This window comes from Helianthus annuus, chromosome 11 (assembly GCF_002127325.2).
Source record: "Helianthus annuus cultivar XRQ/B chromosome 11, HanXRQr2.0-SUNRISE, whole genome shotgun sequence".
NCBI lineage: Eukaryota > Viridiplantae > Streptophyta > Magnoliopsida > Asterales > Asteraceae > Helianthus > Helianthus annuus.
Genome location: NC_035443.2, coordinates 154,218,027 through 154,362,205, shown reverse-complemented (window position 1 = coordinate 154,362,205; position 144,179 = coordinate 154,218,027). Strand labels below are relative to the sequence as shown.

Below are 144,179 nucleotides of genomic sequence, written 5' to 3'. Positions count from 1 at the left end.
GAGCATTCATTGCACAAATAGTTCAAGAACCAAATTTGATGAAAGAATGGATGGGCATGTTTGCTAGTGATGGGAAAAATCAAAATGGAGAGTCTGTTTCTTCAGATGACAGTTCAGAAAAGATAACAGTCTTTGATCAATCATCATCTGATAGCAGTGATGATGAAGAAGAAACTCAAATAAATATTGGAAAATCTGTATTATCTCCTGAAAGTTTTGAATTTTATTTTGCAGATAGATTGAAGAAGCTGAAGGAGAAACGAGCAGCAAAAGAAAAGAGAATGGTGAAATGTGAAAGTGTTGTTCAGGAAAAGGATTCTGAACAAAGTAAAGAAGTTAAAGTTGTTGAGCAGGTAGTTGAAACTGAAAAGGTAGTTGAAGTTGAAAAGATTGTTGAAATCGAGAAGATTGTTGAAGTAACAAAACCATGCCTAAAGTGATTGGAGTCGTGTAAGCAGTGTGAAGAGAAAGATGAGAAGCTGTGTGAGTTGGACAAAATGAAAGAAAAATTACTGTTCGATCTCAATTATGTGAAAGAGTCATATGATGTGTTGAACAGAACAGTGAATGGTTTGCAAAAGACAAATTCTGAAAGAGAAGATGCTTTAAACATGATGAATGCGGTGATGATGACAAAGCAAAAGGCGATCAATCATTACATTGAAGAATGTGCAAAGTTGAAGCAAGAGTTGGAAACTGAAAAAATAGAGAATGAAAGAATTAGACGTTTATTGCAAAGTTATTCTAGTTCTGACTATTTGATTGATCGAATTTATCCAACTGTTGCAGGTTTTGAAGTATTTCAAGATAAAAAGTCGGAGAAGAAAGATACTGGTAAGAAACAGAGTGTCAGTTATAATAAGTGTCCGCCTCCGATCTGGGAAGGTTATTCTCCCAGAAAACCAAATGAGGAGCAAGTCAAAAAGGCAGTCAATATAAAGTTAAAGTCTAAAATAACTGATGAGTTACCAGAAAACATTGGCATCACGTTCACATCGTCTGACACTGATCATGAGTCTGTGTTAATAAAGAAAGTGGTCGATCAGGTGTTGGATAAGGATGAAGAGTCGGAGTCAAAGTCCGAGTCTGGAAGTTTGAGTTTGTCTGTCAACAGTCTAAAATCGTCGGCGAAACGGGTTTATAGTAAAGAATTTTTGTTATCAAAATCTAATTTGAATGACGAATCAATCAAAGTAGCATATACTTTGAAAGATTCTGACAAATTATATTATGATGAGGAATTTCCAATAAGAAGTGTTCAAATTGAAAAGATTAAAAAGGTTTTCAAATTAACATAAATTAATATTTCTGAAATAAAAGATGTAAATCTTAATGAAAAACCTAAGAAATACACTTCAAGAGTTCAACAAAGATTGAACAAGAAAAAAGGTTACAGTTCTGGTACTGGTTTTCAAAAGAAACCAAATCATAATGGTAACTTCAAAACGAAAGGTCTAGGTTTTATTCCACCCGAAAATTATAAAAATAAGAAAAATTATAAACCAAAAACTAAATTTGTTTCAGGGACTAGTTCGGAAGAAGAAGCAAAGAGCTCATTCTAGAAGCAATCAAACAAAGAGTTTCTTGCTGATAAATAAAAGTTTGCAAAGAATGGAACCAATAAGAAAAAGGAGACAAGAACATGTTACAGATGCAATGAAGTTGGTCACATTGCATGGAACTGTCCAAAAGCAACTCAAACAAAACAGGAAGTCTCTTCTAAACTAAAAGAAAAAGTTGTCGATAAAACCGAACCACCAACTGAACCATTTAAAGTGTTTAAGATTCTAAATATGAGGTTGGTGAATGTTCAAAGAGGTTTTACAAAAGAAAAGTGAATCTTGACAACCAAAAATGGGTTGTTAAGAAGTCTGAGGTGAAATCTGGCGATGAATCTGATTCCACAAAATCAGAGGAGCCACAAGTCGTTTTGAAAGATGAAAAATCAGTTCCGCCAATGGATGATGAGAACTTTCCACCATTGCGGGCTGAAAATTTTAAACAAAAAGTTGGTAAAGTGGAGATCTCGAATCAATTTTATTCTGAAAAGAAAGAATTTGTTGTCGAGAAAGCATTTAATGAGAATGTTAAAAAGATTTTTGGGAAAATGATCGATGGAAAGGTAAAAGGGGTACAAGATTTTTGTGAAACAAAGAAGGCAACTTACACCCCGAGTGAATCTGAAGAGGTCACATCCAGGTTTGGTCAGGCTTGGATGGCAGTATTTCATATGTAAAATCCTGACTTGCCGGAACTCCCAGGTTGGTAATTGGGGAGTAGGAATCGGCATCTTTCTTGAGAAATTCACAGGTTGGTAACTGTGATATTTCGATTTACAAGTGGTTAATCAGGGACATTAAGTTGTATTTGATTTTCTACAAGTGGTATTTGTTGGTAGAATCTAAAATTGTTAAATTTTTCAAATGTTTGAAAAGAACAATGTGATGAATTAACTCCTATCCTACAATTGGTTTGAGAATTTCAACAAAATTTATTTTCCGGAAAAACCATTTTGATTAAAACAAACTTAAGTGTTTTGAAATCATGATGGGAAAATAGTTTGTTGTAAGGGGGAGTTCTGATTGTTTATGCCAAATGGGTGGCGAATTGAAGCAATTCACATCAGGTTGTCATTTTATTTGTACAGTTTGTCAAATTTTCTTTAAATGTGTTGTGAATTTTAGGGGGAGTAAGAAGAAATTTTCAGAAAATCCAAAAACATTAGAAAATTTGAAAAAGGCAAAAACATGATAAAATGAAAAATGAGTTTTGTTGAGAAAAAGAGGAAATGATAGTACATCAGTGGACTATCACAGCACACTAAAGAATTGGAAAGTCTAATGTGATAAACAATCTCACTGATGATATGCCAGTAGGTTTTTATACATTCAGTAGATTGTTTTCGAGATATAAACCTAAATATCAAATACTTACTTATCTCATGGGGAACATCTCTCAGATATATGGGTAACCCCCGAAATCTTGTTTGAAAGACTTACTATTTCTGACATACTAGGTCTTTGTGCGTGGTGATATCTGGGGTATTATACCTGGAGTTCTGATTTTGCGGAAGCAGTAGCCTAGTCCTCGTATAATACTTTGCACAGCTTTATTCATAAAGCCCACCCTTAGTACAAAAAATGATGAAACATTGAAAAATGCTAATCATGTGCTGTTGAAGAAAAGATCCCCAAACGGGACACACCGAAAGACGAGCCATCATCTCTTTGTCTGAACGGAAGTTCTAACCTGAGCTCTCATGGTCTCGCATTACCCATTTACAGATATCATTAGTGTACATTCACCTGTAAGACTGAATATAGAAGTCTGGATACGAGAGTATATTCTGAGGTGGGATACGCGAATAAGTTTAAGTCATTAAAACACTAATCTTGTATCTCGGAACAGTTGAACTTTGTGTGAAAATTTAAGTGGATCAGTATACTGACCATCTAGGTGAATTGTTTAGAACTTAAAATGTTTAAAGCTTAACGGTGTTAGTGATTTGTCTCAAAAACTGATATAATCCTCTTACACAAACTCACAAAAATATGGCATGTAAATATTTCTTTACTGTTTTTCTTTAAAAACAATAATACAAAAAGATTTTCAGTGTGTTTTAGCATAAAATTTTTGTAAATCCAAAAAGATTTTATTTCATTTTATTTTCAACAAATGATGTTGGAAAGCAAATTTTCAAAATTCCGAGTGCTAAACATGATGGACATCAAGTAAGGGGGAGTCTGTTTGAAATAAAAAGTGAAATTTGAAATAAATGTTATTTTTGCAAATGGTTCATCAGAGATTAAAATTGTAAAATCATTTCTTGATTGATTAATTCCTGCAAATGGTATATAAATTTGTCAAATTTTAAATTTGTGAAATTTATTGTGAGGTAGAGATGTGTGCAGGATAGCCAGGTTCCTGATCCTGAGTTGAATGTGAGCCAGGTTTAGATCTTGTAACAATTTAAGGAGGAGTCTGCTAGTAGATCAACATCCGAGGGGAAGAATAGTTGATGATGCTGATGAACTTAAGGAATCAAGAGATCTGATCAAGAGAATTAGAGTGAGATAAGTGCCAGGTCAAGATCCTGGAGATGAAAAGAAGACAGAGATTGAGGATGCTTTACATTGTCAGATATTTCGGAGGAGTTCGAGAAGACTGATAAAGACTGAAGATTGAAGACTTGACACTGAAGACTTCGTCAACATCCGAGGGGGAGTCTGTTGGTGCATACGTCTATCGACTTCGTCTTGTATCGAGTCTTGTATTGCATTAGATAGATCAGGGCACATTATACGAGAAAACAGGTTTTGTAGGTTATGAAGTGGTTTCGCACGAAATGATATTTAGGGTATTTCGTACGAAATAGCATTTGTCTATTTCGCACGAAATGACACCTGGTCATTTCGCACGAAACACCCACACCTATAAATACCTAATGTGTCATGTCATTTGTAACTTTCCGGTTTCAGTGTCGAACTGTTGCCGAAGTGTCTAATCGCTGTAAAAAGTTGTTAAATCAATCAAAAGACAGTTTAAAGTGAATTACAAGCTGAATCAACTCGATACGTCTGTTTCCGCCTTTCGTATTGAGCAAAAACTCTTCTGAACGACTCGTTCGGGTCAGAAAACGATCTTACAGAGGTGGCAGTGTGGTTGTGGTGGTGGCTGGAGGTGGTAGAGGTGGCAGTCGTTGGAGAAGATGACCGGAGTTGCAGGTTTCTGGTGACGAAAGTAGTGGTGGTGTTATATCTAAAAGGGATATTAAGTTGTGGTGGTGGCTGGAGGTGGTGGTGGCTGGAGGTGGCAGTGGTGGTTGTGGTGGTGAATGGCGGTGGCGGGGGTAATATCACAGAGTGCACAAAACACAGGGGGTAATATGAAAGGGCATTATAGTCATTTCAAGTTATAGTCAACAGATTAGTCAACAAATTTGAGGCCGGGGGGTAAGGTTGCAACTAACAGCAAACAGTGGGGGGTAAAATTGCAATTATTTCCTTAGGGGGAGGGGGTAAGGGTGCCAATCACCCCTAACCACAGGGTGTAAAATTGCAGTTTACTCTAAATAATAATAATAATAATAATAATAATAATAATAATAATAATAATAATAATAATAATAATAATAATAAATATGGGTAAGATTACCAAAATACCCCTGCCTATAACAGTCAAATAACTGTTGACTGACAGTAGGGGTAAAATTGCGACAGAACATCAACGTTGGGGGGTAAAATTGCAATTATTTCGTTAGAGGGGGTCAGAGTGCCAATTGGCCTAAACCACACGGGGTACAATTGCAGTTTACTCTTAATCTATACTATATAATAAAAGAAACCTGTTTTGGGACACTTGTCATTCTCTCATTTAGTTGATTAAAATTATTAATAATACTAATAATAATAATATTTAATCTAATCATATACAAATAATAATAATAATATTTAATCTAATCTAAAACAAATTCTTATTATTAATTCAATAACCTATTGTTAAACTAAAACTTTAGAATCTTAAATCCTGGCTAAACAAGTTTCGAAATTCATAATAATATTAATATGTTAGACTAAATATATTATTGATATATATATATATATATAATATAATTGATATATATAAATAAATTATTATCAATAAAATTAATAATAGGTTTAGAATCAAATACAAAGATTCAAAAAATAAGAAGTCGTACAAAGGGTATAAAATAGACTCTCATTGACCTCATTCAACTGACATTAGAGCCATCATATCGAACTCTACGACATTAATTAATATGTACGAGTTGATGGGTTACATTTATATTAACTCATTTATGTCAATATGGTATGTAAATGTCTCTGTCTTTGTCTTTGTTTTGCATTTACAGGAAATATCTATACTATATAGTTTAAATTGTTCAACCCGTGTAACACACGGGGAACTAACCTAGTAAAATAAATAAATCATTTACATTATATTAATTTAAATTTAGCGTACATCTTTTGTTAATTTCAGGATAAATAATTTTGAAATCTAATCAATATTTTAAAATATTACATTATCTCTTAATCTCCTATACGAATTGTTTAAATTTATATTAAATTTATTTTATAATTATCTTTTAATTAATATTAATTATCTATAAAAAATAGATGACTTCAATGAATGACATGTGTTGCGACAGAACATCAACGTTGGGGGGTAAAATTGCAATTATTTCGTTAGAGGGGGTCAGAGTGCCAATTGGCCTAAACCACAGGGGGTACAATTGCAATTTACTCTTAATAAAATAAATAAATCATTTACATTATATTAATTTATATTTAGCGTACATCTTTTGTTAATTTCAGGATAAATAATTTTGAAATCTAATCAATATTTTAAAATATTAGATTATCTCTTAATCTCCTATACGAATTGTTTAAATTTATATTAAATTTACTTTATAATTATCTTTTAATTAATATTAATTATCTATAGAAAATAGATGAATTCAATGAATGACATGTGTCCTTCCATTGGTTTCTTTTATTATATAGTACTAGCGGTAAGACCCGTGTGCAAACACGAGTCGTTTCTTAGAAAACCATGCATACCATATTTTAATAGAAAGTAAAAAAAATAATTAGTGCAGACTTACAATTGGCTTTTATTAAACAATGACTTTTTTCCAGTTAATTTCTAGAAAGTTTTCATTGCTGAAAGCGCATAACCGAATAAATATGTATATTACATAAAAGTGAAGAAATGATTTGCAATAAGTGTGATGAAACATGATTTTCACACCTATCCATGCTAAAAAGTGTCGATGATTCATGGCAGGGTAACAATTTGAATGGTAAAATAGCAAATAAATAGATTTATGCTATTTGGATGTTAGGAACATAGTTACCACAAATAAGAATTCCAAAATGAATATATGAAATATGAAGATCAAATCACAAATGAGTACTCTAAATTCTTTTAATAGTAAAACTTTCTAACAAATAAAGTTAACAAAACCCGATCAAAAGCAAATTTAAACCAAGTTGTGCAAGTAAGGATATTGCTTCAGATGTAAGGCATTTTCAATAGGAGGAAACTCAGATCTATACGATAATTGCCTTAGCTCCGGAAGAGCGTTCGCCGTCTTTTAGACCACACCTTTCACTCTAAATATAATCACTGAAAAACAAAACAATATGTTTAAAGTTAAAAACCTAAACATAACAAAGTACATCGAAATTAGATATTCACAGTCATAAGTAACTGTTAAGCAACCTAAACATAACAATGTAAATACTCAGCTAAAGTGAAACCTTGAGCATCGTGAAGAACGCAGAGCAGAATAGTATATTATAGCAAAAGAAGAATGTTGACTGCAAAAATCCGTTCATGTTTGACCTTGAAAAGTAGTAGATGCAATACTGAACATAAAGGTAGCAACTGAGCCCCCACGCCAAATATATCTATTTCACAAAGCCAAATATTCAAGATTTAAAAAATGATTTTAAGTTAATAACTTTAACATGTTCACAATTACAGTGGCTTAAAGCTGCTATTCTTCTAATAACATTATTAAATAAAATACCAAGTTAACCACTTGGAATAGTAATCCATGACTCCTGGGCATATTAATAGTCCAGTTTAAGTACTTGAACGTATAAACACAAGTAAAAGGATTCGAAAGTTTACCAAAGCTTCAACACCAGTATATGTCTGCACCAAACATCATTTAAACAATTTGTAATCAACAAAAAGTTAAAAATTCCCACAAATTCATGAATTTTATCATAAAAAGATTGAAATCATAATTTAATGATCCGTAAATCGGTAATTATATACAAAAATAAGGACAATAAATTGTAGTTCAAATTGTGACCTGAGAGAAAGAAAAATCAAGCCTCCTTGTGATTCAAACATCTTTCGCTCTTCATTAAGTGACTTTATTCTCAGGGAACCCTCTCATTGCCCTCTACATTTGTGTATAAGTTCTTTTTTAGTAAATTAAGTTTCTTGTTCATATGAAAATTTTAAAATATTATAAAAGTGGAGAATTGTGACCTTAAATGGCTCATTATCAGTTCTAAAACAGTGTTTTAGTATTCCAAAAACCAATAACCTTAAATGGTACAGAAGTTGCTTACCTTTCCCCTTATTCTAGAAACAGTCGAGAAAAATAAATTAGAAACAGAAAGATGAAGTACCTCCAAAGCATCAGTCCTCTCTGATTCATTTATCTGAGAATATTCATCTTCAACGTCTTCAAAACCATTATCATAATCAGTCACTAATGCCTCTATGGCCTTTGTTAACTATGTCAATGAGCTTGTCTACACCATCAAATTTAACGAACATATCAAGGAATGAATTTTATATACTCGTTAATCATATCAAGAATGGGTACCGCATCAAGGAATGCATATAACTGGATTGTACTACATTGAAATATTGGATTCGAACCCAACAGTGGTTTCAAACCACCGTTTTAACCCAACAGTGGTTTCAACCACTTTTTTCTCCACAAAAGACTGTTTTAACCCAACAGTGGTTTCAAACCACCGTTTTAACCCAACAATGGTTTCAACCACTGTTTTCTCCACAAAAAAACTGTTTTAACCGAACAGTGGTTTCAAACATCTGTTTTATTTTCTAACATCTGTTCATAACGAACACTGTTTTAGGATAAACAAAAGTTATGAGAACAGAGGATACCTTTTAGCAGTGGATAGCAGAGGTTTTAAAAACAGTGGTTTAAAAACAGAGGTTTCCTAACATAAATGAGGTTTCCAACAGAGGTTTCCTATTAGTATAAACCAAAACTTGCGCATTAATTTGTATAACATTAAACATCAATTTCTTTTATAGCTGCAAACAATGGTAACCCGACACACTAAAGCATAAATTAGGTTCACATGGACACATAATTCTGACATTTTCAAACTATAATCCACTAACTTATAACTGAATATAATCCATTGTTTCTAAGCTGCAAAAGTTGATTTTATTTTTCAAATACCTGGATGGTTTCGCAGAAGGCAGAGAGCGGATGTGGTCTCATTGTCCAGCCATGATTTGACTTGCAAAGCTCACGAGCACCTGTTAGGTAATACGAAAGAAATATTATATCATATGAATTGGCTTCCTAAAAATGAGCTACATTTAAAAGTTCAAAAAAAAAAACCCTCGAAACGAAAAATACGGATAACAATATTCTTAGGTTAAAATATGTCTACATACCTCGCATCCTTTTGCCTCATTCTCCATAACAAACCTTAGAACACCATAGCAAGCCCTAACAAACAGACCAATAGAACATTCTAAATCAGGATTTTGACTATTGTCAATTAAACCTCGATAACTAATCCAAATCCAATCTTTTTATCTCAAACAAAACGACTGTGATACATAAATTCTTTATTCTTTTTTCAAACCAAAACCATTCAGATATGTTTTTACCTTCCTTTTTGCATCAGAAACAGATTGAGATCAAAGTATAGGTCTACTCAAATTCAGACAACAGCATCCACAACTAACCCAAATATTTCATCAGCTATAACTATCAGTTATCTCCTATTTCAGATTTGATTGATTATCTAAAAACCTGCAATTTTATGAGTCTGAACTAATTCAAATCTAACAGCTTTAACCAATGCCACAAAACAATTTTGAGATCTTATAACTTTTTTTTTTTTCGATGAACAATCAATAGTACAGCCAGAATAACAACTGAACTACTTCAGAATCACAAGCGCTTCGTACAATATCAGATCTCAGCCGACATATCAAACAAAAACTGTTTGAAATCAAAGAAGTATTATCATAACAGTTCAAACAATACGCTGAATCACACTGAAACTTGATCAAAACAGTTCAAATATGAAATCTATGATAACAGCAGTCGAAACTTGTACCGAATCAATGAAAACTATTCAAAACAGTTGATAATAACACCAAATGAAATCGAATCAGTCCAAAACTTACTAAAACTTGATTCAGATCAGATCTCAAAAACTGTTCGAATTTTACTAAAACTTGTTTCCAAAAACCGAATCAAATCGAAAACAGTCCGATCTCAAACAAATCAAGTTTATTTCGATCACTCAATCACTATTCCAGTTCAGTTCAGTTCGGATTCACTCGACTTAACAACATAAACAACTGTTGCTAGTTCTTTTAATATACTATCAATTCGTCACTGAAACAGCAATCTGCAACTGTATGACTATCAAACAAATAACCAAATCAGTCCGAAAGTTATTTACTTTCAACTGAATCAAGTCAATCAGTTCGAAATCATCAACTGTCTACACAATTCAGATCAAAACTTCATTTTGTCAACTTCGTTTCAAATTCAGAACCGGATTTCAAAAACAAATTCAAATTTTATCTATGTTTAACCGTTCAAACAGATCTGAAGTGAACTTCATTTTGTCAACTTCGATTCAAATTTTATCTACACTGCTTTCAGTTTCGATTCAAATCTAGATTTCAAGACTCGTCACAACTACACACTTGTTATCTTCTTCGAAAACCTTCAACTAACAATCAACAATTAGTTTGAAATCTATTTGACAAACAATCAACACAGTATGACGTTGAAGTGTTACTGAAATTTAGACTTTTAAACACATAATCTGTATAAACTGTTCTAAACAATCAAACACGAACAGATTTGTCTTTTAATTTACTGCGTGGTGCACATAGCTCGGCCATTTGTACCTCAGCATCAATGTCGTTAACTACACCTCGGCAACTTGGAAAACCACAATAACATGGAAGTCGTTCATCAGTTGAAAAGAATATGCAATATCAAATATTATGAATTAAACAAATCAATCGAACGAACAAACAAACACATCGAGTAACTAACTGTTAATCTCCATTCAATCAGTTCAAATTTACGCATAATTAAACAAAAAATCGAACGGTACTGAAATTATTATTATTCCCCTGCTCCATTACCTAGCTTAGAAGCTAACAGTACTGAAATGAAGCTAACGGTACTAAAATTACTATCGCATTAAACATTTTCAGTCACAATATTACGTTACAACTATGAATTATTACAACAGAAATGAAGTGAAAACAAACAATCGGTGGATATGAGTTTGAACTTACAATTACGCGATGGCGGATGAGGATGAGGTGCGAGGCGGAGAAGTGACAGGCGAGGGGAGATGAAGATGCAAGCCCTAGAGGATATTAACTCCAAATGTATTTGTTCAAATCAACAACGCAACTCTACAACAAATTTGACCTTTCGTGACATTCATCATATTCCGTATCAATCCACCAACAAATCTCCTAACAGTACCTGCAACGAAGGAGGGCATGTAAGTATAATGGAGTTCAGTTTAGAGAGAGTTAGGGTTTATGTTTGTTGAATGTCTTCTGGGTTGGATGATGATTTTGGGGATGAGGAGAACAATGAATTGGGAGCTCTGGATTTAAGGGAACAATGAATTGGGAGCTCTAGACATGTAAGTATAATGGAGTTCACTTGTTTCTTTAACCACGATTATGAATTTTAGAGAGAGAGAGTTGAGAGAGAAATGGATTGATTTGTGAAAGTGAAGCTCAGATTTTGAATTTTAGAGAGAGAGTTGAGCTTTTTATAGGTCAATTGTTTAAATTTTGAATCTGGAGCCATGTTTAAATTTTGAATTTGGAACCATGATTTTGAATTTGGGCAGTGGTTTGGATGAAACATCAGTGGCTTGACACTCTTGAATGAACATCAGTGGTTGAATGAACAATCAGTGGTCTCATAATTGAGAGTGGGGAAGTGGTTGATGACATCAGTGGTTGATGCCATCAGCTTTTCTTAAATGTGGGCCAACTTTGTATTTTAAAGGCTTTTAATATTAGGCTTTATGATGTAATAATGAGATACTAAAAGCCTTGTTGGACACCCTCTCCTGCTGACACGTCAGCTTTTCTTATGTCACTTGGATTTCTCCTTTTATAGAAAGTACTAGCGGTAAGACCCGTGTGCAAACACGGGTCATTTCTTAGAAAACCATGCATAACACATATTGACAGAACATATAGATATGTGTATAGATATTTTACCAAAACGTGTTATTTATTATAGCTAAAAGACAACTATATAAGTAAATATAAAATATTTTAACAAACTTAATAAAAGATGTCTAACAAACTTAAAGTTTAGATTGTGCAAACACGAGTGGTTTCTTAGAAAACCATGCATAACAAATATAAACGATGATTATAGTTATATTTATATAGACTTATAAATAAAATAAATAAATAAGTCAGTCAGTAAATACTTAAAGTTTAGAGTATAAAAACTTAAAGTTTAGATTCTGCTGAGTCTTGTTTCTCTTCTGTAAATGTCTAAAAAACCATTTTGATGATGTAATCTTCTTGGGCCTTGTCTTCTTTTGTTAATTCATCCATCTGCTTTTCTTTACTTCTTTGATAAAGGATGCTAGCATGTGGAGCAGTGGGTCTCCTGATTGGCAATTTTTGTTGTTTGACTGGAACCACTGCTTCCGGATAATCAGGCTTTTAGGAGCAGTGGGATCTCTCTTCCTTAACTCTTCCAACTTTTTGTAGGTAGCAAACACCTTTTCTTCTCTCCACCTTGTAACCTGCTTTCTTGACCCATAATCAGCATTTATCAGCTCTTCTTTCATTCTTTTCAGTTTTAAGGTCCTTTCTGGTACATTTTTCTTGTAATTGGCCCAAACTGGAGGAGTTTGCTTTACGTTGTCTTGAATCATCTTTTGAATTCTGACTGTCTCCTCTTGCAGTTCACTGATGGTCCATTCTTTGTATTGATACTTTTCTGCCCTATACTTCTTGTATGCTATTATGTATTCAAGATAGTAATTTCTCATGCTTTCATCATATTTTTCTGATAATTTCTGACAAAAGACTTTTGAGAACTGCTCTAAAGTTCTAACTTTACTGAGCAGATATTGATAATTTGTTTGAATCTCTTTGTCAGACTTTCCCTATGTATCTCTTTTAGATATATCCTCTGCTTGTTGGGCCTTTAATTTAAGATATTCTTCTATATTTCTTGGCAAAGGATAACCTTGAACAGATGGGAGTTTCCTCTTTTCAGGATCATCTTCAGAGTAGAAGGATTTGATTTCCTCCCTGACTGCTGGAAGATCTAGAGGATATTGTACTCCTGCAGGGCAATGGCAGTGTTTTGATTGAAGAGTTAAACTGAAGATAATGGAACAAGGTTTCGAATGGTGACAAGGGACAGTGGTTGTGTAGATGTTAGAGTTGGGGAAGTGCCATCTTCCACTACATTGTTTGTTATCTTTCTCCTTTTGTGCTTTGGAGAAGTTGGTGGTGTATTTATGGTTTCAGTGGCAGAGATTGAAGTAGTTGGTATCTGATTAACACCTATTGAAACAACTGGTTTTCCAACCACTGTGGTCACTACAACAGTTGATGTGTCAATTGTTGTTTTCTGCTTTTTGGCAGCTGGATTTTGTGATGGTGATATTGTTTTTGGTATGACAGTGGATTGACTGTGGGTTGATGTAGTAGTGATGGCAGTTGTTGAGATAACATCTGTTGAAACAACTGAAGTACCAACAACTGTTGATACAACATGAGTTTTAACATCTGTTGGTTTGGAGGTTTGATGACAGGAAATTTTGGTAATTTGAGGAGTTTGTTTGGTGGTTTTGGAAGGTTTGGTTTTGCGTTGACTTACTTTTCTGGTAGGCTGTCTTCTTTTAGTTTTAGAAGTACCCTGCTCTTCTTTTTCCATCAAAACTTTCTTCTCCTCCTCAAACTTTTTAGATCCTTTCATGTTTGCCTTTAATGCAGCAAATGCATTTTGAGTCTCATCAACCTTTTTGGAACCATCTGGTCTTGGGATTTCTACCACAAGTTTGGACATTCGATCCTTTTCCCTTCTTCCCTTTAGTTTTCTCCCACTTTTTGACATCATCAGGATTTTCAACAAAGATGATTGAAGGAGGAACAGTGCCAGTAGTTTGAAGCAGATGAGCTTTAATGGCTTTGATATCTGCTTGAGTATCTTTGTACCTTGCTTCCATGACATTTCTGACCATTTGAAGTTGAACTTCATGCTATTGATCTGCATATTGTCTTTGTTTATGAAACAGAGGTTGAAATAGATGCCATAGCTCAGCAGAAAATGGATCAGATGTTGCGGATGTTGCAGCAGTGGGTGTAGCCTTTTGAGCTTGTAACAACTGTTGCAGCATAGTTTTGATTTCTCCAACAGATGTGTCAAGTTTATCAACCCTCTCCGTCAATTCTTTGTACTTTAAACCATCACCCAAGTTAATGGGATCATCTGATTTCCCACCAGTGGTGGTTGTATCAGTGGTTGACTTAGGAAAAATTTCCCGAAAATCATCCACTGATGCCCCTTGTTCTCGGTACTGTGGACTTCTTTCTTCAGCAGAGCTTACCATTTTAAGGTAACCAGCGTATAATGGAAACACACCAGTGGACACTATGGTTCCCAAAGAAGAAATTGCCTTCAAGGGAATCTCACTAATGAAACTACTGTCCAGGTGTAAACCGGTGGGTTCAACAACAGTAGTAGCTGCTCCACTTAAACTACTGACAGGAATTACTTATAATTCCTGCAGTGTAGCTTTCTCAACTGTTGGTGGGTTAACAGAGATAGAAACACCAGACTTAGTCACTTGTTGTGGTATATTCTCATTGACAGGTGATTGAGAAGAACCGATTTTTATCTGAGCTATATCCAGTGCATCCAACAGACGTATCATTGATTATGGTGTCCCTGTTGATACAACCTGATCCTTTTGAGAGGATGCAGGAGGAGTTTTAGGCTCAGGTTGAGATCTTTCTTCCATCTGTTGTGAGGAAGTAGCAGCAGTGGTTTCAGGTGACTTTTGTGTTGTCACAGGTGTTACCTCTGGAATCTCGTCTTCCAGAGTCACCTTTTTGGTGGGTTTGGAGGGCTTTTGGATAGCTTTCTTTTTAGTCTTTTTGGTGATTTTTTGTGTGGGTTTCACATATGTAGTTGTGCTTCTGTGATCACCAGGAGCAGTGGGCTCAACAACAGGGGCCTGAGGAGCAGTTGTTACTGCTAAATTCTGCTCAGGTACCTCTGTTTGGGTTTTTAAAGGTTTTGACAGCCTTATGAATGTTTCAGAAGTTAGACTGTTTATTTGAATAGGATTTCCTTGAATAAGCACATGTGCATTATCCTTTGAAAATTTCTTTTGAAGATAAAGACTTAAAAACCTTGGAAACAATAAAAATGATTTTTTATTAACATTTTTAACCATATCATTGAAAATTTCCTGAGAGTAGTTAAAATTTTGTTCAGCCATGATAGCATAGCCCAGGTATTGAATTTTCAATGGTATTTCATTAAAAGTTGTTGTTTTATTTGATACACACATCAAGAGGGTATGGAATAAAAACCTCGGAGCAGGAGGAAAACTGCCCTTTTCTAAAGTATCCTTTTTCCTTTCTTCTTCATACCCTCTCTCAGAGAAATCAGTTTGGTACTCTGTTTTTGGGAAAGAGCTTTTACCTGTAAGATCATTGATTTCAAAAACCTATGAAATGGTTTGAGGTGTAATGACCACTGGAATTCCCTTTATTGATGAAGTAATAGCTAAGGTCTTTCTGTCCTTAGTTTCAAGCTTTGCATTTTTCCAGAACTCTCGTTGGGTATCCACGTAGATGGTTTCATTGCAAGTCAACAAAGTTTTGTACTTTGAAGATGAAAGTGCATCAATCACGGAATGAAAACCTGTGTTTTTACTTGTTTTTGCAAGTGTACTCACGTAGTTATGACAGATTTTGAATGGCAGATCCATGATAAATCAAAGGTAGTTAAGAACGAAGGAAGAAGATGAGTGATTTGAGAGAATTTGATGAAAACTGCTTTTGAAAGGAATTTTGAATTCGACTTGACAGTAAAAACCATGTTTGGGGTTTTGATCAGGGTTTTATAGGTGGAAAAAGTGAATGCTGACGTGGCAGCGGTTACAAAAGATCTGACGGCTAAGTACTGTCCACGTGAGAACCTCTGATGAATAATGGATGACAGTTGTTAGGAAACCACTGATGAATCAATATCAGTAGTTTACAGTGCTGAAAATGAAAACAGTAACTGACTATAACTATCAGTGGATAGACTATCAGTGAATTAAAACACTGACCTTTAACAACAGTCATTTTATAAACAGTGGTTCAAGCATTTTAACCAAACAGCTGTTTCAACCACAGTTTTCTCAACAGTAGTTCCAAACATCTATTTTCATCCATCTGTTGAACAAAGTTAACAGATGTACCAACCACTGTTTTATTTTCAAACATCTGTTCCTAATAATAGAGCTTTGATCATTTAAACATACCTTTGCCAATATTACAGTGCTGAAAATGAAAACAGTAGCTGACTATAACTATCAGTAGATAGTCTATCAGTGGATTAAAACAGTGAGCTTTAACTACAGTCATTATATAAACAGTAATTCAAGAATCTTCCTTCTCCAAAAAAACAATATTTTAACCCATCAGTCATTTCAATCCCCTTCAACCTCCACAAAACACTATTTTAACACAACAGTGGTTTTAAACCACCATTTTAACAAAATAGCGGTTTCAACCACAGTTTTCTCAACAGTAGTTACAAACATCTGTTTTCATACATCTGTTGACCAAAGTCAACAAATGTATCAACCACTGTTTTATTTTCAAACATCTGTTCCCAATAACAGAACTTTGATCATTTAAACATACATTTGCCAATATTACAAGCTTTTACACTCTCAAACCTAAATATTTATTTACTTAATTTAAATAACAAACATGGTTAATAATTTTAACAGAACTAATTATATAAAAACTACAAGTGTCAAACAGCATACAAAGTTCATCCATCTGTTGACACAAGTCAACAGATGTATCAACCACTGTTTTATTTTGATCATTTAAACAGACCTTTGCCAATATTACAAGCTTTTACACTCTCAAACATCAATATTCATTCAATAAAATTTTAACGCAGCAAATAACAGAGCTTTGATTAATAATTTTAACATAACTAATTATTATATATAAAATACAATTGTCAAAACAACAAATAGCATTCAATAAAATACAGGATCCTAATTCCTAATCAATTGGTGAAACAGTAGTCTCGATAAGTAAAGCTCCTTTCGGACCATTGAAGTTGTCAACATGTTGGAGGTATTTGATCAGTTCGTTGCTGAGATCAACTTCAATCATATCCCCCCAGATGCTTGTTATCAGCCATTTGTTTTCTTCAATTATACTAGTCCTTCGGCGCCTATCTACATAATCAACTACACGAGGATTATTGAAAACAAACACCTTCATCCAGCCTTCTTCTTCATATCTGAGCAAATCAGCAGTTAGCTCAGCAGACTTTCCAATAACAATCATATGCAGCCTCTTTGCGATGGTCAAAAAATGCCCTTGGCAAGGATTGACTACAATACTCTCGGGAAAATGAAGCATTCTGAAAGTCTCACTTAGAACATCAAAAGCAACGATGTTCCTCTCACCTAGTGGATACCAATAATTTGAAACCATAAAATATATGGTTTTATCAGCATAAACTCCTGTAGACCATGAATAACCACTTGAACCATAATTGTTTATGCTACCGGCATTTATTGTTCTCCATGACTCATGTTAGGATCGGAGGCTCTCATGATTGTGTTTGTTTGTATAAATTGAACATTCAGAGAATATTTAAACAGTGAAAAGTGCAGCGGAAATGAATACAAACTTTGTAAACACAATCCAAAGAAGAGAATAGTATGATAAACAATTGCTTCACATTAAGTCAAATGATTGAATTACAAAGCAAATGATTACAAGCATGCTTACAATACTAAGCTCCCCCTCAGCCTGATACTCCAAGGTTGGTTGCACAAGATGAAAGGATTGGACTGGAGAAGAAGAATCTACTCAGTCAATCAAATGTAACAGTACAGGGTACTGCTCCATTTATAGGCAAACCAAACCACTGAAGCATCTCAGCTGACGTCACCATGAAAGTGACATCTAACAACCTAACAAACTCTATCTACTGATCTATACAACTACTGCTTTGCTAACTACTGAATATTACATTATATTACATAAAAAGAATAAAACTGCTGCTACATCATTCCACTGCTGTGAACCCAGCAGTACTTGTCATGATCAGCAGTGCTTGATTCAAGGCAGCAGATTGAATAGCAGGGCTTTTAGTCTTCATCAGTCTTTGTGTTGATCAGCAGTTGTAGGTCAGCAGATGTTGATATAGGCAGTACTTTGGAGCATATCAGATGTTTGAGCCACATTCAAGGGGAGAGCAAAGTGTAGGCTGCTGCTTATTGTTAGTCCACTAATGTGATCCGGTTTTGGCTTTACATTATCTGTTCCTTTGGTAGGGTTCAATCCCAACAATCTCCCCCTGGAACAGATAATGCCAAAACCCTTCATTATTCAGGACCTTTATTTCTCACCAAAAGTTCCTTAGCTTGTCTTTTAAATTCAGCTTCAAATTCCTTGGAACTTAGATCATCTTCATCCCTACACAGTGTAAGTTCAAGGAGATCCTGCAAATCTTCAACACTCAGGACAAGTGCTTCTTTCCTTGATATGTACTTCACTTCACCATTGGTTCTGACAAGAGTCAATACGTGGATTTTTTGATCAGACATCCACTTTAGTATTTTTAAACCAAATGGGTTTCTTGGGAGAGATTTATTCTTTGATGAGTTAGGAGATGATGGCCTTGTGAACACTTGCAGACTTTCAGACATTCTTTTGAAGGCTTCTTCAATGACTTTGTTTGCTGCAGCTATGTCTTCTGCAGTTTCTTTTTCAATTTGCTCTTGCCTTTCAATTTCTGACATGTCTGTTGCAGTGTTTGGTGATGCAGGTTTGTTTAATACCTTCTTAACAAGGTTTTGAAGCTTTGTTGAGCTGTCTTCTTTTAGACCCATTTTCATGATGGTGTCCTTAAAGTACTCTGCTTCCTTTTCTTTGATCTCTTCTTCAGTCAGCTGTTTACCTTCTTCTTGGTTTGACACAAAAATAGGTTTGTCTGCTGATTTGAACAATGTTCTGAGGTTTTCAATCTGCTGTTCAAGCTTCATCATTTTTTCACGTTTCTTTGAAGCACTTGAAACAGTTATCTTTCTTTTCTTTAGCCTTTCATAGGCTTCATCAGTCTGCTGTTTTGACCATTTTGATATGGCTTCAGTAGTATCCATTTTTGCATCCACCAGCTCCTTTTTCTTTCCTTTGTACTCAGCAGTGAGGTCAGCAATGAGCTTTTTGTATTTGCTCCAGTTTGGAGCATTTTTCTTCTTTGTAGGATCATTCTTGATTCTGTCAATCCTATCAGCCTCATGCTTTAGAGCGACTATTGGCCATCCTTCAAACCGTTTTTCTTCAGCAGGATAGAATTTTTCTTTCATGATGTAGGCTAGATATTGTTTTCTTAACTTTTTGCGTTGTTCAGCCTTTTCTTTGTTCAGTTCTTGTGCAAATTCTTCTATCTGCTTTACTTTTGTGAGGAAGAAATCCAGTCTTTTAGCAATGCCTTCTTCGCTTAGACCTTCACTTTCACTCTCAACTTTAGCTCTTAGTTTAGCTTGCCTTGCCTTGAGTTTGAGGTAATCAGCCATATCCTCTGGTGCCATGTAGCCTATGAGTGAGGAGAATCTTCTTTTTGAAGGATCTTCTTCTGTATAGAATTGCCTCATCTCATTTTTGATAGCTTCAAGTTCCAATGGATATTTTGCAGCATTAGGATCATGTATACCCTCATCGGCAGAGATTGGCTTTCTTTTTCTGTTGTAGAGCTTTGGTTGCGATGTAGGAAAGGTGGGAGCAGTGGTGGATGATTGACTAATAGCTGTTGAAACAACTGGTGCCTCAGCCGCTGTTGTCATTACAACTACTGATGTATCAGCAAATGTCTTCTGCTTTTGAGCAGGGGTTGTGGTGGCAGTTGTTTGAGTGGTGATAAGTGGCTGGCTAACAGCAGTTGAAACAACTGGTGTCTCAACCACTGTTGCCATTACAACAGATGTTATAACATCTGCCGTCTTCTGCTTTTTGGCAGGAGGTGATGATGGGTTGGCTATTTTTGATGGTGATGGTGATTTTGGTGCTGTAGACACAGATGGTGGTGGAACAGTAGTTGTGGCGGTGTGTGGTGATGTGGTGTGTGTTGATACTGCAGTTTTGGTTTGGCTACTTTCTGGCTCAACATATATACCATCATCAATTCCCTTTTTCTTCCACTTGATCTTCTCCCCCTTTTTGGAATTATCTGAGAAGGGTTCATTCATGAAGAGAACAGTGGAGGGAACTTTTCCAGAGGCACTTTGAATGTGAGCTTTGATAGCTTTAATATCTGCCTGAGTATCTTTGAATCTTGATTCCACCATATTTGTCAGCTTTTGAACATGTATGGCATGCTGCTGATCTGCCATCTGCTTTTGTCTTTCCAGCAGTGGTTGGAATAGGTTCCATAACTCATTTGCAGCAGGTGCTTGTTGAGCAGATGCTTGAGCAGGAGGAGCAGTTGTTTAGGTTTTCTGAGCTTTTAATAGCTGCTGCACCATATCTTTTATTTCAGCAACTGAGGTTTCAAGGTTTTCGACCCTGCCCGTCAATTCCTGATATCTTGAATCATCACCTGAGTTAACAGGATCATCTAAATCCCCACCAGCAGTGGTTTTACCAATGAATGACTTAGGAACAGAGTCCCAAAAGTCAGCCATTGATGCCCGGGGGACTTCTTTCTTCAGCACTTGATAACCTTTTGATGTTGCCAGTGGTTAAAACAATTTCACTGGTGGTTCTCAGTGGTGCTTTTGAAGAAATTGCCTTCAAGGGAGTCTTATGAATGTAACCACTGTCCAAATGTAAACCAGTGGGTTCAACATTTGTAGTGGCTGCTCCACTTGAACTACTAACAGGAATTACTTGTAATTCCTGCAGTGTAACCTCCTCAGTTGTTGCTGGGATAACAGAAGTGTCAACATCAGACCCAGTCACCTGTTGAAGTATGCTCTCAGTGATAGGTGTTTGAGAGGAACTGGTTTGTGTCTGAGTAACATCAGCTGCATGCAACAAAGGTATAGTGGATGGTGGTATTGTGTGAGGTGAGGGTAAAGGGGTTGAAAGAGACATGTCCTTGGGATCAGGACTGTGGAAGATGGATCCGAGTGGGTCCAGAGCTTCATATTGTGGTGTCCCTGTGTTTACAACCTGATCCTTTTATGAGGATGCAGGAGGAGTTTGAGGCAAGGGTTGAGATCTTTCTTCCACCTGCTGTGAGGAAGTAGCAGCAGTGGTTATTAGTGACTTTTGTGCTGTCACTGGCATTGACTCTGGGATCTCATCTTCCAGAGATACCTTTGTTTTGGGTTTGGTGGGCTTTCTGGATATTTTCTTTTTGGTTCTTTTTGTGGTGGCAGGTGTGGGTTTCAAAACAGTGGGTGTGCTGCTTTGATCACCTGGAGCAATGGGCTCAGCAGTAGATACCTGAGGAGCAGTTTCATCTGCTAAATTCTGCTCAGGTACCCCTGCTTTTGTTTTTACAGGGGCTAACATCCTTGAGAAAGTCTCAGGTGTTAAGCCATTTATTTTAAAAGGAGAACCTTGTTTGAGCAAATCTACTTCTTTCTTTTCAAATTTTTGTTCAAGATAATAACTCAGAAATCGTGGAAAGAGCAGAAATGCTTTGTTGTCAACATTCTTTACCATATCATTAAAAATTTCCTTGGAGTAATTGTAATCTTTATTATTCAAAATAGCATAACCCAGACATTGAATTTTTAATGGTATATCATTGGAAGATGTTGTTTTATTTGAAGCACACATTAAAAGTGTGTGAAATAAAAATCTGGGTGCAGAAGGAAAATAACCTTTTTGTAAGGTATCCCTTTTAGGTTGTTCTGCATATCCCCTGTTCAGAAAATCATTTTTCAACTCGCTTTTTGAGAAAGAGATTTTACCTTTCTGATCATCGAGTTTGAAGACCTCTGAAATAGATTGCGGAGTGATTTGGATGGCTTTACCCTTTATTGAGGAGTTTATGGCTTTGATGACATCATCTTGTTTCTCAAGAGTGGCATTTTTCCAGAACTCTCTCTGGGTTTCCAGGTAGATTGGAGAATCTGCTGTTAACAAAGTTTTATACTTTGATGCAGATATGATGTCTATGATGGAATTGAAGGTGTTGTCGGTTGTGGGTTTTGTGAGTATACCCACGTAGTTGTGAGGAGCTTTGAAAGGTATTTCGCTCGCTTCAACAGCCATTTGAGTGGCGTCTGTTGGGGTGGAGGAAGAAGATGGTTTTGATTTTGACTTCGATTTTGGTTTCGTCATTTTTTATGAAGAAGATCGAAGAAGATTTTTGGAGTTATGAGAGGGAAACTGCTTTGTGAAGAGAATGTTTGGAATTCAATTCGACAGTGTGAGCCTCTGTGGGTTTAATCAGGGTTTTATTTTAGGGAAACAGTGAATGCTGATGTGGCAGCGGTTATAATGATCTGACGGCTAAAAACTGACCACGTGCCAACCCCTGATGGAATGGTAAATAATGGAGGACAGTTGTTTTGACAACCACTGATGGATCAAGCATCAGTAGTTACAACGGTAATGAAATGAAGCAGTGGGTGTATCAGTAGATAGAACAATGATTTTAACCATCAGTGTTTTTGAAAGAACAGAAGTTGACTATCAGCAGTGGACAGATTTTAGAGAGCAGATGTTGAAGCACAACAGCATTTAAGGTACAACAGTGGTTAAAGACAATAATGAGGATCATTAGTATAACAACTGTTTGTGCAGCAGTGTTTTGACTTTTGACAAATAATTTTTGTGACAAACGGCAAAATTCCGGTAATTCCGTACAACTTGAACAACTATTTCGACTATTATTTTCGCGTATTTGACTTAATTTTAATTAATTAAAGTCTTGAGAGTCTAGGGATTACTAAAATCATAGTGAAGTATGATAACGAATCCGTTGCGATTAGAAACAATATCCTAGACTAACAATAGGAACGCGAATAAACGATACTTGTCAGTACTAGTCGCGGTACAGTCTGACACAATGAAAACAAGACATACAGTTATGTCTACACAAATATTCTATAAAAAGCTTTGTCCAAAAATATTATGTGTCTAATTATTTACAAAATTCCAATTAAAAATCAATTTGTCCAAGTCCGCAAAATAATACAGCAATCCTACAGAAATGTACAGCATTCCGCAGAGCGAAACAGTAACTGTCCGAAAAACCCAAAAATAAATATTATTTGACATAAATAATATAATGGGTATTAAAAACGACACAAAATCCGCAATCAAATCTTATTGCGTTAAGCTACACGGCTAGTTCAGTAACTGCCAGTCAGCAAAGCCGGTACCGGAACCGTGTCAAAAATAATAAAATTTTTAGTCCAAAAAGTTGGATTAATTATTTGAATAATAAATCAAGTGCAAAAATAATTTTTGTTATGTATTTATCTAAATAAAACACGGTGTCAGTATTTAACCCGGTACAGGACCCGAACCGACTTTTTCACCCGAATTACAAAATAAAAATTTTGGTGAACTAGTTTTACCTAGTGTCACATTACTTTAAAATATTAGAGCTTAAAACCTTGTAGATATTTTTATATAAAATATCAAAGTTCTAAAAATGCTTAAAGTATTGAGTTTAAACAATAATTTTATAAAAAGAAATTCAGCAAAAATCCCCTTCCCTTGGCTGATTTTCGAATTGGTGGGCCCCTCTCAATGCCACCATTGTTTAACTTGTTGTGTTGGAACTAGGAGAGCATGATTAGTGTAGCTTTAATCCAAGTAAACCTTCCAACACTCCACCTTCTCTTTCATAATCCCAAAACCATCAAACAAAATACCAACTTCCTCTCTCTCTTCAAAAAAATCGGCCAAACCAAGTTACTACCATATTCATCTTTTTCAAACTCAAGAACTCTATTTCAAGCATGCATGGATGATTCAAGAAGGGTTCAAGACTTGAAGAAGCACTAGGAACCTTGGATAATCTTATTTTCTCATCTTCATCCATATTTTCCTAGCAAAAATTGTAAGAACACTACACTAGTCTTACTTCTATCTTGATTTCTTTTACAAGTTCATCATAATCACATATGAAAAACAACAAGAAACAACTAAAAATCATTATTTTTAACCATGATTTTTCTATGATTATGAAATGAACTTGGAGAAATCTAGACTAATAAACTTGAATCTTGGTTATTCTTACTCAAAAAGATGATCTACATACATGCATGTAGGATCAACCAAGATTCATCAACAAGGTGATGAACATGAGTTTTTGATGAACATGCATGCTAGTAAAATGTGAAAAACCATTTAAAAACAAGAAAATAAATTTTTGAAAAATTTGTTGAATAAAGTTTCCATTTCTGGAAAGGATCAAAAGCAAGAAATATGTTAGTAGTAAACATTTTGAATACGTATTTATGCTTCAAATGACTTTGTAAGACATCTAAAACAAGAGTTTTTCATAAAATCTCGTTTTACAAATTTTTGGCAAAAATAAGGAATAAAGTTTCCTTTTTGGGAAAGTTAAGAACAATATCATGTTCATGCTACTTTCGTTGACAAAATGTGATAGATATTGATACTTGATGATGTTTTGTATTGAAATAATTTGAAAACAAGTTTTGTATAAACTTGGGGAAAATCCATATTTCAAACAAAACCATGGCAAAATTTTTATAAATTTTGTGATGTATTAAAAGTTGTTAAACAAAGAAGTTTGTGACTAAAATTATTATTTGAGGTCTTTAAACATGGTTAAACAATTTTTGGACAAAGTCATAAATCCATGTTTTATAAAAAGATTTCTAAATAAAAATGACAAGTATATATTTTTGGATAAAATGTGTACTTACAAAAATATTCATCAAGTATCATAAGTTTATATATTTTGATGTGTACATCATGTGTTAGTTTTAGTAGGAACAAATGCAAAATTATTACACATCCCTAAAAATTACAATAAAATATATATAAACTTGAAAATGAAATAAAATGTCCATCCTTGGACACGAAAACACAAATGGACAAATTCGGACACTATTGGACTATATGGACTTTTGGACAAACAAAAATGGCACAAACAAAGCAAATGGTAAAACGTGACGGACAACACAAACGGGATAAATGATACGGATAAATAAAACCGACAAGTAGTAAATGACTAGAATAAAATACGAACCGTCACACAAGTTTATGCACTAAAATATTCAACAATGGCATAAGTAACAATTTTTATAAAAATTAGATTTTTATAAAAATACAAGTATTACTATTATTATTATTTTTTTTATTTTATTTACTAGCCCAAAAATTATGTAGTTTAAAAAGTGGTCTATAAATTAAAATTGGGCTAATGCCCATTTCTCATAAACAAAATTTGGGCTAGGCCCACTTTTACAAAACAATGGACTAAAATGTATTTTTAGTCAAAATTGGGCTAGCCCCACTTTTATAAAATGTTTTGGGCTAAGACCCACTCTTACAAATTAATTTGGGCTTGACCCATATTTTTAAACAAAGTTATTTAGGCTAGGCCCATAAGCACCAAATACCCAAAATGAACTTAAATTCTAAAACATAAATTAAGCCCATTCAAACACAAATAAAATAAAATAAATGTATATATACAAGGAAGTTATATATATATATATATATATGAAAACACAAAAACAAAATACAAGATAGAATATTTGTATGATACACAAAAACAAACCTAAGTGTCTAACTAGATTAGAACACTTGTAGGTCGAGAAACGAACCGCGAACAAGGAATCGAATAGAGATTTGCACGGAACGCAAATCTGTGAGTTCATGTTTTCCCCTTTTACTTTGAATGTTTATAGTTTTAAACTTCGGGGATGTATACATGTTAAAAATAGTATGATAATACAATGAAACTATTTTGATCACATGCGGATAGGTGTTAAAATAAAGGGGCCATTAATGAATAAACAAGTACCGAGGAACAAACGGATAGATCTATTTGGGTTTTGGCAAGCCCCACTCTTAACGACAACGATAACCACGATCGTCAAGAGTGCCTTTGTGTCCAAACTAGTGTCGTTGACACACACAATAAATTGTCAAGGTTTGGTTGCCTCCTATTCGGCATACATATTAGTGTCCTTGCAACACACTAATGATCATACAATTTTTTTTATCATACTATACGAAAACAAATTTTATTACTTCAAATATTTTGGAGACTCATTTGATGCAAAAACAAAATAACATGAATTCACTCAACTTTTGTTGACGTTTTCAAAATTAACATGTATTACAGGAGATTAGTGGACGGCTTTGGGAAAATATGTTCAAGTGGTTATCAAGAACGCAAGCTTTTGTGATGTCATCCGTTTTTAGTGTTATGTTTTGAACTTTGAATAATGTAGTTAAAGTTGTTGTTATTGTTTCAAGTTTTAAACAAGACATATGTAATGTAAATTATGGTTTTGAATCAAATGTATGGATGAACAATCTTTTATGTTTCAAATATGTTGTTTACTCGATTGATTGTAACGATTGCCGCTCTCGTCACACCTCGCCATACGCTTCCGCACAAACCGAAAATCGGGGTGTGACAGACCTGGTATCAGAGCATCAATTGTAGTGAACTAAGATTCTTTTGAGTCTAGTCTACAATTTTAAAACGATGTTCTTTACAACAAGCGTTCTACATTATATTTTTACAAAGCGTCCACTAATACAAAACAAAAATGCAAGGATACTATGTAGTAGTATTGAATGATAGTTCGAAACGATAATACCAAAGACTAGTTTATTTGGTACAAGTCTATGGGGTTTAGACACGATAACAATAAGTCGAACTTGAAATAATAAACGATATAAACAATGAACACAAAAGTACAATTGCCCAAAAATCTATTATTTATAAGTTGTTCACATATATACGTTGTACGGATTATTTTGCCAGGACCATGTCATCCAGTTCAGACACAGATTCAGCGGGTCATGCCTCTGATGCCGACTACATACCATTAGACGATCCTGCCCCACCCGTTATACTCGTTTCCGATGACGAGGTTTCTGATGACGAGTGGATGGACATTGATTTCCAGCCATTCGCCCTTCCTGATCCCGATCCAGCCGACATCCCACCGGTGGATGACGTGCTTGCTATCCCCCACTTTCATGACATGATTATATATGGTCACCCCGAGGGTGAGCATGTTGTTGCGTTTCTTCCGATTCCACTCGATGTCGTAGGCCCCGAGGGCGGCGATGACGTCCCTCCTGTTGTTGATCCTATACCAGATGACGATGTCGAGGACATGGTCATCCCTGTTGTTCCTGTCCAGCACCTTCATGATGATCTAGGCATCGGTGTTGATTTTGATATTGCTATTCTTGAGGTTGCTCATCCCGATGCTACCACCATTGATATTTCATCTTCATCCCCTGCTACACCTTTGACTCCATCTCCACTTCACTCCCCTGACACAGTGTTACCCCCGCCTACGGAGGCGTTACCATTACATGTTGATCCTGTTTTGCCCACTACATTCCTAGATGTCCATCCGATCATCCCTCCTGTTACTGGACCAGCTCACTACTCGTTGAGTGGTGCGACTATGCCAGATGAGCATTTACCTCCTTATCCGCCGTTCGGATCTTTTGCTACTCCTGTCACATCCACGGTCAGTTCTCATTTCGACCCGTATGCTGCCGGGCCGTCCTACACTACTCCTAGCTACCCTACGACGGGGTATCCTTTGTATACTTCAGTTCCTTTGTTTGGAGATCCATATCATTTTCCTACTTCCATGCACAGTACTGTCACTTACCCGTCTCCATACTTTGCAGATCTTCCTGCATACCCTCCACTGAGCATGAGTCCCCATGACCCTTACTATCCGAGTCACATGCCTTCGTCCACTGATCAGTTCAGGCTCACATCTGTCGAGATTCAGCTCGGCATCGTTTTCCGTCGCCTTCATGAGCTTAGTGCTCAACAGTCTGCTTCTCGAGCACCTTCGAGTGCCGTACCATCTTCATCCCCTTTGCCACCACTACCGACATCATCCCCTCCTCCACCACCACCGTTACCGACATCACCTCCACCACCATCTCCTCCAGCACCGTTGTTTCCTTCACACCATGCCTTACCTCCATCTATTGAGGGACGCGTTAGCGCGTTAGAGGAGGATATGGCTTATGTCCGTGGGGTCATTGATGCATCTACACCCCCACCCCCACCCCCACTCTAGTCTTGGTATGTGGTCGCATTAGGAGGTAGATCCCCTTAGCAGGTTAGAAGACTAATAGAAGAGACTTTTTGAAGATATATATAAAATCAACTTGAAGACGATGAAGAACCATGTGAAGAAAAATCTATTTTGTAGTTGTATTTTGTTTATGACATGAATTTTGGAGTAATGTAACTCCTAACTATATTTTGTTTCTTCACAAACATTTTGTAACAAGTTGACGTCTATATATATGTATGTGGTATCTCTTCTTTTATGCTTTGTTTCTGTTGGAATTGTTTTTATGTTGGTGATGATTTTTGTACGGATGTTTTTGCACGAGATATGATCGATCTATCCCATTTTGATGTATGTATGTGTTGTGGTGATGTGTTACATTCTATTTTGAGCCCATGGATGACAATATTTATTTTAAATATTGGTCTAAAATTCTTTATATGATTTTCATATGAAGATTCATGGCGCCAAGAAGGAGGAATTTACGTGACGTTCAAAATCCTTTACCCACGACTCAAGCTGAGCTTGATGCGTTACTAAACCAACGCATCGCGGATGCGATTGCATAGCACGAGGCAAACCGTGGTAATCGAAATGATAGTAGCCCAAAATCCTGCTAACGGTTGGTTACTCTTAACCTTTCAAAGGAATTCTCATTAATATTTATTGCAAAATATATATTTTTGACAATTTGAGAACCAAACATTTCAGGATGCACGTATAAACAATTCCTTGATTGCAAACCCTTGAATTTTGATGGCACGGGTGGTGCCGTAGCTTTCGTCCGTTGGACCGAGAAGATGGATTCCGTCATCCGCATGAGCAACTGTACCCCTAATCAGACTGTGTTATATGTCTCGGGTATGTTCATGGCTGAAGCTTTATCTTGGTGGAATCTACAAGTACAAATTTTGGGAGATGCAGCCGCGTATGCCATTACGTGGGACAGACTGAAGGAGATGATGAGGGAGAAATACTGTTCGAGGGCAGAGTTACAAATGTTAGAAACGGAGTTTTGGAATCTAACAATGGAAGGACCAGATATTTATGGGTATACACAACGATTCCATGACCTTTCACGAGTAGTTCCGTACATGGTAACTCTAGAGTTTAAACGAGTTGAGAGGTATATTTGGGGATTGGCACCCGAGATCCGGAGTATGGTCACGTCTTCACATCCTACCACGGTCACTGAGGCCATCACGATTTCTGTTAGTTTAACTGAAGAAGCGAAGAGGATGAATAAGTTTGACAAGAAGGGTACCGAGAAAGCGAAGGAAAAACAAGGAGAATCCACTTCACATGACAATAAGCGGAAGTTCTCACAATTCAAGAAAGGATCTCAATCAGGTAATAAGAAAAAGGAGAACCCCCCAAAGAGGTCGGGGAAGGCATTCGTAGCAGCAGCAGAAACAGAATCGAAAGGATATGCGGGGAATGCACCTAAGTGCAACAGATGTGGGTTTCATCACACGGGTAGTTGCCGAAATATCAAGTGTGACAAATGTGGAAAGATGGGGCACCGCACAGAAAAATGTTGGGGTAACAACAAGGTAGTTAAGAAAGAAGGAGGCAACAGAAACGATAATGAACGAGGACAAAACCAAGGCTGTTTCAATTGCGGTGATATGGGACACTTCAAGAAAGACTGTCCGAAAGAAATCAAAGGCCGCGGACGAGCCTTTGTGGTTGGAGCCAAAGAAGCGTGACAGGATCCCAACGTAATCACCGGTACGTTTCCTGTCAACGATCATTTCGCTTCTATTTTATTTGATACCGGTGCAGATTTTAGTTTTATATCTTTAGAATTTAAAGATATGCTTGGACTAAAGTCAACTAAACTAGATGTTCCATTCACTATCGAATTAGCGAATGGAAAGGTGATTGAATCCAATAACATTATTAAAGGATGCTCCTTAGAGTTAGGAGGACGAAAATTCAAAATTGACCTAATGCCCGTTCAACTAGGTAGTTTTGATATCGTAGTTGGAATGGATTGGCTATCCACCAACCAAGCCGAAGTCGTGTGTTACGACAAGATCATTCGAATCCCTCTTCCTAATAACGAAACACTTCTTGTTCACGGTGAGAAAAATGAAATGCCATTACGAATCATTTCCTGTATGAAAACCCGAAAGTGCCTACGAAAAGGATGTATAGCATTTTTAGCGCACATTATTGACAAGAAGGCCAAGGAGCTAAAAATTGAGGAAATCCCGGTTGTGAAGGAATTCCCTGAAGTCTTTCCAGAAGACTTGCCGGGAATACCTCCACAACGACAAGTCGAATTTCGAATAGACTTAATTCCAGGTGCCGCACCTGTGGCAAAGTCTCCATACCGATTAGCTCTTTCGGAAATGCAAGAATTATCCACACAACTTCAAGAGTTGTTGGATAAGGGTTTCATCAGACCAAGCCACTCGCCTTGGGGAGCTCCAGTGCTGTTCGTGAAGAAGAAGGATGGAAGTTTTAGGATGTGCATAGACTATCGGGAGTTGAATAAACTCACAATCAAGAATCGGTATCCACTACCGAGGATTGATGATCTATTCGACCAACTTCAAGGATCGAGCTATTATTCGAAGATCGATTTGAGATCAGGATACCATCAACTCAGAGTTCAAGAAGAAAGTGTTCCAAAAACGGCATTCCGAACTCGCTACGGACATTACGAGTTCCTTGTTATGCCTTTTGGCTTAACAAATGCACCAGCGGTGTTCATGGACTTAATGAACCGAGTGTGCAAGCCTTACCTTGACAAATTCGTGATAGTGTTTATCGATGATATATTGATATATTCACGAAACAAGAATGAACACGAGCACCATCTTAGAATTATTCTTGAGTTGTTGAAAAAGGAGAAACTGTATGCGAAATTTTCCAAATGCGAATTTTGGCTTCGCGAAGTTCAATTTCTCGGACACGTAGTCAACGAGAAAGGCATACACGTTGATCCATCGAAAATTGAGGCCATAAAGAATTGGAGTGCACCTAAGACACCGACTGAAATACGTCAATTCCTAGGATTGGCCGGTTATTATCGAAGGTTCATTGAGAACTTTTCGAAGATTGCACAATCCCTCACTTCTCTCACTCAAAAAGATAAGAAATTTGAATGGGGAGAGAAACAAGAAGCAGCTTTTCAACTGCTTAAAGAAAAACTCTGTAATGCACCAATTCTGTCACTCCCAGACGGTATGGATGATTTCGTAGTCTATTGTGACGCCTCACGACAAGGGTTAGGATGCGTGTTGATGCAAAGGGAGAAAGTTATTGCATACGCATCACGCCAACTAAAGATTCACGAAAGGAACTATACCACACACGACTTAGAGTTAGGTGCAGTGGTATTTGCACTAAAAATTTGGCGTCATTACCTTTATGGGACCAAATGCACGATATTCACGGATCACAAGAGTCTACAACATATATTTAACCAGAAAGAGTTAAATATGCGCCAAAGACGATGGGTCGAATTGTTGAATGACTACGATTGTGAGATCAAATATCATCCGGGCAAAGCGAACGTTGTCGCGGATGCTCTAAGTCGAAAAGAACGAGTTAAACCTTTGCGTGTGCGATCTTTAAGGCTTACAATTCATAACGACCTTACCTCTCGAATTCTTAATGCTCAGCAAGAAGCATTAAAACAAGAAAATATCAAAGCAGAAATGCTTAGAGGTATGGAAAAGCAATTAGAGTCGAAAGAGAACGGAGCCTTATATTTCATGAATAGAATTTGGATTCCTCGTTTTGGTGGTCTTCGAGACCTAATTCTTGACGAGGCTCATAAATCCAAGTATTCGATACATCCTGGAACAGATAAGATGTATCACGATCTCAAGGAATTTTATTGGTGGCCTAATATCAAAGGTGATATTGCGACATATGTTGGAAAATGTCTAACATGTGCTAAAGTTAAGGCCGAGTACCAAAAACCTTCTGGATTGCTACAACAACCCGAAATCCCTAATTGGAAATGGGAACATATTTCTATGGATTTCGTAACTAAATTACCCAGGACTTCTCGTGGTCACGACATGATTTGGGTAATCGTCGACCGATTAACCAAGTCAGCTCACTTCTTGCCTATCCGGGAAAAAGATAGTACTGAAAAGTTAGCTAAAATCTATCTCAGAGAAATTGTAGCAAGACATGGTGTACCTTTGTCGATAATCTCTGACCGAGACGGTCGTTTTATATCAAGGATTTGGCAGTCTTTTCAAAAGGCCTTTGGATCCCAATTAAATTTGAGCACGGCCTTTCATCCCCAAACAGACGGCCAAAGTGAACGCACAATTCAAACTCTAGAAGATATGTTGCGTGCTTGTGTGATGGACTTAGGTGGAAATTGGGATACTCACTTGCCTCTAGTGGAGTTCTCATACAATAACAGTTATCACACGAGTATTAAAGCCGCACCATTTGAAGCATTATATGGCCGAAAGTGTCGATCTCCTGTATGCTGGGCAGAACTAGGCGACAAACAACGGTTAGGTCCTGAGTTAGTTCAAGAAACTACTGATAAAATATTTAAAATTCGAGACCGTATCAAGGCGGCTCGAGACAGACAGAAAAGCTACGCTGACAGATGCCGCAAACCGTTGTCCTTTGAGGTTGGAGACAAGGTGTTGCTAAAAGTCTCGCCGTGGAAAGGCGTAGCTAGGTTCGGTAAGCATGGGAAGCTTAGCCCGAGATACATAGGACCTTATGAGATTTCGGAAAAGATTGGAAACGTCGCCTACAAGTTAAAATTGCCTGAAACACTCAGTAACGTTCACGATACTTTTCATGTGTCGAATTTGAAAAAGTGTCTTTCGGATGAATCACTTATTATTCCCCCGGACGAAATCCGTGTAGACAACAAACTCCATTTCATCGAAGAACCTGTTGAGGTTCTAGATTCAAAGATTCACAAAACGAGGAGAAGTCGAATCAAACTAATCAAAGTCCGATGGAACTCGAAACGAGGACCCGAGTTCACATGGGAACGAAAAGATGAAATCAAAAAGAAGTACCCTCATTTGTTTAAGAAAGTCTCAACTAAGAAGGGACGCAGATTTAAAAATTTCGGGACGAAATTTTCTTTAACAGGGGGAGAATGTGACAAACGGCAAAATTCCGGTAATTCCGTACAACTTGAACAACTATTTCGACTATTATTTTCGCGTATTTGACTTAATTTTAATTAATTAAAGTCTTGAGAGTCTAGGGATTACTAAAATCATAGTGAAGTATGATAACGAATCCGTTGCGATTAGAAACAATATCCTAGACTAACAATAGGAACGCGAATAAACGATACTTGTCAGTACTAGTCGCGGTACAGTCTGACACAATGAAAACAAGACATACAGTTATGTCTACACAAATATTCTATAAAAAGCTTTGTCCAAAAATATTATGTGTCTAATTATTTACAAAATTCCAATTAAAAATCAATTTGTCCAAGTCCGCAAAATAATACAGCAATCCTACGGAAATGTACAGCATTCCGCAGAGCGAAACAGTAACTGTCCGAAAAACCCAAAAATAAATATTATTTGACATAAATAATATAATGGGTATTAAAAACGACACAAAATCCGCAATCAAATCTTATTGCGTTAAGCTACACGGCTAGTTCAGTAACTGCCAGTCAGCAAAGCCGGTACCGGAACCGTGTCAAAAATAATAAAATTTTTAGTCCAAAAAGTTGGATTAATTATTTGAATAATAAATCAAGTGCAAAAATAATTTTTGTTATGTATTTATCTAAATAAAACACGGTGTCAGTATTTAACCCGGTACAGGACCCGAACCGACTTTTTCACCCGAATTACAAAATAAAAATTTTGGTGAACTAGTTTTACCTAGTGTCACATTACTTTAAAATATTAGAGCTTAAAACCTTGTAGATATTTTTATATAAAATATCAAAGTTCTAAAAATGCTTAAAGTATTGAGTTTAAACAATAATTTTATAAAAAAAAATTCAGCAAAAATCCCCTTCCCTTGGCTGATTTTCGAATTGGTGGGCCCCTCTCAATGCCACCATTGTTTAACTTGTTGTGTTGGAACTAGGAGAGCATGATTAGTGTAGCTTTAATCCAAGTAAACCTTCCAACACTCCACCTTCTCTTTCATAATCCCAAAACCATCAAACAAAATACCAACTTCCTCTCTCTCTTCAAAAAAATCGGCCAAACCAAGTTACTACCATATTCATCTTTTTCAAACTCAAGAACTCTATTTCAAGCATGCATGGATGATTCAAGAAGGGTTCAAGACTTGAAGAAGCACTAGGAACCTTGGATAATCTTATTTTCTCATCTTCATCCATATTTTCCTAGCAAAAATTGTAAGAACACTACACTAGTCTTACTTCTATCTTGATTTCTTTTACAAGTTCATCATAATCACATATGAAAAACAACAAGAAACAACTAAAAATCATTATTTTTAACCATGATTTTTCTATGATTATGAAATGAACTTGGAGAAATCTAGACTAATAAACTTGAATCTTGGTTATTCTTACTCAAAAAGATGATCTACATACATGCATGTAGGATCAACCAAGATTCATCAACAAGGTGATGAACATGAGTTTTTGATGAACATGCATGCTAGTAAAATGTGAAAAACCATTTAAAAACAAGAAAATAAATTTTTGAAAAATTTGTTGAATAAAGTTTCCATTTCTGGAAAGGATCAAAAGCAAGAAATATGTTAGTAGTAAACATTTTGAATACGTATTTATGCTTCAAATGACTTTGTAAGACATCTAAAACAAGAGTTTTTCATAAAATCTCGTTTTACAAATTTTGGCAAAAATAAGGAATAAAGTTTCCTTTTTGGGAAAGTTAAGAACAATATCATGTTCATGCTACTTTCGTTGACAAAATGTGATAGATATTGATACTTGATGATGTTTTGTATTGAAATAATTTGAAAACAAGTTTTGTATAAACTTGGGGAAAATCCATATTTCAAACAAAACCATGGCAAAATTTTTATAAATTTTGTGATGTATTAAAAGTTGTTAAACAAAGAAGTTTGTGACTAAAATTATTATTTGAGGTCTTTAAACATGGTTAAACAATTTTTGGACAAAGTCATAAATCCATGTTTTATAAAAAGATTTCTAAATAAAAATGACAAGTATATATTTTTGGATAAAATGTGTACTTACAAAAATATTCATCAAGTATCATAAGTTTATATATTTTGATGTGTACATCATGTGTTAGTTTTAGTAGGAACAAATGCAAAATTATTACACATCCCTAAAAATTACAATAAAATATATATAAACTTGAAAATGAAATAAAATGTCCATCCTTGGACACGAAAACACAAATGGACAAATTCGGACACTATTGGACTATATGGACTTTTGGACAAACAAAAATGGCACAAACAAAGCAAATGGTAAAACGTGACGGACAACACAAACGGGATAAATGATACGGATAAATAAAACCGACAAGTAGTAAATGACTAGAATAAAATACGAACCGTCACACAAGTTTATGCACTAAAATATTCAACAATGGCATAAGTAACAATTTTTATAAAAATTAGATTTTTATAAAAATACAAGTATTACTATTATTATTATTTTTTTTTATTTTATTTACTAGCCCAAAAATTATGTAGTTTAAAAAGTGGTCTATAAATTAAAATTGGGCTAATGCCCATTTCTCATAAACAAAATTTGGGCTAGGCCCACTTTTACAAAACAATGGACTAAAATGTATTTTTAGTCAAAATTGGGCTAGCCCCACTTTTATAAAATGTTTTGGGCTAAGACCCACTCTTACAAATTAATTTGGGCTTGACCCATATTTTTAAACAAAGTTATTTAGGCTAGGCCCATAAGCACCAAATACCCAAAATGGACTTAAATTCTAAAACATAAATTAAGCCCATTCAAACACAAATAAAATAAAATAAATGTATATATACAAGGAAGTTATATATATATATGAAAACACAAAAACAAAATACAAGATAGAATATTTGTATGATACACAAAAACAAACCTAAGTGTCTAACTAGATTAGAACACTTGTAGGTCGAGAAACGAACCGCGAACAAGGAATCGAATAGAGATTTGCACGGAACGCAAATCTGTGAGTTCATGTTTTCCCCTTTTACTTTGAATGTTTATAGTTTTAAACTTCGGGGATGTATACATGTTAAAAATAGTATGATAATACAATGAAACTATTTTGATCACATGCGGATAGGTGTTAAAATAAAGGGGCCATTAATGAATAAACAAGTACCGAGGAACAAACGGATAGATCTATTTGGGTTTTGGCAAGCCCCACTCTTAACGACAACGATAACCACGATCGTCAAGAGTGCCTTTGTGTCCAAACTAGTGTCGTTGACACACACAATAAATTGTCAAGGTTTGGTTGCCTCCTATTCGGCATACATATTAGTGTCCTTGCAACACACTAATGATCATACAATTTTTTTTATCATACTATACGAAAACAAATTTTATTACTTCAAATGTTTTGGAGACTCATTTGATGCAAAAACAAAATAACATGAATTCACTCAACTTTTGTTGACGTTTTCAAAATTAACATGTATTACAGGAGATTAGTGGACGGCTTTGGGAAAATATGTTCAAGTGGTTATCAAGAACGCAAGCTTTTGTGATGTCATCCGTTTTTAGTGTTATGTTTTGAACTTTGAATAATGTAGTTAAAGTTGTTGTTATTGTTTCAAGTTTTAAACAAGACATATGTAATGTAAATTATGGTTTTGAATCAAATGTATGGATGAACAATCTTTTATGTTTCAAATATGTTGTTTACTCGATTGATTGTAACGATTGCCGCTCTCGTCACACCTCGCCATACGCTTCCGCACAAACCGAAAATCGGGGTGTGACAATTTTAGCATCTACTTGTTCAGATGTAGGAATTGATTTTGTCTTGTGAAAGCACAATATCTTATCTAACATCTGTTGAGCACCAGAAATGCTATTCTTAACAAAATACATTTTAGATGTATATTATCAAGATTAAATTGCCAGCAGTTATCTACAGAAATTTTTGTTCAAGGTTTTTGCCAAATGTCCATTATTCCAGACAGTGGTTTAGCATCCCAGATGATGAAGACATTTCTACTAAAGCTACTCATTTTGTGTCTAATTACTTGAACTAGAACATTAGTATCTCAGTAGTTCAAAATCAATTTGCAATCAATTTTTGATCTGTGACAACCAAACTTGAGCTTAACATGACCTTGATATGTGTGCCATTTCCTTTTGATCAGATTTAAGGATAGTAATTTCACACAAAAATAAGGAAATTGCATCCTGACCAGAGATGAACTTTTACTATCAAAAATGAGTAAAAGTACAAAATATATTTTGTAAAAAGTAATATATATCTGGTTTTATTTAGAGAAAAACACCTTAAAAAAATTAAAGGATGTTTTGAAGATCATCAAAAGGATCTGACAGCTTTTCAAATAAGTTCATGATCATATCATTCTCAAGTTATTTTGACCATTGTTTGGGGTCATTTTCTTGTCAATTGATTGTAAATTCTTCTTTTAAGGTCAATCACTGGGGATGTCATTGTTACATGAACAATTTCTGTATTTGATGAAAGCACACAGTTGCATGATGACCACTGTTTACCCAACTTTGACCTCATAAGTGTTTTATGCTTATACTCTTTTTCTTTTGGATTCAAAAGTTTTGAGATAGCCACACTTTGAGTTTTGTTCATTTTCTTCTTCCCTTTTTACCCTTCCCATTCATAAGTACAGAAATACTTACCGAGAGATTTTATTTTGAAGAAGCTTAGTCCAGAATCATTTTGAAGTAATGTTTTGAGAGATCTGGCCACATTTGTGCATGTTTTATTACCAGATCTCACACTACGTATGATTTGGACTGTTTTGACACCTTATTTTCTTAATGTGTTTTGACAAAGTTGATTTGGTCCTTTTGAGGATTCTCAACCTGCCTTTGAGCACATAAGAAATTTTGACTAAAGCTTTATTTCCCTCTTTCTATGTTAGCAGAACACTAGTGTTTATATGAACATAGGTTTTGCTAATCTGAGGTGCATACTTTAGTGTAAAATATGATGAAAACATCACAGATTTCATAACAGCAGTTGAAATCAATTTTGAATGAAGATCAACATCCCATAGTTACCAGATAAGTTTCCAGATCTGGAAACTATGAGTGATTTGTGCATGACATCACCAGTTGTATGAGATTTGTGAATCTTATTTGACATCTTGGTTGTTTTACAGAGCTTTTGAGTCATCACTTTGAACATGATTTCTCGTTACTCTGTTTTTCAACTAAAATACGACCAACCTTAGTATCAATGAATTGTGAGCTGAACTGTTACGTCAAATTGATTGTTAGATCGAATTTGACTGTCCAAGCTCTGATACCAATTGTTAGGATCGGAGGCTCTCATGATTGTGTTTGTTTGTATAAATTGAACATTCAGAGAATATTTAAACAGTGAAAAGTGCAGCGGAAATGAATACAAACTTTGTAAACACAATCCAAAGAAGAGAATAGTATGATAAACAATTGCTTCACATTAAGTCAAATGATTGAATTACAAAGCAAATGATTACAAGCATGCTTACAATACTAAACTCCCCCTCAGCCTAATACTCCAAGGTTTGTTGCACAAGATGAAAGGATTGGACTGGAGAAGAAGAATCTACTCAGTCAATCAAATGTAACAGTACATGGTACTGCTCCATTTATAGGCAAACCAAACCACTGAAGCATCTCAACTGACGTCACCATGAAAGTGACATCTAACAACCTAACAAACTCTATCTACTGATCTATACAACTACTGCTTTGCTAACTACTGAATAATACATTATATTACATAAAAAGAATAAAACTGCTGCTGCATCATTCCACTGCTGTGAACCCAACAATACTTGTCATGATCAGCAGTGCTTGATTCAAGGCAGCAGATTGAACAGCAGGGCTTTTAATCTTCATCAGTCTTTGTGTTGATCAGCAGTTGTAGGTCAGCAGATGTTGATATAGGCAGTACTTTGGAGCATATCAGATGTTTGAGCCACATTCAAGGGGAGAGCAAAGTGTAGGCTGCTGCTTATTGTTAGTCCACTGATGTGATCCGGTTTTGGCTTTACATTATCTGTTCCTTTGGTAGGGTTCAATCCCAACAACTCACGACGTCGTGAGTAAACACGAGCAGCAGTGACATTACGGTAACATCTGATGTTCAGCACTTTCAGATCATTGAACTGATTAAAATAAATTCCACCAGTATCAGACTTTCGATGATGATTGTAATTGAAGTAGTCATCACACAAAACCTTATAGCGCCTGGTAGTTGGATTCCAAAGAATCAACTGACAGCAAATCCCTTGATTGCAACTAACAACAAACCAATAAATGAGGATAGAATACGTAAGTTGCTAGGGTGGACATTGTTAGGAAAACTTAAGGTTTTGCTTCTAACAACATTCAAACTACCAGCAACTACGTCGTCAATGACAATTGACGTGTCTTTAAAGGATAATAGTTTCTTTTGTACTGAATCTCCTCTTCGAAGAGCATGCATCATCTGAAATGCATGACTTGACAATTCATTATAAAAATTCTTGGAAAGACATTTGAAACGGCCAATATCTTCTGCAGAGAGCCTTGTGAAAATCTCGTAAGCAATCACTTGAAACCCATTTCTTTCCATTCTGAAGAGAGCATTGTGAAAATCTCGTCAACAAACTTTTGAAGATGATTGAGTAGATGGATGAAAACGGTAATGATCAAAACCACTGCCCAATGTATTTTATATACCCAATGAAGGCGGTTATGACTAAAGAATATGATGCGACAGTCGTTAGGCTTTTAATGCATTTACATGGGAAAAATATAAAATTAAACACATTATTATTATTATTAAAAATAACCTATTCATTTACCTATAAGAAGCCTTTAACATAAGAAAGAAGTGATTGAGTGATGTGCATTAATTGCAAAGTACATATCCCGAGGCATTTTGAATTTGAAATTACCGGCAATTTTTTTACCACTGCTATGCTATATGTTTACCAAAGGAAACATCTGCTAAGTTATACTTTCTTAGTTATGGGCAGTAGTTTACACTCTTAAATGTGGGCCAGACCTTTGACATTAAATATAGAGCAATAGTTTGAAATACAAAGATATTGCGAACATCTGTTTAAGCCTCTCCTGTTTCCAACAGTAGCAAGTCAATCAGATGTTGGCAACAACAGATGATAGCAATTGACAACAGTAGCAAGTCAAACAGCCGTTAGATCAGCAGATGATGATTTAGAGCAGATGTTCTCTATACACTAATAGAAATTGATACAATATCAACATAATCTAATTAAACTCAAAAACAATTTCACTTATACATCAAAAGTCCCAATCTGCAATTACACGATGATAATAAAAAATAGATAATAATACTAATTCAGCTTAAAATTACAACCAAACTTTAAAATCTAACAACACCACCAAGAAATTTACGAACCTAACATCAAAAATTTAGTGCTTTTAACTACAAATTTAGTGCTTTTAGCTTTAAATTGCATCAATGTATATCTTCGAGAATCGCCATGAACTCCACGGAAGTACTCAATGCATCAACATCAGGTTTCTAGAAACCTGATCTCTCGTGAACAGATCAAGATGCAGCAGTAGAAGATCCTTTCTTGCGTTTAGTAGGTCTTTCCTGCGGGTTCTACATCATCATCATCTGCCCAAAAGCATATACATAATCATCATTTAAATGAACATTATTAATAATCTTTCTTTTGTGTTTAATTTAACTTTATGCTTCTTTTAATACAAACCTATAATAACCCGCAGCAGATTGTATGAATTTCAAACAACTGGGATTAGACTGAAATATAAACCGAGAATTAGAGTATATCACTTGAAAATTAAGAATTCAAAATTTTAAAACTGGAGTAGCAAAAAACACATACTTTACACGAAGTTGAAACAATGACACTGGAAACAACTGTAGAACAATCATCATCATCATCATCTGCAGGAAAGACCATTACTCTAGTAAGATAAAATGTTATCTTACAACAGTAGCAGATCCTTTCTTGTGTTTAGTAGGAACTACTGCGGGTTCTACATCATCATCATCTGCCCAAAATCATACACGTAATCATCATTTAAATGAACATTATTAATAATCTTTCTTTGTGTTTAATTTAACTTTATGCTTCTTTTAATACAAACCTATAATAACCCGCAGCAGATTGTATGAATTTCAAACAACTGGGATTAGACTGCAATATAAACCGAGAATTAGAGTATATCACTTCAAAATTAAGAATTCAAAATTTCAAAACTGGAGTAGCAAAAAACACATACTTGACACGATGTTGAAACAATGACACTGGAAACAACTGTAGAACAATCATCATCATCATCAACTGCAGCAGATCATTCACAATCATCATTTAGTCATAACTCAGATAACAAAACTTTAGTAAAAATCAAAAAGAAAAACAAACATAATCATATATATCACATTACCATGATCAAGGAAAACCACATATCCCCAAAATTTTTTCTGAAAGTGGGACAGAGAGAGCTTCAGTTTTCTGTTATCCTTTATGAACAAATGCCGAGTATTGAGAGGAAGGGGTTTGAGGGAGAGATACATTAGAAATGTGGTTTGAAAATACAAAAGTGGAGAACACGTTTATATAAGAAGATAATTGACAGAATTGAGTGAGTGACATGCATTAATTGAAAATTACATATCCCCATGCATTTTGAATTTCAAATTACCCGCATTTTCAAAACAACTGCTGCTAGGTATACATTTGCCAAAGGCAGCATCTGCTACTTTCTTATAGAAGAGCAGATGTGTTGCCCTTTCGAATGTGGGCCAGACCATTTGAATACACAAGACACAAGACAGTGGTCTGAAATCAAATTATTAAAGTGATTTATATATTAGGCTTTATGATGTAATAATGAGATAAGAAAAGCCTTGTTGGACACCCTCTCCCGCTGACACATCAGCTTTTCTTATGTCACTTGGATTTCTCTTTTTATAGAAAGTATAGATAGATTACATAGTATTAAAAAATACATATAATGTATAATATTAATGGGTGGAGATACAATAGGAAGTTTATTTGGCTAGGAAGACTAGGAAGTGATCTTGACCATCCATTTAGTTAATCAATGGCTAAGATTAAATGAATGAAATTGAAGCAAAAAAAAAAAAAAAAAAAAGAGGCGCGTGGGTTTGTTAGGGGCATTCTAGTCAATCCAGCACAATAGTTTCTCTCTCCTCCAATTCCCCCCCAATTTTTTAAACGTTAATAACTTTTTCATACGACATTATTTTTTTATAAAAATTGCACCAAAAAAACGAGCGTTTTTTTATCTTTAAAACGAGTATACTATTGCTATATTTAAAAAAAATTAAAACCTAGTTGCGTAAAACGCAATAGAAAACCCCCCAGTTACGTAAAACGCAATGAAAAAAACCTAAAAATGACATTTTTCTAAAACGTAATGCACAAAAAACACAAAGAAATGTCTTTTACCTAAAACGCAATGCACCTAAAACACTTAAAAATGTCTTATTTCTAAAACGCAATGACCAGAAAACACTTAAAAATGTCTTATTTCTAAAACGCAATGGCCATAATGCACTTAAAAATGTCTTATTTCTAAAACGCAATGCCTAGAAAACACATAAAAATGTCTTATTTCTAAAACGCAATGGCCTAAAAACACAAAAGAAACTGTTCTCTCTAAAACGCAATGAACTGAATACACATAAAAATGTGTTTACCTAAAACGCAATGAGTAAAATCACTTAAAAAAAGTTTTATTTCTAAAACGCAATGACCAGAAACTGTTGTTCACAGAACCAGAAACTGTCTAAAACGCAATGACCAGAAACTGTTGTTCACAGAACCAGAAACTGTCTAAAACGCAATGACCAGAAACTGTTGTTCACAGAACCAGAAACTGTCTAAAACGCAATGACCAGAAACTGTTGTTCACAGAACCAGAAACTGTTGTTCACAGAACCAGAAACTGTCTAAAACGCAATGACCAGAAACTGTTGTTCACAGAACCAGAAACTGTTGTTCACAGAACCAGAATCTAACTAAAACGCAATGACTAGAACCTGTTGTTTACAGAACCAGAAACACTGTCTACGAATGTAGTTTTCCGGAGGCAATTTACAGAAAATTAATTTTTCTGATGCATTTTTATTACAACAATTTAATCGGAAAAAAAAATTTCCACCCCAGCCAGGGGCTCTGCCCCTTGGACCCCGCCAGGGGCTGCCGCCCCTAGGACCCCGCTACCAGGGGCGCTGCCCCCGGACCCCCGCTAAGATCGTAAAACGCAATGAGTAAATAAAAAACCCAGATCGTAAAAATGAAATTAAAGAATTTCTTACATGGATCGAAGTGATTTCTTCAACAATTGACGAAGTTTGCAATGATAGAAACACTTATCAGCGCTCAAATCGAACGAATCGAATGATTATCTTCAAAATCACCGGAAAAAACGAGTTTTTTTATGAAATTAAACTGGGTTTTCTTCAAAAAAAAAAGCTGAAGAACACGTTAATCGGGTGCTTGAATCATTGATTTGTGATGAAAATCGCACTATAATGTAGTGATTATTGAGATAGAAAGTGAAGAAATGGTTGAAGATGGTGGGTTTTGAAAATGGTGGGTTTTGAAGTTACTGGATTTTGAAAAGGAAGAAGAAAGGGTTGGATTGACTAAAATACCCTTTTTCTTTATTTTAAATGTTGCCACATGTCCTAATCCTATTGTTTCCTACACTTCCTAGCCAAAATAAACTTCCTATTTGATCTTTTCCCTAATATTAATACCAATTATTATCGAATATTCAAAAAAAGTGACATGATACATTCCAAAAGTTCAAATAATAATTCAACCAAAACCACAAAATGAAATGAAAAACCCATAAGTACTAAAAATCTTTAGCTAAAAACATCAAATATTAAAAATATGGTGAAAAGTCCTAAATCCTACAAAGATTTATTACATGTCGGTTCGGTTCGGTTATGGTGGGTATGGAAAAAATGATAACCATAACCGACCCGCTACTTTCGGTTTTCAAAAAAGCCATTAACCGACCCATCGGTTTTTTCGGTTCGGTTTTTTCGATTAATTCGGTTATGGTTCGATTAATTCGGTTTTTTTCACACCCCTAATCAAAATCGACTTGTTTATCTTTATAATTCTTTTAATTTTAATTTAAATATGACCTCAAAGAACATATTCCTTTTGAGTATAAACAATTTTCAATAATTCTTTTAATTTTAATTTAAACATGACCTCATAGAACATATTCCTTTTGAGTATAAACAATTATCAATAATAATAGTAATAATAATAATTGAGACGTCAAGGGTGCATGCTGTCAAAGTCAAAAACTATAGATTCACATCGCTGTCATGGTCGTTGAAGCTCAACGGAATCCCAATCAATCAAAAGTAGTCAAACCAAATAACCAATGCCCACTTGTAATCTGAACATGATAATATTTATGGCGCCATCTCACTCGCCGGATCTTACTATCCACCAGGCTAACACTTTGACTTTTTGCCTTCTAATCTTTATCTTCAAACATAGTACAAACAAGCAAACATTTCAATAATTCATCACCTGTTATTGGTTTCCAAAAGTCAAACCCAGTTCTATGTGAGTGTGGAGATGAAGAAAGCAGAGTTGTTGGTGTGTTTTCTGTGGTTGAACTTGTTCATGTTGTTAAGATCTTCTGAATCTGTGGTGCCTCAACATGAAGGTAAGGGTTATTCAAAGTCAAATTTTGTTTATATGGTTTGAATTTTCATGTAATTTGAATTTGGGTTTGTTTATTATGTATATAAGGTGTTTGATGAAATTCCTGATATGGGAAATAGGCAGTGGCGGACCCAGAAATTATTTGCTGGGGGTGCGGATGAGGTGTTCAACCATATTTTCAAGGGGTGCGGTCGGGTTTTTTTGCCTAAAATATACACTAAATTTTTTTTTTCAAGGGGTGCGGCCGCCCACCCTGACCACTATGTAGGTCCGCCCCTGGAAATAGGTAGTTTTAATCAACTTATTCAATGATGGATCAAAATTATAGGTCGTCGTCTAACGGGTCGAATTTCGGTCAAAGTGTATTCCTATACTCGGGGCTGTTTCAACAGACCCTAAGCGAACTACCAAGTAGGGGCCCTAATTTCACCCATAAACTCTCCTCCAATCCCGATGGACCCGTCGTCTAGTGATAGCCGATAGCCTAGAAATTGAAAGCAGGTTGTGATGGGAAGTGGGAACGATGATTGCGGCTGTATTTTAGGGGCTTTAGGCCCATAGTTGTCGATAGCGAATAGCGACAAGGCATGGCTTGGCTACGTAGCGAATAGCGACAAATAACGACGGCTATTTTATAAATAGCGATTACACTAGAAAAGGAATTTTGAAAATTTTTATATGCATATTACATCAAAATACCCTTGTATATATGCTATTTTACATGTATATTTAACGAAAACCTATAAATCTAGCTATTTTATAGCTATAACCCTTTATAACATTAAAAAAAATTAAAAAAATAATAATAATAATAACTGTCGCTAAATTCAATAGTCATCGCTATGAACCAAATAGCGACAGTAAGTCGCGTCGCTATAAATCGTGCTATAGCAACCGCTATGGTCGCAATTAACAACTATGTTTAGGCCGCTGAATAATGATGATTAGGTCGATGGTTGTTGTTGTGTTGCAATAGCTGATGCGAAATAGGCTTTGAAATTGGGCTTTTTTTTGCTAAACAATATTTACTTTGGGCTCCTTGAAGGAAAAACTAGTTTAATTTTGGAATAAACGTATTTATTTGGGCCCGATACATATACTATATATAAAAACTATCTAAAAACTTGGACGCCTGTATTTTTTTGTGGCTCTAGGCCCGTGCCTAGGTTGCCAAGCCTATGGAGCCGGCCTTGCCTATACTTGCAAGTTACAACCTTGTAAAGTTTTGTTGAGAAATCTGGTTTATTGTTTCTAGAGTATTGTTTTATGGAATAATATCTAAGGGAGGTTAGGCCGAACACGGTTTTTTGATAGAACAGGAAACACAAAATTAATCATTCATTTTTTCAATCTTAAAAGCTTTTAAGCATAAGAAAATGGTTGAAATGCAATGTTTATTTATTAATCCTAAAATTTTAAAAAATGAACAAATTTCGTTTATTTATAGAAGCTTATCTGCAAGTCATGTGTAGGTAAACATTTAAAAATTTAACAAACATATGAGCACATTTGTTTAATGGTTGTTTATGTACATAACATACGCATACATATGTAAGAAGTAAAGATTTAAAAAATAATGAACAACTGATAAAAAAAAAAAGTTAAACGATTTAGCTACAAAAAGAACAAAAGACCCATGAAACAAAACCATCCAGTTTGAGCCGCCACCGACCCTCCCATTTTGCCACCCAATGCGTAAAGCAGAAGTTTGATTTGTTGGTATTGGATAAGAAGGCTTGCTGTATTTTTTGATTTCAAAATGTTTATTATGAGAATTGCAATATTTGTTTTTCTACACAAATATTTATTCAAACTTAACTCACCTTTTAGCCTATTGTCATCCTTACATATTATTGATGCTAATGTGTTTAACCAACAAAATTCTCATATTTATTATTAATGAAGGGCAAGTTAACTGTATGATGCAAACTTTGACAAAAAAAATTCAACCATACTTACAAAATTCTTCTTCATTTAATTTGATCCAGTGGTAACCGTTAATAGTATTCTTACCACAATGGGTGCAACCAGTTGGAGGTTCAACGGTGACACTTGCAATCTTGATCTCATTGCCCAAGTGCCAAAGCTAACTCAAGAAGCTAATGCCAGTACCGGATGTGACTGCAACAACACCGACTGTCATGTCGTAAGGATGTATAATACTCTTTTCCTACTCAACCCCTCATTTCAATGCATTAGTTGAATGTTACGTTATATTTGTATTTTCAGTAGAGGTGGTAAAATGGGTCGGGTATTGGGTCATGTTCGGAGCACGTTGTGTCCAGATTCTAGAATATTAAAATGTTATTATATTTTTTGATCTATGCAGCACAATGAAGTTTTACAGTCTTCCTGGTATTCTTTCACCTGAACTGACGAAGCTTCCTTATCTCAAATCAATGTGAGTTCATATAATCATACTATATAATTCTGCATTATTATGCTCGATCCTAAAGTACAACGAATCGAAGTCAAAATTAGTCTCATCCCGTAATCATATTTGTTTGATTTACAGTGACTTTGCTTACAATTACTTAAATGGCACAATTCCACCAGAATGGGGCATGACACAATTGCAAGACATGTAAGATTTTTTTCAACTTTTTTTATTTATTTAGAATATTTTCGGTATGAGTAACTTTGTAAACTTAACGGTCTGCGATGACCATAACGCAGTTCTCTTCTTGGCAATCGAATAACCGGGAAAATTCCACCTGAACTAGGGAATATTACCACTCTCACAAAGCTGTAGGTCATCTTGTTTATTTCTTTATCTATGTGAAAATATTTAGACAAATAAACACGGGTCTAAGTGAACTTTATAATCAGGGATCTTGAAGCAAACTATCTTTCGGGAACTGTTCCTTCTCAACTTGGGAGATTAATTAATTTGAAATCTTTGTAAGATTTATTAATCTTTTGATGATTACATGTTTTCTTCATTGTGTACTTTTTTTCTACTAAACTTCATACTAAGAAACTTAACAAATTTGTATTTTTTTTCTAAATTTCAGGATCTTGTCCTCGAACCAGTTTACGGGGACACTGCCCGCAGCCCTTGGTGAACTAAGAAACTTAACAAATTTGTAACTTTTTTTTTACATTATAGCTTATATGGCATTTCCTTATTTCAAAACACGTTTCATCATTATAGCTTATATGGATGGCATTCCCTTATTCCAAAACAAGTTTCATTTTAAAAATTCCTGTAAAACTGATAAGTTTTTAAGTTTCAATTTCATAGTTGATACAGGATTAAAGATATATATATATATATATAGGAAGAGGATCATGAGAAAACTAAAAATCTCTAGCAAAAACATGTTGCAGACCGCATGGGGCATTTTCAGTATTACACTTGTGTAATACATGATGTAACAGTACGTTTTTTTTTCCAGAATTTTTATTTTTTTGGATATACTGTGTATATGCATTATACGAAAAATAAAAAAAAATTGGAAAAAAGAAACGTACTATTACACATGTGTAATAATATATCATGTATTACACATGTGTAATACAACGTTTTTTTGCCTTGCGGACCGCAAGCACTTATTCATGCGGTCCGCAACATGTTTCTGCTGGAGTTTTTTAGTTTTTCATTTACAAATATAAATTACATGGAACTTTTAGCAATGACTACACATAATACAATCCATATCAAAATCCATTTGATTTCAACCGACAAAATATACCTCAACGTTTTGGAACTCAGACATCTTTCTTTTGCAATACAGTAGGATAAACGATAACAACTTCAGTGGGCGCATACCCGATTTCATACAGAACTGGAGACAACTTACTCGACTGTAAGATTATTTTTCGTATATATCATTTAACTGCATTATAACACCAATATATAAATCACACCAGGCATTCGTACCATTGATCTTCTTTGTTGTTTTTTCTATCTGAAGTGAAATGGATGCATGTGGACTCGAGGGGCCAATTCCTTCAAGTATATCTCTTCTTGAGGATTTAACCGATTTGTACGTGAAAAATCTCATCTAATATTCATAGTAGGTTAATGCATATCCAATATGTTTAAACATCATTTAATTAACCAATATGTTTAAACTGTACCATCTGACCCGTTAGAGGAAACATATAACCCAAAGCGACCCGTTTTTTCATAAACGGGTCGAACTGATTTTGCAAACAATTCATGTTGTGTAGGAGGATTACTGACATGGCTGGACCAGTGCAGGGATTTCCGCCACTTAATAATGCTAGTAATTTGATAAGGCTGTATGTACAAATTTCATGCGGTTCTTTGTTTTATGCTTAGACTTACAAATTGATAAACTTCATTCTCGGATTTAGGGTCCTGAGAAATTGCAACATATCAGGAGAATTACCTCCCTATGTTTGGATGATCAGAGATCTCGAAACGTTGTAAGTTTACCAACAACGTTTAGTTTGTTTTCTCAATTGATATTGCAGGCTAGTTACATTTTAAAATTAAAAACAAGGACAGTTGAATTGAACATCATACCGAAAAAATGAGACTTTGTGATGTTGAACATTGTGTGTAAAGGTGGCATATTGGCATATCTAACACATTAAATATTTATAAAATTTCTAAAAATTGGACAAGAAAATGTTTACGGGCCAACCCAACCCAACCGGACCCATACTAGAAATGAACGTTTTCAACTCGAAGTTGTATTGACCTGTGATGCGGGCCCAAGTGTGGAGGAGCGGGCCATCTTGTATTTGGAGGCCCAAGATCGTGTAACAAAAGGGGCTTCACTAAAATGGCTCTAACTTGGGCTACGGGGGTCCGTTTTGGGCGTGCGACCAGGCAAAACGAACGTGAGAACGAGCTCCATCTTGCTGCAAACGCCTACGGCGGTTTGGGTCATCGTCCGGGCCAAAAAACGCTTATTTCTATTAGTTATTTACGTTTTTATGTTTTTTGAAGTGTTTTGGGCATTTTGTTTTTGGGCTTGTGTTTGGCCCATTGTCTTTTTGAGGCCCATTTCGAATTTCTGTTTCTATTTATATGTTCCTTTAGTAATGTGAAAGATCAGACTTGAATTTTGAATTAACTCATTTTCACTTCAAATTTTGTGCCCTTTGGGTTGAATTTTGGGGGTTGGGGAAGAACTACACGGGTATTCGCAGAATCAACGTGTTTGATCTTCGTTTTTGTAACACACGCTACATCAACCTGTTACTCAAACTGCCAATCTTGCTACTTCTAATTGTGTAATATAACAAAACATGTGCCAGCTTCTTTACAATTTTTTTGTTGGTTTATCTAATGGCATCCCTTTAATAAAAATGCACAGGGATGTAAGTTTTAACAGACTAGTAGGTGGAATATCCCCGAACATCATGGGGCGGAGCTTAAGATTTGTGTAAGTGTGATCATGTTCCAATATCTTTTAGGATATTTTCAATAACTATTGATGTGATGTTTATTTAAATAGGGTTTTAACCGGTAACATGTTAAGCGGAGACATACCTGACTCGCTTTTGATAAATGGAGCTAGTATGTAAGTTTGTTCATGGATCTTATGATTATAGTTTTGTATGTATTATGAGATGTGACAATTTCAACCCATTTATATTTATCTATAAGAGTTCACATTGCAATAGTTATCTAATAATGAAACGGGCTGAGCGGGCCAACGGGTTAAAAGTGGCCTAAAAGTGTTCATTCAGATGTTCACAATCTTCTAAGTTGATTTTGTTGAAACAAATTCGATCTAGTTTTAGTTTCTATAATCAAATCTATTGCATTAATCATCAATAAATTCTAGAAAATGGATAAAAAATGTTGGCGGGTCAACCAAATGTGACCCGTTGACCTGTTTCCCAACCCGCCTATATTTCTGTTTATTCTGAAACTGATGTTGTACCTGATGCATTTGATACAGAGACTTGTCCTACAACAATTTTACTTGGCAAGGACCTAATCGACCCGCATGCAAACAAAACATGTATGGATTACTCTTTAGTGACCCGAGAAGCCTTAGGTGCAAAAGGACTTCCGTCTATGCCATTGACGACTAATTATTTTCTCTAATTCTTTCAGGAATACATACATTAATTTATTCAAAAGCTCCTCAACCGGGAATCCACTGTAAGACAATGTTTATTTGATTAGTTAACTTATCGAGTTTCATTGTTTACTCGGAGTTAACTGCCATTTTCGTCCCTGTGGTTTGTCCAATTATGCCAGTCCGAGTCAAATTTCAAATTTGTACCATTTCCGTCCCTGACATTCTTCAAACATGCCAGTTCCGTCCAAAAAACCAACGTCTGTTAAAACCTGCTGGCATAAGTGGACAAACCACAGGGACGAAACTGGCATAACAGACGTTAGTTTTTTGGACAGAATTGGCATGTATCAAGAATGTTAGGGTCTCAAAAGGTACAAATTTGAAATTTGGCCTGGACTGGCATAACTGGACAAACCACAGGGATGAAATGATAGTTAAACTCGTTTGCTCATATAGGAAGATGAATAAACATAGTCATGATGTCAATTGCTTATACATTAATGTTATTAACAGACAGGACATACTTGCCTGCACCGAGCATATTAAGTGTCCAAGATGTAAGCATTTACAATTATAATTCTAGACATACTCATTGAACTACTTTGACATAAATGTATATTATGATCCGTACGGCAGACGGGTGTTCGTTGCATATTAATAGCGGTGGAGATGACGTTCGAGTTAAAGAACGTAACAACGACGTTGTTTACAAAGGAGATGCACATGTCGATGGTGGTGCATCTCGATGGTACATAAGCGATAGTAACTGGGGATTGAGTAGCACTGGGGACTTCATGGATGACAATATTTTCCAAAACACGCGATACATTTCGACATCAGAAAACTCATCGTCTTCCGTTTATGCGACTGCACGCCTCTCTCCTCTTTCACTGGTTTACTTTAGCCATTGTTTGGAAAATGGCGAATATGTTGTTAATCTACACTTTGCGGAATTAGAGTTTACTAATGATACTACATATAGAAGTCTCGGCAGGCGGATTTTCGATATTTATATTCAGGTGATGAAGATATTTAATTATAGTTTTCGTTGCATAAAATTTCAAATGAAAATGTGCATTTAACTTAATTTGTTTGTAACAGGGACGACTCGTTAAAAAGAACTTCAATATTGAAGATGAGTCTGGTGGAATGGGAAACCCAGTGGTCATGCCGTTTAATGTGAGCGTGACGAATAACATTTTAGAAATACGTTTTTACTGGGCTGGTAAAGGGACAACTCGGTTTCCTCGAAGAGGAATTTATGGGCCCCTCGTATCTGCTGTTTCTGTCGAGCCTTGTAAGTATCTCATATCTTTATCTTTATACATATTCATTCAGCATTAAGTCATACATACAGAGGTTAAAATGGTAATTCCATCATCCAGAATCCTACTTATCAAATACTCATTTTTCGTTCAGATTTCAAAACGTGTTCAACTGGTGGAAAGAAGAACAAAACTGCTTATGTTGGTATTGCGGTTGGAGCATCGTGTTTTGTTTTGTTAGTGTTGGCAGTCATTTGGTGGAAACGCTCTTCGAAACATAATAAAAGAAAAGATAAAGGTATGCAGACTCCGTCAATTTAAATGTCCCCTTTTAACTATAAAGTTGATAAACAATTGTTTGTTGAACAGATTTTCAAGGAATGGAGTTGAGAACAATCTCATTTTCGTTTAAGCAATTAAAATCCGCCACACGCAACTTCAGTGTTGCGAACAAAATAGGAGAAGGAGGTTTTGGCCCCGTATACAAGGTAATAATCTGACAAAAATGATTACTCATGTGACACTAGAAGTAGACCCGTTTACTTACGTGTGGGTCAATTGGGGTTGTGTTTTATATCAAACGGGCTGAACGTGCAGAAGGTAGACCAAAGTCTACTTTCCAATGCCTAAAACCTCCTAAAGCGCATTTTTAAGAACTAATAACATTGTGTTGTATTAGTACGGTTTCTGTAATTATAACGAATGATTAACTAAATAGATGAAAAATTGTTTGTGGGTCAACCCTAGGGGTGTTGAAAAAGCTAGTAGCTCGCGGCTAGCTCAAAGCTCGGTCAGAAAAAGCTCGGTTCTAAACGAGCTAGCTCGGTTCTAAACGAGCTAGCTCGGCTCGGCTCAATTTGTAAACGAGCCGAGCTCGAGCTAGGCCTGGCTCGGCTTGTGAGCTCACGAGCCGGCTCGAATTGTTTTATTTTATATACATTAATTTTAATGTTAAATGTATTAAAATAAAAAAAATATATGTGGGACGTGTTAACATTTCAAGTTTAATTAATTAATAACATATAAAAATGGATAAATTACTTTTTGAGTCCTTGTGTTTTAGTGGTTTTAACTAGTTGAGTCCAAAAGCAAAAAGTTTAACGACCTGAGTCCCTATAAGCATTTTCATTAACCATTTGAGTCCTTTTGAGTCCAATTTTTTAGACTCAAAACGTTATAAAATGAACAAAATTGGACTCAAAACGTTACAAAATAAATGACTAGGGACTCAGGGCGTTAAACTTTTTGATTTTGGACTCAAGTGGTTAAAACCACTAAAACACAGGGACTCAAAAAGTAATTTACTCTATAAAAATACAAGAAAGTAAACAAAAATTATACATATAATACTTTTAATATGTCTTTCGGTCTTTAAAATATTAGAAAAACAAAAATAATGCATATATATATGTGTAATTTGTATTTCTTCTTTGTTTTTTATGTTATTAATATTTGTAAAAATAAAAGTAAAAATTAATGAGCCAGCTTGAATTGGCTCGAGCTGGACATTTTACGAGCTCGACTTTTTCAGCTCGATTAATAAACGAGCAGAACTCAGCTGACTCGTTTAAATTCGAGTTCTAGCTCGAGCTTAACCTGACTTGGCCCGTTTCGAGGGGTACTAGAGTGTAAACGATTAGTTGATTTCTCGTGTCGCACCTCTACTCATGTTGTTCAAATTGCATATATGGATTGTGAAGTTGTGTGATATTCATTGCAGGGTATGTTGAGTGATGGAACGGTTGTCGCAGTGAAGCAGCTTTCATCGGAGTCAAGACAAGGGAACCGTGAGTTTTTAAACGAAGTTGGTGTAATATCTTGTTTACAACATCCAAATCTTGTGAAGCTTCATGGATGTTGCATCGAAGGAGATCAACTAATGCTCGTATACGAGTACCTAGAGAACAACAGCCTTTCGAATGCTTTGTTTGGTGAGTGTTTCAGTAAAATGATCGCATACGGTTTTCTCTTTATATGGTTGTTATTTATGGTGAAGTTGCATTGTGTAGGTTTAAATAAAAGTAAATTGATGTTGGATTGGCCGACAAGGTTTAAGATATGTATTGGCATTGCTAGAGGGTTAGCTTTTCTTCATGAAGAATCAAGGCTGAAAATTGTGCATAGAGACATTAAAGCTACTAATGTACTTCTCGACAAAGACCTGAACCCGAAAATAGCCGACTTTGGACTAGCGAGGCTGCATGAAGATGACCAAACTCATGTTAGCACGCGTGTTGCTGGCACAATGTAATTCCTAATATCTATAACATTTCAATCCAATCATATATATAATATATAAGTTGATTTGTAATACAATGCTAACAAAAGTTTGATTGATTTGCAGTGGATATATGGCGCCTGAGTACGCGTTGTGGGGTTTCTTAAGCGATAAAGCGGATGTTTACAGCTTCGGGGTGTTGGCGTTGGAGATTGTGAGCGGAAAGAACAATACCAGTTACATTCCTCGTGACAATTGCATATGTCTTCTAGATTGGGTATCAGTTAACTCTTTCATACCACCTAACTTAAGAAAGCAAAAAATACGATGAATTTATATGGCACCTACATAAATTACACGGGTCCAGACATTTAAAAATTTAAAACATTGTTACATTTGAAATAATGTTGTTTTTATAGTAAGATTAAGTTAAAAGGTTTTTTTTTTTTTTTTTTTTTTTTTTTTTTTTTTTTTTTGTATTAGAAATGTACTTTGGATGACTCTGACCCGTTTGCTTTGAACCGTTTGTAACTAAATGAATTTTACCTGTTTGACCGGTTAGATATTAAAAATTACCCAAATGAACGCAAGTTAGAAGATTTTTTTTTTCAAGTATACTTTTAGTAATTTTTAAAGGTTTTATGTGTTAAAAAAGACACTTTGGATGACTCTTTTCTTTGATTTTTTTTTAAATAAATTTTACACGTATGACCCATTACGTTTTAAACATAACCCGAATGAATACATTGCAAAAGTAAGGTTATCTTATAAGATTTTATGTTAAAAAGCACGTTGGATGACTCTGGCCCGTTTTCTTTGAACTGATTTTCATTTATATAAAATTTACCCGTTTGACCCATTAGATTTTAAACATAACCCGAATGAATACAAGCTGGTATTTATTTCAAATCTATTTTTAGTAAGATTATTTATAAGGTTTTACTTGCAAAAGACCACTTTGGATGCCTTTGACCTGACGTCTTCGAACTGTTTTATCCAATAAATTTTACCCATTTGATCCGTTAGGTTTTAAACATAACCCGGATGAATACACGTTAGTTGGAATTAGTTTCAAACGCCACTCTCTTTTCCTGGACACACTGAGAAACAATATGTACATTTTGCAGGCTTGTCAATTGCAAAAAAGTCGAAACTATGAGGAACTATTTGACGAGAAACTGGGGTCGGATATCAACAAAGAAGAAGCAGAAATCATGGTGAAAATAGCGCTTTTGTGCACAAACGGTTCTCCGTCAATAAGGCCCATTATGTCCGAGGTAGTGAGTATGCTTGAAGGTCAAACATGTGTCCCAGAGATAGACCCTGAAGCAGGTGGCTACACCGATGATTTGAGATTTAAAGCCATGAGAGACTTCCGTGAGGACAAATACAAGAAAAATAGTCGAAGTCAACACTCTACTTCGGCCCAAACTGACCCGTTGTTTTCAGTTTCTTCTTATGATCATTCTGAGATCGAGCCAGTTGAGACAAGATGATGATACAAAAGACGGTTTAAACCGAACTGCAAGTGTGAAGTGAGTTTTGGAGTTGTTTTGTCACATTGTTCATAGAGTTATGTAAATACATATGTTTGTTACTTGATGGCAAAATAAACTTACCTTCCTACTTTCCTGACTGTAAATGTTTAAATAGTAAGAGAGATTCTCACTGCCTGCAACCTTAAGTTATGTGTGATACTCATGTATGTTATATATATGATGATAAGATGGTATTTGAAACAGTGGTGGTTCCTCATTGGGTAACATTATATAAATAAATCGTCATTAAAAATTCACAAAAACTTTTTTTTGGGGTAACAAATGCGAAAAACGTTTATAAATTCATTAACCATCCATCTATCTGATTACACAACTCCGTCTTCACATGTGTTACTAAAGAAAAACCTCTATCAACACTTGTAGTTGCAACGGTAAATCTAATGATAGTTTTGATAAACAAGAGACCCATGAAAATTAAATATATTTTCTTGTTTCCACCATCTTTTTTACAAAATTAGATATACCACGTTTAGTGTCTCTGGAATATCAAATGAACTAAAATTATCATACGGGTTCAAAGTACCCATACACGTAAACAATTCGTTGGTTACCTTGTTAAACGGTTGCCAAACTCTTGGATTTGCGTATCTAGAACCGTGTTAAAATTATCAAACTCATAATAACGACGATTGGTGATGTTAGTCTTTTTTCTTCGACTTTTCGGTTAATGTGATCGTTGGTCATCTTTGTTAACCATTTCAATCTCATATTTTTTTACTAAAAGTTGTGACCTCTTTCGAAAGTGAATCAAAACCTTCAGATTGTTTAACACCTTTCACCAAAAATCTATTTGCAAGAACTTAAGAAGCCAAAAACAACTTGTAACTTATGTTGGAAGAGTTAATGAAGTGAACTAGTGTTATTAAATCCGCGCGTTGCGCTGGAAATCCTCGCGTGGCGCCATGGGTGGGTATTAGTTCGTTTAACTTCGGTACTGACACTTGTTATAGCAACCAATAGAGAAAAGAATAAAAAAAATTCATGATATGACCAAAAATATACCAACACGGCGGGAATTTGATCGGTATTGATTTGTTTTGTTACGCCACCTACACTCGTTACAAAAACCCATAGAGGAAAAACATCTTGATATGACCAAAAAATACCGACACGTTATTTACATCGATCAAAAACAAACGCAAGTTATATAAGATATATATAAAAAACCACTAAATAACACATAAAAACCTTTATAAAAAGAATTACTATTCATTCAAGTTTGTCTATTAATAGTACTAGTTATAAAATCTGTCGCCGCGTTGCGGCAAACTTATTTTGTTATTTAGTCCGTGTTTATATGTGTTTGAAATCAATACAAGCGCGTTGCACACGGAATCGCTGACAAGAATAAAAAGAAAATGTAGCAAAAAACACAAAAAAATAACCGAAAGAAAATCAACTAAAAAGTTGTATGATAATGATGTTGTTCGGTAGAAACTCATAGTCAGAGATGAGCAAATAGTAATGGGTACCGGTACCGAATTTCCTGAACCGAATAATAGGCGTTCCTAGTACAGGTTCGCTACCGGTTTTTACATTCATATACCGATACCGTAACCGGGGTATCAGTTGGCACCGAGCTCATCCCTACCCCTGAAACTAAAAAAAAAGGTGTACGATACCGTTGTTCGTACGGTACCCGTGATCAGGGATGAGCAAATGGTACTGGGTGGTAGCAGTACCAAATTTCTCGAACTAAAAGACTATCAAACTCAATCCGGTACCGACTTTTAGCGTTGAACCGGTATTTTCGATACAAGTACCGTTGACACCAAACTTATCAAACTTAAAAAGTAAAGAGAATAACAATTATTATAATATTTTATTATAATATAATATATAAAAAATACTGTTCATTTCGTTTTGATTTTAATATATAGATAATATATAAAAAATATTGTTCATTTCGTTTTGATTTTAATATATAGATAAATATATAGATAATAGAGTAAACTGCCATTTTGGTCCCTGTGGTTTGGGCAGTTTTGCCATTTTAGTCCAAATCTCAAACTTTTTAAATTTGGGTCCCTGTGGTTTGCATTTTGTTGCCATTTTAGTCCAAATCTAAAAAACTCTCATTTTTCGACTGTTCCAACATCCATTTTTTGTCTTTTTGTGCAGGGGTAGTTTTGTCCATTTAATTTTCATTAAAACAATTTCTTAATTAAAAAACCCTCATAATAAGTTCCCAATTAAGTCATCTTCAACCTCCCAAGCAGAAACCCTAACCAGAGATCAACCCCCAAAAAAACCCTAACCCACAGTAGACCTGCACATCATCTTCCCCAACTAAAACCCTAACCCACAGGAGATCGAAGCAACGACAATGGTGGTCCAATAAAATCAAAAGAAACCCTCGACGAAGTTCCGATTTCATACAGCGAGAGAGAGAAATGGGGAAAGCACTAGGACCGACCGACGAGTTTTTCCGGCGAAGAGACGAGTGGAGGAAACATCCGATGCTAACCAATCAGTTCCGTCACGCCACTCCTGGCCTCGGAATCGCCGTCGTTGCGTTTGGCATCTACGTCGCAGGTGAAATCGCCTACAATAAGGTCTATGCTCCTTCTCACACATCTCCTCGCTCTCACTGACGCTTCTTCATATGATCAGGTCGCTTTTTATCACTTCGATCATGTTTTCTTCTCGCTCTCACTGACACCTCAACATGTGCAAACCACCATTGTCATTGCTTCGATCTCCTGTGGGTTAGGTTGATCTCTGGTTAGAGTTTCCGCTTGGGCGGTTGAAGATGACTTAATTGGGAACGTGGGTATTTATTATGGGGGGATTTTTAATTAAGAAATTGTTTTAATGAAAATTAAATGAACAAAACTTCCCCTGCACAAAAAGACAAAAAAGGGTTGTTGGAACAGTAAAAAATGAGAGTTTTTGAGATTTGGACTAAAATGACAACAAAATGCAAACCACAGGGACCAAAATGGCAGTTTACTCTAGATAATATATAGATAATGACAAGAAATGTGACTTTCATCCATACGTATCCATGAACTAGTAAATCCGAAAACTCTTTGTACGGCCTATCAGTGACGGACTCAGAAATTATTTGTTAGGGGTGCAGATGAAGTGTTCAACCATATTTTCAAGGGGTGCGGTCGGGGTTTTTTTTTTTTTTTTTTTTTTGCCTAAAATATACACTAAATTTTTTTTCAAGAGGTGCGGCCGCCCACCCTAACTAAAGGGTAGGTCCGCCTCTGCGGCTTATATAATTTATGCCAAAAATAAATAGCTATATATTTCTCTTTGAATCTCGTTACCCTTTGAAGGCCTAGGATCATATACAAATTACCCTTAAAAACTATTAATTGACATAACTAATAGTAAGGTATATGTAATTAATACCATCCGTTGATTAAATTAATAATTAGATGGCTCACATCTATTCTTACAATTTTTACAATTAAACATTGTTTGTACTCGATCTTAACTCATCCTTTGAAAGGAGGAAAAATTAGAAAGTCGTATGTAGGCCTATATAATTTACGTCAAATACATAGCCTCCTAAAACTAGGAAGTCGTATGAAGGGTATCAAACGTATTCCGATTGAACTAATTATAGCGGCATTAGAAACATCTCATCGAACTCTACGATCTTAGATTTTAGGTTGTCACTTTTGGATTTTTAGATTGTAGATTTTAGAATTTTTGTTTAGATCATTGTGTCTTTTGATTTGACATTATGGTTTTTTTTTTCATCATTGTGCCTTTTTTTACGATTCCTTGTATCTTTTTTTTTTTTTCTGCATATGTTATATTTCTCGTCATGTCATTATGTTATATTTTGCAACCCTTTATCTATTTATACAGTATATTTTTTGGGATACTTTTATTGAAATAATAAAAGGAAGCCTACAATTTTCCAAAACAATTAAATAATGTTTTTGTCTGTTTTTTTATTATTATTATTATCACAGGATAGCCACATGGATTTTAATATGAAATCAGTCTACCAAATCATGCAAAGGAAAACAATTTTATATTTCACACTTCCCTTTTTATTTCCCTTGCAAATCGAATAACTGAGCAAAAGGAAACGAGAACAGCCATACATAATATATTATTTAGCGATCTTGATTTATTTATATGGTGGGATTATCTTGATACTATACAGGTAGAAGAGTTCATTAAAAAACTATTTATTAAATAAGAATACCACAACCCTAAATCTTGACCATTGATCATGATTGATCAATGGGTCTAATTAATTTATTGATATTTTGTAATCGATTAAAACTAGTATTTAGGACTCGTACTTTGTGGCGGGACTATTAATCCGAATAAAAAGTAGACGTAAAAACGACGAACTATACGTCTATACACACGTGTTGTAGCGTGTAGCTTAGAAAACTTAGACCGAAATGTAAAGCATAGAAAATAATAACTAATAGAACCCGCGCATTGCGATGGGGACGTTAAACCGTAAAAAAACGTAAAATCATTGAACCACACACGCGTATTGCAGCATGTTAACTCGAAAAATTTAAACCAAAACGTAAAACAACAAATTTTTAAAAGATAAGAAGCATGGTTGTAAAAGTCGCTAGGCGCTCTCCGGTCGAGTTGAGAGTGCTCGGCATAGGCGGAGAGTACCCGGGGAGTACTCGGACATGTAAAATTATAAAGAAATTAGTTTTCGAAAGTTAAATATATGTCTAATAGCATAAATTTACAAATATTTATAACAAAATACGTGAAAATGATATTCATTATTTAATATGATAGTCATATAAATTATTTTTTATTATTTTTTAAGTCAAACTCGGCCCGAATTGACCTACTAGATTAGATTTTGGCCGAGTTTGGCCGCGTTTGATCAATTCCGAGTAATTAGGCGGAGTTAGAGAAAGTCGTCTCGGTATCCTACCTTGTAGCGACTACTCGAGGGATACTCGGACTTGGAAACCTAGTTTTACAACCATGATAAGAAGTATAAATGACCAAAATTAAAACTACACAAGTGTTGGGATTACACTTTACAATATTGTAAAAGAAGAAAAGCATAAGGGTGGAAAGTATAAAAAAAATTGAATAGAAAATTTTATTATAAACAAAAGTTGTAAACTAATATATAGGTAATTTAGTGAAGTTATTTTTGGTTAAAAAGGGTTGGATAGAAATTTAACATTTTTTTAACTTTAAAAAATACAAAGCATTAAAAGATACTCCTAAAATTTCTCATATCTAGAACACCACCATAGTATTCAAACTAAATATTCGATAGCCTAGTGACATCTTAGAGGTTGGATAAGACTTTGAGACTAATAGATTATGGGTTCGATTCTCATAATGAGGTTTTTCCCGTATGTGTTGGGTTTCTTACTAAATTAGTGTATATCTCTCTTCTTTCCTCACGTACTTCATTTTTTAAAAGTTGTTTTTATATCTCTCTTTTACACGCTGCGTTCTCCCTTCATATGTTTAAAACACCATCAAATATCTATTTTTTTATAAAAAAAATGGAGTTAATTGTCCGGATGATCCCTGTGGTTTGCCATTTTTCACATTTAATCCTCACCTTTTTCAAAATAGCATGTATGCTCCCTATGGTTTAATCGTCTGTTACTCTGATAGTGAGTGGATGACCGTTAGTTTACTCAGTTAAGTTCATGTTAAATGACTAACTTGCTCTTAACGATAACACAAATTAAATTAAATAACTTATAGTGGGACCCACATTTAATTTATATTTATATATGTTAATAATATAATATACCAACTAGTGGGACCCACTCAAGATCTCATCTATTAATTTCCGACGGCAAGTCGTCTTCTTAGGATGGGCGGTATGATTATCGGGGAGGCATTCGGTGAGTGTGTGTCACTGATCAGTGACCACACCAGGGTGAGGAATGGTTTCGATGAGTGGGTTATCGGTGAGCAAAATCGGTGTATAGTCACCGAATGTGATTGATGAGAAAGGTGTGCCCATTTTTGACCGTTGCAATTTTTTTTTTACCGTTTCTTATTTTTTTGACCGTTCCATATATTTATATAAAACAATTTTCAATCAATTTAAAACACACAACTCTTTCAGAACATCTCTCTTTCTACACCCACAAACACCATGGATAAACAAAACAATGGTGAACCCAAGAAAAAGGTTCCGCTGGCCGAGGATCAGATTTAAGAAAAAAGGTTTCGCAAACGAGACAAAGTGATTTTAGAGTTCCAAGTGCACCGGTTCAAACCTCCTACGGATATTCACCTACCTCTCAACCTCAAATTTTTTACCCACAAACTTCACAACCAACTTTTTTTAGCACCCAACCTAATTTTCCACCACAAATATTTTCACACCCAAGCTTCACAACCGAGTTCGATCCATTTGCATTTAGGACCCCGCCAATTCAATCACCAAGAGAGAATGCCGAGCGCCCACTTCCTATCTACGATGAAGACCAAGATTTAGAGGTTGTCCCCGAAACACAACATTTGGATGTAGAGGACGAAGAAGAATATGAGGATGAAGATGATGATATTGGTGAAGCAAGTGAGCCGAAACAAAACGGAGTCAAGGCGGAGCGTCAAACTTGAACGAAAAAACATGAAGAGGCCTTAGCGAAGGCATGGGTTCATTGTTCTTTAAACAAGAAACAAGGAAATGCACAAAAAGGGGACAATTTTTGGAAAAAAGTGTCACACCCCAACCAATGGCGGAAACATCGGGATGAGACGAAGTGTGAAGATTGCTCGAGACATCATAACACTATTTGTGACAATAATTTAATAATCCAAATTTCATTTCCGAAATAAATTGTCAAAACATTACAAGAAAAGCAAATAACAACATTGTTCAACATAACATAAACAAAATTGATACAACACTTTAAACCTAAACGTCTAAGTGAGTATCTAGGCATCTTTGCTATCCGTTTTCATTTCATCATCATCAACCTGTAACATGTTTAAAAATACAATTCAATGCAAAAGCAAAGGCGAGTATACAAGTTTGGTACGTACATAGCATAAGATAAAAAGTGTGAACAATTCCTCATGGCAAGCATATGATTCAAGATAACATTAAATATGGCATGTGTCTAACATATCAAACCAAGAAAACGCAATATGCTCAAGACATAACCTCAAGTTTACGGGCGGGTCGTTAATCCTATAGCGCTACATATGTCAAGGTTTGGCTCGTACGAAGTTAATGATAAGTTCAACACATAAGAATAATCCAAGTTTAAAGTATCAAGTCATCACGTATACAAGCATGTTATAGGAACGTTCATGTGTTTAACAAAGTGTTCATGTGTAAGTTAATAGGTAAACATGTTACACCCCAAAAGTGGTAAAAGTAAAAGGGGGAAATACGAGTATACTCACATTGGTTGCGTTGCGAATTCTTGTATGTATCGCACGAGTGAAGAATGAGAAAAAAATCCAAGAGAGCGAACAAGAGCGATTATCCTAGATAATTAAATTGTCACATAACGAACACGTTATTATCTATGGGTTAAATAGGTAATCCTAATACTTTTGATTTATAAGTTCATTATTTAGATGTTAAAATTTATCTCATTCTAACATATAACATTATAAAAAGGGTTAATTATGTAAGTTATTAACAATTTTAGAGATTTGAATGAAAAGAATTAATAAGGTAAAAAGTTAACTATTACATATTTAGATTATGAATGGATTTTAGAGGTTTAATAAAGAAAATGGATTATGAAAAAATGAATAGACTTAGTGGCTTAAAAAAAAAAAAAAACAATAAAAGACTCTTCCTCCACAACGTAAATAATGTTATGAAGTATTTAGATTATCAAAACAGCCATTTACTCCTTTCTATTTGTTTTCCTCACAATTTCCACTTCTTTACACACAACAGCCCCAACCATTACACTGTTTTAATATATATGATTTTCTTTCGTTTTTAAATCCTTTAAAGGCAATATACAAAATCATTTTTATAAGCAGAAACATCGACCAACTCATACATGAGTTTCCAAGTTTTCTAATTCATTCGACTAAGGATTTAGTGTGTCTTAACAGAAGATTAATGAACCAATAACAAAAAAAAATGAGAATTGTATACCGAACGAAGATCTGTAGGTGTCGCAGACGTGCGTTCCCGGTCTCCGACGTGTTTCCGTATCTCCAACGACGCCCATCTTTCTCCAGCAAGGTCTTCGAGTTTTTCCGGCTTGAGGATGCTCCGGTGAGTTGTTGAACAGAGGGAGTGAAGTTCCGATTAAGGTTAAATATAAATGAATCGTTTCAGTGAACAAAAAGGGATAAGAAGGTGTATACCGCAACGAGAATGGCGTGCACCGGAACCAAACTTTATCATCTTCTTCATTAGAGAATTCTAAACGAACACTCACTGTTAAGTTTATATATGATACTTATTATGACGAAATTCTTGTACAAAATCCGAAAAGATATAAGGGAAGGACTACCGAAGTCGAGATGCCGCCGTTGAACGTCGCCGCCGCTGAACGCGGCTATCGCCGTCGGTCGGTGTGTCCTTCTCTCCTAGCTCGAGCTCCGATCTCTCTCTCTCTCTCACTCTCTCTTCGTCCTATCGCCGTCGTGTGCCGCCGCCACCAGACGATGGTGGTCGCCAGCCGATTAATCGAGCATGAGGGTGTTGCGTGATGGGTTTAAGCAATGTTTTAAAAACCGGTAAATACCGGCCGGTTATACCGGTATTACCGTTTTCAGATGTAAATCCGGTACGAGACACCCCGGTAAATAAGTAAAACGGCATAAGGTTTGTACCGACGGTAAAATCCGGTATACCGGTTTGAAACGTAATACCGGTACTGGCCCAGGGTTATTTTAGTTTGGATTGTTACTTATTTTTATTATATATGTTACTTATCTTACGTAATTTTTATATATTATGATTATTCGTAACTAAAAGTTTTTATTTAATATTGTATGAAACGAAAATAGTTGATGTATTCAACACTCAAATGGTTCAAACATATCGTACACTTTCATTTAAAAGAGCTTGTTGAAAAATTGAATAATTTTGATGATCTTTTGGATTATTTTTTATTATGGATTTAATTTTGGATCATCTTTTAATATGTAATCATGCATTTTTGGATTAACTTTTGAGCTCATGGTGTAATTTATGAAATTATAGAGTTAGGTAATTAACCGGTTAAACCGCTCGGTACAACCTGATTCAACCGGTTGAACCATTTTTTAGCCTAATCCGATTTGATTTAAAAACCGGTTTTTAAAACATTGGGTTTAAGAAGAAGAGGGGAGGTGAGTATGGGATCTTGTTTAGGAATACATCTAGGTTCAAGATTGAGTTAAAGATGGAAACGCCTATATTTAATGTGTAATAAAGTTGGTAGCTGATAATGAATGCACTAAACAAGTTTAAACTCAAACAAATACAGATCCCGCTCAAAACACGCGTCTGATCCATCTGTTTGCGAGCTGGGCCTTTGGGGCGGGCTGTGAAGTAGCTGCTGGGCCGCCAGAGTCCATAAAGTGAGTGGTTAAATAAATAATGGGGCCGAGTTTGTTTGATTTGAAGTCTTAGATCTGTTGGTAATGTGCACGTTTGGGGAAAGGATAGACTCGGGTTCGAGTCCCGATTGCTTCATTTTTTTGTTATTTATTTTCCTTTATTTTTTTTTTGTTTTTACACTTTAACTTTCAACAAATAACATAAACAGTCCATGTAAGTTTAAATTTCAGCAATTGCACAAATAGTCCCTTGACTTAAACCACTAACTTAGTTATAAAAGAAACTAACTTTATAAAAAAAAAACAAACTAACTAGGTTAGTTTACTTACTTTAAAATTTAACGAGACTAACTTAGATTATTATAAAATAAACCTTTAAATGGTAAAATTAATTAATTTAGTTAATTAAAATAATGAATAATTAACCATAATTATAACGAATTAAACTAAGGACAAAAGATTTTTCGACGTTACAACGGATTATAAATTTCGAAAGAGACAAGCTTCTAAAACAGATTTTCGATACTCGATTTCTAAATTAAGAAAGTTATGAAAACGCGGGGCGTTACAAAAAGTTCTCGACCTTTACAACGAAACGGTCGACGGAAGTACTCGAACAATTCATCAAGTACGTTCAAAATGGATGCCTATTTTGACTAAGGTAAACCACTTCAACGGTCTTTGGCATCAAGCGGTAATATTTTATTTGAACATTTAAAAAATATTTTCCATAACATTGTTTATGTTTTTTTTTTACTTTATATTTGTTATCTATTTAGGATCGTATTCGTGGTAGTGGGTGTAGCGACCTCGACGCTATGAATAGGACTTTAAGTGATTTCAAACCCAAATATCCGAGTGGTTTTCAACATATTGAGGCATGGGAGGTCGTTCGTAAACATGACAAATGGGCACCAGTACCATTGTTGGGTGAATATAGTGGAAGTTCGGGACAAAAAAGAAAGTCGTCCGATTCGGATAACTACAATACGGGTACAACGGGAACTGAGTCACCGATCGATATACCGGACATAAACGTAGACCCCTCACCAACAAGACAAAAAAGGAAAGAAAAGAGGGCCGCAACATCATCAAACGATAGCTAAGAGGCCCTCACCGAGAAGCTCGCGCAATACACTCTTATGAAAGAAGAAAAAAAAGCACGGGCGATAGAGTTGACGAATATAAGAAAGAAACGCGAGGAAGACACCATAGCGTTAGTGGCGGAACAACGCGAGGCGGTGAAACAACTTATGTATGATCGGGATTTGAAGACATTTACTGAGCCACACGACCATGCTCCACCCGAGATGTTGCCGTTTATTCTGGCGAGGAAACGAGATATTGCAAAAAAATATAATTGGCCATGCAATTTCTAAATATTAGGTTTATTATGGTTTATTTTTTAAGTTTTAAATGTAATGTGTTTATTTTTTAATTAAAAGTACTTTTATTTAGTTTAAAATATGTTTTATTTATGCATAGTTTATAATTTCTAGAAAATAAAAAATATATAACTCAAACACCCTAGAGTGATTAACCATACCTAGTGATTGAGTGCAAACTAGGGAGTGGAATGAGGAGTTGACATGGCATAATATTATTGGGTAGAGAATCACTCAATCACCCTAGAGTGATTAACCATACCCCCCGCCCTTAGGCGACGAGTACAGTCGTACACAACCGACCTTTTTCAACAATGCATAGATTGTTTTCTAATCCATCAAAGTTGTTCAAAGTCTTTAAATTTTAAAAGGGACTAATCCGGAGTCACTTGAATCCACAGAGACTATCCAGGCAATTAACTCTAAAAAATAATTTTTTTTTTAACGGCAAATTTGTGAATTACTGACGAACCACTGGAGTATCATCGTACAACAGGGAGCCATCCGATAATATCCATCTCCACTAGACAATAATGTCTATATATCAATTCAGGAGAAAACCCAATAAATCTGAGAACAACTCTTTTGTAAGAATCGAACGCAGGTAGGCCTGTAAACGAACCGAACGTTTATGAACTGTTCATGAACTTGGTCGGCGGGAAGTTCTTTTATGTTCGTTTATTTAATAAACGAACGAACACGAACAAAAAAAATTTGTTTGTTTAATTAAATGAACGAACATGATGAACACACCTTGCGTTCGTTCATTTATTTCGTGAACATTCTTTTATGTTCGTGAACGTTCGTTTATTTACGTTAGTTTAAATTTTAATAAATATATAAATAGTTATATTTATATAAATATTAAGTTTTCTAGCTATTTATTTAAATATAACTAATTAGTATATCTATGAACCCTTATTTAGATGTGTTTCCGGATGAAATGTAATATATTAGACTTGTTTCTTCAATCATGTTAATTTATGTTTATTCAAATATGTTCAGCTAATTTTTTTTATGTTCGTTTATGTTCGTGAACTGTTCGTTTAGGCTTTAAACGAACGAATATAAACGAACACGAACATGCCCGATTTCTTAATGAATGAACACGAACAAAAAAATGTGTTCGATTATATGTACGTGTTCGTGTTCGGTTAAAGTTAAATGAACGAACACGAACAAGCCTATGTTTGTGTTCGTTCGATTCGTTTACACAGGCCTAAACGCAGGACCTAATAGTCACTAAGCTTTATCGCACCTCAAAAATGCCACTAAGACCACCCGTAGTGGGGCATTATTTGGGCATTATTTTCAAAAAAAAACGCCCCCCCCCCCCCATTACATAGGGCGTTTTTGGGCATTATTTTTGAAAAAAATTGCATTGGCGTTATATAAAAAACGCTATATATGTCCATTGATGTCTTCTCCATTCATGTGTTTGGCCAATAGGAATATTACAACTAATATTATTTAGTTTATTTTTAATTTTTTTAAATAATTGGGTAATCATTGATGGGGCATTATTGGGCATTATCTCACTACGCCTATTTGTGAAAAACGCCCATAATGCTCTTTTGCTGACTGGGATGATACGTGTTGCACAATGCCCATAAGGGGACCCGGGGCGGTCTCCTTTTCTTCCGTGATAGTATAACGTGACAAACCATAACGCGTTGAACTCGACCGCCGGTACAAACTAAAACGCGTTATACATTAACGCAATCCGGTTTTCGTTATCTCCATCACGCGTTAATGTTTTGTTTTGTGAGGGTATTTGTTGGTTGGGGGAAATTGTTGGGTGTGGTGATGAGTGATGACCACCCCCGCTAAAAATGCTTGTGAGTGATGGAAAAATGGTCAATGACATGGCAAAACTTGATTGGTGCTTGTGAGTGATAAATTCTATCACTAGTGAACCACCCCTAGTCCCCTAAGTGTGGGCATTATTTATGTAAACCACTACAAATGATCTAATAATTAATGATCTAATAATCATATTGGAACTCTAAAAATATTATGACAGGAGGAAAAAAGTAAAATCTTACGGAAAGGCCACGGTTTCAGACCTAAAAAACATGACCCTGGAAAAAACACACATCACACAAATAGTTTATTATTAGTTTATCATCATCGTCTCCAATTCTTTCTCTACTTCTTCTTCTCCATCGTCAACTAACCTTACCTCCAACTCTCAATCCCCTTTCTCAATGTCTGAATCCACCCTCATCGACGACGATGACCCCGAATTCTTCGACGCCCTCGAAGATTTCACCTTCTCCGATCCCTCAGACTCTCAAAACTCCACTTCAGTACACAAACTCAACAGCAACAATCCCAATTCTGTTTCAAACCCACCTGAACCGTCATCAGTTCCGTTCTCCGCCGGCCTCCGTCGCCGGCGACACAGTTCGAAAGAATTCCGTTTCAAAAACAGTTCCGATGTTTTAGCGGATGCTAAGCTTCATGCTCCTCCAGCGAAAGGTTACAAGTTTTTGTTGAATTTGAAGGATAAACCGTTAAAGAAAGACACTGATATGAAGTCACTGTTAGTTAAAGAAACCGATATGTATTCCCTGTTAAAGAAAGATATTGATATGAATTCGCTGAATTCTTCTAGCGCGTTGACTGAAGGTGAAATCGTTAATGATGATCGGTCTGCTACAGTTGATTCGGTTAATTCGGTTAATTCGAATTTAGTTTTCACTTTGATTTGGTTAATAATGAAAGTGATTTCTATGAAAGCAAGTTTGTTAGTTAAGGTTGTTACGTTTCTGGTATGGTTAACACATGCATCTTGCATGTTTGTTACTAATCCGTTTGCGGTTATAGCACGCGCAAAGCGTCACACGATAAGAAGCGTTTTAAGGTTGTTAAGGTCCTGTTTGGGTGAAGTGAAGCGGATTGTGTACAAGTTGATTACAGGAAATAAATCTGTTGGGAAATTGTGTATGCAAATTGGTTGGGGATTGTTGTGTGCAGCTTTTGTTGGTTTCGTTTTGTTTTGTTTGTTGGTTTTTGCGTTTGTTGTTGGTGGCGTGGTGATGAAATGTGTTGTGGAGGCGCCTGTGAGTAAGATTGCGCGTTTGAATTTTGATTATATGAGAGATGCTCCAATGGCTTTTGTGCCTATAATGTCTTGTTTTGGGCGTGATTGTGGGTGTGATGAAAAGATTGAGTTTGATAATGTTGGTATGTCGAGAGTAGTCCCGCTTGATCGTAAGTTGCAGGCGACCGTCTCGTTAACCTTGCCTGAATCGGGTTACAACAGAAATCTTGGCAATTTTCAGGTCGTTAATTTATGCATAGTTGACTTTTACTCGGTCAATGATTGTTCCCGTTGATGCTAGTTTACAGTTGGATTGATTTGGGCAAAAGATATTGAGTCTGGGTTCATTGGGTCAAATCAAATGATACAATAGCAATGTCAACTTGGGTGTACTCAGGTTATACAAACGGGTCAAAAGGGGCCACTCTTATAAAACTTGCTAGCTTAAAACGGGTCAAAATGGGTCAAGAATCTCCAAATCGATACTTTTTTTTAAATGGTTTGTTTTGACCCGTAACTCATTTTGCTCCAAACTTGTTTTGACTTGAGCTTAACTTGACCCACCCGGTTTGCCAGGCTTAGAAGCAACCGAACTTGTAGATCTTGGAATTGATCAAACTAATATCCTCACACATTTTTTTATGTGTTTCTATTAGAGGTGGCAAGATGGGTAGCATAAGCAGCGTTGTTAACGTTGAAGTGGGTCATTTTGTGTATGTGGGTTGTGTTGATTTTATAAACATTTTTCTATAAATTTAATGCGTGCAATAAAACGAGCTTTTATGGATTGAAATATACTTTTTGCGTCTCTCGACCCTTTTGGTTTGTTCCCCTTTTAGCCAACTTTCGTAAGTCACCGCCTGATTTGACCCGTTTGGTTTTTTTCCCTTTTAGCTAACTTTTGTAAGTTACCCTTTAGAGATAAAAGCCAACCTCATTCGACCCGTTCGTATAGATTTGGGTCAAAATTTTCGCTTCAACTATCTTCTAGTTGTATACACGGATTCTAGACGAACACCATAATTTGAGTTCTTGAAGTAGATTCATTTTAATGTCTGCGAGTTATCTGCATTTGTGGTGAAGTTTTTAAATAATTTTTCTTAAATAACGGTTTTAAATTAATGATTTCTTTAAGGTGAGGGTAGACTATCTCTCAAGCAATGGCAAGCCCCTTTCAAGCGCAACTCAACCATGTACGATGCGATTCAAAAGCTGGCCCATCCGCCTTTTGATGACGGTTTTTAACCTGGTCCCGCTAATCACTGGCTACTCATCAGAATCCCAAACCGTGGACATCAAGTTTAACGGATACACAGAGCAGGAAATTCCAACTTCTTGCGTGAGAGTGGTGCTAGAACCGCGAGCAGAGTTTGCAAAGGGTGGCGGTGTTCCTGAAATTTACACGGCTCGTTTAAAACTCGAGTCACAGCTTCCACTTTTGAAGCGGGTTCTGTGGTCGTGGAAAGCAACCGTGTTTGTTTGGACTAGTATCGCGATATTTAAATTTGTTTTAGTTTTCGTGTTATTATGTTGTGCTCCATGGCTGCGGTTAAGTGGTGGCCCGCCTTTGAATAATACTGGTTCAAGTTAGTAATCCTGGAATAAGCTTGTTTGCAGTCATACGGTGATCAAAGACGTGAATCCAAAACGACGGCAACTTCATGAAGGTTTGGTGACCGAGGGTTGACCTTTAGACGTATGTGATCGTATAATTAGTATGGTATATGCACATATACATATGGTATTGATGTATGTTACCTGTATATGTCTTGTTAATGGGCAGTTATTTTTGGTATTCCTATAATAAATATTAATAACATAACTATTTAAAACTGTATTTCGCGCATAAACAGTTGTACAAATAAGCTAAACGCGAGCACAAGTACATACGCACCAAAGTAGAGCGTTGGATATCATTGTTTTGACGCATTGCGACTGCCAGCAGACCTTAGGAAAGATGTGCTCTTGGTGATTTCGCGCAAAGGCTTATCGGTGAACCTTATGATGTTGTAGACCCATGCGCCAGAAATGGCGCCAGCGGTTGGACCCAACATGTATATCCATATGCCGTGGTATTGGTTCGACACAATGGCTGGACCCAAACTCCTTGCAGGGTTCATTGACGCCCCTGATATAGGCCTGTAATCACCAACCAAATTGTTTGTCAAACGCTTTTAACCAAACAAAAAAGGAAATTAAATTAAAAATAAATTAATTTTTATATAGTACATTTGTCTTAAAATGTAACCTAATTTATGTATTATATTGTCATTCTCATAAATATATTCAGTGATTTATATTTGTCATTATTACCGTTATTTAATAAAAAATGTGTAATCATACATTTATTTGGTTATAAATGTTGTTATAGGGCTTTATTTGTGAACAGCCCCTTTGATAGTGAACAGTAGTGAATTAATCCTAGCCCTTAATTATCAATACACAAGTGTAAATCAATGGCCATGATTTGATGATGAAAATACACTGGTGTATTTTACGATCTGATGATGTAGATCAATGGTTAGGATTTGTTTACTCAGTTCGCAAATACACTAGTGTTCACTCTAGAGCCCCACCTTTGTCATATAGTACATTATAATAAAAATGTTTGTATTTATATTTTATTTGTGTATCTAATAATAAGTACCAAACAATAATACTTAATAGTGTTAATTATCAATAATATTATGGTAAATTGTACGAAAATTTACAAATTTAATAATACTTAATAGTGTTAATTATCAATAATATTATGGTAAAGTGTACAAAAATTTACAAATTTAAACTTTTATCATAAAAAGTAACGATCTCTTACAAAACATTATTATTTAACGTAACAAACTTGAAATACTTCAAAATCAATATGAAAGTTGACGGAGATACCGGTAGAACAAAATTGATGTGACACAATATTAATGATTGGTCAAGTAAGTTGGCTAACAAATAAGGGAAAAAAAAAACAAAATTAACAAGAACCTTAAACATCAATGATCAAACAATTAATATTCAAGTATTGTTTTTTTTAAATTAAACTACTAATACACTATCTAACACCATGCGTAGTGGTAAGAGTGAATAACGCCCTTACCCTTGGGCGTTTTCCGCCATGTGGCGGTACAGTCAGTAAGGGGTATTATTGGGCGTTTTTCTAAAATGGATGTAGTGGGGATGTGGGCATTATGTTAAAGGGTGTAAAGAATTAAATAAAAATTAAAAAAACCAACAAAAAAAGCTATTGGATTAGAAAAAAGAAGATTAAATGCTATTGGCCAAGTTTTCTCCTTCAAAGCGTGATTCAAATCATGCCAGGGAGGTTTTTTGCACAAAAAAAAAAAAAAAAGAACCCGCTAGATCACGCCCAGGGGGTGGGGATTTGGCGTTTTCGGGCGTGACTGAGGGGAAAAAACGTCAGGATCATGTCCACTACGCATGGTCTTATCAGCAAATTAAAAATCTGATAGTTTATATTGCAATATCGACTTTGTTGAAAGCTAAAGGTTGATTCCAACTCAACTCGTAAATCTTTTGAACTAAATCAAGCTAGATGTATGAAGCTCGATATCATTTAAACTCGAATGAATTTCAATTTTAACGAGCCAATCTTGAATAGCTAGCTTGCGACACAATTGTTGCCGTCTAATAAAACCAAAATGAAAATTGTTGTATATAATCCTTTCTAAGGCATGTAATATTTAAAACATTTCTCTCTTATTAATAAATAAACCGGCAAGTTTATTGCCCTCGACATTTTGGAGTTATATAAGTATATAACTAATGGGTTTAGAAGTAAATTTTTATCCATGTAGCTTTTATATTTAAATTTCGTAGCTTTAAAAAAAATAAAAAAGAGCCAACAGCTGGATCTTTATGTTATATAAATGTCACAAAAACTTGCGTTCATATCATATGTCAGCATGTTACATGCGTAACACATGTTTTGTTACATATACGTAACAAAAGATTGTTACATAGGGTTTTCTCGAGTTTCAAAATTATAATTAGCCTGCATTGCTTTAAAGATGAGAGAGATATCATACCCTGCGAACATGACATTGAGTAAAACTGTAGCTCCCACTGCAAGTCCAGCTAATTCTCCGATCTTTAAAAAAATGGTCATACTTTTTAGCATTTGATAACTTTTAATAAAATTATTGTACCAATATTATTTGTAAAATAAAATAAAAAGGATAGGAAAGGATAGTAACTGCTCTGTTATCGGTGGCAACGCCTGAAATAACAAACATGAGGTAGAATGTAATAATAAACTCTAAAACCAAAGATTGAAGATGAGATCCAACAGGTAGGGTTCCAGCAAAATGATCTTCATGCCCGTTAAATATTAAACGGAGGGTCCCGCTCGCTAGGGTGGACCCGAGTACTTGTGCGCCTACGTATGCTGGTACCTGTCATACAAATATTACTTGTTAATTAAAGCGTAATTGTTACGTCTCGTGTTACTTGTAACTTTCAAGAAATCGGATTCGGTACAAGTCCGCGAGGTAACAAAAACCTGCTTGCTAATGGTTTAAATCATACAAAGCTTAAACGAGCTCGGCTTGAACTTAGAATCAAGGGTTGAATTTATATTGGAGCTCAACTGATACAAGTTCAAGCCTGAGTTTTACGTATTGAACCACTACTAGAAAACAACCAGATTTACATTTACGACAAGCATATTTGTAGCAAATCTGTGGAAAATTGTCCTTAGCTACATATTTGCGACAAAACAGGTTCGTGTGAAAAATACTTGTCGGAAAGTATGATTGCGACAAAACTACCACAAATTTTGCTACAACTTTCCGACAAATAACATCCATCGTAAGATTTTCGACAAAATTCTGACAATTTTTTTTAAAGCCTTTCCACCATTTTTCGACAAATTTGTCACAAATCCTACTTTTAACATACTTTATTAATATTTTATTTGTCATTTTTAATAATAATAATAATTTAAGAAAACAATTAATTAAAAAACTGTTTTCGACAAACTTCCTACAAATTCTAAAAACTGTTTTAGACAAATTTCCTACAAATTTTAGATTTTGTGGTATAGGCATGGTATGGATGGGTTAGTATGGCGTGGCATGTTATAGTATATTGTATCGTATTGTATTATATCGTAAAAGATATGTACTATAGTGTTGTATTTTTTAAAATTATTTACTTTACTAAAACTAGTATATAATAATAACTTTTTTTTGTGAAAAAATTGTAGCCAACTGGCTCAATTTCCTACAAATTCATGTTGTGTGGCGATTTTGTTTGAAAATTGCGGAAAAGTTTTACGTTTTTTTTTTTTTTTTTTTTTTTGTTTCTCTTTTTTGTCGCAAAAACTATAGGAAAGTTGTAGTAAAAATTTAGTTGTAGAAAATTTGTGGGAAACTTTTATAGTAAAAAATGAAGATTTTTAGTAGTGAACTTGACCAAACGAATATATAATTTATATAGTTTTTTTTGTTTAATATATACATTATAGCTATTTTATACATAAAATTTTGATAAAAATAATTACATAATAAGTTATGTTGTTTATAACAAATACAATTCAAAATATATTCAAGTTAGGTATAAATAAAAATTAATAAAATAAGAAAAAATAACATATAATAAACAACAAGCTAAACTTAAATTTGAGAAACTATTTACAATCTCATCCGGTAGCGAAGCTTGAGATTTCTGACCGGGTGGTCGAAAACGTATATACCTAAAAAAAATTATAAAACCGTGAGGTCGAAAACGTATATACCTAAAAAAATATATACGAAAACTACATGTCGGACACTACTGAGCGAAAGTTCGGGGGGTCGGAAACACCCCCCCCCCCTACACACACTATGTTGCGCCCCTGAACTCATCTAGAGATTTAGAAACAAAGTTTTAAACAAACGAGCTCCAGCTTAGAGGCTCAAACTCTCGTTTACACTCTTAATTGTTTGCAAACAAAAATATTAACATCTGTTTAAGTGAAATGATTATTTTATTGTTTTCAAATCAACTTAACACATAATTTTTAACATTTATTATTTTCGCTTGTAAATAACTTTGGTCTCTAATATTAACATCTGTTTACGTGAAATGATTATTTTATTGTTTTCAAATCAACTTAATACATAATTTTTAACATTTATTATTATTTTGGCTTGTAAATAGATTGAACATATCCATATATTAACATATGGCCAAATTTATAACACTGGCATACACGCAAATTAATAATAGTGGCTAGGGCTGCAAACGAACCGAACGAACACGAACAAGACCTTGTTCGTGTTCGTTTGTTAAGAAATATATGTGTTCGTGAACCGTTCACGAACACTTATCGAACGAGATTTTATGTTTGTGTTCGTTTGTTAAGGAAATGAACTTGTTCGTGTTCGTTTGTGTTTGTTTGTTAATTTTAGGCAACAGACGTTGACGAACACAAATGAGCACAAACTAATGTTCATGAACACAAATGGAAACAAACGAACACAAACAATCGTTCATGAACAGAATATATAATACACCGACACTTATTAGATATTTAATTTGTTGGAATTTTGAACTATTTAAATTAATATAAATACTAAAAACACTAATGAAGTATCGACGAACACGTTACCGAACGTTCACGAACATAAACGAACGAACACGACCTCTGTTCATGTTTGTTCATTTAACTAAACGAACGGAATTTCTTGTTCGTGTTCGTTTGTTTAATAAACGAACGAACACAAACGAACTTCCAACCGAACGGTTCACGAACTGTTCGCCGAACGTTTGGTTCGTTTGCAGCCCTAATAGTGGCATTCATTCCCATTCGTGTAATTAACTCTTTTATAAGTTTTTATATAGAGAAACATAGATTTGAAAATGTAAAAAACTAAAAATGCCATAATTCATATATAAAACATTATGTAGCCATTTTTATTGTGCACTTAAACAAAAAGAAATCTCAAACTTCTGTGACTCAAACCAATATTTTTTTGTATACTTAAATAATTTATATCAATTTTCAATAAATACTTAAAAAATAAAAAAAAAATCATGAAGTTAGTTTTTTTACCTGTTTGACCGGAAATCTTCTGCAAGATGCAAAAGCAATGGTGACAGCCGGATTAAAATGTGCACCGGAGATATGTCCGACTGAGTAAACCATGACCATCACCACCAACCCCCACACAATGGATATTCCGGGAAGACCCACCACCTTCTCCTTGTCTGCGTTCACCACCACCGCCGCACAGCCCGCGAATATCACAAAATATGTCCCTAGAACCTCAGCAATCAACTGTACATTACAAATCAAAATAACATTACAATAATAATAGTGTCTCAATAGTCATTCAACCTAGTACGAGAGGAACTGCTTATTCACACAATTTGTCATTACGCATGGTTGAAAAGCCAGTGGCGCGAAGCCATGCGTAATTATGACTGAACGCCAATCCGGGTTAGTAGTTGACTGTTGATAATAACAATAATATCATCAACAGTTCAACACATTCCGGTGTGGAAGCTGCCGGCCAACTAGCTTATAAAAAAACTATACAAGAACAACCGTGCCCAGTTCACCTATAACAAAGTTATCGGTGGGTCTAGGGGAGGTGGAATGTAGGCAAATTATACGTCTGTTCATGAGGAACAGAGAGGCAGCTTCCAGAGAGACTGTGGCTCCAAAAATAGAAAAAAACTATAATAATTTGTAAAAATGAGAACCTTTTGAAGAAAAGGAACAGTGGGAAAACAGGAAGTTGGATGAGTTTGATCTTCAACATTAGCGCGGTGTTCGCCGTCGATCTCCGCCATCGGGTTCTTTAAAGTGACGGTGGGATTGCCGGAAACTGCAGCTATTTATGGTGACAAAGGAGGGAGGCTTCTTGTGTGACTTTCTATTTTCTATAAACGGTTGGGAATTTATTCATTATTATTTTCACATGTTGATGTCTTACTTTTCTAACGAGGATAAGAAGAAGTAGCTTGGATTATTAACTTACATATTTAATATTTTTATTAATAAAACTATGTTAGAAATAGGTGTGTGGATGGATCGGTTCGATCTGACCGATGTTTCAAATTTAAAATTTTATAATATAATCAATCAGGTTTTGGTTACAAATGGTTTTGACTATTTTGGTTATTAGAATTTAGAAAAAAAAAACATTTCAGTTGACCTTGGTTATCTACCTGAGTACCTGGATTAATTCAAACACGTTTAAGTTAATAAATTCAATCATAATTTGAGTCTAGTAAGAAAGAAACAACTATGTTAATATATAATATGTTAATTTTTGAAGAAGAATCTCACTGACCAATAATCTATTATTTAAAAGCTTGTAACAATTTTTCTTAACATGTAATGTCACGCTATTGGGTGTGGAGGAGGGTAGTCCTTAAAGAATGATCCGTCACGTAGGCGTCCACGTAAGCGGGTGTGGAGATGAGCCTAAAGGGATGGACCTAGGGTGTAGAGATGTGCCTCAATATGTGTGTGTATGTGTGTGTGTTAGTATAAAGAAGAAAGAGAGAAGTGGAGCGTCGAGAACGTCTGGCGACGTGCCAACCCAGATGGGGGCGGTGTGGACAGAGCTCGCCGGCCTGGGGAGAAGCCCCACACCCAATAGTCTCATATATGGATCGAGATATAAACAATATGCTTCGGTTATGATTTATTTTCTTTAACATAGTTTTATAGTTTAGTTATTGAACTATAAAATTATGTTATATATCTAAAATCTATATCCATATTGTAACTTTTTTTATAAATGCAAGAAAAAGGAGTAGCAAGATATAAAAAAATGTATAAATGTAAACGAGCAGATAAATATAAAAATTGGATAAGATTTAAAAAAGAATGAAAAATAAATAGGTTAGATTTGAATTTTGATAGTATATTTAAAGTTGTAAGATATGGTTGGCATTAGTGCAACCACTGAACCACCCACCGGCAAGGCTTACGAAATTATTTATTTAATGCTCATATATTTTATATGTATTATTTCCTATGTTATTTAAACCAACTTAAATTCTCGCCATTATGAAACCAAAAAATATTTGACTAAGACAAAATTAATTAATTAAATTAAATAAGTATCAAAAAGTAACATACTTCCTTATTTTTCACGAACAAAATCTCTAAACCGTAACGGATTTTTTTTATGAAAATAATGTTATGTACACCTTTTGACGTAATTCTATTCAACTCAAAACCTTTAAGCGACCAACATTGTAACCAAAATTAGTAACGAATTAAACCGATTAAAAAACAATAAAACAGTTGAAAACCGATGCGTAACGCTCTCTCACCTTATACTCGACAGTCTTCTCCTCTTACGACTCTTCTTACGAGCAACATTGCTCTTCGAAGACGAACTAACACAAGGTCTAACGGCTGCCTGTCTGCACAATAACGTTCGGTTTTTCCTATCACCCCACTTTAATGGAAGCTTGTTGACTACCATGCCGATATCCGTTGACTTGTTTAATTCCACCAGCTTCTCAATTTGATCATGAATCTGATTCAACCAGGCTACCGCTAAATCAAGTTCAAGTGAATCGTCTGGTGGTTTCTTGAACATGCTCGTAAGTATCTCCTGATATGACTGAAATGAAGTCGAACTTTGATACTCGCAACGATTTTCACACATCATGTTGACTTTGACCACATGTTTGCATAGATTTCCGTGCAATGACCATTCACAATCACAAAATGCAAACTCAGACCCGGGATTCCAGACTAGATGGACACGCGTTCGATCGCTTTGGCTAACTATTTTAGCGAAAAGTTTGTCTAATGTAACATCTGTGTCGGGGATTTGCGATGCGCGGTGCCATGATGTGGAATTGATGTATTCCTCCTTTACGGTTTGAAATGAGTCGCTTTCGTCCGCGTAGCGGTCGAGCCAGTAGCTAGAGTGTAACTCGGTTGTTAACTTATGCACCAACCAATCGACTCTCTGGAGTGCACCGAGGTGTGAATCATCAAAAAGTTTTACTTTTAACTTCACATGATAAGCTTCGATTGCACCGGATGCTTCTTGACTTGCAAGTGGGAGAGTTCTCATTACAGTCAACCACATTTCTGAATCAGAAATTGTTAAAAATCAGAAAACGATTTTACGAAACTGAAATAACATAAATAGAAAAATTACACAAAAAGATAAAGTAGATATGGAAAAACGGGCGGAATGGCGGATTATCTTATGCAAAAGTCTAGGGCTGCAAACGAACAAAACATTCAGCGAACAGTTCGTGAACTCTTCAGCAAGAAGTCTGTTTGTGTTTGTTCGTTTATTAAACAAACGAACACAAACAAGAAATTTAGTTCGCTTAGTTAAATGAACGAACATGACCAGAGGCCGCGTCCGTTCATTTATGTTCGTGAACGTTCGGTAACGTGTTCATTTATGTTCGATAGTTCATTAGTTTTTTTAGTTTTTATATTTTATATAAATACTTCAAAATTCGGACAGATTAAATATTTAATAAGTGACAGTGTATTATATGTTATGTTCATGAACGCTTGTTTGTGTTCGTTTGTTTCCTTTTGTGTTCATAAACATTAGTTTGTCTTCATTTGTGTTCATCAACGTTTGTTTTCATTCGTTGCCAAAAACGAAAACGAAAACGAAAACGAAAACGAACATGAACACATTCATTTCCTTAACAAACGAACACGAACATAAAATCTCATTCGGTAAGTGTTCATGAACAGTTCGTGAACACATATATTTCTTATCAAACGAAAACGAACACAAACAAGGTCTTGTTCGTGTTCGTTTGCAGCCCTATGCAAAACCATTTGACCCCGCTTCCTTTTAAGCTATTTTTTATGTTATTTGTTTGTTTCACCCGTTAAAGAAAAAAAAAACACAACTGCAAACGACCCATTCATAAGTAAATGGGTCCTAATCGCCACCTCTAAAATCAATAAAAACCAAACAGGCAAACACACAAGCAAAAGGAGAGGGGGCTAACCAATCTTAGGTACCCATGTGGCAGTGAAATATTGCATGAAGTATGTTTGGTCAACAAAGTCATGGGTGAATTTCTCTAAAACGGTAAACGGATTTGCTCCAGACCAAATGCTGTAAACTATTTCTCCAAGACGTTTGAAGATTTCTCTTTGAACTTCAATGTTCCTACAGTTCTTGACAATATGTCGGAGCCATGATCGACGAACACGCCATAAAGAAAATAGTATCGGGCATGAAAACGTCTCCCTAATAAGAGATGCAAACTACATTGTCAGGATCAACTTGAAGAAAATATAAAGGGGTGATTGCATTAAAAGGTAACCTACTTCGGTCCAATTTCTTTTTTAGGTAACCATCTTTGTTTTAAATTATCGAGTCAAAATGGCCGTTGACTTTTTTAAGTGGCAAAAGTTAAAAAAATATGACCTACCTGTATGAAATTGCACCAGAGCTGATTACCTTTTTATTCAGTAAACCCAAAAAGTTAAAAATAATAAGAAAAACTACAGAAATTACGATTTGAAGTAGGGGTGAGCAGAAAACGAAAAAACCGAACCGAAACCGAAAAAGCCGATTTAACCGAACTGAAAAATACCAAACTGAAAAAACCGAACCGAAATTTACGGTTCGGTTACAGTTTGCACTTTATAAAAACTGAACCGTGCCGAACCTAAAAAATCATTTTTTTAATATTTTTTTATATACTGATTTAGGAATTATTAATTTTATTCTTGAATGTTAAGTGTTTATTATAAAAATATTAACTTATTAATCTTTGAAATGATTTACCCAATGCCTACGATAAATAACAAAATTCAACATAAAGAGTAAATGATTTTCAAGGTATTATAAAAGAAAATGTCTTAATAAAAACTTTATAGAAACATAAAAATAGATAAGAAAGTTATGTTTATGTAAACGGTATTAATTAAAAAGGTTAAATATAATAACTTAAATGTAAACATTTAAGAAGATTCTTAAATCTTGGTTTATACTTTTTATTCTTGAATCTTACGTAATTTTGTTCCAAAAACCGAAAAACCCCGAACCGGACCGAATTGTTGCCTAAACCGAAACTGAACGGTTTTCAAATGCTGAAAACCGAACTGAACCGTGCACAGGTAACAAATAACGTACTTTATAGGATCAATCTCAGCTGCTGCATCATCTATAATGAACCCGTTGACCTTAAATGTAGGGTCAACAGCACAAACACGACCAAGTAAAGCTTTCATCCATTTACTCATGTCAGCCTTGGAAACACTACGTGTAATGACCCACGCTACGGGAAGTGCGTGTTGTCTCGAATCAAACACCAAAAGCGTGCACAGAGGATACTTTAATCTCTTGATTCCAAAGGTCGAGTCGACTGCTATAATGCTGTGATGTCCAAACCGAAGCATCTGCTGTAACTGCCATTCCGTTTGCACCCCAAGAATAAACGGCTCGGTAGATTCCTCATAATAGAAAATCGATTTCTTATTACGATCAGCCCATATACGTATACTTGCTTCATCGTCCAAATCCAGTTCATGCGTTGACCGTTTAATAATCATCCCAAGTTTATGAACATATTGAGAAGCAAGAGAGTTGACCACCACGTCTGACCCGCAATAACGTTGAATCCCTTCTATATGTTTCTCTAACACATTCTCTTCAGGTATGCCAAGATAAATCATTGACATTGTTTGCTGTTGAATCTCGTTTCCTACGTATGGAATCTTCTTCGCTCTGGGGCCGATAGCATCGCGGTCGAGCGGACCATGGCATATAAGTCCCGACTTATTCACATGGCGTCGATCGTTGTATACTATGAGCGCAAGAGACGGACGCGCATACAAACGTTTTACCACAAAATGGCATGTACAACCGCGCATTGATTGAGGCCGAGCTGCACGGTTTCGAGTGTTGAGTCGATATCTTCGACTTGGTAATATAATCCCTCCTTCCCCGTAATTTTCGGGACCAAACGAGCACCAGTACCTTTAAACAAAACATAGATAAGCACGACAACTTAAAATTAAGAGTAAAATGCCATTTTCGTCCCTGAGGTTTGGCCAGTTTTGCGACTTTTGTCCAAAGGTTTGTTTTTCCGCATCTGGATCCAAAAGGTTTAAAATCTTGCCCATTTCATCCGACTCGTTAACTCCATCCTTTTTTTTACGTTAAGTCAGGGGCATTTCCGTCATTTTAGCTTATTTGTTTTGTTTATTTATATCAAAGTCGCAAGATTAACTGACACATATACCCCTGACTTGTCGTTAAAAAATGGACGGAGTTAACGAGCCAGATGAAAATGGCAAGATTTCAAACCTTCTGAATCCATATGCGAAAAAAAACAAACCTTTGGACGAAAGTCGCAAAACTGGCCAAACCTCAGGGACAAAAATGGCATTTTACTCTAAAATTAACTTTAGAAACTCTTATGAACTTACAGTCTGTATTCCAAATATTCGTCGCTTTTGAATTCTAGTAAGCTGCCTTTCGAACGTTTTCTTCCTCTCTCGATGTGGAAACGGGTTGGAGATTCTACGTTAGAACACTCTCCGAATATGAACTCATCGACTCTAGCGTAAGGAATCAGGGCTACATCGTCGTGATGCTCTGGAGTGCCAAACTTGACCCACTTTAGATCAGCAGCACAGAAATCATCTACTGACGGATTTTGCACCGGGATTTCATGGATTGTTTCAATCAAGTCCATATGATATAAACTGAGAGATAGTAAAGAATGTAATTTTAGAAAAGAGGTGCTGAAAGATTCAAAGCCTGTGACATTTAACTTACTCGAGATGAAAAAAAACAGCTCAATTGGCCCGTTGACCAAAGGCGCTTAAGCACACCTCAGGCGCGCTTTTTAAAACCAAGAATATGACCATACAGCATCATATTCTCAGAACATATGTGTTAACTGTTGAATACTATCTAAAGTCCTAAATACCGCTTTTCCTATCCAAAATCGAAAACAAAGCTTGGAACAATCTTAATATGTTATTGACTTGCTGATATTCCAAATTAGATTTACAAACCTGTACAAATAGATGTTTGGGAAAGCTCAGACTTCATACGAGTAAAAGGATTGAGACCACAGCAAGGATACGCATGTACAAGTTCTAGAAAGAATGTACATATGAGTAGAGGTGGCAATCTTGACCCAAAGCCTTTTAAGTGGGTCACTTTGGGTTGCTTTTAAAATTATATGGGTTGGTTTGGGTAAGATATTTTAACTAAATGGGTCACAATGGGTCACTTAAAATTCCATCTTGTTATTTTCGGGTCAAAGCGGGTCGACAACATTAAAGAAATGGGTCGATGTGGGTTAGTGTCTTAAATTAATGGGGCATGTTTCGGATCGGAATGGGTTTCGAGCCGGCACAAGTATCCGCACGAGACGGGTTACGGCACGAAACGGGTTTTGGATCGGAACAGGTTCAGTTCAAATTGAGTTTCCGGGCGAGACGGGTTTCAGCACGACGCAGTTTTTGGATCGGAACGGGGTCGGGTTTCGAGCCGACACGAGTTTCAGCACGAGTCTAGGCTAAGGTGATGACACGTGTCGGCAAGCCACATCAGCAATTTTTTAACCTAGTTAGTGTTTTTTTAACTGGGAGTATTTTACAAACAAAAGTGAATAGTTCGGATTATTATTGGTGATTAAAAGAGTTGGGATTATTATTGGCCAATAACAGTGAGTTGGGATTATTTAAATCCAATTTGCCAAAAATAATTAAAAAAATATAAAAATTCTAAAAAAATCAAAAAAAAATTTAAAAATTCTAAAAAAACACAAAAAATCTTAAAAAATCAAAAAAATTGTAAAAAATTTTAAAAAGTTAAAAAAAGTCTAAAAATTCATAAAAAAAATAAAGAAAAAAATTGTCTAGCTCATGAAAACTGAATTTAAATTCAAAAGTGGCTGGCTATATTTAAGAATGCTTTGTCAAGTTCTTAAAGACTTGAGAGTTATATAATGGGGCACATCTGCTGCAGAACAGTGGAGCTCGGTTAATGACAAGTGGTCTAAGTTTCAGTTAGATTAAATTTAAATTCAAAAGTGGCTGGCTATATTTAAGAATGCTTTGTACTTGATGAGCAAATAAGAATGTAGATTTGAATTGTCAATGCTCAATAGAATAGAGAATAGAAGGCTACATGTAGTCAATGTTTCTTGCCTTATGCCTGTGAAAACGACCACAACAAACATGGCAAAATGTCTATCTCATGAAAACTGAAGTTCAGTATGTAGTATAACTGAACAATATATGTCAGCAGCTAAGAGGGTTAAGCATAATAAAAAAAATTGAATCCTAAACCCCTTGACTAGAGAAACCTAGCTTCTTTTCTCCCTGGCACTCGAATCACATCTAAGAATAACCAAAAACTTTGTTACAGCCATGAGACTGTTCAGTGACTCCGCGTATGCAACTTCAGTGAAACTTTCACATTGGCTATGACCTGCACAATAATCTAATAAGTATTTCACATTGGCCGACTTAAACAATGATTATTTTGCTACGGGTCAGGACGGGCTGACTTAAGTTTCGACTTCTGCCATTTCAAATGCTTTTTTGTGCAGCAAGCAGGAGAATAATATTTTTTCCCTCAACGCTTCTTGTTCCTCCTCAATCGTACACCCCAAAAGATCTCTAAAACTATTTTGTTTATCCCTTATTTTAGTCTGCACCTCCTCACTCCACCACCAGGAGTCTTTAAGCCCACATGTGTTAATGAATATTAATCAAAGTTTAATAATATATATAGTCAAATCAGAAAAATTAAAGTCCGATGGGCTAATATCTGTGTATCTGATTATAGCTAATTTAGCTATTAAACTTTCAAATATGAGGCAATAGCATATTCACACTTATTCATATAAAACAACAATAAACAATTACCGCAATTAACTTGAGCAAGAAAGTAAAATGTTTCACTCAAAGATAGTAAACTCATACAAGATCCCTTTGATAAACTCAAAACACTTACCCACTTAGACATTTCATCAAACACTTTCTCTAAGTTTGATTCACACTTATTTACCAGCTACTGAACCATATAGATGCATTTGTCATCAAAATGGACAGCCAGATGTGAATCTTATCGTTTCTAATCTAATCATTCACTTTTAATTTCTCAAATTTGCGTTCCTCAAAACTTTCATGATCAAATTGAGGGCAAATAAGCACACCACTGAGCAACACTAACAGAAAATTGAAATTGAATCATTCCAAAAACTCAAAAAATACTAACTTACGAATTGAAATTAAGTCATATTGGATATGAACTCAAGTTTAAGTCCAGAAGCCGGATCTTGCGATGTTAAAAGAGAGCTTTATTGATTAAATATGGAAGGGATGGGGATGCAAGGAAACGTTTTGAAGGGTATGAAAACCCTAGGTAGAAAAGACAGCGAGTCAGCGAGGATAAGTTTTGAGAACCCATCCTGACCCATTCTTTTTTGATTCACATCCTGACCCGCGCTCTCTGTTTTGCCACTTTTAAAATGACCCATCTTGACCCCCCAATATTATTAAGTTAACCCAAATCAACCCATTAATTTAATATTTAGAACCCAAATAAACCCAAACTTACACATTTGGGTCAAGATTGCCAGGTCTAGTAGAAACATAGAAACAATTCATGAACGAGTCACCTTATTTGTAGGGTTTTACTGTCCTATTTTAAACTTGCACATGAGAACTTGAACGTATAATCTTAGGACAAAACTAAAAGAAGCAGTCGACACAGCATTCTGACCAACCGGAACATTTGATCCCTGGTTTAACATTTATTTTAGTGGTTCATTTATTGCGCCTTAATGAGGTCAAAACAGAAAATAAAAGTATTAGCAAAGGAGTTTCCTAACCGTCATTCATCCACCATCTACATCAGGTTTAAACATAATACTTTACTTCGGGTTTCAAGCTCCAATCCCTTGGCATGTAATATAATGGAACTATACTTTTACGTTATTTTTAAGTTGACTCTAAAAAAAGTCAAAAACAGAGTACAAGCTTTCACATGCCCTTTTGAAGGCTTTGACTGGTCCCTAATCCTGCCACAGCCAGATGAGCCATGGCGGTTTACTGCATATAACCTCGGGGTCGGGGCTGTTGTTTCTAGGAGTGTTTATCAATTCGAATATTGGTTTATTCGGTTTTAATATTTTTTGGCCCTATCCGTAAACCAAACCGGTCCGAAATAGAAATACGTCTCACCGAACCGATTAAACGATTTATTCGGTTCGATTATCCAATTAAACTGGTTATTATTCAGTTTATTAAATCGAATTCAGTCCAGTTATCCGAATAAGCAAGATTTGTTGATCCCATATCCGAACCAAAAACCGAATTCTAAATTCGGCTCGATTTTTTACAGATACAGTTCACTTTTCGCTTTTTTTTTCGCACAATCCTAGTTACTTCCCAACCAACACCCTAACAAAATTAAAAAACAACAAAAAAAGCCTATAAAAACAGAGTACAAGCTTTCACATACTCTTTTGAAGGCTTTGATGAGTTCTTAATCCTGCCACCGCCAAACGAGCCAAGGCAGTTTACCTCATATAGCCTCGGTGCTGTGATTTCTATGGGTGTTCATCGGTTCGGATATCGGTTTTGATTTTTTTTGTCCCTATCCGAAACTGAACCGATCCAAAACAAACATATGTATAACCAAATAAACCGATTTATTCGGTTTGATCATCCAATTAAACTACGGTTTATTCGAATGAATTCAGTTTGGATATCCAAATAACCAGAATTTATGAAACCAAAAACCGAATTCCCAATTCGGTCCAATATTTTTCGTTACCAACAAGGTTCGGTTTTCGGTTTTTTCACACAACCTCAGTTAGTTCCCAACTCTAAACCGACCCCTACACAACCCTAACGAAACTAACAAACATCGAAAGAAAGCCTATAAAAACATAACAATAATGCATCATGAATTCAAACAGAATACTACTTCATTTCCGTTCAATCTCTAAATATAATCTTATTACAACTTACAATTAGGGTTTTGGATGTAACAGAGTTGATCAAATTACTAAATACCGGCGCATTAATAAATTAAAAACCTAATTAGATTCAAAATACGTCGTTAAAACGATGAAAACTAATCAACAATGGCAACTAAATCGATGAATTGTAATCAATACAGATAAAAATGAAGCAATAACTAAGAGTAAAACAGGTATAAGAATTTGTTTACGGAAGAGTACCGGTGGAATGAACGTTGGATACGGCGTCGTGTGTTGCCGGTGGTTTGTGACGGAGCAGCGGCTGCCGGAAGTTAATCGGCGAGGCGGAGACGGTGGGAAGTATCAGTGAATATGCAGAGGCAAGGGGAGAAGTAGGGGTTTTGGATAGATGGTTTAAGGGTTCTAAGTTTTCCTACAAAATGTGTTGTGGAATTATAGTTTTTCAAACCTAAAATGTACTGTAACTTTTTATGTTGGCAAAATAAGTAAATAAAATAACTAGTGGGTTTCACCGTGCTATGCGGCTTAGTTGGTATCGTTTCAGTTCGGTTTGTTACTGGCATTTGCTATAGAAACTAAAAAAGGAAACTAAAAAATAAAGTCGTGATATGCTCTAAAAGGATATCGACCCGTGTTTTATATCAGTCGAAAACCATAAAAAAAATATTGGTTCTGATACGACCAATATTGGTAATATTGTTATAGGCTAATAAAATAAATAAATTACTATTCATTGTCGGTTACGGTTCGATTTACTACGATTGCAGCACCATATCCATTTTCAATAAAAATCAAAATAAATATATATTAAAACTTTAGATTTCTATTCAATTCATCAAGACTTTCTTTTAGTGTGTGTATATACATATATATAGTATAAATATAAATAAATGTGTTGGTAAATTATATATATAATAATAATAACTATTTTGGTAAAAAAAATAGTTTATGATAAAATTATATTTTTTTCGTGTGTATAACTTTGGACGTGGGAATGCGAAAAAAATCACAAAATTACATTTCTCATCTGAATTATCATCACTTCGCATGAGGATGCGGAAAAATCGTTGTTCGCCACGAAGCGCGAGCTTACGATGACGCTAGTTGTGTTAATAAACAACATGACTGCAAATGCTTGATTGTATGTTGATTATCTCATGTTGTTCATCATTTGTTTTTCTCTCACATACATATATACACATAGATATATACAGGGGCATACTTAGAGGGGTTTATCGGGTTCTCAGAAACCCAGTCGATTTGGAAAAAAAACGTTTTTTTTAGTGTAAACCTTGTATGATTTGGAAAAGAACGTTTTTTTGTAGTGTAAACCTTGTATGATTTGGAAAAAGGAACCCAGTGAAAAAACTGGCTGGATCCGCCACTGGATATATATGTGTATAATTGAAGGGGTATAACCCCACTACACACTCAAGTTATATAACCCCCTCCCCCCATAACCATTCTTTCTTACACAATGGTCACTTGTCACATAACCCTCAACTATGGGGCTCCATAGGGCCTTATGACTACATGGCCTTAGACTACGGGGTGTGTGTTGGGGCGGCGGAATGTCAAAAACGCTGGCTAGACCACACCGGGCTAGCGTTGGCCATGGCGTTGCTCCGCTGGCGTGTGGATTGAGCCTTGCCTGGGGAGGGGGTGTAACTTGGCTGGCTTTGATTGGCTAGTTCGATGTAGCCGTTGGGGCTAGCCGTTGCCAAACAACTACTTTATTTAAAAAAAATATTTCATTTTTACACATTATAAATACCTACCCATTTTTTACATTTTTTTTACCACTTCTCTACTTCTTCTATCATATCTCTCTCTATATATATTTTTTTAAATCAACCCACTTAATCCTCTGCAATGCATCCTTTTAACCGCGGATACGACCCAAAGAACCCCTTTGGATACCAAGAAAACCTGAACCCTAGCCCGCCACAAAGCCGTCCACCACCAAACCCGACCAAATACCCCTTACACGCGGCCATCCACAACAACCGTCGTCCTGATCTAGCCGGAATCACATCGTATATAGGAAACCGTGTATACACAAACCTTCCATTGTAACACCTCGAAATTTTGTGTCCAATAAAGTATTGACACGTGTCTTGAGTTTACACGTGGCATTTAATATTAAATAAAGGACTAAAGTTGACAAACCTTGAAAGTATGTAAATTCGAGGGTTATAAATGTCAAACAAGGGTAAGTATACTGTATAGTAACCCTAAACGATGCTCGTACCTTCAAACGAATAAATCATGGATCGTACGGAAGCGAAACACGGAAGAAAGTGAGAGACTACAAGCTGCAGGGGGTTAACTGTGTCAACATGTTTAATTATACCTCTGAGTGACCCTTTGACGAACCCGAGGCTTTGTAACAGTAAAATACGCTCACTAGAAAGTACTGTATAAATTCCGCGAAGTTCCGTTTTAAAACGAGAAATTATGATCAAATTCGTACGAGAAGGGCTAAAAGCGTCAACAATGAAAGTTAAGGCTTTCTGGATAACTAACAAAATAACCGGGGACTTAACAATGCGGGTAAATAACACGAGGCCCTTAGTTGTAAATAATCGAGGGCCAAATCGCAAAGTTACCCCTTCAAACCCGAAAGGTCAGGTTATTAATTACCAAAGATTTCGTTATTAATTACAAAGATTTAGGCAATCATTTCAAAAGATTCAAAAATCCAGAAATTTAGACCTAACGCGGGCCGCGTAAGGCCGCGAGCCTTCTGCAATTACGCGTTCTGATATGAGAACTCAGGCGACCCGCGTACAAGGCTGCCTGATCTCCCATGCGGGCCGCGTGAACCACCCAGATGCAGAAACTTTGGACAGACTTGTTGTTTGAAGTTGTGAACGATCAAAAGTGTAATAAGTGAAGCATGGGCGCCCCCTACTTGCCTCCTAGCATCAAGGGCCACCTACTGAACATCCATACTCACTTGTAGCCTGAGTTGTAATGATCTAGAGGCCATTCTTTCACTATAAATAGGCCTACATTGTGCATAAGTTCACCACACCTCAAAACACATCTTCTGATCATTCCTGAAGCTCCCAAGTGTTCTTCTATAATCATAAGTCGTGCACTAAGTCTCTGTAAGTATGCCAAACCTTCTATGGCTTTGTTTTTGCTTAGTTTAGCCTAAAAGTCGATCCGTCGTAACTAACGATTGACTTTGCGATAAATCACGAATGGTCCAGTGAATTGTCGAACCAAAAGTAGTTATGTGTTGGTATTTATGTGGGAAATAAACCCCTAAAAGGGTTCCTCTTGATCACCACTCTAACTAGTTCAAATGTCGAGTCAAACGCATACTTAAAAAGTCAACAGAAAGCCATTTTTGCGATTCTTGCATAATCTGTAATATAGATGATATGAAACCTGTTTGAACACTCATAAAACATGATATTAAGTATATAAACTTGCCTAAGCTTGTTTGATTCGGACATTTGCTATATTGACCCGGTTCGGAGCCGAATGTCGCAAAAGTTTGACTTTTGCTTTGACTTCAGTTCTGACCCGTTTTAATGTAATGTAGATATGCCTTAGGACTCTCTTAGGACCAGGTCACGTGATGGTATCACCCTCTGTGACCGGTTCGTTGTTTGTCCGAGTCTTTTACGCCTTTCCGTTAATTGCTTAAAAGTTGACCGTAACGCCCTTTTCAAAATAAAACGAGTATTTCGGACACGTGAAGGGACCATAACCTTGCTTACTAAATTCTAAGCATGTCCCTAAAGTTTCACGCCAATCCGAGGTCTAGAATAGGAGTTATGCTAAATAGCGCAATTAAAGGAAACTTTTGTAATAAACGGCGCGATTAGCATAACGCCTACCTAAACCAAGATTTCGACACCAAACCTTTTACTCACTGTTGTAAAATATTATTTTGGGATTTTTAAAGATTTTTAATTAATTTTAACCTGCTCATAACCTGCGGTTATGGCTACGGTTCGGTAAATACCGAATATGCCCTTTTCGGCCAAAACTTGAGTTCTACAAGGTCTTTTGACCCGATTCCAGTTGCTACTGATTTTAAATAATAAATAAAGTATTTTGGACTTTATAAACTGAACGGGAAACTCAGATTTCCTGTAGAACTCTAAAACCTCTTTTAAAAGTCCTTAAAATGACCGGAAAACCCCTAGGGGCGTATAATAAACTTAAACTCGTTACGGGCATCACGGAAGGTATCCTACTGATACCACAACCTCTTTAAGGCATATTGACTTGGGAAACAAGTGTAGGACTCTTACGGTTACCCGTTGCGCCTATTGCGCGCACGGTTCGGTTTATGTAACTAGTTTACATAAATTAGCCGATACGGGTCAAACTATATTATTTTGACCCCAAAATCCAGAGTGTGAATATTAAACCCATATAAAACAGGTCTTCGAACTTGTTGGGTCAGAATCACATTCCATTCTCGGTTTTCGCCTTTCACGCGATTAAACCGTATCTATCCCTTGAAACTGACCGGTCTAGGCTACGGCTAATATAAAGACCCGTTAGGATTCTAATAGGTTATTTTAAAACCTTCGTTCCAGAATAGGAGCCCAAGTAAAAGATATCTGTGATTTAATCAATTAAGGACAATACTTGCAAAGGTAAATACTTTTAACTTATTCTCCGTATTACGGGCTTGGGTTACGGTATATATAAAATACCGCTTGATCGAGCATCAAATCTTCCATCGTTTGGTGGTTAATTGAATAATTTGATCGGCTCGTTTAAACAGTCTTGTTACTTAAAAGCCTTTGGGGGGTTAATGACCATGTCCCGGATATCCTTGGCATCATTTTACGAAATGGCCACGACCTCGACATCCGGGTGTAGGCGTACACCCGGCATTATGTCTATATTAATAAAAGACGTAGCCGTTGGTTTACCCACCTCGGTTTTACGCAATGTGGTGTGTCTATTGATCTTTAACCCGGACTAGATCCGGGCTACTGAACGCAAAAGGAACATGTAATTCGTTCACAAGATTATAATATTAAATAATTCTCCCAAGTTATAAAAGAATTTGTGCCTTGTGCATTCAAATCAATTTTAATAAACATTTTTCAAAAGTGTCGGTTGAATGTATATACCAGTGTAAACTGACGTATTTTCCCCAAAAAGATTAAGTGCAGGTACTAAACGTAATCGGTTGGCTATAGCTCCTTAGCATCCTAAAGAGTCGCGCAAGCTTTTGATGTCTTGTCTGTTGAACAATATTTTTACTATTATTTTGATCCCCTGTGGATACCATTCGACTATTTGTGATACATTCGATATTACAATCAAAGGTTGAATTATATTTATCCTTATGCTTCCGCTGTGCATTCATATAATTGTGTGGTTTGACTATATTGTTGCCAACTACGTCACGGTAATCCCCCACCGGGCCCACCGGTGATACACGTGGAAATCGGGGTGTGACAGGTTGGTATCAGAGCCAACATTGAGTGAATTAAACACTATCCTAATGTGTTTAATCTCAGTGACACAATTGCATATACTTGAGTCTAGACAAGAACATAGGAAAAATTCGAATTGTTATTCCAAGTTTGTCTTTTTCTTTTATTATTGTTATTTAAAGTTTTAAAAGTAGGAAATATGGCACCTGTAATTTTCCAAGGAAGAGGAAGGGGAAGAAGAGGCAGAGGAGAGATCGTTACTCACCACGATCACGAAGCTGGACCTTCAAATACGCGAGCCCCTTCGACCACAAGGAGTGAAGAACCGCAAAGACGGAGAAACCTTTTCGAACCTGCGAGGCATTCCACCTCGCACAGCTCGACGTCATCGTATCGTCCCTCGTTCGGGCCAGATTCCGAAAATGATCCCAATAACCCTCAACCCTCCTACATACCTCTACAGCGTTCGTTATCGCACCGTGCTTTTGACGATCCCACTCCTTACTTCAGGGGCCAGTTTAACCCAGCAGATTACATTCAGGAACCTACAGGCTTTGTTCCGTTAGGACCACAGGATCACTTCTCAGAAGACCATATGGATTAGGACACTGATCCAATTGAACCTGCTCGTGGTACGCCCACACATCCTATCGAGATCTCAGATGGATCTTCTTTTCATGGCACACCTTACCAAGGGCCAGATAGCTTTCAAGCGCTGTTCAACCAACATGAGTGGTACTTCACACCCTCCCATCAATCATCGCAACACGAGCAGCAACAACAACAAGATCCCTCCGAGGATCCACGTTTCGTGGCAGTTACGCCACCACCACCGCCACCGGTTCAACCAGTAATGCCTGATCCGCCGAGGCGTAGGAGATCGGGTGCTCATATGTCCACCCGAGGAGGGGAATTCCACTTCAGCACCCCTCGACACTCTAGTAGTAGCCACTACCCGCCACTACAAGAAGAAGGACCTTCAAGTCCAGTACAGGAGGCGAACTCCGCACCAGTTGCGCCATCTTCGCCACCATTTGGGTATGACCACCCAATACCTGCATATACGGGTCCAACGACATACAACCCGTTCGAACCATCGTCGCACGCACATTACAATTACAACTATGAGCGCGACCCATATGTGGTAGCGGCTAGGTATAATGCCCGTTATCCCGACGGAACTTTTGGAAACATGGGAATACCGGATTACTCAGCTCATGGGTATCCAGCACCTCCTAGACCTCCAGTTCCGCAACCGGCGCCACAACCACGTTTTTCTCCGCCCGAACAAGAAGAAATCCTCCACCGCTTAACTCGTGTGGAACGGGATTTCGAGGAAGAACGAAAGAACAACAGGGGATTTCTTAAGGGTCTAGCGAACCTATTGAAAGGCAAGAAGAAGAAACGTGACCATTAGTCCTTATATATATTCTAATGTAATGTCTATTTTAAATAAAGTCCCTGCGTGGACATTTATCGCATTTCAGTCCCTACGTGGACTTATCTTTTAGTCCCTGCGCGGACATCTATCTTGTATTAGTCTCTGCGTGGACTTGTCTCTTATTTTAACCTATGTAGGTATGTACTTGTTTAAAAGTCCCGTTTAGGGCGGCGTGTAATCGTATTCGAAATTATGGAATGTTATGTTATGAATTTCATTTTTGTTATTACTATATATATGAAATAAATCAAAATCATTCCTTTTAATTTGATCTGCCTAAATAAAGAATCTTAAGAGTGAAACCTAGCCAGGTGTCTTTTAAGATCCGGCCAAGACGGTAAGACCTAATTAAAAGATTCAGATTCCCTGTTAACCTCTGCAAGCATGTTAACAATCATGGCAGATGTGATTCGTTAAAATCGCACACGTCATTCTTATACAAGAATCCTTTAAAGGATTCCAAAGCCCAGATTAATGATATAATAAATCATGGGTTAAATCATCAATAAAGGTGATCACTTGTCAAACATCCATTAGTGATGTAGTGCCTACGGGCCATAATTGTTGTCATAATAAGACAAAAGACAGTGCTGGGCTATGACTCCCTGTCAGAAAGGGGTAAAAGAACTACGGTTCAAACCTTCATGCCTTGATTCTCTGTAATCTCGGCTAATATTATAATAACGTCCTCGTGACTAGGTTTTCATGCCACTAGCAATATTAATTGTGATTAGGATAAGTATGTTCAAATCCTAAATAAAAAGTGAGTAACAAATTAACCGGATATGGTCTTCGTTACCATGGTTAATGAATTGCCATAAAAGACAATTCTATAATAAACTCCTAAATAAAATTTTCATTATCTCCTGCAGCAAATACAAGCTACTATGGCTAATCCTAATGGAGAAAATAGTCATACGAGTGAGGATGAGTATGATAATGCCCAAGTACATTTAACGGGCGCTCAACTAAAGGCTCTTGTCGACAACGCTGTTCAAGCAGCTCTAGATCGACAATATACCGAATCTCGAAGCAGAACCGTTTCCAAACCACCATCAAAGCCGAAGACACACTCAAAATCCCACAGCAAACCATTATCCAAACCACTCTCCAAACCCAAAAAGGACGACGACAATCACTCGTCAAATGAAAACAGTGTTCGTCGTGAAAGGGAGTATACTGATGCATCCCGGGCCAGGGGCTGCACCTACAAGTACTTTGTGTCTTGTAAACCCCGAGACTTCATGGGGGAGAAAGGTGTCGTCGATTGTATGACGTGGCTGGATGAGATGGACACTGTGGTGGACATCAGTGGCTGTGCGGAAAGGGACGTAGTGAAGTTTGTGTCGCAATCGTTTAAGGGCGAGGCCCTGGCTTGGTGGAGGGCGCTGGTTCAGGCCTCGGGAAAGACTGTGCTATACAGTATGACATGGGAGGAATTCATTACTCTCATCAAAGAAAATTACTGCCCTCAGCATGAGGTGGAGAAGATAGAGTCCGATTTTGTATCATTAGTGATGACAAACCTGGACTGCCAAGCCTACTTAACGAGCTTCAACACGATGTCTCGATTGGTTCCATATCTGGTAACCCCGGAACCAAGGAGAATCGCTCGTTTTATCGAGGGATTAGAACCCGCGATAAAGGCAAGTGTGAAGGCCTCTCGGCCAACGACCTTCAGGTCTGTAACTGACCTCTCTTTGTCCCTCACAATGGACGCGGTTTGACTGAGATCGCTGAGGAATAAAGAGGTCGAGAAGAGGAAGCGTGAGGATGATACCTCACGAAGGTCGGGTAAGAAACACCGTGGGAACAGCGATGGCAAGAGAGGGGCAGAGTTGAGGAAAGATGGGCAACAATCCGGAGAGAAGCCCAAGTGCAAAAACTGCCAGAAATTCCACTTTGGGAAATGTAGGCTTGGGTCGAACTCACAGTCCCAGTCAAAGTCGCATACTTGTGGACTGTGCAAGTCCAAGGACCACAAGACTGTGGACTGTAAGAAGATTAAAGATGCGACCTGCTACAACTGCAATGAGAAGGGGCACATTAAAAGCAACTGCCCCAAGTTCGCCAAGAAGACAGAAGAAACCAAAAAGAATAACGCTAGAGTCTTCAAGATGGATGTGAAGGAAGCTTTGAAAGACGACAACGTAATCACAGGTACTTTTCTCGTGAATAATATCTTTGCAAGAGTACTTTTCGATTCAGGCGCTGATAAATCCTTCGTAGACCAAAAATTTTGCAAATTGCTGAACATGCATGTCAAAACCCTAAATGTAAAATACGAGGTAGAGCTAGCAGACGGCACGATAGAAACCGTCTCCACTATACTAGATGGATGTGTGATATCCATTGGGAACCACTCTTTTCCACTATCTCTACTCCCCTTCAAACTGGCTGATTTTGACATAGTTCTGGGTATGGACTGGTTATCCCACAAACAGGCCCAGATCGTCTGCAACAGAAAACAAATAGTGCTAAAGACCCCGACTGGTGAATCGCTCACCATTCGAGGGGATACACAGTATGGATTGCCCGAGAATGTAACTATGCTCAAGGCTTCAAGATGTTTAAAAAGAGGCTGTGTCATCTACATGGCACAGGTGATTATTGAAGAGCCCAAACCAAAGATAGAAGACATTCCAATCATTTCGGAGTATCCAGAAGTTTTCCCCGAAGATCTGCCTGGTTTGCCACCAGATAGGCAAGTGGAATTCAGAATAGATATCATCCCTGGAGCAGCTCCCATTGCTAGAGCACCCTACAGGCTAGCACCAACTGAAATGAAGGAATTAAGGACCCAACTGGATGAACTGTTAGCAAAAGGTTTCATCAAGCCTAGTTCATCTCCCTGGGGAGCACCTGTCCTGTTTGTTAAGAAGAAGGACGGATCGATGCGTCTGTGCCGACTATCGTGAACCTAATAAGGTCACGATAAAGAATAGATATCCATTGCCAAGAATCGACGATCTGTTTGATCAATTACAAGGGGCTAGCTACTTCTCGAAGATCGACTTGAGGTCGGGCTACCATCAGTTGAAAGTCCGAGATGAAGACGTACACAAAACAGCATTTAGGACTCGCTACGGTCACTACGAGTTCCTAGTGATGCCTTTTGGGCTCACAAATGCACCGGCTGCGTTCATGGATCTCATGAATCGCGTCTGCAAGCCGTACTTAGACAAATTCGTCATCGTATTCATCGACGACATTCTTATCTATTCAAAGAACAAAGCTGACCATGAGAAACACCTACGATGTATTCTCAAATTTCTGCATCGCGAGAAACTCTATGCCAAATTCTCTAAATGCGAATTCTGGCTACGAGAGGTCCAATTTCTTGGACATGTCATAAGCGAGCGTGGTATCCAGGTGGATCCCGCTAAGGTAGAGGCGGTCATGAATTGGTAAGAGCCAAAGACGCCTACCGAAATTCGTAGTTTCCTGGGGTTGGCAGGATACTACAGGAGATTCATTGAAAATTTTTCAAGGATCGCTGCGCCCTTAACCTCCTTGACCAAGAAGAAGGAAAAATTTGTTTGGGGCCCTAAGCAGCAAGAATCCTTTGATATTTTAAAGCAAAAGCTAAGCAACGCTCCTGTGTTGACGCTACCAGAAGGTACCGAAGAGTTCGTAGTTTACTGCGACGCGTCACACACTGGCATGGGGTGTGTGCTCATGCAGAAAGGCAAGGTGATTGCCTATGCTTCGAGACAGTTAAAGGTGCACGAAAAGAATTACACCACCCATGACTTGGAGTTGGGTGCTGTTGTGTTCGCACTAAAACTGTGGAGGCATTATCTATACGGAATCAAGTTTGTGATCTATTCAGATCACAAGAGCCTTCAACATCTGTTCAATCAGAAGGAGCTAAACATGAGGCAACGCCGTTGGATGGAGACCTTAAATGATTATGATTGTGAGATCAGATACCATCCCGGCAAGGCGAATGTAGTCGTTGATGCCCTGAGCCGGAAAGAAAGGATGAAACCCATCCGAATCAATGCTAAGAGCATTGAAGTCAAGAATAACTTGATTGAAAGGATATTAGCTGCACAGCGAGAGGCTGTGTTAGAAGCTAATTATCCTAAGGAAAAGTTAGGAGTAACTGAGGAGCAGTTAACTCTTAGCAAGGATGGAATTTTGAGATTGAATGGGCGAATATGGGTTCCTATTTATGGAGGACTACGAGATGTTATCCTCCAGGAAGCCCATAGTTCCAAATATTCTATCCATCATGGAGCAGATAAAATGTATCAGGATTTAAAGGCAAATTATTGGTGGATAGGCTTGAAAAAGTCTGTAGCCGCTTATGTAGCCAAATGCTTAACTTGTGCGCAAGTCAAGGCTGAGCATCAAAAGCCATCTGGCTTGCTACAACAGCCTGAACTTCCTGAATGGAAATGGGAGTGTGTAACTATGGATTTTATCACCAAGTTACCAAAGACGAGCAAGGGAAATGACACGATATGGGTTATAGTCGATAGACTGACTAAGTCAGCTCATTTCTTACCCATCAAGGAGACTTATAGCTCCGACACATTAGCCCAGTTATATGTTGACAAGATTGTAGCCTTACATGGCATACCTGTGTCTATTATCTCTGATCGAGATACTAGGTACACGTCTCATTTCTGGAAAAGTTTCCAGCAATCTTTGGGCACACGTTTGAACTTTAGTACGGCTTACCATCCTCAGACAGACGGCCAAAGTGAGCGTACTATTCAAACGTTAGAAGACATGCTACGGGCATGTGCTATCGATTTAGGTGGTAGTTGGGATAAGAACCTACCACTAATCGAATTCTCCTACAACAATAGCTACCATACCAGCATAAAGGCTGCGGCTTTCGAGGCATTATACGGTAGAAAGTGTAGATCGCCTGTTTGTTGGGCGGAAGTTGGAGAGGTCCAATTATCAGGACCAGAGATAGTTTTCGAAACAACGGACAAGATTGTCCAGATTCGGGAACATCTCAAAGCTGCCCGTGATAGGCAGAAAAGTTACGCTGATCCAAAGCGTAAGGATTTTCACTTCGAGGTAGGTGAAAAAGTGCTACTAAAAGTATCACCCTGGAAGGGGGTGATGCGCTTCGGTAAGAAGGGCAAACTGAGCCCGAGATACATAGGACTTTTCGAGGTTATCGAACGTGTCGGGTCAGTTGCCTATAAGTTGAACTTACCAGAAGAGCTCAATGGAATTCACAACGTGTTCCACATCTGCAATCTAAAGAAGTGCTTCGCTGATGAATCACTGGTGATCCCACACACAGATGTGCATATAGATGAGAGCTTGAAGTTTGTGGAGAAGCCTTTGTCGATTGAAGACCGACATGTGAAAAAGCTTCGAAGAAAGCATGTACCTATAGTCAAGGTTAAATGGGATGCCCGGAGAGGTCCCGAATTCACGTGGGAAGTTGAATCCACGATGAAAGAGAAATATCCCTATTTGTTTGAGTAAATCTCGGGTCAAGATTTATTTTAAGGGGGTGAGGATGTAACACCTCGAAATTTTGTGTCCAATAAAGTATTGACACGTGTCTTGAGTTTACACGTGGCATTTAATATTAAATAAAGGACTGAAGTTGACAAACCTTGAAAGTATGTAAATTCGAGGGTTATAAATGTCAAACAAGGGTAAGTATACTGTATAGTAACCCTAAACGATGCTCGTACCTTCAAACGAATAAATCATGGATCGTACGGAAGCGAAACACGGAAGAAAGTGAGAGACTACAAGCTGCAGGGGGTTAACTGTGTCAACATGTTTAATTATACCTCTGAGTGACCCTTTGACGAACCCGAGGCTTTGTAACAGTAAAATACGCTCACTAGAAAGTACTGTATAAATTCCGCGAAGTTCCGTTTTAAAACGAGAAATTATGATCAAATTCGTACGAGAAGGGCTAAAAGCGTCAACAATGAAAGTTAAGGCTTTCCGGATAACTAACAAAATAACCGGGGACTTAACAATGCGGGTAAATAACACGAGGCCCTTAGTTGTAAATAATCGAGGGCCAAATCGCAAAGTTACCCCTTCAAACCCGAAAGGTCAGGTTATTAATTACCAAAGATTTCGTTATTAATTACAAAGATTTAGGCAATCATTTCAAAAGATTCAAAAATCCAGAAATTTAGACCTAACGCGGGCCGCGTAAGGCCGCGAGCCTTCTGCAATTACGCGTTCTGATATGAGAACTCAGGCGACCCGCGTACAAGGCTGCCTGATCTCCCATGCGGGCCGCGTGAACCACCCAGATGCAGAAACTTTGGACATACTTGTTGTTTGAAGTTGTGAACGATCAAAAGTGTAATAAGTGAAGCATGGGCGCCCCCTACTTGCCTCCTAGCATCAAGGGCCACCTGCTGAACATCCATACTCACTTGTAGCCTGAGTTGTAATGATCTAGAGGCCATTCTTTCACTATAAATAGGCCTACATTGTGCATAAGTTCACCACACCTCAAAACACATCTTCTGATCATTCCTGAAGCTCCCAAGTGTTCTTCTATAATCATAAGTCGTGCACTAAGTCTCTGTAAGTATGCCAAACCTTCTATGGCTTTGTTTTTGCTTAGTTTAGCCTAAAAGTCAATTCGTCGTAACTAACGATTGACTTTGCAATAAATCACGAATGGTCCAGTGAATTGTCGAACCAAAAGTAGTTATGTGTTTGTATTTATGTGGGAAATAAACCCCTAAAAGGGTTCCTCCTGATCACCAATCTAACTAGTTCAAATGTCGAGTCAAACGCATACTTAAAAAGTCAACAGAAAGCCATTTTTGCGATTCTTGCATAATCTGTAATATAGATGATGTGAAACCTGTTTGAACACTCATAAAACATGATATTAAGCATATAAACTTGCCTAAGCTTGTTTGATTCGGCCATTTGCTATATTGACCCGGTTCAGAGCCGAATGTCGCAAAAGTTTGACTTTTGCTTTGACTTCAGTTCTGGCCCGTTTTAATGTAATGCAGATATGCCTTAGGACTCTCTTAGGACCAGGTCACGTGATGGTATCACCCTCTGTGACCGGTTCGTTGTTTTTCCGAGTCTTTTACGCCTTTCCGTTAATTGCTTAAAAGTTGACCGTAACGCCCTTTTCAAAATAAAACGAGTATTTCGGACACGCGAAGGGACCATAACCTTGCTTACTAATTTCTAAGCATGTCCCTAAAGTTTCACGCTAATCCGAGGTCTAGAATAGGAGTTATGCTAAATAGCGCAATTAAAGGAAACTTTTGTAATAAACGGCGCGATTAGCATAACGCCTACCTAAACCAAGATTTCGACACCAAACCTTTTACTCACTGTTGTAAAATATTATTTTGGGATTTTTAAAGATTTTTAATTAATTTAACCTGCTCATAACCTGCGGTTATGGCTACGGTTCGGTAAATACCGAATATGCCCTTTTCGGCCAAAACTTGAGTTCTACAAGGTCTTTTGACCCGATTCCAGTTGCTACTGATTTTAAATAATAAATAAAGTATTTTGGACTTTATAAACTGAACGGGAAACTCAGATTTCCTATAGAACTCTAAAACCTCTTTTAAAAGTCCTTAAAATGACGGAAAACCCCTACGGGGCGTATAATAAACTTAAACTCGTTACGGGCATCACGGAAGGTATCCTACTGATACCACAACCTCTTTAAGGCATATTGACTTGGGAAACAAGTGTAGGACTCTTACGGTTACCCGTTGCGCCTATTGCGCGCACGGTTCGGTTTATGTAACTAGTTTACATAAATTAACCGATACGGGTCAAACCATATTATTTTGACCCCAAAATCCATAGTGTGAATATTAAACCCATATAAAACAAGTCTTCGAACTTGTTGGGTCAGAATCACATTCCATTCTCGGTTTTCGCCTTTCACGCGATTAAACCGTATATATCCCTTGAAACTGACCGGTCTAGGCTACGGCTAATATAAAGACCCGTTAGGATTCTAATAGGTTATTTTAAAACCTTCGTTCCAGAATAGGAGCCCAAGTAAAAGATATATGTGATTTAATCAATTAAGGACAATACTTGCAAAGGTAAATACTTTTAACTTATTTTCTGTATTACGGGCTTGGGTTACGGTATATATAAAATACCGCTTGATCGAGCATCAAATCTTCCATCGTTTGGCGGTTAATTGAATAATTTGATCGGCTCGTTTAAACAGTCTTGTTACTTAAAAGCCTTTGGGGGGTTAATGACCATGTCCCGGATATCCTTGGCATCATTTTACGAAATGGCCACGACCTCGACATCCGAGTGTAGGCGTACACCCGGCATTACGTCTATATTAATAAAAGACGTAGCCGTTGGTTTACCCACCTCGGTTTTACGCAATGTGGTGTGTCTATTGATCTTTAACCCGGACTAGATCCGGGCTACTGAACGCAAAAGGAACATGTAATTCGTTCACAAGATTATACTATTAAATAATTCTCCCAAGTTATAAAAGAATTTGTGCCTTATGCATTCAAATCAATTTTAATAAACATTTTTCAAAAGTGTTGGTTGAATGTATTTACCAGTGTAAACTGACGTATTTTCCCCAAAAAGATTAAGTGCAGGTACTAAACGTAATCGGCTGGCTATAGCTCCTTAGCATCCTAAAGAGTCTCGCAAGCTTTTGATGTCTTGTCTGTTGAACAATATTTTTACTATTATTTTGATCCCCTGTGGATACCATTCGACTATTTGTGATACATTCGATATTACAATCAAAGATTGAATTATATTTATCCTTATGCTTCCGCTGTGCATTCATATAATTGTGTGGTTTGACTATATTGTTGCCAACTACGTCACGGTAATCCCCCACCGGGCCCACCGGTGATACACGTGGAAATCGGGGTGTGACATCCATATGACGATTCATCTATTCCAGTTAACCTTTCCCAACCCGATTCCATGCCCGAAACTCAACTGCAAGACGTTGGTGATTCCTCATCCAAACCGGCCAAAAAAAGAAGCCACAGGAAAAAACGGATGACGAGAAATCAATATACGAACACAATTAAAGTGAACGGTTCAAGAAGAAACTACTTTGACAAGATGTTGGATCGACGAATCCCAAAATCCGATTCATGGTATTTTTTATATAACATATTTAATGTTTACAATATTATTGTTTTAAGTTTTATTATAATTTTTTTATAATGTCCAAAATATTTTTGGAATAGGGGATTCATGACACAAAAAAGATTTTTGGGATTCCATAAGAAAATCATTTCATACGCAAATGCAAAGGGCGGATGTGTATCGTTAAAATGATAGCATCTCGTCCAAGTGGGGTGACATAAACACACACGTCACCACGTTCAACACTTGTTTCCATAAGGCGAAGAACGCGCCAAGGAGTGGTGAAACCGAGGTTGACTTTATCAAGAATGTCTTGCTAGCATATAGAGAGAACAAGAAGAACGAGTTTAAGTACATGCATTGTTGGGATGTATGTAGGTACGTTTCGTAATGGGTGAGAGTCCCTCCTGCTAGTGAGTCAACCTCATCCAAAAGGGCAAGAATACCCTCGTCCCAAGCTCAGTCCGATGCTCGTGATCATGAGTATGATCTTAATTTGGATGATTTTGATGATTCTCTTTCCCGCCCACCCGGCAGAGACACGTAAAAAAACGGATTCAAAGAACGAGATCGGGATCGGCCTCGGTTCGGCCCTGAGTTTGGCCTCGGGTAAAGGGTTATACACCGACCACTTGGAAGATCTTTGGACGAAAATGGATACATTTAATTTCCTCCAACAACAAAAGATCGTATTGAGGAAAAATATCCAAGCGTCGTACGATAAAAATGTATCTCTAAAAGAAAAACGCGAAAATATGAAATTTCTCACCATGCACGCCGATTACCTTACCGGCCAACAATTGGCAATGACTTTGGAAATGAAAGAAAAAATCATGAAAAAATATAACATGGAGAAATAGTGAAGTTTTAAATTTTATGTAGTTTTTTTTTATGTAGCTTTTTTAATTTATTTGTAGTTTTTTAAAAATATTATATGTAATCTTCTATTTTAATTAGTGTACCTTTTAAAAATTTTAAATAGCTTTAAAAAAATAACAAAATACACATGGCTGACCACGCCAGCTGAAGCCACGCCACACCACACCCAACCGAAGCCACGTCACGCCACACCACACCTTGTGGATCCCACACATGCCACGTGTCGAGCAATGCCCCCAACCCAATCCCCCCACCCCACCCCACAACCTTAGACCACCCGTAGTGGGGCGTGTTTTTAAAAAAAAATTCAAAAAAAAGCCCCAAAACGCCGTCCCCCCCACTACACAGGGCGTTTTTGGGCGTTATATTTCACAATTTTGCATGCGGGCGTTTTAATGAAAACGCTGAAGTGAGGAAAAGGATTTAGCATGTGGCCAATCAAAGGGATCCAAGTGTAAGGGGACTTTGACTTTTACCAATGGGAAAGGATTTAGCATGTGACACATTGTGACAAAGCAACTTTTTAAATAATGTTTTTTTTATCCTTTTTAATGATTGGAAGGAGCGTTATTGGAATAATGCCCCACTACGCCACTTTTGCTATAATGCCCCAACGCTAACTAGGATGCTACGTGTCGGATAATGCCCCATGGTGAGGGCATTATGTTAGTTCACCACTACACATGGTCTTATAAGTTGTAAATGTTTCACAAGGTAAAAGGTCATGTGCTAATCTGATTGACCACAACATATGTTCAAATACTCATGAAAGTAAAGGGTCAAATGTTTCATATTGTGAATCATAAGTTACATCTTCTAACCTTATAAACACTTTGAAATACAAATTAAAATCTAAGAACACAGTTTGACATGCAACTATCATCCTTAAGCTAATAATGGACTGACGTCATTTGGATGACCATTTGAATGCGTCATTTGGGTTTGTGGTTTTAAGATTGCTTTTAACCTACAACATTTGACCTTCAAGTTGTGTAACACTTAACTCTATAGTTCTATACACTGTTGTTGCAGAAGTCGGTCTAGGCGGCCGATTAATCGGCGCCTAGACGCTAATCGGCTGTTCATCGCCTAAATTTGAGCAAATCGGCCAATAAATCGGTCCAAGTCAAAGTCGATCAAAATTGGTCCTAGTCGGTCAAGTCGGCCTAATCGGACCAGGGTTTTTTGCTCAAAATCGGTCCTAGTCGGTCAAAAGTCGGTTAATTTTTGAATTTCTAAGTACTTGATTTGTTATGTTTAAGTTTAATTGCTTATGTTTGAACCATACTATTTGAAACTTGAAGTATTTATGTGAATTTTGAAGTATTCTTCTTATATTATTGTGTATACATAAATAAATTTAAAAAATTACATATAAAAATTCTCATTCCGATTAATCCCGATTAATCCCTATTAATCTCGATTAATACCTAGACGGTATCTCACCGCCCGACTAACGCCTAGCCTTTTCTACAACATTGGTTCTATAACATCCTACATTCCTACCTTTTATTTTCATCTTCTAATCCTCTTTTAAGCTCATATTGACTTACATACACTTACATCTCTAACTAATCTATCACATTTGTTATCTCCAAATCTACACAAGTATCACTACATAATTTTTTTTCAACAACAAAGACCAAAAACACTCTAATAACCAGTAATAATAAATGACCCTTTCACTAAAGAACAAAATCTAATGACTCGACTCACTCGTCTAGAAGGAAGCACACAACTAAAAACCCTTGATTTAACTCGGAGCAAATTTACATACAACTAGGGGTGCTAAACGGGTCAGGTTCGTGGGTTGGCGGGTTCAACCCGACCCGGATCCGAAAATTTTAGACGAACCCGAACACGACCCGAACCCCGAAAATCGTGTCACACATATAAACCAGAACACGACCTGAATACTTGGGGTTGACCCGAACATGACCCATTTAACCTGAATTTTTTAAATTTACAAAATTTTTCCGCAAATTAATATATTAAAATTTACTAAAAACACACAAATGTATATAATATAACTACATTTAAATTATAAAATGTTAAGTCAATTTCTCTTTTTAACTAATAGTTATGACATAAAAAATACACCTAATTAATATATGATATAAAATATATTGTAAAAAAAATATAATATGATAAACAGGTCAACCTACTAACCTGAACATGACCCGTTTAGCTAAACATGTTTATGAATTCAACCTGAAACTAACCTAAATCTGTTAAGTCTAAACCCAAACTCATAAATTTCGTGTTAACTTCGTGTGTTAGAAATTCACACCGCTAGCCAAAGACCTTGTGGTCAAATGGTGGAAATTGCTTGAGTTCTCAAATGAGGCTCAGGTTCGATCCCCATTAACTGCAAGTGAGGTGGTAAGATTTACCCACGTTGGTGGGGTTCCTGATCGGGGTCACGGGTTCGAGCCTGGCAGTCGGGATTAAGTTTCCACGAGGTGCGAGGAAGGGCTCTGCACTACACTCCCCCTAAGATGGCAATCAAACCCGAACCCGCTGGGTAAACCCGAAACCCGACACATTTGGTACGGGTTTGGGGTCAGTTAATCGGGTTTAGGACGGGTTTAGGAATAAGTTTTATTTTTTTCGCGGGTTTGGGACGAGTTTGAGATTTAGTGATATACCCGTTTACCCGACCCAATTACCCGATAAAGTGTACCCGTTTAGCCGATTGTATACCCTATATAATTTCTTTTATATTATTAAATATGTATGTATATGATACATCCATTTTTTACACATATAGGTATTCTATTCCGTATATATTATAGTTATTTGATATATATTTTTATAATGACAATACAAAATGTAACCGGTTAGTAGTTACCCGATAAATACCAATGGGTTTTGAGATGAGTATACCCAACGACTCAACGAGTAATCTTTTTAAATTAACGGGTTTACCCGAAACCCGCGGGTATACCCGATACCCGATGGATATTTACCCGCTAGAAACCTGACGGGTTTTGGGACGGGTTTGGGTTTGGGATTACCTAAACCCGTCCCAAACCCGACACATTGCCATCCCTACCCTCATTCGAACCAAGTAGCTGTGCTTTCGATAAAAAATGTGAAGCGCAGTCGATAGTGGGTTTTCAATCCATCTACACCTTAAAAAAAAAAAAAAAAAAAAAAAAAAAAGATTTCACACCGCTAGGAAGAACTTCCGTAGTGCTGACCAAAATGGTTTTGAAGTTACCAAAACACAAATATGAAATCTCTCATATGACTTGTTGCCACACTTATCCAAAAAACATGCTCTCCCCCCAACACACCCACCTTCCCCCTCACCACCACCTGCCCCTCCTCCACCACCCACTCTCCACCACCACCATCACCTTCAATCGCCGCCACCCACCACCCATCTCCGCCTCCTCCCACCCACCCCCCACCAACCCACCCAACCAAGACACCAAAATCCTCCGAACCCACAACGCAAGATCCACCTCAATCCTCTTCCAAACCGACCCACAATCTCAAACCTTAAATGGGTATCATAAAAATGAAATCTTGAAGCTTTTGGAGCTCTCAATGGCCAAAAAAAGAACCCCTCAGTTTCCAGGCTCAATCTACATCCAGTCCCCTGCAGACACCACTGTAGAGTCTTCTTTACCACCAATCAAAGATGTGTTTAATGCTGAAAATGATTATGATTTTGAGGTTATTATGAGGGCACTTGAGATTAGGAGGGAAGTGACATTGGAGATTTTTAAAGAGGCTATGAGGAAAGGGAAGTTTGGGATTACTTATGTTAATAATTTGGGGTCAAGATTGTTTCCTGAGTTTATTGATTATGTTATGGTTCAAGCTGCTGCTATGAAACAGGTGCCTGAGTTTGCGAATTCGTCGTTTAATGTTCGGGCTAAAGCTTGCTTAGAAGACTGTAATGTGGTTCCTCTGATAAGGTAAAATATGGATGCTACAATTGTTTTGAGTTTTTAGTGTGATTTTATAATCTATGCAAGGTTTGATGGTTATTTGCAACAAAAACTATAGTTAGAATAGGCTGGTTCAGGGTTGAGTTAAAACCAGGTTTTGACAGGTTCGGGTCAAGTTAAAACCGCGTTCAAAGTATAGGGTTACAACCCGATTTCAACCTTGCAGGCCGGGTCTGGTTGAAACTGAGTTTAGCCAAAACGGGTTTAGAATTGGGTTGAGTTCGAAGTAGAAACATATGCACTACAATTGTTTGAATTTTCAATACGATTCATTTGGTTTTGCATCTAAACAACAAGAATGATATGAATTACACTAGGTAGTCTAAGGCGTTGGCGCATGCAAAGCGCGAAGGGTGAGCTTTGAGCCCAGGTGCTTGAAAGCAAGGGTTTTTATAAGCAAGACGCACAATACAAAAGACCATTTTTTGGGGGTTTTAGACATGTTTTTGGCTGGTTTAGGAATTAGGGCTATAGGTGTAAAGAAGCCAAACCTGGAGATCGGCTCGCTAAAAGCTTTAATCGAGCAAAGCTTAAACAATCTCGAGCCTAAAGATAAGCTTGTTTAATAAAAGACCCTGAGCTCGAGGCTCGAGCTTCACCTATCGTGCTCGGTTAGGCTTGCGAGCCTAAACGAGCCTATTATTTATATAATTTTTTTATTTAATGTTTTTAATTTATAATATGATGATTATTATTATATACTCCCTCCGTCCCACTAAAAGTGTCCTATTTTGAATTTTCAAAGTCTTTATTTATAAACTTTGACCTTAAATAATTTTAATTGTGTTAGATAATACTTGATGAAAGTTATATGATTTGAGTGTGATTTAGAAGTGTTTTTATCGGGTTAATTTTCATCAAGTTTTATATAACACAAAAATATATAACTAAAGTCAAAGTTTATAAATAAAGACTTTGAAAGTTCAAAAAAGGACACTTTTAATGGGACGGAGGTAGTATAAGATTAAGATAAATATAACTAAATAATATATACTGTGTTAGATTTTAAAATTGTAATTATAAATATATGTAAAAATATATGTATATAAGTTAATTAATAAATAATTCACAAGCTGAGCTCGAGCTTTGGAAATATAGCTCGAAACGCGCCGACGACTCGGCTTGTTTACACCCATATTTACGGCTAGTATAGGCAGGTTCTAAGGCTTTTTTATGTTTGAGAATGTTATAGTTATTTAGACCTGTTCAAACCAGAATTTGACAAGAATCTAGCTAAAGTGCCTTTAATTGTGCGAGGCGCTTTTGCTACAAATGGCACCTAGGCGCGCGCTTGTCGCATCTTTGACTGCTATGAAATTACATGGAGAACGGTTAGATAGAACACTTGTTTACCCATGTAATACATAGATAAAACTTACATGTAATGATTCATTTTGAGTGATTTTGACATTTGGAAGTCAATTTTCATTTTTTTTTTTACTTTTTGCATTGATTTTCTATTTCAGTGATAATTTAGGATAGCTATTTTAAACTATTTATCTAAAAAATGATATTTAACATCTTGTTTATTAAAACTTATGATCTCATCAAATTGCTTGCTTTAATGATATTGTTTTGAATAAGGTATGAATGTCTTTTTATCAAACAAATCCCATGATCGTGTAAAGATAGACCAATTACATACGGAAGCCTTACACCTTAAGGAATTTGTGTATATCTAGGTGGCTAAAACACAACGGATTATCATATCCTCAGATCGGGAAGCTAATTTGCAATTCAAAAGGGAATCTCGAATCAATCAGAACCACTGCCGACTGGCTCAAGTCAATTCACGTCGACGGACGATTTATTGGGGTTGCGTTACTTAGAGGCGGAGAGAATGTATTACAACGCAGCACCGAAGAGTTGGATGAAATAGTTTCGTGTTTGGAGAAAAACGGAGTTAAAAGGGAGTGGATAGGTTATATCGTTAGCAGATGTCCCGAGTTGTTGTCTTTTAGCATGGAGGAACTCGAGACTCGCATGAAGTTTTACTTTGATATGGGTATGAACGAGAAAGATTTTGGGACTATGGTTTTTGACTTTCCTAAAGTGCTTGGGTTCTATTCACTTGAGGAAATGAATCAAAAGGTATCCAAAGTTTGCGTTTCTTTAGGTCGGGCCGGGTTGGGTAACATGTCAAAAGGGGTCCGGGTCAAAACTAGGGGTGCAAACAAGCCGAGCCGAGCCCGAGATCGTTTAACTTATGAGGGCTCGAGCTCGGCTCGTTTATTATTTATTAATTAGTTTATTTTAATTATAATTATTATTTTTTATGTATAGTTAAGTTATTTTTTCATGATTTTATTTAAAGTAATTATTATTATTTAAATATATATTTAATATATTAATTAAAAATTATATAATCAGTGGGCTCGTTTAGGCTTGCGAGCCGGCTCCAGCTCGATAAGCGAAGCTTGGGCTTGGTCTCATTAACTTAACGAGCTTGTTTTTAGGCTCAGGCTTGAGCTCGTTTAAGCTCGGCTCGTTTCGAGCTTTTTTCAGCTGAACTCGAGTAGCTCAGCTCATTTGCACCCCTAGTCAAAACGTAATTGAGTTGACCTGTTTCCCTTTAGTTAAATCTATTAGCTCAACGTCTAAAACATAAAACATTACCCATATTGACCCATTTGTATCTAAATGGATCGAAATTGCCACCTCATGCGCTCTCTATGGATCCATTTACTAAGCAATTTCCTTATGTACTCTCTATGTTCTTGCAAGCTACCAATTTACAAGATTCATATGCAAGCTTTTGTGTTGCTCATATTAAGTCGTGTGTAATAAGATAAAACTAGGAATAAAGAAACCCGATTTGGAGAAGCAATAAGATAAAACTAATACTTTATTTACAATGCACTTTGGTTGTTTAGGTTGCATATTTAAAGGAGTTTGGCCTCAGCAATGAAGACGTAGGGAGATTACTAGCATTCAGACCGCACTTGATGGGATGTAGCATCGAGGAAAGATGGAAGCCTCTCGTTAAATACTTTTATTATCTTGGGATTTCTCGAGATGGTATGAGAAGAATTCTTACCGTTAAACCCATGGTTTTTTGTTTCGACTTCGAGGCCAATATTGTCCGAAAGGTATCTTCTTTTGTACATTTTCTTAATATAGATTAATCTTCCCACTTCTGAAAAAAAAATCAAAAGTTGACCTTTTGGGTCAAAGTTAACTTCCGGTAAAGACTTTCTCAATAAAGGCACAAAGTTTATGTTTCAATAGTTATATTGAGATTAGTACTTTGTACTTGAAGGTACAATTCTTTAGTGACATAGGCGTTCAAGAAAAGGGTATCGCTAGTATGCTTGTCAGGTTTCCATCATTAATGACATATAGCCTACACAAGAAGATAAGGCCCGTGGTATGTATCAAACACAACCCTTGTATTTTTATTACGGCTAAATTTCATTTTACGTCCTTTAAGTTTCAGCAAAAATTCAGACGTTGTCCTTTAACTAATGAAATTACAACAGATGTCCTTTATGTTCTAATTTCTTTACAGGCGGTGTCCTTTCTCCCTAAAAAGATTACAAAAATAAAGGACATCCGCTGTAAAGAAATTTAAAAATAAAGGACATCCGTTGTAATTTTGTTAGTTAAAGGACAACACCGGAAGTTTTGATGAAACTTAAAGGACGTAAAATGCAATTTACCATTTTTATTACTGAAAAAAATATAATTTTGTAATCATGTTTGCCACACATAAAACAACCGATTATTTAACCTCTACTTAATTGTGGACATTTTGTTTCTAAATTATCGCAGGTAATATTTTTGTTGACGAAAGCCGGAGTATCCCAGACGAACATCGGAAAGGTTATCGGGTTGGGCCCGGAGCTCTTGGGGTGCAGTATATCAAAGAAATTGGATCCTAACGTCAAATACTTCTTGTCTCTTGGTATAGACCTTAAAACTTTGGGTGAAATGATTGCCGATTTCCCCATGCTGCTTCGGTACAACATTGACGTCCTACGCCCAAAATATCGGTATTTACGGAGAACCATGGTCCGCCCTTTAAACGATCTCATAGAGTTCCCACGGTATACTCTAGATCCCAATAATATTTTAGCCCTTGTTGAACTATTATTGCTAGTAAATGTTGATGACGGTAAGTAATTGTTTGCAGGTTCTTTAGCTATTCTTTAGAAGATCGAATCATACCACGTCACAAGATTCTGATGGATAATCGTGTAAATTTCAAACTTCGTTACATGCTTTCGAGTACAGACGATGAATTTCAACAAAAAGTAGAGGCTGCTGTTCAAAGACGGCGGATGTTTGAATCCGGGATATCAAACAACATAGGATTAGATTCTCCAACCGATGACTCCTCCGAGGATGAAATTGATGACGTGGACATCAACATCGATGTTCTATAACATTCAATACATATATATTTGTAAATAGTTGTCAGGAACATGTGATTTCGGTGCAAATGATTAAGAGCCAAAAAAACGTGTAACTTCACATCACAATCGTGTTTTCCGTAGGGCTGGTAATTTATGACACGACCTGTTAACATGACATGAGTCAACACAAACAGGTTAAACGGGTTCGGATCACAAACGGGTCGACACGTAAAAGATAATGTTATATATGGAAAACAAGTGTTAACATGTCACAACTTCCACTCAGAATATCCACATCATGTAGAAGCTGTCACAAATCATGTATCTGAAATAAATACTTGAAAATATACACAATTTTCGGTCTTGAAACTAGAAAAACAAAACAAGGGTCATGTCTTCTTGGCTCTCAACTTCCACGAACCAGATTTGTCGGGTCACTCAGAACATACTTTGGCAACTCGTACTTTGCACCTGCGATGATTTGATGTCGTTGGTGCTTAAAACACAAAAACGGTTAAAATGTAAACTGCATGCAGGCAATTACCTCTTTCATCGTAACAGACGGTCAAATCCGCCTTTTGAACGATAATGCCAGCACTGTCGACTATCGTTTGTGCAAGTGATAGTTCAGCTTCAGCAGCGGCTCGAAGTGCATCCCAGATCTCTGACAAATTACACAAACATGAGGTCAAATCACAAGCTAGGTGTAGGCGAGAGCTTCACGCATATGAGACGGGATGTATTCATATAATACTAGTTAACTTAATTCTAATACTAAATTTTCTACTTGTTAATACTTAAGCATCCAAAAATAAGACAATAAAAAGAAATACACACAATATATTAATATGAGAGCATGAACAATTTCAATGTAATCCAAAGAAGCTTAGAAATATGAGAACTAGGGGTGTGCATGGTTCGGTTCGGTTTTTTTGGCAAAACCGAAACTGAAACGAAATGTTTGGTATAAGAACCGTTTGGTTTTGGTCTTTTCGGTTCTGGCATCGGTTCGATTCGGTTTTTAGGTTATTTCAGTTTTTGGAACAAACTTACGTAAGATTTCAGAAAAAAATGTATAATATATGATATAATAATATTTCTTAAATGTTTACATTTATGTTAATATATTTAACCTTTTTAATTAATATTGTTCACATAAACCTAACATTCTAATGTATTTTTATGTTTCTTCAAAGTTTTTATTAATACATTTTCTTTTATAATACCTTGAAAATCATTTAATTTTTACGTTATATTTTGTTATTTTTTTTTGAACAACAAATTTCTTTTATTTCATGTCGTCTATGGGACTTGAACCCAAGACCTCCCTCTCCCAGTGTGTTTAAAGGTTTTGCGTTTGCCAATGGACCACCACCCCATTGGTGTTATATTTTGTTATTACTTGTAGGTAATGGATAACTCATTTCAAAGATAAATAAACATGCTAATATTCTTATTATAAATACTTAACATTCAAGAATATAATTAATAATTCCTAAATCAATATATAAAATAATTTTTTTTAAATGATATTTTAGTTATTCGGTTCGGTTTTTTCGGTTTTCATAATATGCAAAAACGAAACCGAAGCGTAAATTTCGGTTCGCTTATTTTCGGTTTTTTGTGCGGTTCCGTTAAACCGATTTTTTTTTGGTTTTCTGCTCATCCCTAATGAGAACTGTAATGCTTTTTCTGTTAAAAATGTACTCATGAGTAAGAGGCGAAAACAGGTTCAACCTGAACCATGTAACTTTTTAGTGAGGACTGAGACAGGCTTGATCAAGTCGGGTTTGATACGCAACTACTTTTTTATCCCTAGTTTTGACTTTCTTATTAATACTTTAATGTAATAAATATAATTAAACAACAATATATGACAATAATAATCCAAAATTTTGAATAAAACTATTTAGGAGGTTGTGTATCAAAAATACATTTTGGGCGACTTTTAAAGTGTTACGCATTTGACTTGTTCCCATCTTAGTTAACTTTATGGATTTGATTTGACCCGTTTGAGATAACGCATCATCCAAATCGACCCATTCATAATCAAATGGGTTGAAAACATTCTTATTTTTACAACAAGAATCACCTTTTCGGCCACCATAATGCGGAGCCGTATCCCAAAACTCGTCACGCATCCGCTTAAGCTGCTCCCCAGTTAGCGGTTCAGAATGCTTCCACGCCTTTGGTTTGGTTATTTTCTTAACAGGTTCTGCAACACAAAAAGATCATCATCATCATCGTATGATAACCGTATAAAGAAAATGGCATTTTAGCAATTTGCATCAGGATCCTTTCTTCTCTTCGGTGATGCTAATGAGTCTGACTTCATTGAAGTCAAAGTGCGGAACTCTGAGATAAACTATATCATCACTATCACAACCTTCCTAATTCGGCTCATATGAATCAAACTCTTTTGCGCAACTGTAAAATGATTCAAGATTCCATAGGAGTCAAAAGCGCAGCCCAGCGCAACATAAGCGCCTTGCGTCCATCAAGGCTCACAAGCGCACATTCCGGTCAAATTTTGCAAATAAAACGGACCGAACAGGTATATGACAGATAAAACTGGTCTGAAACATACAAAATGGCCTGGAACTAGCCTAGAACATGTCTAAAAGTAAAACCTCTAAAAATGGTCTGTTTGGAGCATTCCCATCTCATTCCCTATATCAAACTCTTCCCTATAATTTAGGGGAAATTTTAAGGTTATAATCAAACTTGACAGTTGACACTACATCCCATTCCTGATATTGGGATGAAGTTTAGGGGCTCACTTCCCATTCACCATATTTAGGGACTCACTATTCATTCCCTATATCTATTATCTATCCCTCGTATGTTTCTTGAGTGGTTGTGAGTGAAAGAAAGAGCAAAAAGTAACAATAATACATACAAAAAAGAAAGTTATTTAATTGAACAGAGATAGATATGGAAATTTTGAGTTAAACGCCATTTTAGTCCCTGTGGTTTGGGCCATTTTGCCAGTTTAATCCAAAGGTTTGAAACGTTGCCATTTTAGTTCGAATAGTTTTAAACGTTGCCATTTTAGTCCACTGGGTTAACTCCATCCCTTTATTCTGTTAACTAGAAGGGCATTTCGATCATTTTATATGTAATTCTGTTAACTAGAAGGGCAATTCGACCATATAAAATGATCGAATTACTCTTCTAGCTAACATAAAAAATGGACGGAGTTAACAAAGTGGGCTAAAATGACAACAGTTGAAACTATTTGGACCAAAATGACAACGTTTCAAACCTTTGGACTAAACTGGCAAAATGGCCCAAACCACAGGGACTAAAATGGCATTTAACTCGGAAAATTTAATGTAGGAGGTTTGTAAAAGGTGAACAACTTTTACGGATAAATGTGAGTTTTAGCTAAACTATACGGATGTGAATGCCCTTATACTGTACGTCATACTTAAAAAAACCCTCGCTTTTTAAACGCCTCACGCAACCCAAGGCAGGCTCAACTTTTGCGCGCTGAGTGCACTCGCGCCTTCATCTACCTAGGATTAAACACCTCAATCTCCAACAAGAATTGGTATTATCTATTGTGACAAAACCTTTTTTCAAAAAACAAATACACAGAAATATTAAAACTTTGTGCCCTTTTGTTCCATAGAACACAAACAACCAATCCTATAGATCTAGGGCTAAACTAACATCACTCATTATCCACAAAAAAAAAAAAAAAAAAAAAAAAAAAAAAAAAAAAAAAAAAAAAAACCAATATCAATCCAATCAAATTACACAAACATGTTCTTCAACACCTAACAAATTACACAAAATCTGTGTAAACACATAACATAAATGAATAACTGATGAAAACCCATATCAAGATTATCAATCAAGCAATCATTTTCACAATAAAAATCATATTTTTAATAAAAAAAAGATCAAGAGAATCTTGAAATTAGAGTATATACCATCTGTTTTGGCACTGGTTGATCCAGTACAACCCATGCTGATTGCTTCCGGTGATGTTTCCGGTGGCCGGAGCTGTTTTTGAGATGGGTTTGGTTGTTAACAGCCGGTAAAGTTGTTGAATCTTGAACTTAGAAAAAGAAAAGGTTTGTAAATAATGAATCAATGATTGCTGTAAACAGCAATGCAAAAGGAAAAGATATGCATATGGGAGTCCACTTTGTTTCTCCCCAATGAAATTGCACCTCAAGTGGTTGCTTTTATTATTATTAGGACTTTAGAAGAGATGATATATCATGGTATGATGGTAACTTGTAAATTGGATTTTAATATTGCCTAGATGGAATGATGGATATGATCGTGTGGTTCTGTTTGTGGCACAATAATATGGTCCTCCAGTGATCCAAATTTGCCGCTCTAAAAAAAACTACAATTTATTATTTATTGGTTGATAATAATTAGATGTAATTAAAAATTTTATTTTGGCGGAAAAGTAATTTTGTGTGTCCAAATGATCAACTTACTTGGGGCACCCGTACTTCATTCGGTTTATTCGGGTATTACAGTAGCACCGCCGCATGCGGTTTGGGTAGTGGAATTGACATGGGGGATTGGGTAGTGTATGACGATTTGGGTATGTGGGGAAACCAACTGAATGTGGGGGTGGTGATGGAGTGGATCTTCTATATTGGTTGGTGTCATTTGGGTACTTTAGGCTGTGCTCTTAGTACTCTTATGACAAACGTACTTATTTTTCCGTTAAAGAAATAACAAAAATAAAATTTATTTGTGTGGTTGGTTGCATTGTCGTGTGGATTATAATCGATTGTAAATTATAGTTTGGATAATAGAATCCAAGTAACTGTGTGAAAGAAAACACATCCTTCCTTTATTTATTTATTTTAACCAAAAACCAGCACACTACTCCTTCAAAAACAAGCTAAAGGATAAAGCCACAACATAGGTATACAGGAATGAGAGGTAGAATGAAATGAATGATTACGAGTGAATGAATAAAAGGGTGTTTGGTTGGTCAATGAAATGAAATCACCCATTTCAAAAGGCATTTCATTCCCTCAAAATCATTCCTTCCACCCACCATGTTTTTTTTTCTATTCCATCCCCTCTTGCACCATTCATCAATAACACCACAACCCACCACCACCACCAACACCCATCACCGACGCCATCAAAGCCACCCGCCACCACCTCACCCCGACAGCCACCGCCGCCGCCGCCACCGTTATCACCCACAGCTGCGACCAACCGCCAATGCCACTCGCCGTCGCCGCCGCCCACCAGGGTCAACGCCGCCGCCACCGCCACCACCAACCGCCGTCGCCGCCACCTCTGTTGCCACCCACCACCAACGGCCACCTTGCCGCCACCACCGCTCGTCGTCACCGCCACTCGCCACCACCACCACCACCCATCGCCGCCGACGACACCCACCACAACCATAATCACTACCACCGACCACCACCACCACTCACCGCTGATTTTATTACTTCGTTTTTCTTGCCTACCGAACAATACACAATAATAATTCATTACATTCACACATGGTAACCAAACAAGACATGGAATGGTAATGATCCATTGCATTCCCTCGTTCATTCAATTACCTCGTCCATTCCATTCCTTCGTACATTCCATTACCCCATACCAAACAGACCCTTAGGGGTTGTTTGACAACTTTTGAATAGTTAAGTATTAAACCAGTAAGAGGTCTGAACCATTAAGTGCTGATTGAGTAAGACGTCTTAACCATTAAGAGCCAGTATAATACTTAACTATTCAAAGGCAAATGTCTGACCAATTCAGATTAGAGGTCTTAACCATTCAGACTCAGTATAATGCTTAACCATTCAGAGGCAAATGTATGAATCATTCAGACATTTGCTTACGAAACAAACAGTCTAAACCATTAAGTGCTGAACCAGTAAGAGGAACTTTATTAAGATGTAAACAAACAACCCCTTACAAATAAAAAGATCTTTAAAAGTGGCAAAGCCAAACTTTTAACTCTATTACTAATCCAAAGAAAGCTAAATGCTACCGGTTCACCTATTATCTTCTCCACTTTAATTAGGACGCTGGAGAAAACCGCATCGTTACGGACTTTAAAAACACACCAACACGCGGTCAAAATGATGGCACGAACAACTTCCTTTTTGAACTTGTTGAGCATACTTGTGCATCTCCAAAAGGTCATCAAAAGAGAAGGCATAGATAGGCGGAATTTGACACCAAGCACTAATCTTGTGCCAAATCATACATGCCACCTTGCAAGACGAGAAAATATGTTCAACTGCCCCTTCACATAAGCAACATCAATTTGGACAGGTCTCAACTCCCTTTTTATTAGAGCATCCATAGTGGGTGACCTATTTAGCAAAGCCCTCCAACCAAAAATATTAACTTTAATGGAATCCAAGCATGTCAGTCAAAGATTTTGTGACCCGTAGATGAACCCGATTAAGACATAATAGCTTTCTTCACCGAGGCGACCGAAAAGATCTCGTTATCTTTCTTCGTCAAGACCCATTTATCCTTACCCAAACCCACATCCACCCAGTACAAATCCATGATAAGGTTAAATAAATCATTCGCTTCACATCCTCCAATGATAGCCGATTTCCACTTCCACTCCAGCGCCTCCTGCCCATTCCTCTTAACACACCTCTCGGTGTTGATGCACAGAATATCTGTTTACTGCGTCTTAATCGAGTCTTAGGTCTAGATAGGTGTTTGGAGTTGGAAAACATGAAAAGTGGAGTTTAGTATGTAATTCCGCTTGAAATGACTGGTTTGTCATTTCAAGCGAAATCAGGAAATCATGTGATTACGCTCGAGATTATTTAGGTGATTCCGCTCGAAACATATCTAGTGATTCCGCTTGAATCACTTGGAGCGAAATCAGGGGTTCCGCATGAACCATTTCGAGCGGAATCAGGAACACTATAAATAGGTGATAGGTTGATTTCATTTAAAAACGTTGGAGCGGAATTAGGAGTCGAGGTGCTGCCGGATTTTTGTCAGAATTCATTGTATTTGACTCAGAAAAGCAGTAATAGAAAGAGATTAAAAGGATACAAGCTGTTTGACATTGTTTACTTTGATTCCGCCTCTGTAAACGATGATGAACTGCTTTTACTGACTGTTTAGGGTCACGCACACGGTCCAACATGTGACAACTCGAGTTTCCAAGATTCCACTTTCGCATTTATTGCACGTTAACTGTTTAGTTGTTTACTTACACGACTTGTTTGCTTTGTAACTGTACACGTTGTGATATGATAAAACGTATTGTGATTATTGCATGTATATGTTTGGTGATATAATATGAAACCTGTTGAAAAACTTAAACCATTTAAACCATGAAAAGGCCCGATGAAACACAAGTGTTTCGCCAATAACAACCACAACGAAACAGGCATTTCGCCATTAGGTCATCTCGACGAAACAAGAGCGTTTCGTCATCCTCATCTCGACGAAACAGGTGTGTTTCGCCGGCCCAGTGATTCACGAAGCCCATTAAGGGCCCAGTACGTTAATTCGAGTATATTAACGTTAACCGACTTCCTGTTTCACACTTTTAACAAAAATCGAAACCCTAGAGCTCCCTTTCTCTGTTGACGGCGATCTTGTGTCCCCGAAGCCCCCAAATCGATCAAGTTATTATTCCGTTCATCGTGGTTAGTGTTTAACCCCTTGCGTGATTGTTTGATGTATGTCATAGTTAACTGTTTGCTTGAAATCGTTAGGGATCGATGCTAAATAATGGTTATGTTCATGTTTGGTTGATGAATTGATTATAATAGGATCTATTGTCGGTTACAGTTTCGTGTGTCGGATTGGATTGTTTGTGGATAAACCAGTAAATAGATTAGAATTGATGTTTATAACTTCAATTGTCTATGCCATTGTTCATGAACGGTATAAGTATGTTGTTGAATGATGAATTTGTGATGTGATATTTGTATGTTAGATTGTTTAGGTTAACACATGACTCAGCCACGACTAGTATCGATAATTACTGTATGATTGTTGATTGTTGATGATGATCGATGATTAGGGTTCCTGTGTAACTGTTGGCGACGTAACTGATCAGACGAATCGTCTGTCATGACGAAACGGGTATGACGAAACAGGTGTGTTTCGTCATGGGCAAACACGGCGAAACAGATGTGTTTTGTCGAGGGAAATCATGACGAAACAAGAGTGTTTCGTCAAAGGGAAGTCACGGCGATACAGGGGTGTTTCGTCGAGTGGGAAATTTGCACAGTAACTTAATTTAACTCTATTAAGAGTTAACTGGATTAACTAACTGCTGTTAGATGATAAGCATGACTTGTATGGACTTGAATACGTGTTTTGTGCTATTTGGTGATCACTGATTTAATATCCACCGTGATTGTACTTATATGTGAACTTCGTGAATATAAACTGATTATGTACACGTGCGTACATTAGGACTTGACTGATTATTTGTGAGCACATACTTTAGCATACCGAGCAAACCAAGGTGAGTTCACACTCTTTCCAAGGCATGAGATTCCCAAGGGTTGGGAATGGGTAAATGAACTAAACGGTAATTACAACCATCCTTTGGGAGTAGGATGCCAAGCATACACACTGGACCAAACCTCTATCATTGAAGTCCCTCATCTTATCGACTTAAACGCCGAGGCCTAGGGCGAGCGGGTCATTAGTTAATAGCGCTATTAGGTTTAACAAACCTCACACCGTGTCGTTCGAACGGGCGTGTACTAATGGACTATGGGCAAAGGGTCAATGCTGATAGACATTGACTTAGGGCGCCTCTTATATTTTCGTAGCAGTCGATACACTCGGTCTAGTAATACATGGGAAGCCCCCACTAATCTTCGCACACATGTCTGGGAGACCGCGATACGAATTAATACGATACATGGTTTACAAAACGAACATATAATTTACGAAACGAATGCTATAACTAAACAACTAACTGTGAACTTGCTCAACTTTGTTGTTGACTCTTTGTTACATGCCTTGCAGGTCGATAGGTACTCATGGAGCTTGCACAAGGAGGCGCGGTCGTTGTGGGACATGGAAGTGTGTGCCATGCTAAAAACATTATTTCATTTCATACTTAATACTTACATTGGGTTTTACAATTATGCTTCCGCTAAACACTTAACTATGTTTTTGGATTTGAAACACCTTTCATATTGTGTGGTTGAATTTTACTTATTACTTATTATGTTCAATTTGATTGGTGGCTTGATCCTGGTCAGTCACGCCTCCAAGCGGTGGTTTTTCGTGTGTGGATTTTGGGGGTGTGACAGATTGGTATCAGAGCCATTGGTTATAGTGAACTTGTTTTTAATAAGGGGAAAAAGTTTTTGTTAAAACCAGACTATAACCTGTACAATGCTCAACGATCCACAACGACGCTTCGCTCCACGTGCAAGACTCAACACTATAGGTGATACTATTCATGTACACATTACCTACTTGATAGATACATACTACATTGCTCATGGTATGCTTAGATAACGTAGCAATTACTAACTGAAAACCTTGTTTGCTCACACTCTTCTGTCATTCCACACTTGCGTATTGATACGACGCACTTCTCACTTGTGTTCTCTTACTTGTGAAGACCATGAGTGGACGCGTTAACATGACCCAAGCCCAGTTGACGGCTCTGATTAACGAACAAGTTGCTTCGGCACTTGCAGCCGCACAAGCAGGAGGTATACCCTGCAGTTGTAACTCACTCTAGGATCTTTAGATCTTACACTCCTAAACCAACTCTTGTGTTTAACCTTGTCCTGTTCTTATACACAACAGGTCAACACGCTCAGCTACCTGTATGCACCTTCAAGACTTTCATGGACTGTCGTCCTTGCACATTCAGTGGCACTAAAGGAGCCGTTGGACTCCTCCATTGGTTTGAAAAGCTCGAGTCCGTCTTTGAGTTGTGTGAATGCCCTGAGGCTCGCAGGGTGAACTATGCCACTGGTACTCTTGAAGGCATTGCGCTGACTTGGTGGAATGTGCAAGTTCAGATGCTGGGGTTGGCGGCTGCTAATGCCACCCCATGGAACGACTTTAAGGAACTGATTAAGCGAGAATACTGCAGTCGTGATGACATTCACAAGCTAGAAGTGGAGTTCTTTAATCTGAAAATGACGGGGTCAGAGATAGAAGCATATACGAAGCGATCGAACGAACTGGCTATCTTGTGCCCAACTATGGTGGACCCTCCAATCAAACGCATTGAGTTGTACCTCAGAGGCTTAGTACCAGAGATTCAAACCCATGTGACGTCTGCCAACCTTGCTACTATTCAGGATGTTACCCGTCTTGCTCATCGTCTCACAGATCAGGCAGTGGAACAGAACAGACTGCCTAAGCGTATCAGTGTTGCTACCACCACTACTTCTGCTAACCCCATTGACAACAAGAGAAAATGGGATGGGGATTCCAGCAAGGGTTCGACTACAGTTCAGTCCCAGGCACAGCAACAAAAGACTGATAACTACCAGAGTCCTGGTCAGCAATCTTCTGGTAGTCAAAGGCAGGGTGGATATCGAGGAAACCTTCCGAAGTGCAATACATGCAACAGGCACCACAATGGTCAGTGCAACAAGGGTCGTTGTCAGAGGTGTCTCAAGATGGGTCATGAAGCTAAAGATTGCAGGAGCTCACGACCTGCGAATCAGAACCAGCAACAACAACCACCAGCTCCACAGAACCAGCAGCAGCGAGGCAACAGGGGATGCTTTCAGTGTGGTGCTGAAGGCCACTTCAAGCGGGACTGCCCCCAGTTAAATCCAAATCAGAACAACAACAACAATAATCAGGTCAATGGGAACAATAATGGGGGAAACAATAATGATAACGGCGCTAGGGGTCGTGCGTTCGTGCTGGGGCAGGGTGAAGCAAGGAATGATCCTAATGTGGTGATGGGTAAGTTCCTTCTCGATGACTTTTATGTTACTGTATTATTTGATTCGGGTGCGGATACCAGTTATGTGTCTCTAAAAATTAGTCAAATATTAAAGCGCACACCAACACTTTTGAACACCAAGCATGTCATAGAGTTAGCTAATGGTAAAGGTTTAGAGGCCACACACATAGTCAAGGGTTGTAACATCGTTTTAGCTGGTCAGACTTTCTCTATCGATCTCATTCCTATAGCCTTGGGTAGTTTTGACATAGTCATTGGGATGGATTGGTTGTCCCAACAGCAAGCAGAGATCCTATGCAAAGAGAAGATTGTTCGTATTCCCCGTTCTGGTAAAGAACCTCTTGTGATTCAAGGCGACAAGAGTGGTGCTGTGGTAGGCATCATCTCCTTTCTTAAGGCCCAGAAGTGTTTGCGAAAGGGTCACACCGCTATCTTGGCACTTGTCACTGACGCGTCAACGAAAGAGAAGAAGATCGAGGATATTCCAGTAGTATGCGACTTTCCTCAAGTATTCCCAGAGGATTTACCTGGGCTACCGCCTCATCGCCAGGTCGAATTTCAAATCGAGCTAGCTCTGGGAGCAGCGCCCATAGCTCGAGCACCGTATCGTTTAGCTCCATCAGAACTAGATGAACTGTCCAAACAATTGCAAGAACTTTTGGATAAAGGTTTTATTCGTCCTAGCTCTTCACCCTGGGGAGCTCCAGTGTTGTTCGTAAAGAAGAAAGACGGTACCTTCCGGATATGCATAGATTATCGCGAACTCAACAAGGTGACAGTGAAGAACCGCTACCCTCTTCCCCGCATCGATGATTTGTTCGATCAGCTGCAAGGGTCGAGCTACTATTCAAAGATTGATCTGAGGTCAGGCTACCATCAACTGAGAGTCCGGGACGAGGACGTCTCCAAAACAGCATTCAGAACTCGCTACGGCCACTACGCGTTTCTAGTTATGCCATTCGGGTTAACAAACGCACCTGCAGTCTTCATGGATCTTATGAACAGAGTGTGCAAGCCTTACTTGGATAAGTTTGTGATTGTATTCATCGACGACATCCTGATCTACTCTAAGAGTCAGGAGGAACACGAGCAGCATTTACAACTCATTCTGAAACTCCTTCGAACAGAAGAGTTATACGCCAAGTTTTTGAAATGCGACTTCTGGCTTCGTGAAGTCCACTTTCTAGGCCACGTGGTAAACAAGGATGGGATTCATGTTGATCCATCCAAGGTAGACTCGATTAAGAACTGGCCTGCACCTCGCACGCCAACGGAAATTCGCCAATTCTTGGGTTTGGCAGGTTACTACAGGAGATTTATCAAGGATTTTTCAAGATCGCGCAACCTCTCACCTCACTAACGCAGAAGGGCGTTACTTATCGATGTGGTAATACGTAGGAAACCGCTTTTCAGCACTTAAAGGATAGACTTTGCAGTGCACCTATTCTTTCATTGCTAGAGGGCACAGACGATTTTGTAGTTTATTGCGACGCATCAATTCAGGGTTTGGGTTGTGTATTGATGCAACGGGATAAAGTCATTTCCTACGCTTCGCGCCAACTTAAGATCCATGAAAGGAACTACACTACACATGATCTAGAGCTGGGAGCTGTTGTTTTCGCGCTTAAGATATGGAGACATTACCTGTACGGTACCAAGTGCACCATCTACACCATATCACAGGAGTCTCGAGCATATTTTCAAGCAAAAGGAATTGAACATGCGTCAACGACGATGGGTCGAGTTACTGAACGATTACGAATGTGCCATCAAGTACCATCTGGGCAAAGCCAACGTTGTGGCCGACGCCCTCAGTCGAAAAGACACTGCACCTAGACGCGTGCGAGCACTACAACTTACCATCTAGTCTAGTCTTCCTGCACAGATACGAGATGCTCAGGTAGAAGCATTGAAACCAGAAAACGTCAGGGCTGAAGCCTTACGTGGCTCGAGGCAACGGTTAGAACAAAAGGAAGACGGCGCCTACTATGTAACAGGACGCATTTGGGTCCCACATTATGGAAACTTACGCGAGCTGGTAATGGATGAAGCACATAAGTCTCGCTACTCAGTATATCCAGGTTCGGATAAGATGTACCACGATCTCAGAACTACGTATTGGTGGCCTAGTATGAAAGCCCACATAGCAACTTACGTCAGCAAGTGTTTAACCTGTGTGAGAGTCAAGACAGAATACCAGAAACCATCGGGCCTACTCCAGCAACCAAAGATACCACAATGGAAATGGGAGGAAATCTCCATGGATTTTGTTACTGGCCTGCCTAGATCTCAGCGTGGGAATGATACTATTTGGGTGATCGTGGATTGACTCACTAAGTCTGCACACTTCTTGGCTATCAAGGAAACAGACAAATTCTCTACCTTAGCAGACATTTACTTAAAAAGAAGTAGTTTCGAGGCACGGGGTGCCAACCTCTATTATTTCCAATCGTGATGCACATTTTACTTCTGAACTGTGGCAAGCGATGCACAAATCTTTTGGCTCTCGATTAGACATGAGCACAGCTTATCACCCTCAGACGGTTGGGCAGTCTGAGCGCACTATCCAGACTCTAGAAGACATGCTTCGGGCATGTGTTATCGACTTCGGCAACGACTGGTAAAAACATCTCCCGTTAGTGGAGTTCTCGTACAACAACAGTTACCACACCAGCATTCAAGCCGCTCTATTTGAGGCATTGTACGGGCATAAATGCCGATCACCTCTGTGTTGGGCAGAGGTGGGGGATAGTCAGATCACGGGTCCAGAACATGTAGTCGATGCTACAGAAAGAATTGCTCAGATACGACAACGAATGGCGGCAGCTCGTGACCGTCAGGAAAGCTACGCTGATAAGCGCAGGAAACCACTCGAGTTCCAGGTTGGGGATCGAGTGCTACTCAAAGTCTCACCCTGGAAGGGTGTAGTTCGTTTTGGTAAACGAGGCAAGCTCAATCCGCGGTATGTCGAACCGTTCGAAATCATAGAGAAAATAGGCAAGGTGGCCTACAAACTGAACCTACCAGCAGAACTCGGTGGGGTTCACAACGTATTTCACGTGTCAAATCTGAAGAAGTGTCTATCAGATGAGACCCTCATAGTTCCTTTGAAGGAGCTCACTATCGACGAGCAGTTGCGATTCGTCGAGGAACCTGTTGAAATCACGGACCGGGATGTTAAGGTCCTCAAGCACACCAGAATACCTCTTGTTCGAGTTCGTTGGAACTCCCGTCGTGGCCCAGAGTTCACCTGGGAACGAGAAGACCAAATGAAACTCAAGTATCCCCAGTTGTTCGAAAACAATGCAACTACTACTGAGGCCGAAGCTACTACAGAATTTCGGGACGAAATTCTAAACCAACGGAGGGATGATGTGACACCCCAGGGAAACCAGTAAACTACACAACTTAACTAGCTTCCTCAGTAACCGCATGCTAAATTTCGGGACGAAATTTCTTTCAAGTTGGGGATAATGTGACAACTCGAGTTTCCAAGATTCCGCTTTCGCATTTATTGCACGTTAACTGTTTAGTTGTTTACTTACACGACTTGTTTGCTTTGTAACTATACACGTTGTGATATGATAAAACGTATTGTGATTATTGCCTGTATATGTTTGGTGATATAATATGAAACCTATTGAAAAACTTAAACTATTTAAACCATGAAAAGGCCCAACGAAACAAAAGTGTTTCGCCAATAACAACCACAACGAAACAGGCGTTTCGCCATTAGGCCATCTCGACGAAACAAGAGCGTTTCGTCATCCTCATCTCGACGAAACAGGTGTGTTTCACCGGCCCAGTGATTCGCGAAGCCCATTAAGGGCCCGGTACGTTAATTTGAGTATATTAACGTTAACCGACTTCCTGTTTCACACTTTTAACAAAAATCAAAACCCTAGAGCTCCCTTTCTCTGTTGACGGCGATCTTGTGTCCCCGAAGCCCCCGAATCGATCAAGTTATTATTCCGTTCATCGTGGTTAGTGTTTAACCCATTGCGTGATTGTTTGATGTATGTCATAGTTAACTGTTTGCTTGAAATCGTTAGGGATCCATGCTAAATAATGGTTATGTTCATGTTTGGTTGATGAATTGACTATAATAGGATCTATTGTCAGTTACAGTTTCGTGTGTCGGATTGGATTGTTTGTGGATAAACCAGTAAATAGATTAGAATTGATGTTTATAACTTCAATTGTCTATGCCATTGTTCATGAACGGTATAAGTATGTTGTTGAATGATGAATTTGTGATGTGATATTTGCATGTTAGATTGTTTAGGTTAACACATGACTCAGCCACGACTAGTATCGATAATTAATGTATGATTGTTGATTGTTGATTGTTGATGATGATCGATGATTAGGGTTCCTGTGTAACTGTTGGCGACGTAACTGATCAGACGAATCGTCTGTCACGAAGAAACGGGTATGATGAAACAGGTGTGTTTCGTCATGGGCAAACACGGCGAAACAGATGTGTTTCGTCGAGGGAAATCACGACGAAAGAAGAGTGTTTCGTCAAAGGGAAGTCACGGCGAAACAGGGGTGTTTCGTCGAGTGGGAACTTTGCACAGTAACTTAATTTAACTCTATTAAGAGTTAGCTGGATTAACTAACTGCTGTTAGATGATAAGCATGACTTGTATGGACTTGAATACGTGTTTTGTGCTATTTGGTGATCACTGATTTAATATCCACCGTGATTGTACTTATATGTGAACTTCGTGAATATAAACTGATTATGTACACGTGCGTACTTTAGGACTTGACTGATTATTTGTGAGCACATACTTTAGCATACCGAGCAAACCAAGGTGAGTTCACACTCTTTCCAAGGCATGGGATTCCCAAGGGTTGGGAATGGGTAAATGAACTAAACGGTAATTACAACCATCCTCTGGGAGTAGGATGCCAAGCATACACACTGGACCAAACCTCTATCATTGAAGTCCCTCATCTTATCGACTTAAACGCCGAGGCCTAGGGCGAGCAGGTCATTAGTTAATAGCGCTATTAGGTTTACCAAACCTCACACTGTGTCGTTCGAACGGGCGTGTACTAATGGACTATGGGCAAAGGGTCAATGCTGATAGACATTGACTTAGGGCACCTCTTTCATTTTCGTAGCAGTCGATACACTCGGTCTAGTAACACATGGGAAGCCCCCACTAATCTTCGCACACATGTCTGGGAGACCGCGATACGAATTAATACGATACATGGTTTACAAAACGAACATATGATTTACGAAACGAATGCTATAACTAAACAACCAACTGTGAACTCGCTCAACTTTGTTGTTGACTCTCTGTTACATGCCTTGCAGGTCGATAGGTACTCATGGAGCTTGCACAAGGAGGCACGGTCGTTGTGGGACATGGCAGTGTGTGCCATGCTAAAAACATTATTTTATTTCATACTTAATACTTACATTGGGTTTTACAATTATGCTTCCGCTAAACACTTAACTATGTTTTTGGATTTGAAACACCTTTCATATTGTGTGGTTGAATTTTACTTATTACTTGTTATGTTCAATATGATTGGTGGCTTGATCCTGGTCAGTCACGCCTCCAAGCGGTGGTTTTCCGCGTGTGGATTTTGGGGTGTGACACAACACTCGGCCACTAAACACGACTTTTCTACTTCAAATTTGAAAAGATTCGGGTATACCTCCATTAAAGGCCTATCCCGAATCCAAATATCCAACCCAAAAAGAATAGTTTTCCCATCCCCCAACACCCCTTTGATCGCACCCTTATGAGACACATTAGCATAAGCAAGGAAATTATCCATCTTCGCTATTAGATGCCCACATACCGTTTAGAGCCTTATTGTAAGGAATGAAAGCCCCCACTTTGGCGTTGTGATGCAAGGCTAAACTAAACCTTTTTCCAAAGACTCTTATCATCCACCCTGAACACCCACCACCACTTTGCCAATAGTGCCAAATTTGAAACTTTAAGAGGACAAAGATCCAACCCTCCTCTTCTTTACTAGTCGTCACAATATCCCATGTGACCCACACCATCTTATCATTGTTTCCATTACTACCTCACAAAAATATTCTTCTTTTACCTTCCAAACAATCGATAATCTTTTTAGGGCTTTATAAAGGGAAGAATAATAAGAAAAAGACTTTCCAACACCGGCTTAATTAACGTGAGTTTACCCCATAGAGAGATTATGAGCGTTCCAACTTGCTAACCTACTATCAAATATGTCCAACACCACTTGCCAATTACTAAGGCGGTTCATGTTTGCACCCACCATGAGGCCCAAATAAATAAAAGGCATCGTTTTAGTTTTACAATTTAAAATTAAACCAAACCTCTCCGATTCATCTTGTACCACCCCAACTAAAATAAAGTCGACTTTTTAAGATTAATTTTTAGCCCTGACATGATATTAAAAAACCACAAAAACTGAGCCAAACTCCACACATACCCTTCCACACACTCCCCTATAATCAATGTGTCATCCACAAATAAACGTTGGGATATGGGAGGCCCTTCATTAGGAGTACCAAAACTTTTAAACAAACCCATGGAGACATTTTTCTCAATAGAAACTGAGAATGCCTCTATCACCAATACAAAAAGGAACAAAGAAATCGGATCGCCTAGGCGAATCTCCCTAGAATAGTAAAACTCAAAGTTCGAAGATCTGTTAAACAAGACCGATGACCTCAAAGAGTTTATAATCCCCCTAAAAAAGTCTCCATTTTTCGTGTTGGTGCATTTTATGTGACAACAGCCTTGGATTGGTCTTTGGATATTGAACACAAGTTTGGGCTGCGAAGACTTTTGAAGACTGAATGGAATTCGAGTTTGTTAAAGCCCAAATCAAGTCCAAGTTAAAGTTCTAGTTTAAGTCCATGTAAACTAGCCCGAACTATATCTAGAATTCGTATGGGCTTAGCCCAATTCGAGTTGTATGGTTGTGTGTATATAAACAACCTTAAGCTAGAGTTTAGGGTTAGACTTTTAGGCAATTGTGAGAGCATTCGAATACACAGATATTGGAGGTGAGGTTCTTGGAGATCTTAGGTGATTGTAAACGTTTTCGTTGGATAATCATAGAAGATCAGTTGGTAAATCGTTTCGTGTTCTTGTTTCTGTTTGTTTAGTTTATCAAGGGGATTCCGCACCCTTGGTAGATTGTCAGTTTTGTTACGATCCATACGGGATAAGGGACCTACAATTGGTATCAGAGCTTTTGCTCTTGTGTACGGTTCAAGACTGATTTGCAGATTCAAGATTGTTTTTGGTTGAAGTTTTTCGGTGAAAATTCTGTTTTTTACGAAGAACAGTCAAGAACAGTGAAGAACAGCTTCAAATTCATTAGTTTGATCTGTTTTGGTGTTGTTTGGAAGGTGTTTGCTGAAATTTAGGAGTTTTAGTTTGGAAAGTTATCATTCAGAAGATTCTGCGGTTTAAAAAGTGTAGATTTCTTGGGATTTTGATTGGAAGATAGCTGGTCTCGACTGGAAGTGTTTAATCAGTGGTCTCGACTTGTTTTGGTTGACTCGAAACCAGCAGTCTCGACTAAGGTCTGGAGTTGTCCATTTTTCACTCGAAATCAAAGGTCTCGACTCGAAACCAGTGGTCTCGACTGGGGTCTCGGATTGTGCATTTTTTTTACTCGAAACAAGGTCTCGACTCAAGAACAAAGGTCTCGACTCGAGAACAAGTAGTCTCGAGTGACTTATGCAGTGGTGGAATTTTCTTTGGCAAGCGTAACAAAAAATTCACGTTTTTGCGAATAGAAAATTATCCGTAGCTCATCTGGATAAACCGTTTGCACCGTTGGACTCCTTGGATTTTTAGGACAAAAAAAAACTCTGGAAAATCCCGAAAAAGGTCTTCGACATTATATATCATTGGAATCGTAATTTCGAGACGAATCTAACGGTATAATTTGGTAAAAACAGTTTTTGAAAAAATTTTGTACGGTTTTACCAGTCTGTTACGTTAAAATGTCGAACATTTCTAATTTGAACGAACTCTTAAGGATGGAGCATGAGGTTGGCACTACCAATAAACCGCTTAAGATGATAAAGGTGGAAAATTATCTGGCATGGAAGGACGAGTTTCAATCCTTCATTGAATATCAAGACACACGCATGTGGATCTGTATTGTAGATGGGTACACAAACTCAACACATGATTTTGAGGGCAGACAACGTGTCACAACCTACGTAAACATGCAAGAGGCTGATAAAAAGATGTATGAGGCTGAGAAGAGAGCCTTGGCAGCCCTAAAAATGTCCTTAGTAGATGGCATCAAGCATACCTTTAAGAATTATACTACTTCAAAGGAAATGTGGGATGCATTAGAGAAAAGAAATGAAGGTAATGCAGATGTCAAAAAGAACAAGGTTGATCTATTGAAGAAGCAGTTCGCTGTATTCAAGTATATGAAAAATGAGTCACTTGAGGACATCATCACTAAATACTACCATCTGATGTCAGAAATGGACAATTATGATATAGATAGCTATTCTGACATAGAGAAAAATGACAAACTGCTCGATACTTTATCTGCTAAGTGGGATATCTACACTCTCATGATCAAAGGGGAAGCAGATTATGAGACAAAGGAACTGGAAGAAGTGGTTGGAAAGCTGAGAGCTTATGAGCTCAATATGAAGAACAAGGAATCTGGTTATGATCAGGTTCAAGATCCAAGGATTTACAATGGACTTACATCTTCTTCATCTCACAACGCTTCTAGCGACCCTGCGACTACATTTCTGTCATGTGAGAATGAGAAGGTTACTGTAAATGAGGATGGTGATGTGTGTTTCGTAGCTGCTTCAGGAGGATCAACTAGAGCTTAAAGAACATCAACTACTAATCAGAGTAGCAGTACAAATCGATGCCTATGAGTGTGAAGTCCGCAGAAGAACATCTTGCTCTACTTGTTTCATTTGTTGCTTCTTATGAGAACTACATTCAGGGGAAGATATCTGATCCTGCTACTTTAGATGAAGATTATGATCAGATTGACCCTGATGACTTAGAGGAGATGGATCTACAATGGCAAATGGCCATAATTTCTAGACGAGTGAAGAGATTTATGAACAGGACAGGAAGGAAGTTTGTAGGGAAAGTGTTGGTTTTGACAAGACCAAAATGAGGTGCTTTAACTATCAAAGTTATGGACATTTTGGTAGGGAATGTCAAAAACAAAAACAAGAGGCTTTAAGTCAGAGTTCAAACAATAGGAATGCATCAAACAACTCTAACTCAAAGGCTTTGATCTCTACAGCAAGAGAGGGATCATATGACTAGAGTATTCATTTGGAAGATGATGAGAATGTCATTCAAGCCATTCATGGCAGAGATAGTGCCCGTTGATGATGCTTAAGATAACGTGGAAGATGCTGAAGCAAATGTGGATGCTGAAGTAGAGAAAGAGAGTGAAACTAAACAGGTTGATGCTGATCAGACTGTAGAAACTCATGAGGAAAAGTTAAAGTCTGGTGATGAGAAGGATGTGTTAGACACAAAGAAGGTTGCAGAGTTTGCTACTTTCATGGCTGACTTGAGCAAAGCTACAGGAGAGGTAAGTTCTAATCCTGCTAATTCAGTTTGTTTAAAATGTCGAGAATTACAGGGTGAGGTTGACAGGTTGTCAGCACAAAATCAAAGTCTGGTGAATGAGCTGTCTAACGTAAAAGAATCAAACTTTTTTCCTAAAAGAAACGAGTCTTTATATTTGAAGAAGATAAAAGGTTATGAAACTGAAATTGAAGTCTTAACCTACAAGTTAAACAAAAAACTTCAAATCATAGACTTAGCTCATGACACGATGAGAGAGAAAACAAAAGAAATTTCTGAAAAATGCAAAGAGTTGTCAGATGCACAACTGAAAATTGTTGAACTTGAAAAGAAAATGAATCAATTCAGAGATTCTACTTTTGTAATGAAACACATGATGGGGGGCTTAAAGAAAAGTAATGACAGGACCAGTGTGGGCTTCCAGGGCTTTAATGATGTAACACCACGTAAAAACGTGTCCAATTATATATAGACACGTGTCCTAAACTCTAAATATGTGAAAAATTGAGTTTGAAGGACTAAAGTTAACAAACGGTGAATATATGTATGTGTAACATCCCGAAAATACAAATACTTAAATTAAAGATCGTGTCGTGAATAAATTAGTAAAATAAACTAACTAGGAATGGCACTAACCTAGTTAGGGGATGGCTTATAAGTAGTTAAAGGATTAAAACAAAACCAAAATCGAAAGTTAAGGGACTGAAAGTGTTAAAAATTGAAATTTGATTTACAATTAGTAACCAAAACACCCACCAAACACACACAAAGGTGTGTTTGGTCGACTAAAACACAGGGGGCGACCTAGAGCTTTTCTTCAAGCCCTAAATTCTCCAAAATCTCATAAATTGAAGGTCAAGATCTGTCCCAAAACGAAATTAGAACCTGAATTAGTGATCCTCATTGCAAGAGGATTATAAGGTATGTAAAATTTGATGAAATTTCTCTACTCGAAATTCTCGTAAATTTGGGAAATCTGAAATTCATGGTTGCATGTTTGTTTCATGATGAATTAGGAACAATATAGTGTCTAGGACAAACCCTAGACAAACACAAGTCGAAATCATGTGAAATTTTAGCGAAATTCATGAACACCATTGTAGGTGATAAGTGGGTTTTTGTGAAACTTGATAAACACTAGGATTATAGTGATTGTTCTAGTGTAATCAATGATTTGTTAGAAATTTCAGAATTTTAGAGGCTAAACTTTATGTTAGAAAATTTATTTATGGAAAATTAGGCTATATGACAAGCTAAGAACTTGTCATATAAAAGGTATGAAAATTCTGCCCATAAAGTGTTTGTGAAAACGCCTTAAAGAAGGCTTAAAATTGATATTCGAAGTTGAAACGCATAATTATGATGTTTCGGTGTATTATGCGATATATGGTTTGAAAAGAGTTCTAAACATGTTATGATTGAACTTTATAGGGAAGGACGCCGGAGCGTCAAGTGGGCAAACAAGTGGCGATTTGCGTTTGAAGGGCTTACTTTGAAGGTATGTAACTTGACCCATTACATTAAGTGAATTGCTATTTAATTATGTATGGTTACATTGTAGAATGAAAGTTGTGTTGATTGTAGCGACCATGTTCGTTACTTAAATCTGTAGGTTAAGAATTGGTTTGTAGTCGTTTGGTAGTCATCAAAATGGAGGCTTCCGTAGATGAGCTAAACGGGTCGAACAATGGTGTAAATTGTAGATTTTGTGTTCTAATTAGTTAGCAATGGCGATATCAATCACAAGAGCATTAAACCATGAAATTGGTAATGAAGCGCAAGTGATGCTAAGCCCCGGATGATGGGTATAAGGCGCCATAGGCTTAGTAGTGAAATATAATAAAATAGATAAAGTTAGAATGGGTCGAATGATAGTATAGTGGCTTTTAGCCATAATGATCGGTGAGTCAAATTTTGGTAGGATAGTCGTAAGGGACATGTCCGTAACGAATTTACAAACGTACAGAAAAAGAATCGCCTAAAACGACATGTGGATTAGGGTGAAATCAACAAAATTGTCAAATGGCAAAGTTACAGAGTCCACCGTAATTACGGTCTCCACCGTAATTTACGGTGGACAACAAAACATTACGGTGATTCACTACTGTCTTACGGTAGACAGAATTTCTCAGAGTCTACCGTAACTTACGGTGGGTACCGTAAGTTACGGTAGAGCCCAGAAAACCTTGAATTTTTATTCTTTTTCACATTTTGATGTCGGAACTTGTTTTTATGTACTATATTAAGGTCAAAACTAATGTTCTTAGTGGTTGTGACCCCAGGTGACGAAGTGGATCTTACGAATGGCGGTCAAGCAAATTTTCAAGAACCGAACACACTTTAGAAGCTTCCGCGATATCTGAATTTAATGGACAATGTTTTTGGAATTAAAACAAATTGTTAAACAACTTATGAATGTTTGAATTAGTCGGTAGTTGACTAATGTTTGGTTTCTTTAAGTCTTATGTTTTAATGTTGACGTACTTTATATAAACACATATGAATTTTGATTTAATTCTATTAAAATCAAGTAGTAATTAGTTGGGTCTTACAAGTTGGTAATCAGAGCTTAAGGTTGTCAACAAAGTGTTCGGTTCAAGCTTGATCGATCGTCCGGTAATGAATTAACTTGTAATGTTAGTAGATTATACCTTGTGTAAGAAATGAGATGTGAATTGATGTGCATGGGAAGAGTGTGTTAATTCGCTCAAACCCGGAAAGTGCACTAAAAGTGAACGTGTCACACCCCCAAAATCCACACGCGGAGTACCACCACATGGAGGCGTGACATGACCAGGATCAAGCCACCAATCATATTGAACATCTATGTAATAAGTAAAAGTAAATGTAATCCATCACAATACAACTGGTGTTCAATAAAAAACATAGTATAAGTATCGGAAGCATAGTATGAAAATCCAACACAAGTGTTAAGTCTAAAGAGTCATAATGTTTTCATCAAAACATCCACAATCCGTGCCCACAACGACACGCCTCCCGTGCAAGCTCCATGAGTACCTATGGTCCTGCAAGGCATGTAACAGAAAGTCAACAATTAGTTGAGCGAGTTCACAGTAAGTAAGTTCGTTGCATAACTATGCGTTATTAACTAAGTCGTTTTATAGGTTCAATTGGTGGGGGCTTCCCATGTTGTATATTCAGTTAGTGGGGGCTTCCCATGTTGTATGTACTAGACTAGTGGTAACCACAAGTGTTCTTATTAACTCGAGAACAGTAGTACGTACGAGGTTTATGTAGGTTTTACGTAAGTGTCCTTCTTATCCCGAGGACAGTGGTACCCGTGTGGTTTACGTAGGTTTTACCTAAGTGCCCTTCACAACCCGAGGCAGTAGTAAGTATAAGTTTACGTAGGTTTTACGTAAGCGTCCTTCGCAACCTGAGGATGGTGGTAAGTACATGTTTACGTAGGTTTTACGTAAGTATCCTTCGCCATCCGAGGACGATGGTAAGTAGTCTAGTAACAGTATACGTCCAAGTAATTGTTCAATCCCATTCCTTCAATCCCATTCCCTACCCACCGGGAATCCCATGCCTTGGTATGAGTGTGAACTCACCTTGGTTTGCTCGGTATGCTAAAGTATATGCTCACAGTTAATTCAATCACGTCCTAATGTACGCACGTATACATAATCAGTTTATATTCATGAAGTTCTCGTATAAGCACAATCATAGTGGACATCGTATCAAAGATCACCAAGTAGTACATATCACGTATTCAATTCATTCAAGTTATGTTTAACATTTAACGGCAGTTAACTAACTCAGTTAACTTTAACAGAATTAAACTAAGTTACTGTGCAGTTTACCCTTTCGGTGAAACACCCCTGTTTCGCCGTGACTCCCTCCCGACGAAACACTTCCGTTTCGTCACATCTGTTCCGTCGCAAAAGGCCTCAGCGAAACACACTTGTTTCGTCGGATCTGTTTCGCCGTGAGCCAGTTTCGTCAATAAGTCAGTTACGTCGTGACAACATATCAGTTACAAAAATGAACACAGAAACCCTAATCATTGCTAACAGCCGTCATCAACATCAAACAGCAATCATACAGAACTCATTCAATACCGAACATCATCATCTAATCATCATGAAATCCACTCATCATCCCAATTATACTACAACATCCAATGTCTATCATGAACCCTAAGTCACGAGATAAACATATGCAACCTAGATCACAGCATGTATGGTTCCGATGATAGTATTCTATTATCACAACACCTCTGATAACATACCAAGCCAATATCAACCAATATATCGACCTCATAAGCCGATCAATCATCATAAACCAATCCCTACTCTACATCGGACTAATCATCAAAATCATAACAGGCATGCATTCTCAGATTATCGTAACATTCAACCATAATACATAAACAAATAAGCATGAGCAAAGACTAACCGGAAAAATACTAAGCGATTAATACGAACAGAATGGGGTGAACTCTCGGATGAGGAGGGGCTACCGTCGGTGTATAGGGGAGAGCTTCTAGGGGTTCTTATTTTGCCAAAGGTATGTAACAGAAGTCGTTTCACGTTAATATACACAAACTACCGTACTGGGCCCTTAATGGGCTTCGGCGAATCGTGGGCCGGCAAAACACTCAGTTTCGTCGAATTAGCTTATGACGAAACATAGTCTGTTTCGTCGAGTTGGCTGGTGGCGAAACACACTGGCTGGTGGCGAAACACACTTGTTTCGTCGGGTAGTTCAAATCTTAAACAATTTATAATTTTCATGTTCATGCAATCAATACTTTACTCATTTTAAACACATAGAATATCAATCAATCATCTCAACTTATAATCGAACGTACAGTTACAAGTCGAACAATCAAACAACTAAACAGTCAGTGTGCAATAAATGCGAGTAAGGAATCTTGGAAACTCGAGTTGTCACATTATCCCCAACTTGAAAGAAATTTCGTCCCGAAATTTAGCATGCGATTACTGAGGAAGCTAGGTAAGTTGTATCGTTTACTGGTTTCCCTGGGGTGTCACATCATCCCCTCGTTGATTTGGAATTTCGTCCCGAAATTCTGTAGTAGCTTCAGCCTCAGTAGTAGTTGCATTGTTTTGGAATAACTGGGGATATTTGAGTTCCATTTGATCTTCTCGTTCCCAGGTGAACTCTGGGCCACGACGGGAGTTCCAACGAACTCGAACAAGAGGTATTCTATTGTGCTTGAGGACCTTGACATCTCGGTCCGTGATTTCAACTGGTTCCTCGACGAATCACAACTGTTCATCGATAGTGAGCTCCTTCAAAGGAACTATGAGGGTCTCATCTGACAGACATTTCTTCAGATTCGACACGTGGAAAACGTTGTGAATTGCAACGAGTTCTGCTGGTAGGTTCAGTCTGTAGGCCACTTTGCCTATTCTTTCTATGATTTCGAACGGTCCGACATACCGCGGTTTAAGTTTACCTCGTTTACCAAAAAGAACTACACCCTTCCAGGGCGAGACTTTGAGTAGCACTCGATCCCTAACTTGGAACTCGAGTGGTTTCCTACGCTTATCAGCGTAGCTTTTCTGACGGTCACGAGCTGCCGCCATGCGTTGTCGTATCTGTGCAATCCGTTCAGTAGCATCAACTACAAGTTCTGGACCTGTGATCTGACTATCGCCCACCTCTGCCCAACAGAGAGGTGACCGTCATTTACGTCCGTATAATGCCTCGAATGGAGCGGCTTGTATGCTGGTGTGGTAACTGTTATTGTACGAGAACTCCACTAACGGGATATGCTTTTCCCAGCTGTTGCCGAAATCGATAACACATGCCTGAAACATGTCTTCTAGAGTCTGGATAGTGCGCTCAGACTGCCCATCCGTCTGAGGGTGATAGGCTGTACTCATGTCTAACCGTGAGCCAAAAGATTTGTGCATTGCTTGCCATAGTTCTGAAGTGAATCGTGCATCGCGATCCAAAATAATAGAGGTTGGCACTCCGTGCCTCGAAACCACTTCTTTTAAGTAGATGTCTGCTAACGTAGAGAACTTGTCTGTTTCCTTGATAGCCAGGAAGTGAGCAGACTTTGTGAGTCGATCCACGATCACCCAAATAGTATCGTTCCCATGCTGGGATCTAGGCAGGCCAGTAACAAAATCCATGGAAATTTCCTCCTATTTCCATTGTGGTATCCTTGGTTGCTGAAGTAGGCCTGATGGTTTCTGGTATTCCGTCTTGACTCTCGCACAAGTCAAACATTTGCCGACGTAAGTTGCAATGTGGGCCTTCATACTAGGCCACCAGTATGTAGTTCTGAGATCGTGGTACATTTTATCCGAACCTGGATGTACCGAGTAGCGAGACTTATGTGTTTCGTCCATCAGCAGCTCGCGTAAGTCGCCATAAAGTGGGACCCAGATGTGTCCTGTTACATATTAGGCGCCGTCTTCCCTTTGCTCTAATCGTTGCCTTGAGCCGCGTAGGGCTTCAGCCCTGACGTTTTCTGGTTTCAATGCTTCTACCTGAGCATCTCGTATCTGTGCAGGGAGACTAGACTGAATAGTGAGTTGCAATGCTTGCATGCGTCTAGGTACAGTATCCTTTCGACTGAGAGCGTCAGCCACAACATTAGCTTTGCCTAGATGGTACTTGATGGCGCATTCGTGATCATTCAGCAACTCGACCCATCGACGTTGACGCATGTTCAGTTCCTTCTGCTTAAAGATATGCTCGAGACTCATGTGATCGGTGTAGATAGTGCACTTGGTACCGTACAGGTAGTGTCGCCATATCTTAAGCGCGAATACAACAGCTCCCAGCTCTAAATCGTGCGTAGTGTAGTTCCATTCATGAACCTTGAGTTGGCGTGAAGCATAAGCAATAACCTTGTCATGCTGCATTAACACACATCCAAGACCCTGGATGGATGCGTCACAATAAACCACAAAATCGTCCGTGCCCTCTGGCAATGAGAGGATAGGTGCGCTGCAGAGCCTATTTTTTAGGTGCTGAAAAGCGGTTTCCTGAGTACTACCCCATCGGTAGGTAACACCTTTCTGTGTCAGTAGTGTAAGTGGCTGTGCAATCTTTGAGAAGTATTTAATAACCTTCTGTAATAACCCGCCAATCCCAAGAATTGGCGTATTTCCGTTGGTGTACGTGGTGCAGGCCAGTTCCTGATCGAGTCTACCTTGGATGGATCAACATGAATCTCATCCGTGTTTACCACATGGCCTAGAAAGTGGACTTCACGAAGCCAGAAGTCGCATTTTGAAAACTTGGCGTATAGCTGTTCTGTTCGAAGGAGTTCCAAAATAAGTCGCAAATGTTGTTCGTGTTCCTCCTGACTCTTGGAGTAGATCAGGATGTCGTCGATGAAAACAATCACAAACTTGTCTAGGTAAGGCTTGCACACTCTGTTCATTAGATCCATGAAGACTGCAGGTGCGTTCATTAATCCGAATGGCATGACAAGAAACTCGTAGTGACCGTAACGAGTTCTGAATGCTGTTTTGGAGACGTCCTCATCCTGGACTCTCAGCTGATGGTAACCTGACCTCAGATCTTTCTTGGAGTAGTAGCTCGACCCTTGCAACTGGTCGAACAGGTCGTCAATGCGTGGAAGAGGATAACGATTTTTCACAGTCACCTTGTTGAGTTCACGGTAATCGATGCACATCCTGAAGGTACCGTCTTTCTTCTTCACGAATAATACTGGAGCTCCCCAAGGCGAAGAGCTAGGACGAATAAAACCCTTATCCAAGAGTTCTTGCAATTGCTTAGACAGTTCTTCCAGTTCAGTTGGAGCTAAGCGATACGGTGCACGAGCTATTGGTGTTGCTCCAGGAGCTAGTTCAATCTGGAATTCGACCTGGCGATGAGGCAGTAGCCCAGGTAAATCTTCAGAAAACACTTGAGGAAAATCGCGTACAACAGGGATATCCTCTAATCTCTTCTCTTTCGTTGATGCATCAGTAACAAGTGCCAAAATGGCAGTGTGACCCTTTCGTAAACATTTCTGAGCCTTCAAGAAGGAGATGATGCCAACCACAGCACCACTCTTGTCGCCTTGAACTTCGAGAGGTTCTTTACCAGAACGGGGAATACGAACTATCTTCTCCTTGCATAAGATCTCTGCTTGCCATAACCACGTTGGGATCATTCCTGGCATCACCCTGCCCCAACACAAATGCACGACCCCTTGCGCCGTTGTTCCCATCATTGTTATTTCCCTCGTTGTTGTTTCCATTGCCTTGGTTATTGTTGTTGTTCTGATTTCGGTTTAACTGGGGGCAGTGTCTCTTGAAGTGACCTTCAGCACCATAATGAAAACATCCCTTGTTACCTTGTTGCTGATTCGGCGGTGTTTGCTGCTGCTGCTGCTGGCGATCCTGAGATACAGGCCGTGGGCTCCTACAATCCTTGGCCTCATGACCCATCTTGAGACACCTCTGACAACGACCCTTGCTGCACTGGCCACTGTGGTGTCTGTTACAATTGTTGCACCTGGGGTGATTTCCTTGATAAACTTTATGCCCGTGACTACCAGATGACTGCTGACTGGGACTCTGGTAGTTGTCAGTCTTCCGCTGCTGAACCTGTGGCTGAACCGTAGCTGAACCCTTGCTGGAATCCCCCTCCCATTTTCTCTTGTTGTCACTGGGAGTAGCAGGAGTAGCTGAAGTGGTAGCGGTAGTAGTAGCACTGATACGTTTTGGCAGCCTGTTCTGTTCCACTGCCTGATCAGTGAGGCGATGAGTAAGACGTTGAATGTCTTGGATATTATCAAGGTTAGCCGATGTCACATGGCTTTGGATTTCTGGCGCTAGCCCCTTGAGACACAACTCAATGCGCTTGATTGGAGGGTCCACCATAGTTGGACACAAGATGGCCAGCTCGTTCGAGCGTTTAGTATACGCCTCAATTTCCGATCCCGCCATTTTCAAATGAAAGAACTCCACTTCTAACTTGTGGATGTCATCACGTGTGCAGTATTCCCGCTTGATCAATTCCTTGAATTCATTCCAAGGGGTGGCGTTAGCAGCTGCCAACCCTAAAATCTGAACTTGCACGTTCCACCAAGTCAGCGCAATGCTTTCTAGAGTGCCAGTGGCGTACTTCACCCTGCGAGCTTCAGGGCATTCACACATCTCAAATACTGACTCGAGCTTTTCGAACCAATGGAGGAGTCCAACTGCTCCTTCGGTGCCACTGAACGTGCTAGGACGACAGTCCATGAAATTCTTGACAGTGCAAACAGGTTGCTGAACGTGTTGACCTATCGTGTATAAGAACAGGACAAAGTTAAACACAAGAGTTGGTTTAGGAGTGTAGGATCTAAGGATCCTAGTGTGAGTTACGACTGCAGGGTATACCTCCTGCTTGTGCGGCTGCAAGTGCCGCAGCAACTTGTTCGTTAATAAGAGCCGTCAACTGGGCTTGAGTCATGTTAATACGTCCAGCCATGATCTTCATAGCAAAGGTAACATAAGTGAGAGAGGTTCGCGAAAAGTGCGATGACAGAAGAGAGTGAGCACACAAGTATTCTCAAGCAATAGTTGCTACGTTTATCTAGGCATACCATGAGCAAAATTCTATGTAATCTAGCAAGTAGGCAATAATACATAAACCATATTACCTAGGATGTTGAGTCTTGCACGTGGAGCGAGGCGTCGTTGTGGATCGTTGAGCACTGTTCTGGTTATAGTTTGGTTTTAATAAAAACGTTTTCCTCTTATTAAAACCGAGTTCTCTATAACCGATGGCTCTGATACCAATCTGTCACACCCCCAAAATCCACACGCGGAGTACCACCACATGGAGGCGTGACATGACCAGGATCAAGCCACCAATAATATTGAACATGTAAGTAATAAGTAAAAGTAAATGTAATCCATCACAATACAACTGGTGTTCAATCAAAAACATAGTATAAGTAGCGGAAGCATAGTATGAAAATCCAACACAAGTGTTAAGTTTAAAGAGTCATAATGTTTTCATCAAAACATCCACAATCTGTGCCCACAACGACCGCGCCTCCCGTGCAAGCTCCATGAGTACCTATGGTCCTGTAAGGCATGTAACAGAAAGTCAACAACTAGCTGAGCGAGTTCACAGTAAGTAAGTTCGTTGCATAACTATGCGTTATTAACTAAGCTGTTTTGTAGGTTCAATTGGTGGGGGCTTCCCATGTTGTATATTCAGTTAGTGGGGGCTTCCCATGTTGTATGTACTAGACTCGTGGTAACCATAAGTGTTCTTATTAACTCGAGAATAGTAGTACGTACGAGGTTTACGTAGGTTTTACGTAAGTGTCCTTCTTATCCCGAGGACAGTGGTACGCGTGTGGTTTACGTAGGTTTTACGTAAGTGCCCTTCACAACCCGAGGCAGTAGTAAGTATAAGTTTACGTAGGTTTTACGTAAGCGTCCTTCGCAACCTGAGGACGGTGGTAAGTACATGTTTACGTAGGTTTTACGAAAGTTTCCTTCGCTATCCGAGGAGGATGGTAAGTAGTCTAGTAACAGTATATGTCCAAGTAATTGTTCAATCCCATTCCTTCAATCCCATTCCCTACCCACCGGGAATCCCATGCCTTGGTAAG

At 37.4% G+C, this 144,179-nt stretch overlaps 6 protein-coding genes and 4 long non-coding RNA genes across 23 annotated transcripts; 5 read left to right on the top strand and 5 right to left on the bottom strand.

Annotated features, from left to right (window-relative positions):
* Nucleotides 1-6,883: 6,883 nt before the first annotated feature.
* LOC110887213 lies at nucleotides 6,884-11,537 on the bottom strand. 12 transcript variants are annotated; one of them, XR_004871154.1, is made up of 8 exons: nucleotides 11,086-11,537; nucleotides 9,205-9,259; nucleotides 8,984-9,063; nucleotides 8,172-8,297; nucleotides 7,847-7,939; nucleotides 7,660-7,683; nucleotides 7,284-7,433; nucleotides 6,884-7,149 (listed from the first exon to the last, which is right to left on the bottom strand). It is a non-coding gene; the product is annotated as an uncharacterized LOC110887213 (long non-coding RNA). The 12 variants fall into 12 exon arrangements; XR_004871161.1 differs by having other exon boundaries at nucleotides 7,369-7,433; XR_004871152.1 differs by having other exon boundaries at nucleotides 7,660-7,939.
* A 12,346-nt stretch (nucleotides 11,538-23,883) lies between these two features.
* On the top strand, nucleotides 23,884-26,480 carry LOC110887211. Its single transcript, XR_002563148.2, has 3 exons — nucleotides 23,884-24,073; nucleotides 25,801-25,858; nucleotides 26,339-26,480. It is a non-coding gene; the product is annotated as an uncharacterized LOC110887211 (long non-coding RNA).
* A 7,950-nt stretch (nucleotides 26,481-34,430) lies between these two features.
* On the top strand, nucleotides 34,431-37,019 carry LOC110887212. Its single transcript, XR_002563150.2, has 3 exons — nucleotides 34,431-34,620; nucleotides 36,340-36,397; nucleotides 36,878-37,019. It is a non-coding gene; the product is annotated as an uncharacterized LOC110887212 (long non-coding RNA).
* Nucleotides 37,020-44,813: 7,794 nt separating this feature from the next.
* LOC110890806 (probable LRR receptor-like serine/threonine-protein kinase RFK1) lies at nucleotides 44,814-56,348 on the top strand. Of its 2 annotated transcripts, XM_035979234.1 has the most exons (24): nucleotides 44,819-45,114; nucleotides 47,102-47,267; nucleotides 47,443-47,514; nucleotides 47,629-47,697; nucleotides 47,790-47,861; nucleotides 47,943-48,014; nucleotides 48,128-48,199; nucleotides 48,851-48,922; nucleotides 49,031-49,102; nucleotides 49,290-49,361; nucleotides 49,437-49,508; nucleotides 50,408-50,476; nucleotides 50,549-50,614; nucleotides 50,999-51,061; nucleotides 51,157-51,204; nucleotides 51,638-51,681; nucleotides 51,761-52,143; nucleotides 52,226-52,421; nucleotides 52,544-52,687; nucleotides 52,759-52,877; nucleotides 54,110-54,320; nucleotides 54,399-54,636; nucleotides 54,734-54,884; nucleotides 55,735-56,346. In XM_035979234.1, exons 1-24 carry the CDS (start codon nucleotides 45,024-45,026, stop codon nucleotides 56,101-56,103), a joined length of 3,003 nt encoding a protein of 1,000 aa, XP_035835127.1. In that variant the 5' UTR covers nucleotides 44,819-45,023; the 3' UTR covers nucleotides 56,104-56,346. The 2 variants fall into 2 exon arrangements, with proteins under 2 accessions (XP_035835126.1, XP_035835127.1); XM_035979233.1 differs by having other exon boundaries at nucleotides 44,814-45,114; nucleotides 54,110-54,636; nucleotides 55,735-56,348.
* Nucleotides 56,349-63,510: 7,162 nt separating this feature from the next.
* LOC118483713 lies at nucleotides 63,511-64,795 on the bottom strand. Of its 2 annotated transcripts, none has more exons than XR_004871150.1 (3): nucleotides 64,593-64,795; nucleotides 64,229-64,516; nucleotides 63,511-63,597 (listed from the first exon to the last, which is right to left on the bottom strand). It is a non-coding gene; the product is annotated as an uncharacterized LOC118483713 (long non-coding RNA). The 2 variants fall into 2 exon arrangements; XR_004871151.1 differs by having other exon boundaries at nucleotides 64,229-64,501.
* Nucleotides 64,796-69,031: 4,236 nt separating this feature from the next.
* LOC110890808 (seipin-2) lies at nucleotides 69,032-71,893 on the top strand. The gene is made up of 2 exons (XM_035979231.1): nucleotides 69,032-70,297; nucleotides 71,192-71,893. The coding sequence occupies exons 1-2, from the start codon at nucleotides 69,218-69,220 to the stop codon at nucleotides 71,645-71,647; spliced, it is 1,536 nt and encodes a 511-aa protein (XP_035835124.1). The 5' UTR covers nucleotides 69,032-69,217; the 3' UTR covers nucleotides 71,648-71,893.
* Nucleotides 71,858-77,934, bottom strand: LOC110890809 (aquaporin NIP1-1). The gene is made up of 5 exons (XM_022138460.2): nucleotides 77,755-77,934; nucleotides 77,102-77,326; nucleotides 74,262-74,459; nucleotides 74,094-74,155; nucleotides 71,858-72,195 (listed from the first exon to the last, which is right to left on the bottom strand). The coding sequence occupies exons 1-5, from the start codon at nucleotides 77,842-77,844 to the stop codon at nucleotides 71,970-71,972; spliced, it is 801 nt and encodes a 266-aa protein (XP_021994152.1). The 5' UTR covers nucleotides 77,845-77,934; the 3' UTR covers nucleotides 71,858-71,969.
* Nucleotides 77,935-79,164: 1,230 nt separating this feature from the next.
* On the bottom strand, nucleotides 79,165-88,420 carry LOC110890807. The gene is made up of 5 exons (XM_022138458.2): nucleotides 88,231-88,420; nucleotides 83,447-83,725; nucleotides 82,149-82,994; nucleotides 81,013-81,257; nucleotides 79,165-80,116 (listed from the first exon to the last, which is right to left on the bottom strand). The coding sequence occupies exons 2-5, from the start codon at nucleotides 83,713-83,715 to the stop codon at nucleotides 79,338-79,340; spliced, it is 2,139 nt and encodes a 712-aa protein (XP_021994150.1). The 5' UTR covers nucleotides 83,716-83,725; nucleotides 88,231-88,420; the 3' UTR covers nucleotides 79,165-79,337.
* Nucleotides 88,421-108,077: 19,657 nt separating this feature from the next.
* LOC110890810 (transcription termination factor MTERF2, chloroplastic) lies at nucleotides 108,078-113,257 on the top strand. The gene is made up of 6 exons (XM_022138461.2): nucleotides 108,078-108,746; nucleotides 110,462-110,870; nucleotides 111,653-111,868; nucleotides 112,039-112,146; nucleotides 112,551-112,825; nucleotides 112,912-113,257. The coding sequence occupies exons 1-6, from the start codon at nucleotides 108,097-108,099 to the stop codon at nucleotides 113,162-113,164; spliced, it is 1,911 nt and encodes a 636-aa protein (XP_021994153.2). The 5' UTR covers nucleotides 108,078-108,096; the 3' UTR covers nucleotides 113,165-113,257.
* A 98-nt stretch (nucleotides 113,258-113,355) lies between these two features.
* Nucleotides 113,356-117,369, bottom strand: LOC110890811 (ubiquitin domain-containing protein 1). Its single transcript, XM_022138462.2, has 4 exons — nucleotides 117,073-117,369; nucleotides 115,227-115,349; nucleotides 113,679-113,798; nucleotides 113,356-113,605 (listed from the first exon to the last, which is right to left on the bottom strand). Exons 1-4 carry the CDS (start codon nucleotides 117,107-117,109, stop codon nucleotides 113,541-113,543), a joined length of 345 nt encoding a protein of 114 aa, XP_021994154.1. The 5' UTR covers nucleotides 117,110-117,369; the 3' UTR covers nucleotides 113,356-113,540.
* Nucleotides 117,370-144,179: the final 26,810 nt, after the last annotated feature.

Coding starts and splice junctions, on each gene's coding strand:
- LOC110890806 (XM_035979233.1), top strand. CDS start 45,024: ATGAAGAAAGCAGAGTTGTTGGTGTGTTTTCTGTGGTTGAACTTGTTC. Junction 47,515..47,628: donor CTTCCTTATCTCAAATCAAT/GTGAGTTCATAT, acceptor TTTGATTTACAG/TGACTTTGCTTACAATTACT. Junction 50,615..50,998: donor TTGATAAATGGAGCTAGTAT/GTAAGTTTGTTC, acceptor CATTTGATACAG/AGACTTGTCCTACAACAATT.
- LOC110890809 (XM_022138460.2), bottom strand. CDS start 77,844: ATGGCGGAGATCGACGGCGAACACCGCGCTAATGTTGAAGATCAAACT. Junction 74,460..77,101: donor GAAGATTTCCGGTCAAACAG/GTAAAAAAACTA, acceptor TTTGTATGACAG/GTACCAGCATACGTAGGCGC. Junction 74,156..74,261: donor TTGCCACCGATAACAGAGCA/GTTACTATCCTT, acceptor ATTTTTTTAAAG/ATCGGAGAATTAGCTGGACT.
- LOC110890810 (XM_022138461.2), top strand. CDS start 108,097: ATGCTCTCCCCCCAACACACCCACCTTCCCCCTCACCACCACCTGCCC. Junction 110,871..111,652: donor TTGAGGAAATGAATCAAAAG/GTATCCAAAGTT, acceptor TTGGTTGTTTAG/GTTGCATATTTAAAGGAGTT. Junction 111,869..112,038: donor AGGCCAATATTGTCCGAAAG/GTATCTTCTTTT, acceptor TTGTACTTGAAG/GTACAATTCTTTAGTGACAT.
- LOC110890808 (XM_035979231.1), top strand. CDS start 69,218: ATGTCTGAATCCACCCTCATCGACGACGATGACCCCGAATTCTTCGAC. Junction 70,298..71,191: donor GAAATCTTGGCAATTTTCAG/GTCGTTAATTTA, acceptor GATTTCTTTAAG/GTGAGGGTAGACTATCTCTC.
- LOC110890807 (XM_022138458.2), bottom strand. CDS start 83,715: ATGGACTTGATTGAAACAATCCATGAAATCCCGGTGCAAAATCCGTCA. Junction 82,995..83,446: donor GAATATTTGGAATACAGACT/GTAAGTTCATAA, acceptor TTTTGTTTAAAG/GTACTGGTGCTCGTTTGGTC. Junction 81,258..82,148: donor GCTGAGATTGATCCTATAAA/GTACGTTATTTG, acceptor ATCTCTTATTAG/GGAGACGTTTTCATGCCCGA.
- LOC110890811 (XM_022138462.2), bottom strand. CDS start 117,109: ATGGGTTGTACTGGATCAACCAGTGCCAAAACAGATG. Junction 115,350..117,072: donor AACCAGTGCCAAAACAGATG/GTATATACTCTA, acceptor TTTGTGTTGCAG/AACCTGTTAAGAAAATAACC. Junction 113,799..115,226: donor GCATTATGGTGGCCGAAAAG/GTGATTCTTGTT, acceptor GTAATTTGTCAG/AGATCTGGGATGCACTTCGA.